This window comes from Haliotis asinina, chromosome 8, assembly GCF_037392515.1.
Source record: "Haliotis asinina isolate JCU_RB_2024 chromosome 8, JCU_Hal_asi_v2, whole genome shotgun sequence".
Lineage (NCBI taxonomy): Eukaryota > Metazoa > Mollusca > Gastropoda > Lepetellida > Haliotidae > Haliotis > Haliotis asinina.
In genome coordinates, this window is record NC_090287.1 from 66,531,322 (window position 1) to 66,666,864 (window position 135,543).

The following is a 135,543-nucleotide window of genomic DNA, read 5'->3' on the forward strand; positions in this document are numbered from 1 at the left end:
ACTCATGTAGTAACATGGAGAGATTATCATACTACTCATGTAGTAACATGGAGAGATTATCATACTACTCATGTAGTAACATGGAGAGATTATCATACTACTCATGTAGTAACATGGAGAGATTATCATACTACTCATGTAGTAACATGGAGAGATTATCATACTACTCATGTAGTAACATGGAGAGATTATCATACTACTCATGTAGTAACATGGAGAGATTATCATACTACTCATGTAGTAACATGGAGAGATTATCATACTACTCATGGAATAACATGGAGAGATTGTCACACCCTCCTGCAATAACATGAAAAGTTTATCATACTTCGATCATGGCACTCATGCAATAACATGTAGGGATTATCACACCAGTCATGTATGATTACACAATACCATTTAGAAAGTGGTCAAATGCATCATATGTCATATTTGGGATTACACCGCAACTTTGGTGGCTGAGCATCTGAATCTGAGGGTGTGGGTTCAAATCCCAGAAGAGACTCAACCAAAAAAGTACTAGAATTTGTACTTTGCTAAGAAAGTGTAAACCCAAATATGACATATGTTACCATTCATGCAATAACATGTAGAGATTATCATACCATTCCTGTAAAAACATGTAGAGATTATCATACCATTCGTGCAATAACATGTAGAGATTATCATACCATTCGTGCAATAACATGTAGAGATTATCATACCATTCGTGCAATAACATGTAGAGATTATCATACCATTCGTGCAATAACATGTAGAGATTATCATGCCTCTCATGTAATAATGTGGAGAGATTATCATACCATTCATGTAATAACATGGCTATATTATCCTACCACTTATGCAATAACACGAAGAGATTATCATACAACTCATGCAAAAATATGGAGAAATTGTCATGCCATCTATATAATATGGAGAAATGTTCATGCCATCTATATAATATGGAGAAATGTTCATGCCATCTATATAATATGGAGAAATGTTCATGCCATCTATATAATATGGAGAAATGTTCATGCCATCTATATAATATGGAGAAATGTTCATGCCATCTATATAATATGGAGAAATGTTCATGCCATCTATATAATATGGAGAAATGTTCATGCCATCTATATAATATGGAGAAATGTTCATGCCATCTATATAATATGGAGAAATGTTCATGCCATCTATATAATATGGAGAAATCATCATCCTTGTCATATAGCCAAACATGCAGCTTTATCATATCACTGTATTACCATAAGATGGAGCTTTATCATATCACTGTATTACCATAAGATGGAGCTTTTATCATATCACTGTATTACCATAAGATGGAGCTTTATCACATCACTGTATTACCATAAGATGGAGCTTTATCACATCACTGTATTACCATAAGATGGAGCTTTTATCATATCACTGTATTACCATAAGATGGAGCTTTATCACATCACTGTATTACCATAAGATGGAGCTTTTATCATATCACTGTATTACCAGAAGATGGAGCTTTTATCATATCACTGTATTACCATAAGATGGAGCTTTTATCACATCACTGTATTACCAGAAGATGGAGCTTTTATCATATCACTGTACTACCATAAGATGGAGCTTTTATCACATCACTGTATTACCAGAAGATGGAGCTTTTATCATATCACTGTACTACCATAAGATGGAGCTTTTATCATATCACTGTATTACCAGAAGATGGAGCTTTTATCATATCACTGTATTACCATAAGATGGAGCTTTTATCATATCACTGTATTACCAGAAGATGGAGCTTTTATCATATCACTGTATTACCATAAGATGGAGCTTTTATCACATCACTGTATTACCAGAAGATGGAGCTTTTATCATATCACTGTACTACCATAAGATGGAGCTTTTATCACATCACTGTATTACCAGAAGATGGAGCTTTTATCACATCACTGTATTACCAGAAGATGGAGCTTTTATCATATCACTGTACTACCATAAGATGGAGCTTTTATCACATCACTGTATTACCAGAAGATGGAGCTTTTATCATATCACTGTACTACCATAAGATGGAGCTTTTATCATATCACTGTATTACCAGAAGATGGAGCTTTTATCATATCACTGTATTACCGTAAGATGGAGCTTTTATCATATCACTGTATTACCAGAAGATGGAGCTTTTATCATATCACTGTATTACCATAAGATGGAGCTTTTATCACATCACTGTATTACCAGAAGATGGAGCTTTTATCATATCACTGTACTACCATAAGATGGAGCTTTTATCACATCACTGTATTACCAGAAGATGGAGCTTTTATCATATCACTGTACTACCATAAGATGGAGCTTTTATCACATCACTGTATTACCATAAGATGGAGCTTTTATCATATCACTGTATTACCATAAGATGGAGCTTTATCACATCACTGTATTACCATAAGATGGAGCTTTTATCATATCACTGTATTACCATAAGATGGAGCTTTATCACATCACTGTATTACCATAAGATGGAGCTTTATCACATCACTGTATTACCATAAGATGGAGCTTTTATCATATCACTGTATTACCATAAGATGGAGCTTTATCACATCACTGTATTACCATAAGATGGAGCTTTTATCATATCACTGTATTACCAGAAGATGGAGCTTTTATCATATCACTGTATTACCATAAGATGGAGCTTTTATCACATCACTGTATTACCAGAAGATGGAGCTTTTATCATATCACTGTACTACCATAAGATGGAGCTTTTATCACATCACTGTATTACCAGAAGATGGAGCTTTTATCATATCACTGTACTACCATAAGATGGAGCTTTTATCATATCACTGTATTACCAGAAGATGGAGCTTTTATCATATCACTGTACTACCATAAGATGGAGCTTTTATCACATCACTGTATTACCAGAAGATGGAGCTTTTATCATATCACTGTACTACCATAAGATGGAGCTTTTATCACATCACTGTATTACCAGAAGATGGAGCTTTTATCATATCACTGTACTACCATAAGATGGAGCTTTTATCACATCACTGTATTACCAGAAGATGGAGCTTTTATCATATCACTGTATTACCATAAGATGGAGCTTTTATCAATTCAGAGACACGATACCCTCTGCATCTTATGGTAATACAGTGATATGATAAAGGCTGCATCTCATGGTAATACACTGATGTGATAAAGGCTATGATATCACTTTATCACCATGAGATGAAGCCTTTATCATATCACTGTATTACCATAAGATGCAGAGGGTATCGTGTCTCTGAATTGACCAGGAAATAATATGCTCTAAAGTGCGGATGATTTTTGATAGGAAGATCGCACAATATCAATCTACGGAACTGAAAAATGGGGACACAGATATTCAGACTGAATCGAAAGGATTCAGATGATGTATTTTAAAAGATTTCTCAAAAACTGAAAAATGTTATTCTGTCAAGGCTATCCTCGGTGAACCTGGGCATTATCCAATGTGTGTCTTTAGCTCGTGTATGCAGGTGTAATACATGCATATACACAATACGTCGGTTTGAGATTAGTGCTGTGTGAACCGATGATTCTGTATTATGGCTCGGAACCAGTTAGTTGAGGTCATAAAATGGCATATTGTTGGCATGGAAGAAAGTGGCATGTCCTTGCGACAGGTGTCCTCTCACTTATCCAGATTCTCTTAAATGATGGCAGCAAGTGGCGGGAATAAATGTGTCTCTAGAGCTGGTCAATGAATACAGAGGAGTATGACCATGTCATCATCGAGAACACTCTGCAGCCTTGCCTACATGCCAGTCCTCATGTTGCACTCATCTACCAAGACGACAGTGCACCCTAAAAATATTAGAAACGCAGTTGTTCGATTTAGCCTGGGTCTTACAAGTCCAATGATCAATGAAGGTAGAAAACGTGATCTAGAAAAGTCTTTACGATTATGCCATTTGTGTAGTTCTGGAACTGAAGATCAATTCCATTTTATGTTTTTGTGCCCAACTTTAAAGTTACTGCCAAGAAAAATATCTTGGCGAACATTATTGTCCAAATCATACCAGTTATACCGTTTTCGTTAATCTCATGGCTTCCAAAAATGGAGCAATTTTGTCTGATCTGACATTTTGTGTACGTCACGCACTGATACTAGCAGATTCTATTGCATGATTAATCTACCTGCACACTGAATGTTAATATCTATGTTTCTAATAATTGATTGAATGACTACAGCAGCATGAATTATTGTATATATGGATTGTAATAAACACTTGGAACTTACTCATCGTGCTGAGATCATTACCGACCATAAGAGACGGCATAACATTATATAATACAAACATCCACCTGACGAAGAGGCACAATCGTTGTGTAAACAATAAAGAAAGAGTTGACATCCATAACATTAGAATACCCACTTCTAAATGCCTCTCAAGAATCTCATCAGCATAACATTGAATCCCTTGGCCAAGTGCAAGTCCAGATTTTAATTCGATCAAAAAACGTGTGGTGCGCGATTGGTAGGCGTATGTCCGCCAGGAAACCGCACGTGGCCACCATTCGAGAGCTCAGGCAGGTCGTGCTTGATACATGGGCCAGTCTGCCCCTGCTTGTTGTTCATACACTCATGCTATCGTTGAGGAGACGCTTTCAGGTGATTCAGGCTCATGGCGGATATACGAACTACTGATGACGCAGTTATTGTTTTAAACGCCAAATTCAGTGGATCCCATGTCAAGAACTTCGATTGTTCCACAAAACATTACAGAGTTGACAAATTGAAGACATGTTTATCAAAATGTAAATACCTTTTGGTTTATCTAGTTTTGGTTAATTTACCACTATCTTTCTCCAATGGTATGGATGATCTTGGTTTCATAAATACACTGTGTAGCTGTATTGTGTAGCTACTTCCACATAGTACAGAATGTATTTATATCACATTTCTGAAGGTCATGTTGCATTTTGCATAGCAAATATCCACCTGGAAGCTTTCGTGTCTTCACATTTTAGGTGTTTCATCCCGTCTGCCTGTATCACCTCATACAGGTGTGTCATCCCCGTCTGTCTGTCGCATCTAATGCAGGTGTATCATCCCATCTGTCTGTAGCACCTAGTAGAGATGTGCCATCCCTGGTAGCACCTAGTATAGGTGTATCATCAACGTCTGCCTGTAGCACCCAGTACAGGTATATCATCCCCGTCAGCCTGCAACACCTAGTACTGGTGTACCATCCCTGGTAGCACCAGATACAAGTGTATCATCCCCGTCAGCCTGCCGCACCAGTAACAAGTGTATGGTGTCTCGCTTCTCATTCACCATCAAAGAGTGGCATGTGATGTGAAGCACCAAAGATAATTTAAATAAATATGTCGATATATGGAAAGGATAAATGGATAGATGGATGTATGGCTCGGGGGTATTGGGTGCCAAATATCATGACACGATTGAACAGGTGCAAGTGTGATTACACAGTGCCATTTAGAAAGTGGTCAGATGTAGCACGTTATATTTGGGATGACGCTTTCTTCGTAAAGTAAAGGTTCTTGTTCTACACGACATTTAAGTCAACACATCCTTAAAAGGTCAGTGACATCTACAGATTTTTGTTGTACTAACTTTGACCTTCCTTCGGTGGGAGATGAATACTACGTCCTTTACATAAGAGAGGAATATACACACTTAAAAACAGTTTTCTTACTTCGTTGGAAAAACATCATGATGTTAGAATCATGTTCGAAAATTTATTCAACTCCCGTGGTTGTACTACGCACAATGGCTTTATATTTATGCAAGTTGTTCAAAATGAGATCGACAGAACATGTGACCTAAATATACTTTATCTTTCAACTGCACCATGGGGCATGTGGCCTGAATTATGAATAAACATGATTGATGATGAATGAATTGACGTCAACTCCATCCTGGTAGCATGTATTGTCATGTGACCGCCCCATTTTAAAGCATGCTGCGCTTGTTTCTTCGGGGGATTTGTGTTCTATTTGGTGGAGCACCATAAGAGTGCCTTCCTAACATTCTTCTTCCTTCTAACGAAGTGTTTAACATTTAGCTGCACTCTCCGTCAGGATCCGTGCATCAGTTAGATCCAATGATGGACATACAGCTTATTTACATCCCCTAGATAAACACACCACAAACTCTCACCCTTCTAATCTACTGACACACGCTCTCACCCTCCTGATCTACTGACACACACCATCACCCGGCGTATCTGCTTACACACACTCTCACCCTTCTAATCTACTCACACACGCTCTCACCCTCCTGATCTACTGACACACACTCTCACCCGGCGTATCTGCTTACACACATTCTCACCCTGTCGATTTCCTATCCTACCACCCCACCCCACCCACCCCCCACCCCCACCCCGCTCTCCTGAAGTGAATGTTACATTAAGTCACTGCATAAAGGCAACCTCCTCTAATGCTTCAAAGCTGCCTAAAATAAAATAAAAAAACGAAAAAAATTTACATTTTATTCAGATTTCAACAACAAAAATCACTTGTCCACTCCAGTAGAAAAAAAATAACTGGAGGTACGTATCACGTATCCCAATTGGGCTCGTGCATTTGACAGATAGGATACACCATATTTGCCATTTACACAAAATGACAGTTATAAGATGGTCACAAATGAATTTGGTAGCTGTAGTCTGATCACACGTTAAGGGGACAGTTCCCAGATGTTCCTGCATAAAGTTGATAGTTACCGTGTGATCACACGTTAGACTGACAGATAGATACAAAGTGATCATACCTTAAGTGGATAGATCCAATCTAATCATAGTAGGGTTGAATCGGCAAAGACAATGTTCAGTCGGACAATGTTCAGTCGGACAATGTTCAGTCGACAGATACAACGTGACCGTACGTCTAGCGGACAGTGTGAAGTTTAATCATGCGTACAATTGTCAAATACAGAGTGGTCAATCGCTATTAGGAATCGCTTGGTATACAGAAAAAAAGCAAATGTTCGTGGCAGAAATACAATTCATATTACTTTTAAAGTGACAGAGAGTGCCTGGACAGGTATAGATAAAGATTTCAAAGCAGTCTCGTGAAGCAGTAACTTGATAAGCGCAACAGGCCAATGTTCTACCCCTCCCTGCAGTGTGGAGGTGGGCGAAGACGTCAGGCGACAAAGGGGTTTGGTATGTGTCTTATAAGCACTAGTCATCTGCGCCAGACAGACCTCGGACATGAACAACTCGAAGTCCCCTGGATATACTGACCGGTAGAAGCAAACCTCACAATAACATATTACACTTCAGTTCTTAAAACACAAAATAGTTCACGTTAATTGCCTATTCTACGCCCGGATATTCAAAATACATCCTTGTGGTATTGGTGTACGGTGCCAATAAGATCCGTAATCAGTCATGTATATACTGGTATACGTAGAAAGTCGCCCTAACCCATATGAAGCTGTATGGACAAAGCGACATATGTGTTACCACAATCCACATACGTCTGTATGGACAGAGCCACATCTGTGAAGTCACAATCCATATACATCTGTACGAACAAAGCCACATTTGTGTCGTCACAATCCGTATACATGTGTATGGACAAAGCCACATTTGTGTCGTCACAATCCATATACAGCTGTATATATCTCATGCCTGTCGTTACTAAACATGTATGGATTAACGTCAATGGAAATTCAAAGTAATTTATTTCACTGTGACACATCGCACAGGAAATAAAAATCATTTACGGTCTTTGGGTAAGTGTGAATCCATACTCGTGACATCTCCACTGAGCAGTGTTTGTACATACGTCACTTACGGACAGTTCTATACGAAAACATTCTTTAAGTTAATGGATACTTCTTGATCGTTCGGAAACCAACATAACACATATGCACATGGATTTCACACAGGACCAAACAGTAATTTGAAAATAAAAAAGCGCACGTTGGGCAGTTTTGTTTCCTCTTCTTGTGGAGGCAGCTGGCGTCGGTGCAGACATCATTGTTGTAGTAGCCATCACCATCGTTGGTGTCCGTGACAACCCCAGATGTCCTATCTGTATGGCATATGCATGGTGGTGACCATGTACACACGCCTGTACCGCTGCAGCAGCAGTAATGCTGTAAGGCCTGGGTCATGAGCACCTTCCAAGCACCTGTTCGGCCCATACATCAACACGTCTCTCCTTATTGTTTGTCACGCCCTATCACAGGACATTTCACTGTCGCCTTGTAAACAGAGGCCCCCAGCTTCACAATACGCCACACTGTCACACAATATTGCCAAGGTCTCATATAATGATGCAAGCACCAAGTGTCAGCTACTGCACATGCGCACCGCTCGGACCGGAAATAGCGGGTAGTCTCCGGGCAAGCCCTCATGTCAACTGATCCACTGAAAAGAGAGGGGCAGAGTAAGTATACTTTTCTCAATAGCATTGAGAGATTGGCGCTTTTTCGAAGTGATATTAAATTTAGAAACAATAGTTGTAATTTATTTAAAAGAATGAATATATTGGTTTGCTATCGTAACTGAAGATTTGAGTTTCATTCGTCGAAAATGGATACAGAGGGAAAGATGGGGGATGTTGACAGAAACGAAAGTGAGGCTTGCCCGGAGAAGGAGGTCGTCAAGGGGAGTTAAACCACAATGAATTTCTGTGGAGTTTCATGCACGGGTCAGAGATCATGCAGATGTAAGAGGTCATGCAGGAGCAAGGGTCGAGGCGGGTGGTAGCGAGGGGAGAAGAAGCGGCAGCCAGGACGGTGTCCCATCTTTGTGATACAGCAGGCAACACGATGCACTTGCAGAATAACGCGCTTGTCGGCGAGATCTTGTGCAATAAATAAACCTTATGGGCACTCCCACCAGGGGCCCCTATTGACAAGGCAGCAAGAAATACAATCTAGCATGAAATAAGTTATATACACTCTATAAATTACATACAGGTACATTTATGTACATGCCAAGGTGCGTCTGTACGACTAGCTAAACACTGACGCACATCCGGAACTGCAGCCACAACGGCATTGGACAAGCAGTACCCCCGTCGGAACTATTTACATGGCATCTGTTATGGCAGTCATTCAGACGTACACATCACGGTTCATTCAGATGATTCAGCATAGTTCGGCAAGATATCCACTCACAACCACAAGGTCCAACATCGTATTTACAGCTACCAAACAGTATCTGTGTACTTCTGCTTGGATCAGAGGGCTGGGATGTCTGGGAGTGACGTCAGTACCCAGATGAACACTACCAGGATGTATACCTCAACGGTCACATCATCGATCGTGGAGGTACTTACTAAAAGGGTTTTTCTTCCCGCGGCGGTCCAACCCGGGCAACGCGTTATAATTATCTGGAACAGAAGACATGTCGATGAAAAAACATCACTGAGTACAAACAGAAGTTTCGACAATGATACATTAATTCATAGTGAGTGCCCGAGTTTAGTTTTACGTTGCACTCAGCAACATTCCAGCTATATGCCGGCGGTTTGTACAAAATCGAGTCTGGACCAGACAATCCTATTATCAAAAGCACGGACATCGATCTGCGCAATTGGGACATGTGAGCCAATTGGGGAAATGTGAGCCAAGTCAGCAAGTCTGACCACCCAGTCTCCTTAGTCGCCACTTACGACAATCATGGGTTGCTGAAGGCCCCGGACCTTCATGGGCCATACATAAATTTACAATTTATCTTTATTGTGTCAAGGTAAGTCCCACGGTCCTCACAAGTGCAGCGGTCACTCAATATGACTTCATAATGATAATAATAATGCATGTTTTATCAGTCTGTAAAAGATAATTATTTATCGGACAATCCTCGGGCGATGCATGTCAAGACTCATGATGAACGCAAGGAATTTCACAGCTATTTTAAACGTTACCAGTGTTCTTTTGTTGATGACAATGCAGAGTCATATGAAGAGAAACTTTCTGAGAAACCATTGTTTTGTGTATACATGCAGCGTGTGGAACAGAACAGTAATCCAACCGGCTCCTTCGCCTGGTTGAAGACAGCTGGTCGCCTAAATTTGGTTCTCAATGAAAACATTAATGTGAACTGTCGATTTTGCAATGAGTTTACAGAGACTGTCCAACATGTTGTAGTTGGATGCATTTCCTTTGCACAAACATCATAGCTTTAACGAAATGGTGACATTATACGTTGTCTACTAGTCACGATGGGGGGCGTGGGTTGATGTACATCGAGTGACCAGTGAACAACGTATTTATCTTACTGAACACGTCAATGTTCATTTTGAACAGTTTAAAGCATGGGTATCGGATCGTACGCTTCAGCCAACCTGTGCGATTCATTCGATTCGAATCCTGCATTTTGGTGTTTTCCCGGCAGGTATTGTCTAAGTAAAATCGCTGCTGTGTAATTCCCCTTCCTAATATTCATAGGGACTTCATTTAAACGTTGGGCCAAAATTTATTCATGGGAATGCGAGGCAAATCTTTTCGTAGACATCATTAGATTTTTCAGACGAAACAAGAAAAACAAATTTAGAGTTATCTCCCTTCCGCCGATTTGCATTCGCAAAACATCGGTAAGTTCCGTGCATCATGAGTGCTTCAATGTTATTCGAGATAAAGAGGTGATACTACGCAGTACCAAATGAGATGTCATTGGCAGCGGGGTACATTGATAATAACTGAAAAGCGATTAACCAGTCAGAAAACGGCATTTATGTGTGAGGTAAGAAAAAACTCGTTGCTTCTACTACCGTCTTCGCAATGCCTGTGACTTCGAGGTCCATCAATGTTATGATCCTGAACATGTCCACGGATTCTTGGAAAATGATGTTTTCAAACTTCTCAGGAATAGGCCAATATACAGCCTCAGAAGTCCAGCCAACAAACCTGATGTTATCCTTTTTGATACAGCCAATGAATATACCAATTTTCTGTCTCTTTGATAGTAACGTGATCGGCAAGATTCAGGAAAATTATTCCAAATATGCGGACATTGTACACTGTATTCAGGCACCCCATTGTTCACGGTGCCTTCGTTTGATACTTCTATCTCTTAGTGCAGATGAGGAGAGTTCTCCACCTTGGAGCACAGCTCTTTTGAAATTCTGGGTAATTCAGAAGGCTGCAGTGTTGGTGAGCCTACGTATCTGGAGCCTGAAACGTTCTTAGTGGGATGGATTAGGCTGTGCTCCCTGGGAGATATCCCTTTCACTGCCTTGACTGCGTAATGATGAGCCTCACCATATGATATCCTCCCAACACCTGGTGGACATGTTTGAGAGAGGAGATGGAAGTTTAGCCTCTCCCCACCCAAGAGTGGCGCTTTACCCTTTATAGACAACAAAGACGTACATCATCTTCAGCGTATTCTCTATGGAAAGCCTATTCTGAACCTTGATACCATCAAACATGTTGGAATTTAAAACTTTAACTCATGATGTCGACTAATCAAAGCCTGCTCCAAACTGAAAGCTGCAGTGATATCCATGCTAAAATCCTATCACAAGTTCTAAACTACTTCAGAAAACATGTCTTCCAAAAGCATGCTACAGATGCGTACTTCGGTCCTACTCACTAAGTGTGAAATATTGAACGAGCACAACGGTTCTGAATTAAAGTGACTAAAGGTCTCGCACAAACAACCAGGCCTGAGCGTGGTATGCTCTGTTAGGATGGTTACCCATAAAAGCCCACATCAACAAAAGCAAACTCCTGTTCTTTGGAACAGGAATGCATACTACAAGCTACTTATGATACGAACCTGTGTCTTGACAAACAAATTTGTGCGAAAGTGTAACTTTTGTGACTATCTGACAGTTGTTTAGTACACTGGACGTCTCCACCAATACATACGGTGGAAGCTGTGATTGTCAAGAAGTCAATCTCTGATGTTGAAACTACAGCATTGCATCAACGGGTCAACGTGGATCGTGATTCATGGGAAAGGGTAGAGTGATCCATGGGAAAGGGTAGAGTGGTCAAACAGAAGGGCCAGGGACAATCGACATTTCAGGCTGACAACTGATAAAATCCTGCCGACTGTCAAGCAAATACACGCACACCGAGTACCATAGAATGTTTTACCCTTTCTGTTAAGACCAAGACAGTCTTTCCACTCGTCGAATTCAACCCGTTGATCGCTATTTGCGTCACAATAGCGGAGGAAATTTCGGCGGCACTTGCGAGGATATTTCTTATTTTTCAAGTTAGTTTTTCGCAGTTTTTTCCATTCTTTCCTCTCTAGTATCTGAAACAAGGAACAAAAGAAGCAAATATATATTCAGCATCTATTAAGGTGTCAGAAATGGCATTAGGCGAGAAACTTCCCATACGGTTGTACGTGAATGAAAAGTCAACCAGTGCATTGCATTGCGATACGCCTCTATCAATCTTAACACCTTCTATTCAGAAAACGGCACTTCGTTCTGCGTGTCTAGTTCTAAACTCAGGAATGACGAAAACAATAATAAAAGCAGCAGTAAACTGGTGTAAAGTAAAGACCTGGAAACAGTTACCGACAGAGAACTGTTATCAGGCCATTAAGGACCTGGACATAGCAAACGACAAAAACGTGATGTCAGGCAAGTAAAGACCTGGAGCCAGACACTGTTTTCAGGCAAGTAAAGACCTGGAAAGAGTTTCCGACAGAGAACTGTTGAATCGAAAGAAACAGCTGGATATCATTTGGTTGGCGTACGTTGTGAACCTTGTTCTCTTCATGTTCTGTATCTGACAGCGTTTGATAGCTTAACATCGTCAGCTGAAATATCGCAAGGGCTCCCATATCACTCCAGGCAGCATTAATTCATTAAGTAATTCTTCCATTGTCTGAAAGATTTTGGAATATTATCAAGGACAATATAAATCTACCCTAACACTTGATTTTCGGAAACCTTTTTCTGATCCACAGATTTAGTGTTAATAACTTACCACGGTACCTTGTCTTTATTCCTAGTGGTCTTCACAAGAACTATCCGTAGGAGTTACCTTCCCTGACTTAATAGCATGTACCTCATGATTTTTTCAAAGGTACCTAACAAAGCCACTCTGGGATTCCTGGGGAAGGATGCGCGGGGGTCTCAATAAATGTTCGAGCTCCAATGGCGCAAGCATACTAAATTTCTGTTAACTGAAGTTCTCGCTTCCAGCCTCCTTTTCTCCGTCCCAAGGCGGCAACCAGTGACCCAAATTTGTGCAGAATGTCTTGGGTCACACCCCTAAGGTACAGAGCCGTGAATGTGTTGGATGACGCCCATGGGCAAGCTCTCATGACCTGCTCGTTAGAGACTATCCACCATGAAGTTAAGGATGACCTGTTGTAGCAGTTAAGGGCTCTTAAATATTAGCACACCCTAAACAGACATGGCGCAAAACTGTCTGGACTTCATAACAGAAAATGGTTAAGTGAATAGGGAAGATACCCAGGTAGGTTCACAAACAAAATGTCATGCTTAGGGTTCTGCACATGCAATAATAACCAAACTCTCATAGCACTTAATGTCCCGGTAGTACTAAGAACAAAAATTATAAGATAACGATTTATGCATTGTTGGGTGATAAGTCTTACATCAGTGTTGATTCAGTGAGTGTCGTGAATGTAAAGAAAACGTTTGAACTTACATTTCAAATGAAAGTGAACATGACAGAGGGAACATGGAAATGTCTGCAGTGACCACAAGTAGGGTTATGGGTTAGCTTCAAGTAATCGGCACATGTGCAGACACAGGTGGGCGACGTTCAATAATTCATCTCCTGAAAGGTATTGACAGTTTGCAACTGCACCAATCATATGAAAATGACGCAGGTGATCCTACTGCAAGAAGAACGTCCCTTGGATCGCCATGCATTGCCCTGCATAGACAATCTAAGAAGTCATGGGTTCCACTGATATGACGTCGTAGGCTGCACTAAATATGATATATCGTAGGCTGTACACATGTGGCATGTCATAGGCTGCACTGATGTGACATGTGGGAGACTGCACTAATATGACATATCGTAGGTTTCACTGACAAGACATATCGTAGGCTGCACTAATACCACATTATAGGCTGCACTAATACCACATTGTAGGCTGCACTAATATGACATATCGTAGATTGCACTATTATGACATTTCGTAGGCTGCACCGAAGAGAAACTATCCCAAGACAAAAACACACAGTCAAGCTTATGATAAATTCATTTGGCAGAGACGTTACTTCTGACGTTCAGTCAAAGACAGAGACATAACTTCACGCTTCAACAAGATAATGCCCGTCCATATGTCGCTTGTGTTGTGTACAGTTCCTGAGAAGACATTCCGGTAGTCTCCTGCTTCTCCGGAGCTGTCCCCCATCGAACATGTTTAGGATGAAATGGAGAGACCTTTAAGTTAATCTCAACATCAGCCAATGACGTAGGCTGAACTGGAAGAAGCGTTGGATTCAGAGACGAAACATCATTCCCCAACGTCTACGCGTCGTTGTCCTCTCAGAAAGAGTTGAAAGACAGGAAAATAGGCCAGAGACAGGATGAGGCTGAACAAAGACAAGAGAGACAACCGGAGACAGGGAGGGGATGGTAGAGGCAAACAAAACGACGTTCAGGGAAAGGTCAAGGAGGAAATGAGATGAGAATTAAATATTAAAAAAGAATGTAAAGACAACAAAAACAAAACAAATAAAAAACCAAACTAAAACAAAATATAAATAAGAACAGAGACAGGGTGACAGGATGCACGGAGACCCCAAAAAGGCGTCCGGAGTCAAGGAGGTGATGAACAGAGACAAACATGAACGGACAGGGGCAGGTAAGGATGCGCAGATACAAAATGAGAGTGGTCGCTCTCAGAGGATGAGCAGACAACGTGTAGTTTGAGGACAACGTGTGTGTTTCATCTCTGATCGGCAATTACACCATCCTTTCTTGCATTATTGGCACAGTTGGCCATATTACACACCTGGCGTGGGAACTCACCCCATTGTTATTGGTGTCGAGCGAGACCAGCTTCCAATGGGCAACCATCTCAATCTCGGTCAGTCCTTTCGGGTCGAGCGGCGACCTGCAACACCACAAGTTACTTTGTATCGTTAGCAATTACATCTATGTAGTAGATAAATGCACATAATATAGTTATGAGCCTTGCTGTTGTCCAGTGTTAGAATATTCCAGCCATATAATACGGAAAGAAACTAGTTTCGCAGATCTTAAGTGATGTGACAACTCTCAGCCATTGAACTTACTGACTCATTTTTGTCTGACAGTTTAATTAATAACCATGTGTTCAAAAGAATTAGATCAGAGGTACACTAAAAAGGTGCACCCTTTTTTTCTATTATACGGGTTCCTTAAGTAATGTCGCCAGAAGAGACTCCTTTAATTTGGGTATGGTAAATTCGACCATGAACCTTATGGCTGATGCATTGCTTCCTTGCTCTCTCCTCTCCTCGCTCAAGTCCGACATCAGGTCAGCAAGGAAGCGGCGCTTCTGGCTGAGAGGGCAACCTGCAACCACATGTACAACTATGACAACAGCCACATCATCTCTTCTGATAAGAAGTCTCTTCTTCTGTATGAAGACTTCCAGTTTTCCCCATTCATATATTCCTCTAAATTTAAAATGCCAATCCCCCTTCACAATTCTTATGTCAACATGTAGAAATAAATCCGTTCCCCTTCTATACTTCCCTTTCACGGATAACCCTATACTTCTCTTTGAAGGAAAACCTATATTTCACTCCAAAGGCAATTCTCTACTTCCGTCCCACGTACTCATCTACTTCCCACCAGGTAGGTAATCCTCCATTCCCACCACAGGTAATCCTCCATTCCCACCACAGGTAATCCATCACAGGTAATCCTCCATTCCCACCACAGGTAATCCTCCATTCCCACCACAGGTAATCACTCCATTCCCACCACAGGTAATACTCCATTCTCACCACAGGTAATCCACCACAGGTAATACTCCATTCTCACCACAGGTAATCCCCAATTCCCACCAGGTAGGTAATCCTCCATTCCCACCACAGGTAATCCTCCATTCCCACCAGGTAGGTAATCACTCCATTCTCACCACAGGTAATTCTCCATTCCCACCAGGCAGGTAATCCTCCATTCCCACCACAGGTATTACCTCACATGTAATCCTGTACTTTCTACATCAGGTAATCCTTTATCTTGCACAACAGGAAACCTTATATTTCACCCTACGGGCAATCCTATACTTTCCTCCACAGGTAATTCTCTTCTTCACTGTACATACAGGGTCTGTTCCCATCCAAGGAGGAGTTTCATTTCCCCTTTCATTTCTCCGCTTCCGCTATTCCACCCATTATCCTCCGTATCAAATCAACAAAGGGTGTGGCAGTATCTCCATCTTTGCAAAGATGTGTTGTCGATGTGAATATGGACACCGAAATACATATTATGTCCGCCACACTGGTACAGGAGCGCTAATCTATCAAGCGTTGCCCCTCACTCCTGGGATCACAACGTACATCATCTGTCGGTACTGCGGCTTCTACCAATCCCATTGCCACCACCAAGTTAACGGAAGCTAGTTCCAGATGAACTCACCCTTTATCAACTCACCCTTCATAGGCCTGTCTTCACTAATTGAACAGTTGGGTTCCACAGCATGTGTAGATGTTCCCGGTATCGGCATCCCTGTGGCCTCCTCCACACACCAGCAGTACTGGGTGGCTTCGTGACACTGGGCTTTGCTCCACTTCCCATCCTCCTGACAACGAGGGATGTAGATGTTGGCGTTGGGTTCCTGGCTGTCCTGGGTCAGAGCAGCCTCTCTCTCCTCCACGCAGCTCTTGTTGGTGTCTGTGACGAGATCAGAGACTCTGCTACTGGGATAAGATCAAATATGACTGTACGAATGGATATAAGGTTTGAGAGCTATCAGGAACCTATGGGGTATCGTTAACTTAGTTGTGGGCTGCAAAAACAAATTAAACGATCGGCCCCTTATGGGTCCGGATGACAAATGCAGCTTACATAAACATATAACAGTTATCATAACATGATTGTGACAAGCGGTCTTATTTACAAATTATGTATCATGATGGGCGAAGTGGCAGCAGCCAATCCTGAGTCAATGAATGGTTCGTGTACAGTCAGGCCTCACGCTCTCGATCTGCCGGGTCGTTGCTTTATTTCGAAATATCTACTAAGTAAAGGTATCTTTGGATACAAAGTTTTCCTGATGATAATTCCGAGATATAACTTCCATGTAATTTCTGTTGGGATGTCATCTATCTCTGCCGGGAAGAATCTGGTAAAGGACCACGTGATGACGCCATGATGCTCGCTGGACCACATCCAAGCTCCGCCATTAAGCAATCGCAGACTCAACCCACTACTCTGAAACCGGTTCAAGGAACTCAAACTTGCAAGGCTCATCGCACTACACGTAAACCGGTTCAAGAAACTGGAAGTTAAATATGTTTGGCGTTGGAACAGATTGACATGCGATGATATATTTACACTACTTTCATTTCCTATGTCCGGGTCCGTGTCTCTGAACCGGTTTTGGAACTAGTTGTAGAGATGCTAAGGGAAACAGCAAAGCATTCAACTAAACTGGGCTAAAAGCAACGACCCGGCTCACCACCTATGTGATACCTTCGCCTTCCAGAGGACAACGCTACACCTACATCTTACTGCACAGAATGAATAGCGTCATCAAAATCTGACACGTCTGGTGGAGACACAATCCTAAGGATCTTAAACTGTTTGCATCTCTGGCAGATATTTCACACGTTTGGCTTGGGAATGGCGGGATTGATAAAGTGATTTACATGTTCTCTCCGGCGTCTTACGATGCTTTTTCGGCTCGGGTGTGTTGGCGAGGGTGAGAGCCGGGTTCCACACTGGTCGGGACTGGAAGAATGTGTCTGTGCGAGGACAAAGGAAAGTAGAGCACCTGTCAGTGGTGATGTCACCAGAGTGTCAAGGTCACAGTTTATATAGTCACGTGTTTCAATGCTAATCGTTACGAGTTTCTCATCTTTAATCCATGAAAGTTGTTTTAAGAAAGAAACTTCAAACCGGATACGGAAAATCTTGTGATGGTAAAGAGAGCCACAATGGCCAACATGCAGCCTAACGAGGAAAGGTCGGGAAGGGTCGACATGCTGGCTACAACAGAGGTGAAGCTAATGTGCATAGACAAGCAAAGCGGAAGTGTGCCTCATCAAACCGCGCAGTCCGTGACGGTCTTACCACGTCGTCGCCGGTGTCGTTGAGGAAGCAGAGGTTGCAAAGAGGCGGGTGTCTGGGACGCGACACAGCTGATGGTTAGTCTGTGATTTGACTGATGTGATGTGACATAGCTGGTGGATATTCTGTGATTTGACTGATGTGATGTGACACAGGTGGTGGATATTCTGTGTGTGGACTGATGTGATGTGACACAGGTGGTGGATAGTCTTTGTGTGGACTGATGTGATGTGACACAGGTGGTGGATAGTCTGTGTGGACTGATGTGATGTGACACAGGTGGTGGATAGTCTGTGTGTGGACTGATGTGATGTGACACAGGTCGTGGATAGTCTGTGTGTGGACTGATGTGATGTGACACAGGTGGTGGATAGTCTGTGTGTGGACTGATGTGATGTGACACAGGTGGTGGATAGTCTGTGTGTGGACAGACGTGATGTGACACAGGTGGTGAATATTCTGTGGTTGGACTGATGTGATGTTACACAGGTCGTGGATAGTCTCTGTGTGGACTGATGTGATGTGACACAGGTCGTGGATAGTCTCTGTGTGGACTGATGTGATGTGACACAGGTGGTGGATAGTCTGTGTGTGGACTGATGTGATGTGACACAGGTGGTGGATAGTCTGTGTGTGGACTGATGTGACACAGGTGGTGGATAGTCTGTGTGTGGACTGATGTGATGTGACACAGGTGGTGAATATTCTGTGGTTGGACTGATGTGATGTTACACAGGTCGTGGATAGTCCCTGTGTGGACTGATGTGATGTGGCACAGGTGGTGGATAGTCTGTGTGTGGACTGATGTGATGTGACACAGGTGGTGGATAGTCTGTGTGTGGACTGATGTGATGTGACACAGGTGGTGAATATTCTGTGGTTGGACTGATGTGATGTTACACAGGTCGTGGATAGTCCCTGTGTGGACTGATGTGATGTGGCACAGGTGGTGGATAGTCTGTGGTTGGACTGATGTGATGTGACACAGGTGGTGGATAGTCTGTGTGTGGACTGATGTGATGTGACACAGGTGGTGGATAGTCTGTGGGTGGATAGTCTGTGTGTGGATTGATGTGATGTGACACAGGTGGTGGATAGTCTGTGTGTGGACTGATGTGATGTGACACAGGTGGTGGATAGTCTATGGTTAGATTGATGTGATGTGACACACAGACTGCTAGAGAAAGAACACTAAACGCTAACAGTTCTTACGCTTGTATGTGTCGTTCAGTCATAAACCTTTATGATTCATGAATTTGCAGCACACCTTCTCGCGACTATCGAGACTAATCTGACGTTTCCTCTAATCGAGTCAAACGATGAGAACTACACCCAGGTGAGGGACGACTGAGGTCGCCAGCGCCAGCAGTAGCAGACAGGTGTGCAGGACAAAACAAGGGGCACACAAGCGAAAGGAAAGTAGCGGCGTGGATTTGGAAGGGGGTGGGGTTTGCTAAAAGGTAGGCTTAGTTAGATTTCACTAATTCTTAGTTTTCGTGCTTGATCATGCTTGGCTGAGTCTCACGCTACTTGACAAAAAAACGTGATCGAAAAAGTAAAAAATATGACATGGACATTGCAACAGTAAGCCTCTACTGTGGCAGCAGCTACAGGCACCACGGCGTAGCTAGGCATGTGCGCCTGGCGTCATGGCGGCCATCAGGCTCCTGGCTCAGTGTATGTTGCTACAGGCCGGAGTACACAGGAGAAAGTAGTTACTGTTCCGTGTCTTCTCTGGCAGTTATACTCAGAAAGTCACACAAAATGTTGTTTTATAATTTTAGCAAAGTCTTGACAACACTTACATAGCAGCAACTAATGGTGACTGTTAGTGGGAGCGCGTCAAGTTAGGGGTGACGGCTAATGGCAGAATACGTCAAACAGTCCGTGGCAAGCACGGAAGTAGGGCACGTGCATTCCGTACAAAGGGGGAGTTCAAACAAAAAACATAAACACAACGTTGTAATATACATAAAACATTCCATATTAAGAACATTATGAGAGGCTAGTAGGTCATGCAAACACAGGATACAACGACATGCCGGAAATCGGCACAGCGCACTGCATGCCGGGAAAATGAAAAGTAAAAGACCTATACCTTGTTTCTTCTGTGCAACCGTTGGCTCCGTGGTGCGCCCATCTGAGTTCAGAGATATGAACAAGTGAAAAGAGTCTATAAACAGGAGGTACCCCACTCTGTTCATGCATCAGTCTGTGTATTGCACGTTCCCGGTGTATGGGCGGTGTTAGTGTTAAAGGGACAGATCCAGCACAGTCTCAGCCCAACACCAGTCTCCGTTCACAGCAAAACTTTATGGAGGGGATTTTACGTTTTGGGATTTGAGCAAATGGAATGTGGAGAGGCTTGATATATAATGATTATACTTAAAGTGTTCACAGTGAAACGGACGTGGAAGGAATTAAGACTGTGCCGAACCCAGCGTTGACAGACGACAGATGACATGGCAAAGAGGAGCAGATACCGTAACCATAGCAACATAACATTCATGTTTGATATACAGAAATACGTGAAAACGTAAAGCAGCCTCATACAGTACAATTTGTCACTTGAAGCTGGCAAAGATACCTAATGGAAATAGAAGGCTCACAAGAAACACTTCAGCCTATGCTAGTTCCATGGACACTACATGGTTATCTGGAAGGACGAACTATTTTCCTTGTCAGGAAACATTATGTTCACACCAACACAAACACATTGATTACCTCTGACAATTAACAATATTCCATTCAAAGACAAGAGAAATGCGTACAACATATATGCGCCTATATTCAGTTTTGTATTTAGCATCCATGCTGTGATCTGATGATAATGAAAATCCCTCTGAAACTTCAATTATCGTTGAACATTAGTGTAACTTCATGTTACGGATATGATATACTACCGACAGAAAATAAGGGAACCAAGAAATTGAATGTAGATGACTTTGACTGTGACAGGGCGTTATCGTGGTGTATCTCCCAAACGCATCATCCAATGACAATGGAATTTCGCATAATGCATGCCCAGCACTTGCTACACGTGCATACAGAACTTAACTCCTGTAAATGTACTGGAGAAGTCGCAATCACTAATGCAATAGAGATTGACACTTACCGACAGAAATGCCTCCGAGGCAGTATCTCGGTGAAGCAACAAAATGGAGAATTGTGGGGATGATAGGGGGGGGGGGGGGAACATCATTATGTGAAGTTGCCCGGCAGATGGGTAAATCAAAAAGTGTAATTTCACGCCTGTGGGATAAGTACTGTCAAACGGGTGGGGTTGCAACGAGACCTGGGCGTGGTAGACCAAAATCAACGACACCACGACAGGATCGTCTCATTACGTTAATTGCTCTACGCGATAGGTTTAAATCGGCCCCTGCCATCAATAGAGAATTCCGCACACTCACTTGAAGACGCATTTCAAGCTCAACCGTTAAAAACCGACTCTATCAAGCTCGTCTGAAAGCAAGACGGCCTTTTAAGGGTGTCACCCTTTCAGCTCACCATAAGCGCCAAAGATTGGCATGGGCTAGGCAGCACCAGGGACGGGCTATGCGCCACTGGCGTTACACCATGTTCTCTGATGAGTCAAGGTTTTGCCTACGATTCACAGATGGCAGAAAACGTTGTTGGCGTCGGAGCGCGGAGCGATATGCCAGAGCAGCAATTCTTGACCATGATCGGTATGGAGGTGGTACTGTCATGGTGTGGGGTGAGATTACACATGACAGACGATCAGATTTGGTCATCATTAACGGAGCCATGACTGGTCAGCGATACGTTGTCCAAATATTGCGTCCTGTTGTGGCTCCATTGGCTTGAGTTATCGGCCGAAATTTTGTATTCCAAGATGATAATGCCAGACCACATCGGGCCCGAATTGTCTCCGCTTATCTCCGACAAGAAGGTATCCAGACATTGGACTGGCCCCATAAGTCCCCAGACCTGTCCCCAATTGAACATCTCTGGGACGTTCTTGGTCGAAGGGTGTACGCCAGGGACCCAGGACCCGCCAACCTGGCCCAGCTTGGTGCAGCTCTCCAAGAGGAATGGCGGGCAATACCACGGGCAACCATCCGGAAATTGATTAACAGCATGCCATCAAGGTGCCGTGAATGTGTTGCCCAACATGGTGGACAAACCAGATATTGAACTTGACGCCTAAAATTGATTTAGTGGATATTTAAAGCAGTTTCAAATTCGCTATTATTTCATTAGTTCTTGTCGGTAGTATATGATATTTTCTACACCTTCGTCGTTTAAAAAACCGGTGATGTTTGAGTACCTATCATAATCATTTCTGTGGATGATGTTAGAGCATTAAATCTATCAGGTGAACTGTCAATGCTAATTGTGGCATTCATGTGGGAACATTACCAGTCCGCCATTGCCAGTGTTCTCGATTACCATGATGTATGTCCTCAGTTCCCTAACAACAAGTACCCGCAAAATACTAACTAGTTGTGAAAGGTGATACATATATTTGCACCATCTAAGATCAGTAATAAAAGCATGGAAAACGTTCACCTTACAGAACCTCGATTAGAACGACGGGCTTACACCACTGGTTGTCTCATCTTACGATTAGAGCATTTATACAAGAACTCATGGTTGTCAGATAAAACGTGGAGCCGACAATACAAGCTGAAGGAGTGTACAGAGATGTGTAAAGAGGCGGAAAAACCAAACCGGAAGCGGAAGTAGTTATGGCGACCATGTCAGTATTGCGATGACAGGCCGCCAGTTGCCGCTCCAGCAGCACCGGCCTACACAACACCAGAGGGAGTGGTGCTGGAGCGAATACCGCCAGTCTTGGTGTCACGTGACTGTAAACGTAACCCGTTTGTTTCTTTGGCTTAGAAATATTTCGGCTCTAGTGGTTCTTGCAATAGTATTAGAAGAGGACCATGATGTAGATTTGGCAGTAATAATGCAACCTATAAGATGCTGAAGCTGCAGGGTGCAGGAATTCAGTGCGTCATTAGCAAGAGAGGAAGACTACTTACACACTTCATGGAATGGCACTCACAGGCTACCATCCACAGGCTACCACTCACAGGCTACCACTCACTGGTCACACAACGTGTGCCACACGCCAGTTAGAATCTCTTTGCTTAGTGTCGAACATTTACACAGAAATATGTATTTCGCATGTCCTGAGGTAGGCCTTGGCCATATTTTCTAACTAAACCGTCCAACCTTTTGTACTATTCCCCTACTCACCTGGAAACTAAACCAATAAACTGTATTTCAGAAGTCCTGTTTGGTCATGATTCAGTTCCAATAATATCAGTCTACATACTGTGCCCGAACCTCTAACGGGCCATGTCGATCTGGCATCTTAACATTGCATCAATAGATAGCTACCACTGTTCTAGTTCGTCCTCTCATCCAAATATAACATGAAAGCGAGAGACATGTCCATAAGTCAACGCGACTGGACAATCCGAATGCATTTGGAGATTCAAAATGGCGGGTGATACATGTTGTCGTTTGTATATAAGATAAACCTGCCTTTCCCTGCTCATCATGCTAGTGCTGCAACTATGCACGACAAATATACTTATCTCACCAGTATGTGCGAGTATATGCGTGCGTGCGTACGTGTGTGTATCCGTGCGTACGTGTGAGTATCCGTTCGTAAGTGTGTGTATCCATGCGTACGTGTGTGTATTCGTGCGTGCGTCCGAATATGAACCTGTATCAGAGAGTGCTTGTGCCATTAGGTGTATGTGTGTGTGTGTCCGTTCGAGTGAATCTGCATGTGTGGCTGTCCTCCTTGTGTCTCTCAGACGGAGTGCGTATGCGCACGCGCGCTTTTGTGTGTGTTTATCAGTCCATGCAGTACCATAGAACGGAAGCAGGAAGCGAAGAAGGGCCAATCCGCCTGTACTGGCAGAGAGAGAGAAAGAGAGGTGAGAGGTTGGTGTGAGGTTGAGGGGGTGGGGGTGTTAGTACCTCATAGCAGGGCCAGAGAAACAAACGGGGTGATATGCACGTTACCCACGTGCGGACAGGCGCAACTAATGCTTGGAGTCCACACAAGAGCAACGTCCATCACATCATAGGAAAAATATGAATATGAACCATCAATTACGGTGTTACATTTTCATAGTATGACACTTTCAATGACAAAATATTATTTTTAACCAAAATATTATTCATAGCAGAAACTGGCGGTTTTTATAATGACGTTTGATGGTATAGCTGTCTGTGTACAAGGCTACTTACATTTGATGTCGATCCCAAGACACAGAGTCCACTCCGACATCTCGATATGTCGGTCTGGGGTGGAATCACAATTATTCAAAAATTTCTTGGCACATGCTTTTGGTTTGATAAGTTTTTTCACCATACGAACGAAAGAGCGTATTTCTTTAAATTTGAGTCGCTTGTCGTTATCTTTGTCCAGCTGTGCAAACTTCCACTCCACAGTTTTCTTTTCTCGTTCCACCTGGCTCTCGCTTGCTGAGGGGCCTGCGGAATACAACCATTCTGTCAACAGTACCGCTAACACAACTCGATGATACGGTCTCAACGACAGTCGGTCATGCAAACAATCTCATTATCTAGTCCCATCGCCCAGTTCCACCTCTTCACGTCACAATCCAATCATGCCACCCACCCAAACCACCCAACTCTCAGTCACAGCATCCAATTTCCCATAGCAATCTCACCATTTGTTCAGCCAAACCAATCCCGCCATCTAATCCCCCAATCCAACACCACCATCTAAAACAAAAACCAATCTCGCGATCTAATCATCCAAACCAGTGCCACCATGTATGTGCGCTGACATACTAGAACTACTTGGGACTCAATGTGAACACAATTTCAGAAGTATTTATTGCGTCCGTTCAGGACCAACTATTTCATGCAACTTCAATGATAAAAATGCGCACGTATTTCAGACAAGGAGTTCGCCGACACATCAGTCTTTATTGTTGTGTTTCCGTTTACTGTCCACACGATGGCGTCGATGTCTGTAATGTGTGTATTGGCAGGCAGCAATTGCTGCTCGGCACAGACTGTTTGAGGCGTGTTTTGACGTTCACATTGACGTAAACGACGGGCGAGTCGTACATCTCAGGTACTTGAAGTTTAGATCTCGTGGTCGGTAAGGTCACTGACACCTGAACTGTCCAGGTAATGGCGTTCGAACTAGTCAGACATTGATGTTAGAATTGACAAGGGAGCGGACCGTGACACGTGCTGGATGTGAAGTAGTGTTGTCATGATGGAACAACTCCCTCTGTCGGACTATAATCGGAAGCATGTGACCTGCAGGACTTCGTTGATTACCTATTTTCTGTCAAATTTACTTGAATCCATAAATCCATATATCCCATTAAATCAGATCTTAGTGTGCTGAATATCGCACCTCACACCATGACACTCTGACCACCTAATCAGTCGGCCTGTCGAATGCACTGCGTGCGGTGCGGTGCGTGTGCGTGCGTGCGTTCGAGAAACGTTAATCTCTAAACACTTTGTGTTTCATCATGCCGGTGAACCAGACTCGCCTCCGCCGATAGAAGTATCTCAGCACAAAGACGACAACTAGCCTTCTTTGTGGAATCCCCATTTTATAAAGTCGAATCAAGACAGTTTGAATTTTCTCAAACCATGGATGACCGCAAGTGAGCAGCCCGGATGTAGCGACCCTGGACTTGGGTGGTCGCTCTTGGTTGGTCACTTCTCAGGCGACCTGGTCTGCAGGAAACAATGCCAACAGCGAGAACGGTGCTGTGATGAACGTTGTAATGTCGGGCAACTGCTACTGCGACTCCACAAGACGACATATGGCGATGTTTCGATTGGCGTCACTCAGTCGTGGCATGATGATATCCTCTTTTCCATGCGAAAACGTATGACAAAGTTACAGACGATTGCTTTTTTTAGTGACCGATACCGCATGTTTTTCCGCTTACGTGCACGCGCATTCTGCTTTCCATATTTTCTTCTTGACGTTTTGATGAATATTTTTAAACGCTGCCAAAACAATGAAAAACAGTTGAAATTGCCTCGTTTGACGATGAAGCTGTTTACAATCACACAAAGATCAAGTTCGGGAAAGAAATAGTATATTCGTATTGTTTTTGCCGCGGCTACATGAGTCCCATATTCTAGAAAACTCATACGCATGTCTGTATTTGAAGAGTGTATCACCGTGTCAGACCAATCACACACTGCCTTCCATTTCGATGTACTACTCATTGAACACAGGTAAATTTTATACAGAAAAGAACAACTCACAGCTGTTCACTTAATGGTATACCCAGACAACAAAAACCCTGAGCTGTTGAATTGCCTGCACTAGCTTCCATGCAGTGTGAGGTCGGAGCAGGTGTTGCACTAACAAGGACATGGGGTCTGGATGTTATTCATGACTGGGCTGTACGTCGGGTTTAGTCGGAGGTCATGACAGGGCTGTACTTACTGGAAGGATATGGGGTCTGGTTGTTATTCATGTCTTCCTTACTGGAAGCTGGGGTTTGGTCCGAGGTCATGACTGGGTTGTACTTGCTTGAAGTCGGGGTTCTGTCGTAGGTCATGACAGAGTTGTACTTGCTTGAAGTCAGGGTTTAGTCGCAGGTCATGACCGGGTTGTACTTACTGGAAGTCGGGGTTAGGCCGGAGGTCATGACTGGGTTGTACTTACTTGAGGTCAGGGTTTAGTCAGAGGTCATGACAGGGTTGTACTTACTTGGCGTTGGGGTTTGGTCGGAGGTCATGACTCTGTTGTACTCCTGTGTGAACTCCCCCACCAAGGCTGTATTAAACTTGAGCCGATCTCCTGGTGTGCATGCTGCATGGTAGGTGACAAACAGTCGTTTACACAGAAACACATTCTATATTGTATATGGTCCATCAAATTAGAAACAGTAATTTATCACATACATCTACACAAATACATATTATATTGTTTGACTCGTCTTGTGAATAACATGGCTTCTCCATCATTTAGATGCATGTCTACGGAATAAAGTGACCCCATCATATAGATGCATGTCTACGGAATAAAGTGACCCCATCATATAGATGCATGTCTACGGAATAAAGTGACCCCATCATATAGATGCATGTCTACGGAATAAAGTGACCCCATCATATAGATGCATGTCTACGGAATAAAGTGACCCCATCATATAGATGCATGTCTACGGAATAAAGTGACCCCATCATATAGCTGTATGTCTACGGGATAACATGACCCCCATCATACAGATGCATGACTACAGGATAATAAGACCCTATCACATAGATGCATATCTGCAGGATAATGTGACCCCATCATATAGATGCATGTCTACGGAATAAAGTGACCCCATCATATAGATGCATGTCTACGGAATAAAGTGACCCCATCATATAGATGCATGTCTACGGAATAAAGTGACCCCATCATATAGATGTAAGGTGGTAACGCGTACGCTCACTCACTCGTGTGTCTCCTTCCACGTCTCTCATTCATATTTAATATGACGTGTAAGGGCGGGAGTGTACAAATAGGGTACCTGAACGTCATATGTAACACGAAGTGTAAGGGTGGGCGTGTACAGTTAGGGTACCAGAGCTTCATATTTAAGACGAAGTGTAAGGGAGAGCGTGTACAAATAGGGTACCAGAGCTCCATATTTAAGACGAAGTGTATGGGTGGGTGTGTACAATTAGGGTACCAGAGCGTAATATGTAAGAAGAAGTGTAAGGGTGGGCGTGTACAAATAGGGTACCAGAGCTTCATATTTAAGACGAAGTGTAAGGGTGGGCGTGTACAAATAGGGTACCTGACAGACAGACGTGTTTATTGAGTAATGTGGGCCTAACGGCCTATAATACGATTGACAGATACACATTTTACAATGCCACGTGTTTGTTTCAACTATAATGCTTAAACAAAGTGTTTTAGAGCAACTGATTTAATAACATAATGCGAGTTACAAATAAAATCATGCCAAGTTTGTTTGTACATGTCAATTAATCTTTCTCTAAACTTCCGTATAAACATATCTACATCAACAACAGTTTGTGTTATCCACACAAATGAAAACCCTGTTCTAAATAATAGAACCTAAGCTTCATATTTAAGACGAAGTGTTCTGGTGGGTGTAAGGGTGGGTGTCCAAAAATAGGGTACCTGAGCTTCATATCTAAGACGAAGTGTAAGGGTGGGACAGTTAGGGACCAGAGCTTCATATCTAAGACGAAGTGTAAGGGTGGGACAGTTAGGGACCAGAGCTTCATATCTAAGACGAAGTGTAAGAATGGGACAGTTAGGGACCAGAGCTTCATGTGTAAGTAATCCAGGACCAGGAACTCTAATAACAGGCCGGATATTAAACGAACCATGTGAATCCACAATCGCATTAATTCAGAATACGTAACGAATAACGTATATCACCAGACTATTTGAAACGAGCACAATCGACCTGTTACCTGGCATACGTCAGCTACTGTTACCGCTGTGCGTGAGCGAGTCCCGTATCTCAGCGCTCTGACTATAATCTGCCCTCACCACGACACAGAGAGAGGACATTCTCAATGGACGCACTGGGCCAGGCAAACGTCGACATTCGCACAGGTGTTCACCAATTATCCTACAGGAATGTGTGAGGCACGGTCGACGGCGCGAGAAACCGGGGGGAGGAGGAGAGGAGGCGTGGCGTGAGAGCAAATGCTGACTTCAATGTGTCCGTACGTGTGTGTGTGTGTGCGTGTGTGCGTGCGTGCGTGAGGGCGGGGGTGGGGTGGGGGGTGGGCTCGCCTCTGTTGTTCATAACATTGTCAGACGCTCGGAATTGGTGTGTTGTAACGGTTCAAATACTATCTATTGACTGTGTATTCCCTTGTAAAATGGTGTACTGAAACTGGCTGTGTACTCCCCTGGGAAAAGGTGTATTGTGACCTTTACAATACTGTCTGCTTTTTGTGTACTCCCCTGGGAAAGGGTGTATTGTGACCGTTATAATACTATCTGCTGGCTGTGTACTCCCCTGGGAAAAGGTGTAGTGTGACCGTTATAATACTGTCTACTGGCTGTGTACTCCCCTGGGAATGGGTGTATTGTGACCGTTATAATACTGTCTACTGGCTGTGTACTCCCCAGTGACGTGAGAATGAGGACTGCTATATGTAGTTTTTGAAAGGCAGGCATTTAGAAGTTGAACGACCAAATATGCATGATATGTTCAATGGATAACAACTTCTTTCGATACTTTACTTGACGTTTCAGATGTAATTGTTGCTCCTTCGTCACGTCAGAGCTAAGCCAGTACAAAGGGTGGATATAGATGTACAAAGATAACAATATAATTACAAAACCAATGAGATTGGATTAGTGATTGGGAAACAATGCATGATAAAGACAAAGGAAAGAGCGGGGATGGGGTGTGAGGATGCATTGTTTTCTTTGTGCGTAAATCCAATCTCATGTACATATATATGCACGTGTTGTACCGGCTGAGCATTGACCTGAAGGAGCAAGAATTAGCCCTGAAACGTCGTGTAAAGAATTAAAAGAAGTTGTCTATAAACCATCTCACGTATTCATACTTAAGAATATATGAAGCGCATAATAATGTGCACATTTGATATCTAAACATACTTACGCTTTTTCTTCCGTTTCTTCCCTTGCTTCCTCTTTTTACGCCTACCTATGGAAATAAATAGGCTCCGTGTAAAGTGTTCTCTGCACATATTCAGTAGGTTGTCATTTGAGAACTTACTTTATAGCACGCTTTGGGTCTGTGTGCGACCTTTGTTTACGCAACTAACTGTAATGATAGAGCAATTACGTTTCAACCATAAGAGAGGTGAAGTCCGACGAATCATTCAAAGTCTCGGAATCAACAGAGCCTCCAGATTTCTCCATCACAGACAGCTGTATGTGACATGGTTAACGCCACTTGGAACAGTGTTCCAGTTATATGAGGGCGAAGTTAAGACGTTCACCTGGTTGGCGACAGTTACGAGGAGTGGTAAAATGTCGACAAACCAAGACATGACATGGTCTCACCGGGACTCGAACCCTGATTCAAGCCTCTCCGTTCAGAGACGTACGCCGGCCGTCTCAGTATGTCGTGTAAACGTAAACAAGGACGAGAACGAACTGAAAGCGAAACAAAGACATGATATCGGAAAAATAAAGTAGTGTTGACCTCGTCTACCTCTCCCACAACGAGGTCTGCGATCTTTGACGGAAGTTCCCGGAATGTGGTGACCGTCCTTGGTGGTGCACCAGCAGTAGCCGGTGGCGTGACACTGGACCTCCGCGAAGGTGCCGTCAGCGCTGCAGTCGGGGACGAACACCACTGAATTGTCCCGTTTAGCTGACTCCATCGCCTGCGCGCGTTCCTCGAGGCATCTTCCCTGGTAGCTCCTAGCTCCTCCACTCTCCGCACCTGCTGAATCAGATAGTGACATTGTCTGACATTGTATTTCACTACAGTAAAGAATAACATTGTCACATGTTTCACTACAGGGGAGAATAACATTGTCATATGTTTCACTACAGGGGAGAATAACATTGTCATATGTTTCACTACAGGGGAGAATAACATTGGACAGCTTTGATGATATAGGATGAATGATAGGCCTCGTTGATACAAAGGGATGGATGACCTTGTGATGCAGGAGGATTGATGAGCTTTATTGAAACAAGGGGATAGATGACCTTGTGATGCAGGAGGATTGATAAGCTTTATTGAAACAAGGGGATAGATGACCTTGTGATGCAGGAGGATTGATGAGCTTTATTGAAACAAGGGGATAGATGACCTTGTGATGCAGGAGGATTGATGAGCTTTATTGAAACAAGGGGATAGATGACCTTGTGATGCAGGAGGATTGATGAGCTTTATTGAAACAAGGGGATAGATGACCTTGTGATGCAGGAGGATTGATGAGCTTTATTGAAACAAAGGGATAGATGACCTTGTGATGCAGGAGGTGTGTGTGTAGGGGGGGGGGGGTGAGCTTTATTGAAACAATGGGATGGATGGAGGAGAACTGACGTGCCTTCATGAAAAAAGGGAATGAATGGCCTTTTGACATAGGAGGATTGATGTGACTAATGACAGGGATTGAAGGTAGGGTAATAAAGTACAACAGTGCTGATTTAGTCTCGCAATGTTGATTACAGAAAAACAACTGCACCGGGTGATTAATGTGACTGGGAAGCTGATACAGAAGACAGACGTAATCCCACGTACTGGGCTGCCGTGTCTGGAAGTATGGAATGTCGGATAACATTTCAATCATCAAGGTGTCAAGATTACCCTCCTAACATTGATACTGGTGGATTTGCAGGTGTGTAGGAGGGGGAGGGGGGGAGGGGGGAGGCCTGGGGCAGAGTACGGAGTGATGTTATCTTGGGTGAAGTGAGGTATTATGGAGGGGTGGAGGGGTAAACGATCACGAAAAGAGAAAGACTATGAAAGCGGCTCGATGGGGGTGTATTACTGGAGACTGGAAACCGGTGGGTATAATGGTGGTGTATCAATGAGATGCTGTATGTATACAGATGGGTTTAAAGGTGGTGTATCAAGAAAAGCTCAAGGCTGGGTGAATACAGATGGGTTTAATAGTTGTGTATCAAAGAGAGGATGTGTTTTTACAGATAGATTTAACGGTGGTATATTACTGCATTTATGGGGTTCAGTGTGTATACAGAAGGGTTTATTAGTGCTATTTTTAATATAATGCTGGGTTTATAGGTGGTGTACGGTATATATATAGAGAGAGAGCCGCTTTCATAGTATTTCTCTTTTCGTGATCGTTTACCCCTCCACCCCTCCATAATACCTCACTTCACCCAAGATAACATCACTCCGTACTCTGCCCCAGGCCTCCCCCCTTCCCCCTATATATATATATCATTGACACGCCACCATTACACCCACCGGATATATATATATATATATATCCTATACCGTACACCACCTATAAACCCATCTGCATATATACTCAGAAGCGGTGCCTGTCGTCGCAGTTCACCTGGCTCTCTCCCACTCTCCTAACCCATATGACTAGCATTACCTCTTGGCCCACTTCCACTCTTCTCACACATATGACTAGCATTGCCTCTTGGCCCACTCCCGCTCTTCTCACACATATGACTAGCATTGCCTCTTAGTTAGTCCACTCCTACTCTCTTGACTACCTAATCTATAAGCCCCGTCATGGGCTTATCCCCGCTCAGGTGGATTATGGACAGGTGTTAACCACAGACACATACCAGCCACAACTCCAATATTATGGCCGTTACATAGCGGAATATCCGTCTCCGATAACGCAGGTGCAGCCACATCCAGACGGGATAGGGACTTGAAGAAAGGCTCTTTGTAAATGATATGCCACATTTAAGAAATGCACAATCTTCAGCATCTAGTCCTGATGAATACCCCTTGGTGTCCTGCAATCAGCGTACAGACTTTAGTCCCCATGATTTTGCCATCTGATCACAGGTGACGAACATATCGAACTAAATAAGACACTAAACTCGACCGGCCGGGAATCTAACCTCATTACAATACATACTACTTGTGCGTACTGGTACGTCTCTTTTGTGAGTGTGTAGTCATGAGGCTGGTTAGTTAACTGTCACCATAGCCAGGTAGAGTAGGACTTGAGGAGATACACGGGTACATACACACCTGGTGTATGTCAAACAGTGTATACAGTCTTCACGCCGGGTGCATATCAAACAGCGCATTCTCCACACCTGATGCATGTCAAACAGTGTGTACAGTCTCCACACCTGATGTATATCAAACAGTGTATACAGTCATGACACCCGATGTATATCAAACAGTGTATACAGTCTCCACACCTGATGTATGTCAGTGTATACAGTCTCCACACCTGATGTATATGAAACAATGTATACAGTCACCACACCTGATGTATATCAAACAGTGTATATAGTCATGACACCCGATGTATATCAAAGAATGGGCATCATCCCGCTAGTCCGCTCCCGCTAGACCGCGATTGATTATGTGTGCCGGTAGTCCGCAATGTGGCTGTTCCAGTCTCATTACTCCCTCCCTACTCTAATCTCATTACTCTGCAATGCTTTGATAGACGGTAAGTAGAGTGTGTTTTCTTAGGTAAGATCAGTCTCAGCAATGTTATAATAGATACCCTATCATGGAATTTACGGCGGGTGGTATGTTATTTTTATGATTTCCGGTAAAGATGAGTATGTTTTGTTACGTACATTTCATTTTCATTACTCTGCAATGTTTTGTTAGAAATCATGGAGAGGGTTTAAAAAGCTGCAATGTTCGGATATTGTCGCCTTGAAAGATTAGGACTTGAGTACATGTGAGCGTAGCCTGGCTTCGTACTTGGGTGCTATTGGACACATGATGGACAGTGTGTACCGAAGATGAGATTGAAACGTCAATAAAAGCTTATGTAAAAGGAGTTAAGTGGTCATGTGAAAATGTGAAATAAATGGTGATATAATACAGACTAGTTTTTTTTTGTTTTTTTTTGTTCCTTTTAATTTAGTTTTCCTTATCCGAGGTGTTGTCTGCATTAATCAGTTGTAGCGGTAACAGAGGGAGTAAATTATTAGAACAGCACAGCAGCTTAGCGGGCTAGCGGTACTGAATTACGTCATTTACCCGTCGCGGACTAGCGGGTAGCGGCCTAGCGGGGTGGAGTCAAAGAATGTATACAGTCTCCTCACCTGATGTATGTCAAACAGTGTATATAGTCACCACACCTGGTGTTTGTCAGCGTATGCAGTCTCCTCACCTGATGTATATGAAACAATGCTTTTAGTCTCCACACCTGATGCATATTAAACAGTGTATACAGTCTCCACACCTGATGTATATCAAACAGTGTATATAGTCATGACACCCGATGTATATCAAAGAATGTATACACACTCCACACCTGATGTATACGAAACAGTGTATACAGTCTCCACACCTGGTGAATGTTAGACAGTGTGGACGGTCTCCACACCTGGTGAATGTTAGACAGTGTGTACGGTCTCCACACCTGGTGAATGTTAGACAGTGTATACAGTCTCCACACCTGGTGAATGTTAGACAGTGTGTACGGTCTCCACACCTGGTGAATGTTAAACAGTGTGTACGGTCTTCACACCTGGTGAATGTTAGACAGTGTGTACGGTCTTCACACCTGGTTTATATCAAGCATAAACGGATTGTCAGTTAAGAATCTGGTGAATAACAATAAAGGGAAGCTCCTTTATGGATGACAACTTGTTCAGTCTTCGCACGAGGCGATGGGAGGGTTTTGTTATCATTGGCTGTGACGTGGTCAATCAAGGGTGACAGCACCTACGTATATTCAGGAGGAAAGTATTAACTGCAACAAGCTAAAGGTTCGCATGAAATGGATCAACAACGCAAATGAGTATTTGCGATTCATGCAGAAAAGACGGCAGAGAGGCATGAGTGGATATAAGCTACACAAACCGTATGAGTCGTAGACGAGAGCGGGAGTGTATGCATATAACATACTGTTGGGAGTAACTAATGCATGTTTAATACATAGGGAAAGGTTTAATATTTGAGATTCGTTCTTAGCAGTTATATATATAGGGAGCTTGCGATGGCGGCATCTTTATCAAATGGTCTTTCATATATTTCTTTCGAAGGTCACTACAAAATGGACAGACGAACACAAAGTGAATTTCATTCTCTATTTCTACATTGCATAACTGACAAATTCGTTTCGATTTTCCAATGGACACATATCTTCCCTCATTTTCGACAAGGTCTAATAAACCTAGTCGATATTTAATAAAATGGTTCCTTAAACTTTCCGTCGTGAGTATTGATAAAACATTTCTGGTTGACGTAAAGTCTTGAAAATTCTGTAATAAGCATATGTGTCAAGCATTAAATACACTTTGAACGCAACACTTCATATGTGTCAAGCACCATGAACCCATTAAACTCAACACCGCCATATGTGTCAAGCACTATAGCCCTTTGAACTGAACACCTCATATGTGTCAAGCATTATATACCCTTTGAACGCAACACTTCATATGTGTCAAGCACCATGAACCCATTAAACTCAACAATTGGCGTGTCAAGCAGGATGTACTCATTGACCTGGACACAAGGTATGTTCCAAGCATTATATAACCCTTAACCTATCCATGTGATATTTTTCGAGCAGTATATACCCTTCAGTCTCCAGACCTGTCATGTGTGGAGCAGTATATACCCTTCCATGTTTGCACTTAATGTCGAGCTGAGTATATCCTTCAATGGTTTCACTTTAGCAGGTTACACCATTCCATGTTTCCGCTTTGTTCACGTTAAGCTTAACTGTTTGCTATATTAATTCAGAGATGTTCACACCAAGCCAATGTCGAGTTGTGTATACTCTTCAGTCTTCACCTTTGCTGGTTGTACGGTAACGTCAGTCCAGAGATGCTCATACCAAGCCAATGTCGAGCTGTGCATACTCTTCAGTCTTCACCTTTGCTGGTTGTACGGTAACGTCAGTCCAGAGATGCTCACACCAAGCCGATGTCGAGCTGTGCAAACTCTTCAGTCTTCACCTTTGCTGGTTGTACGGTAACGTCAGTCCAGAGATGCTCACACTAAGCCAATGTCGAGCTGTGCATACTCTTCAGTCTTCACCTTTGCTGGTTGTACGGTAACGTCAGTCCAGAGATGCTCACACCAAGCCAATGTCGAGCTGTGCATACTCTTCAGTCTTCACCTTTGCTGGTTGTACTGTGACGTCAGTCCAGAGATGCTCACACCAAGCCAATGTCGAGCTGTGCAAACTCTTCAGTCTTCACCTTTGCTGGTTGTACTGTAACATCAGTCCAGAGATGCTCACACCAAGCCAATGTCGAGCTGTGCATACTCTTCAGTCTTCACCTTTGCTGGTTGTACTGTAACATCAGTCCAGAGATGCTCACACCAAGCCAATGTCGAGCTGTGCATACTCTTCAGTCTTCACCTTTGCTGGTTGTACTGTAACATCAGTCTAGAGATGCTCACACCAAGCCAATGTCGAGCTGTGCATACTCTTCAGTCTTCATCTTTGCTGGTTGTAATGTAACGTCAGTCCAGAGATGCTCACACCAAGCCAATGTCGAGCTGTGCATACTCTTCAGTCTTCACCTTTGCTGGTTGTACTGTGACGTCAGTCCAGAGATGCTCACACTAAGCCAATGTCGAGCCGTGCATACTCTTCAGTCTTCACCTTTGCTGGTTGTACTGTGACGTCAGTCCAGAGATGCTCACACTAAGCCAATGTCGAGCCGTGCATACTCTTCAGTCTTCACCTTTGCTGGTTGTACTGTGACGTCAGTCCAGAGATGCTCATACTAAGCCAATGTCGAGCTGTGCATACTCTTCAGTCTTCACCTTTGCTGGTTGTACTGTGACGTCAGTCCAGAGATGCTCACACCAAGCCAATGTCGAGCCGTGCATATTCTTCAGTCTTCACCTTTGCTGGTTGTACTGTAACGTCAGTCCAGAGATGCTCACACCAAGCCAATGTCGAGCTGTGCATACTCTTCAGTCTTCACCTTTGCTGGTTGTACTGTAACATCAGTCCAGAGATGCTCACACCAAGCCAATGTCGAGCTGTGCATACTCTTCAGTCTTCACCTTTGCTGGTTGTACTGTAACATCAGTCCAGAGATGCTCATACCAAGCCAATGTCGAGTTGTGCATATTCTTCAGTCTTCATCTTTGCTGGTTGTACTGTAACATCAGTCCAGAGATGCTCACACCAAGCCAATGTCGAGCTGTGCATACTCTTCAGTCTTCACCTTTGCTGGTTGTACGGTAACGTCAGTCCAGAGATGCTCACACTAAGCCAATGTCGAGTTGTGCATACTCTTCAGTCATCACCTTTGCTGGTTGTACGGTAACGTCAGTCCAGAGATGCTCACACCAAGCCAATGTCGAGCTGTGCATACTCTTCAGTCTTCACCTTTGCTGGTTGTACTGTAACATCAGTCCAGAGATGCTCACACCAAGCCAATGTCGAGCTGTGCATACTCTTCAGTCTTCACCTTTGCTGGTTGTACTGTAACATCAGTCCAGAGATGCTCACACCAAGCCAATGTCGAGCTGTGCATACTCTTCAGTCTTCACCTTTGCTGGTTGTACTGTAACATCAGTCCAGAGATGCTCACACCAAGCCAATGTCGAGCTGTGCATACTCTTCAGTCTTCATCTTTGCTGGTTGTAATGTAACGTCAGTCCAGAGATGCTCATACCAAGCCAATGTCGAGCTGTGCATACTCTTCAGTCTTCACCTTTGCTGGTTGTACTGTGACGTCAGTCCAGAGATGCTCACACTAAGCCAATGTCGAGCTGTACATACTCTTCAGTCTTCATCTTTGCTGGTTGTACGGTAACGTCAGTCCAGAGATGCTCACACCAAGCCAATGTCGAGTTGTGCATACTCTTCAGTCTTCACCTTTGCTGGTTGTACGGTAACGTCAGTCCAGAGATGCTCATACCAAGCCAATGTCGAGTTGTGCATATTCTTCAGTCTTCACCTTTGCTGGCTGTACTTAACGTCAGTCCAGGGATGCTCACACCAAGCCAACACTAGCTGTGTATGCTCTGAATACTCCACTCCATGTGCCTATCGACATGTGACAGTTTCTAGTGATCAGTGAGCGAAGGACAACTGGAAGGCGACAAGCGGTGTTTACCTCCTAACCCCCCCAGGTGTCACCTCTCTCCTCCCGGCTTTGTTGAGTCAGGAGAACAGGCTGTTATCACCGCCACAGACAGTCTTCGAGCAAGTAGCGAAGGATGTAAGCAAAGATAGCACTTTAATCGGGTTTGGTTCAGTATGTTTGTACAAGGGTTTGGAGGCGCGATACACGGCAACACAGTGACATTGGCTGGGAGTCTTCACAGGTACGGAGCAATACTCTGATTGTAACCAAACCTCGATACTGTAGTTGGAAGCAGTAGGGGGAGAGGTGACGTCACTCTCGCTTTATCCATGATATAGGGCCAGCGTACAAACAACATATGGGTATAATCACTGACAAACTTCAAGTAGGCGATTAACAGGATAACTAAATTTCCTGCATTTACCCACTTTGTCGAGGGTAAGGTTTTAGGCAGCAAGTGTCGTTCCGATAAGCATGGCGGAGTTATCTGATCTACGTAAAGCCCAAAGCGAAAAAGCAATGAGCAGGAAGATATAATAACGTGCCACGGATGTGGGGAGTCCATCTGCCGACTGAAAACAGGTGGCGAACACGTGGCTCGGCCACTCATCTCATAATTATAATTATATGTAATGTTTGCTGTTCGAATTGGCTGGGGTCGTGCGTGACATGGTCCATATCGCACGCTAACCTCGCCCGGCCCGGAATCTAACCTCATGACACTACATACGCTTGTGTAGAAACGAGTACGTGTGTTTTGTGAGTGTGTAGGCTTGAGACTGGTTAGTTAACTGCCATCATACCTTGTTGCACATAAATTATACTCGGCTGAGCAGCAGATACAGCACATGAATCGGGGTGTCAACAACCGGTGTCTCAACACTGGGAGAGCTGCCCTAACCTCACCTCACAAAACCTCCGTTGAGTCGAAAACATACCTCGGTTAAACTAACCTTGACTTGGATGTTCACGATAATCAAGAAGCATGACGTCGTAAGCATGGGCTTCCTGTTGTTTCTGGCTACAAAGCGTGGTGACCTTAATGGATATGCCAGGGTAGAAACATTGAAAGAACAGACAGTCGCTAGGTACTCAGCTGAACTAAACACAGACAGACAGACAGAGAAACAGACAGACAGAGAGAGTATATGACGTGGACCAAACATGTGTGCGTGGTGGGGAACAGATCTGTGTGCGTGGTGGGGAACATATCTGTGTGCGTGGTGGGGAACATATCTGTGTGCTTGGTGGGGAACATATCTGTGTGCTTGGTGGGGAACACATCTGTGTGCGTGGTGGGAATATATCTGAGTGCATGGTGATGTAATACGTGTTCTGATTAGACAGAAAGGAGGGAGATAATTCGCGTAGTCATTTTTAGCCGCCAAGGGATTTTACGAGGAAACATGGCCGTATTAGAAGAGAGGGTACGTGGGAAGAAGATATGACTTGTGTAACCTCTGTGGGAAGAGATTGGATGGGGAACATGGGCACTAGGCGTTTGTTTGAATTATATACCAGTGAATGGTTTGCAAACTTTGTTAACAGTTTGGAAAAATACACCGGCCAGGCGGTTGAAGTGTCATGATTACGCTCTAAAACGTCCGATACATGTTGTTACAAATGACTCGTTTTTGCATTCAACCACTTAATGTCAATGAAAGGGGAGGTCAATACATATGCATTGATGTTTTATCACAGTCGTCCATTGTTTAGTTACCACAGCTTAAAATGGGACGTGTCTTGACACTTTCTGAAAAGGGTCGGGCCATTGGCCTTTTGGAATGTGGTCAAACTCAGCAGCAGGTTGCTGTCTGCTTTGATGTGAGTCAGAGTACTATTGATAGACTGTAGATTTCAAGCCAGTGGGTTTGTGGACTAGTCACGCGGTACACAGGAAGAGCAGGAGGCCTTGACTGAGGTACACGGGAATAGTAGGCCTTGAGGGAGGTACACAGGAAGAGTAGGCCTTGAGGAAGGTACACAGGTAGAGTAGGCCTTAAGGGAGGTACACAGGAAGAGTAGGCCTTGAAGGAGGTACACAGCAAGAGTAGGCCTTGAGGGAGGAGCACAGGTAGAGTAGCTTAGGCCTTGAGGGAGGTACACGGGTAGAGTAGCTTAGGCCTTGAGGGAGGTATACGGGTAGAGTAGCTTAGGCCTTGAGGGAGGTACACGGGTAGAGTAGGCCTTGAGGAAGGTACACAGGAAGGGTAGGCCTTGAGGGAGGTACACAGGAAGAGTACGCCTTGAAGGAGGTACACAGGAAGTGTAGGCCTTGAGGGAGGTACACAGGAGGAGTAGGCCTTGAGGGAGGTACACAGGAAGAGTAGGCCTTGAGGGAGGTACACAGCAAGTGTAGGCCTTGAGGGAGGTACACAGGTAGAGTAGCTTAGGCCTTGAGGGAGGTACACAGGTAGAGTAGCTTAGGCCTTGAGGGAGGTACACGGGTCGAGTAGCTTAGTCCTTGAGGGAGGTACACGGGTAGAGTAGCTTAGGCCTTGAGGGAGGTACACGGGTAGAGTAGGCCTTGAGGGAGGTACACAGGAAGGGTAGGCCTTGAGGGAGGTACACAGGAATAGTAGGCCTTGAAGGAGGTACACAGGAAGAGTAGGCCTTGAGGGAGGTACACAGGAAGAGTAGGCCTTGAGGGAGGTACACAGGAAGAGTAGGCCTTGAGGGAGGTACACAGGTAGAGTAGGCCTTAAGGGAGGTACACAGGAAAGGTAGGCCTTGAGGGGTAAACAGTAAAAGTCCGTAGTCAGCTGTGTCAGCATTTGAAGGTGTGTGCATAAAGTCACATAAAATATTTGTTTTGATTAAATATGTTGGGATACAGAGACGTTGAGTGATGTGACAAACTATACATTGAGTCTTTCCAACACTGAGACATAACCGACCGACTCCTGCCGTACATGCTTGCATACCGACAGCAACAACATGCACATTCACGCAGTGCTGAACAGCTCACAGTGTGTCTACACGCAGGTGAGCCGCACGTGCAGGAACGTGTAGCACCCTCTAGCGGGAATAGAGACTGTAAGAGAGAGAGAGAGTGAGTGGAGAGCTCTTAACACTGGAGTCTGGAGGGGACACCTGCACACCGTACAATAGAAGGCTGCCGGGTAAAGTTTGAACACCTGTGTAGTTATGTCACTTGTATGTGGCCGCTAGGCGAAGCAATCCCGAACGCCAGGTACACGGGCCAGCGTGGAATGTTCACCTACAAAGTGTATTGTAAAGGTGTTTGACGAAGTGACTGAGGACTTGCAACGTCTACTTTTCAAATACTGTGTTGGTCTGTAGAACATGTGGCCATGTTGGAATTTAGGTACAGGTGTGGGAGGGTGTGACGTGTTCTGCGCACATGTGCCTCCATAAATAACACACACTTACACACATAAGGAGCACGCACACGCACGCACGCACGCACATATTCATCATGATTTATGCAGTCATGTTACATGCCTCATGAGATTTTATATATTCCTCAACAGTATTTTGTTTAAAGAGAGAGAGTCTCCATGATTGTTCCTTCGGCATCTTTGTGAAGATGGAGGCCTCTGGTTAATAGAGAGGAAACTATTCCTTCGGACCCTCCTGCCTCCATCACACCAGCACGAACATAACATGTCGGCTTTTGGTGAATTATGACAATAAACTTACCGGTACAGTGTCCTTTTTTTCTGACCTTGACTCGTCTGCCGTCACACTTCTTTGCCTTTTTGAGTTCACACCTTGACAAGTAGGTTTTCCCATCCGTGCCACACACAGGACGCGTGGCCACACTGCTACAGTCCTCCTTGCAGTTGGACGCTCGCAGAGACCTGAACAGACTCTGAAATAGACAACATAGTCAGGTCAGGTGCGCTGTGTGGAAGAAGGTGTCCAGATCACTGGAAACAGGAGAAAATATGTGATGGGTAGAGGAATATGTCAAGATGGGTGGAACATGGGTTGTGGGTGGAGGAACATGTGTGATGGGTGGAGGAACAAGTGTGATAGGTGAAGAAACGTGTCAAGATGGGTGGAGCAACGTGTGATAGAATATGGAACATGTGTGATGGTGGAGGAACATGTCAAGATGGGTGGAGGAACACATGTGATCGGTGAGGAAACATGGGTGATGAGTAAGAAATCGTGTCAAGATGGAGGGAGCATCATGTGTGATAGGTGAAGAAACGTGTCACGATGGGTTGAGAAACGTGTAATGGGTGGGGGGACATGTGTGATAGGTGAAGAAACGTGTCAAGATTGGCGGAGGAACATGTGTTGTGGGTGGAGGGACACGTGTGAAGGGTGGAGGACCATGTCAAGAGGGCAGCAAACATGAGAAAATGGGATGGGTGTCACGAGTATCAAACCGTATTTTGTCAATGTGCAACCAATGTCACAAGTATCAAACTTTATATAGTCTCCGTATGACCAGAGTCAGAATCTTATTTTAACATTCTTGAGTCAGTAGCTGGCGATGGAACTTCTCAATCAACACTTGTTTGGAATTATGTCATTCACAGTCTGTCTGGTAGTTGCCTCTGCTTTGTTTCAGACAAACACTCTCTCGGATTGAACATTAATGTGTTAAGTCTCACAGGCACTAAGAGGTCAAGTCTCGTAAATCCATCTGCACACATAGCAAAAGAAGATCTTATCTCAACACACACAAGATGTTATGCTGAAAAGGACCTATGCAAAGTGAGAAATCTCCTTGCTTGTTCATCTTGACAAACGTTTATATCAACAATCAAGCAGACAAACCTCGCTTTATAAAGTTGGGGCAGCTGGCCTTCACAGGAAACCCCGACACTCGGATACCCTGGTCTTGGTTAAGTAAGGGAGTTTCGTTATTCTGGTATATATTTAAGGTCGGATATATTCTTCGTGAGACGAGACTGACAGGAGTCAGGATTACATTCTCCTCACGACAATGCACATTCACAATGCTCTCGTGCTCTCGAAGAACATATGACATAGCACCAGGCACCATGGTGATATTGAGTATACTGCAGCATGATGATATGAGGAGTAAACTGCACAACTGGTTCAGGTGTATCCTGCACCATGGTGATATGAGGAATATACTGCACCATGATCATGTGGAGTATACTGCAGCATGATATGAGGAGTATACTGTACCATGGTGATATGTGGAGTATACTGCACCATGGTGATATGAGGAGTATACTGCACCATGATCATGTGGAGTATACTGCACCATGGTGATATGAGGAGCATACTGCACCATGGTGATACGTGGAGTATACTGCACCATGGTGATATGAGGAGCATACTGCACCATGGTGATACGTGGAGTATACTGCACCATGGTGATATGAGGAATATACTGCACCATGGTGATATGAGGAATATACTGCACCATGGTGATATGAGGAGTATACTGTACCATGGTGATATGTGGAGTATACTGCACCATGGTGATATGAGGAGCATACTGCACCATGATCATGTGGAGTATACTGCAGCATGACATGTGGAGTACACTGCACCATGGTGATATGTGGAGTATACTGCACCATGGTGATATGAGGAATATACTGCACCATGGTGATATGAGGAATATACTGCACCATGATGATATGAGGAGTATACTGTACCATGGTGAAATGTGGAGTATACTGCACCATGGTGATATGAGGAGTACACTACAGCATGATATGTGGAGTATACAGCACCATGGTGATATGAGGAGTATACAGCACCATGGTGATGTGAGGAATATACTGCACCATGGTGATATGAGGAATATACTGCACCATGGTGATATGAGGAGTATACTGTACCATGGTGATATGTGGAGTATACTGCACCATGGTGATATGAGGAGTATACTACAGCATGATATGAGGAGTATACTGCACCATGATGATATGAGGAGTATACAGCACCATGGTGATGTGAGGAATATACTGCACCATGGTGATATGAGGAATATACTGCACCATGGTGATATGAGGAACATACTGCACCATGGTGATATGAGGAGTATACTGCACCATGGTGATATGAGGAGTATACAGCACCATGGTGATGTGAGGAATATACTGCACCATGGTGATATGAGGAATATACTGCACCATGGTGATATGAGGAGTATACTGCACCATGGTGATATGAGGAGTATACTGTACCATGGTGATATGTGGAGTATACTGCACCATGGTGATATGAGGAGTATACTACAGCATGATATGAGGAGTATACAGCACCATGGTGATATGAGGAGTATACTGCACCATGATCATGTGGAGTATACAGCACCATGGTGATGTGAGGAATATACTGCACCATGGTGATATGAGGAATATACTGCACCATGGTGATATGAGGAGTATACTGCACCATGGTGTTATGAGGAATATACTACACCATGGTGATATGAGGAATATACTGCACCATGGTGATATGAGGAGTATATTGCACCATGGTGATATGTGGAGTATACTGCACCATGGTGATATGAGGAGTATACTGCACCATGATCATGTGGAGTATACTGCAGCATGATATGTGGAGTATACTGCACCATGGTGATACGTGGAGTATACTACACCATGGTGATATGAGGAATATACTGCACCATGGTGATATGACGAAAATACTGCACCATGGTGATATGAGGAGTATACTGCACCATGGTGATATGTGGAGTATACTGCACCATGGTGATATGAGGAGTATACTGCACCATGATCATGTGGAGTATACTGCAGCATGATATGTGGAGCATACTGCACCATGGTGATATGTGGAGTATACTGCACCATGGTGATATGAGGAATATACTGCACCATGGTGATATGAGGAATATACTGCACCATGGTGATATGAGGAGTATACTGTACCATGGTGATATGTGGAGTATACTGCACCATGGTGATATGAGGAATATACTGCACCATGGTGATATGAGGAATATACTGCACCATGGTGATATGAGGAGTATGCTGCACCATGATCATGTGGAGTATACTGCACCATGGTGATATGAGGAGTATACTGCACCATGATCATGTGGAGTATACTGCAGCATGATATGTGGAGTATACTGCACCATGGTGATATGTGGAGTATACTGCACCATGGTGATATGAGGAATATACTGCACCATGGTCATATCAGGAATATACTGCACCATGGTGATATGAGGAGTATACTGCACCATGGTGATATGTGGAGTATACTGCACCATGGTGATATGAGGAGTATACTGCACCATGATCATGTGGAGTATACTGCAGCATGATATGAGGAGTATACTGCACCATGGTGATATGAGGAATATACTGCACCATGATCATGTGGAGTATACTGCAGCATGATATGAGGAGTATACTGTACCATGGTGATATGTGGAGTATACTGCACCATGATATGAGGAGTATACTGCACCATGATCATGTGGAGTATACTGCACCATGGTGATATGAGTAGTATACTGCACCATGATGATATTGAGTATACTGCACCATGGTGATATGTGGAGTATACTGCACCATGGTGATATGTGGAGTATACTGCAGTATGATATGAGGAGTATACTGCACCATGATATGAGGAGTATACTGCACCATGGTGATATGAGGAGTATACTGCACCATGATGATATTGAGTATACTGCACCATGGTGATATGAGTAGTATACTGCAGCATGATATGAGGAGTATACTGCACCATGATATGAGGAGTATACTGCACCATGGTGATATGTGGAGTATACTGCACCATGGTGATATGTGGAGTATACTGCACCATGGTGATATGTGGAGTATACTGCACCATGGTGATATGTTGAGTATACTGCAGCATGATATGAGGAGTATGCTGCACCATGATATGAGGAGTATACTGCACCATGATGATATGAGGAGTATACTGCACCATGGTGATATGAGGAGTATACTGCACCATGGTGATATGAGGAGTATACTGCACCATGATGATATGAGGAGTATACTGTACCATGGTGATGTGAGGAATATACTGCAGCATGATATGAGGAGTATACTGCAGCATGATATGACTTCGACTTCCAGAACTGCCTCGCACTTCCACTGTTGACAGTTGACTGTCGTGTGTTTGGGAGTACAGTCTGTTGTACATCTCTAGAAAAACAAACCACTTTGCGTCGCCGATGGAGGTGGCGATCCCACCGTATGGCAGTGAACAGGGCTAGTTTTTCAATGCCATCTAGATATCCGTGAGGCAACTGGCAAAATGTGCTGCCTAAGATGTACCACCTTAAAGAGAATAGAATGTATCAACCTCCACAATTTAGAGAATTTAATGAGAACAGGTAAGCATATGTATTCGTGTGTGTCGGAGCAAAAATGTTGCTTCCGAACGCACATCAGGGGGAGATACCTTTACGGATATAACTTGAGATGGCCACGAGAAAGGATGACCACACTAAATGAGGGACATTTAAAATCTTTATTTGATTAAACCTGCCGATCAGAAAGTGTATTGTTAGAATGACGTATTCGTAACAATTATTTGTATATATTCGATCCTAGCGTTTAGTGATGCATAATCGGGTGTGTGGCGTGTACAAAATGTATACAGAGTACAGATTGCCATTATTGACTGGTTACCCACAGCTGGGATTTGACAGGAATCCATGTCACAGATACGATGCCACTTGGATCCAACCCTCGTCGGCAACATGTTGTGCAAGTTCAAGTGCACAGAGTATCGCTAGGTCTCACATTCTTGCTTTCGTATGATACATACATATCCGTCAGGCTTTATTTCACCTTGATGCTGCGATTGGATGGTGTCTTTGACTACTCCGTTGTCAGCAGCAGGGTGCTGTCTGCAATCACACAGTCCACTGAGCCACAACCTTTGATTGAGCAGGCAATGTTGAAAGAGAGTTGACCAGAAAGAAACTGAGGACAGTTCACTGCTGTGTTAGTCAACAAAATGTGGAACAGTAGCCACTCAGAAAGTTGGGTTTTTTAGTATGGACAATATGTTTTTAGTGTGACAGGTGGAAACTGATGGAGCGGTATGTCAGGAGGTTCCAGTTGAAGGAAGGACTGGTAGAAGCGTCAGTCAAAATTTAAGGAGAGAGTCAATGGTAAGAAGACCAAGTCTGGCAGCAGCAGAAAGGTGGAGACCCAGAGGATGAACTTAGCAGTGGTGCGGGACATTACCTGACCGGTGTTCTGATACGATATTACACTTGGCATTTGTTCTAAGATAAAGACACTCAGGATACAGCGTAACAAGTTACATGATGTTGTCAGCCAGCATGACACTGTTGCATGGGGTTGTCAGACAGCATAACACTGTTACATGTGTTGTCAGACAGCATAACACTGTTACATGCTGTTGTCAGACAGCACAACTCTGTTACATGGTGTTGTTAGACAACATAACACTGCTACATGGTATTGTGATGAAAGTGGTTGATGTCCTCTCGCAACACAGTGATGAGAGTGGTTGATGTCCTCTCGCAACACAGAGATGAGAGTGGTACGTTGTAACAGTGATAAGAGTGATTGCTCACCTTGTTTAACAGTGATAAGACTGGTTAGCGTCCATGTGTAACACAGTCATAAGAGTGGTAGGTTGTAGGTATGATGTACAATACGGGGTATGTTGCAGGTAGGATGTACAATACGGGGTATGTTGCAGGTAGGATGTACAATACGGGGTATGTTGCAGGTAGGATGTACAATACTGTGTACGTTGCAGGTAGGATGTACAATACGGGGTACGTTGCAGGTAGGATGTACAATACGGGGTACGTTGCAGGTTGGATGTACAATACGGGGTACGTTGCAGGTAGGATGTACAATACGGGGTACGTTGCAGGTAGGATGTACAATACGGGGTATGTTGCAGGTAGGATGTACAATACGGGGTATGTTGCAGGTAGGATGTACAATACGGGGTACGTTGCAGGTAGGATGTACAATACGGGGTACGTTGCAGGTAGGATGTACAATACGGGGTATGTTGCAGGTAGGATGTACAATACGGGGTATGTTGCAGGTAGGATGTACAATCCGGGGTATGTTGCAGGTAGGATGTACAATGCGGGGTACGTTGCAGGTAGGATGTACAATGCGGGGTACGTTGCAGGTAGGATGTACAATACGGGGTACGTTGCAGGTAGGATGTACAATACGGGGTACGTTGCAGGTAGGATGTACAATACGGGGTACGTTGCAGGTAGAATGTACAATACGGGGTACGTTGCAGGTAGGATGTACAATACGGGGTATGTTGCAGGTAGGATGTACAATACGGGGTATGTTGCAGGTATGATGTACAATACGGGGTATGTTGCAGGTAGGATGTACAATACGGGGTATGTTGCAGGTAGGATGTACAATACGGGGTATGTTGCAGATAGGATGTACAATACGATGTATGTTGCAGGTAGGATGTACAATACTGTGTACGTTGCAGGTAGGATGTACAATACGGGGTATGTTGCGGGTAGGATGTATAATGCGTTGTTTGTGAAGGTTTTCAGCAGCTGACTTAGAAAATGACCGAGTGAATCACGGCTAGGTCAGGGTTTGCTCACTTCCCCACAGCACTTCATGCATCGTCAATGGGAGTTTATGATGCATTCTTTTACTGACTAGTTAGAACTACAATATACAGAGAGAGACAGACGGGGCGAGATGTCGTAGAACGTGCCTGCACCACTACTTCAGGCATGCCGCGGCGGGAGTATGGCTGGCGGTCCTGCGTTAATGTCTGTCTACGTAAGGGAACACTACAGAGACAACAGTATAAGGGCTACACGTAAGGTAAGCGATAGCTCTGTTGCTCTCACAGCGAGTCTTGCTCACCTGTTGGGTGTAAAAGGATACAGAGCGTATGGCATGCATGGGTGCTTGTGTGTATATGCGTGTGCGTGTGCACACACAGATCTGTAAAAAGCTCTCACATGATACAGAGACGCACAGATCTATAACTAGCCGCCACAGAACGAACATATCTGTAACTAGCCGCCACACAACGAACATATCTGTAACTAGCCGCCACACAACGAACATATCTGTAACTAGCCGCCACACAACGAACATATCTGTAACTAGCCGCCACAGAACGAACAGATCTGTAACTAGAACCAACACCACGCAGACATCTGTAACCGGCTATGTCACGACACAAAAATCTGTAACTATCCATGGCATAACACAGGTATCTGTAACTAGCTGTGACACAACGAACAGATCTGTAACTAGTCGTCACACAACGAACAGATCTGTAACTAGCCGTCACACGACGCAGACATCTGTAACCGGCTATGACACAACACAGAAATCTGCAACTATCCATGGCATAACACAGAGATCTGTAACTAGCCGCCACACAACGAACGGATCTGTAACTAGCCGTCACACGATGCAAAGACGTGTAACTAGCCTTCACAAGACACAGAGATCTGCAACTAGCTCTCCGTGAGTATCCTAACATAGCACAATATTCGTTGACACGCCATCGCATGACACAAAGCTCAACACCAAGTCTAAACATGAGAGATGATGGGTTACATTTTTTAACGTGAGAGACCTATTAAGCCTAAAGATCACACAGAGCTCCATTGACAGCTTAACATAACACGGACAGATCCGTTAAAAGCCTAAACATACATATATATCCGTGAAAACCTGAACAGAGACATCTTTATAAGTTTAGTTTTACGCAGCAGTCAGCAATGTTCCAGCTGTATGGCGGATATCCTTAAAAGCCTTTAAACATGATAGAGATGAATTACAAACCTAAACATGAAACGTCTTAACATGACACAGAGGTACCTAACAATCCCAGGCATGACACAGAGATTATCTACAAGAACAGACATGATACAGAGGTACCTAACAATCCCAGGCATGACACAGAGATTATCTACAAGAACAGACATGATACAGAGGTACCTAACAAGCTAATTCATGATCCAGTGATAACCTACAAGCCCAGACATTTCATACTTAGGGAAAGTCTACAAACACCAGTGCTTCGCGACAGCCAAGCTGAGTAGATACCTCACATACCTTTCAAGCAGCGATAAATGTGATTTGTATTTGAAAACCGGAAAGTGAAATTATGTACATTTACGATATATTAAAGATAAGAGTAATTTGCTGAGCCATAATCGTTGAGCTGATGATCATTTGTGAACATTTAATCAAGGTAATTCAATCTAATAATGACAAGCCATTCTGAGTTGAATGCCATCATTATACAACAACTAGTATTTGCGAGTTTCTAGGGTCTCTAACTATCATAGTTGCATGGCGCCGGCCGCCACTCCCCGCTCTACCACTTGACAGCTGCACTCTGACATGGACCAAAGCGGTCGCACGTCCTGGCGGTCAACGCGTACTTCAGTGTAGCAGTGCATGTAGTGTTTAGCCAGGCCTGCTAGCCTGGTGTAGTACACATATTTCAGGATTAAATGCCTTTAGATGGGAGGTAGTTTCAGAGGACTGACAGTTGTCATGAAACTATTCAGTTAGGCAGACATGCTAATAGTTTATGCAAAATGATAAGATTCATTTGGAAAATTAAAACTTTATGATTGAATAAAGTGTACAATGTGTTGAGACCTATGTTTCGGTGCTATTAAATAAGTGATGAACAGAATATGGAGGGAGAGGCACATATACCAGAGTGAAGAAGTATGTGCACAGTGCAATAGGAATTAGGTCTGAACATCCACATGGTTGTCTTCCCTTACTACTCTAAATGCCCCCAAAACAAATCCACGTTCATATGGCGGTGGACAAGGTACATTCCAAATGGAGACCATGAAGATGAGAACAGTCAGGGTCTCTTTACTTACTGATATTTGGACGTTTGCAGAACGAGACGAAGCAGCGGGCATCAGGTTACGTGTAATAGAAGTCGCGGCTTCATTGAGAAAACACAAGATGAGTGTTTGTCAAGAGGCTACGGGGTTCTCTACAGTTACAAGTTTCACACTCCAAATCGCAGATTCCGAATATCCCTTCATTAACAACAGGCAACGTCCATCCCCCCGTCAACAACATCCGTGCTATCTTATCATCGTTCAGTTCCCTTGTCACCACCACCACCACCAACAACATCCGTGTTTACCTTGTCATTCACAGTTCCCTCGTCACCACCACCAACAACATTCGTGTTTACATTGTCATCATCATCACCACCACCAACAAGAACATCCGTGTTTATCTTGTCATTCACTGTTCCCTTGTCACCACCACCACCATCCCCGTTTACCTTGTCATCACCACCAAAAACAACATCCGTGTTTACCTTGCCATTCACTGTTCCCTTGTCACCACCACCACCATCCCTGTTTACCTTGTCATCATCACCACCAACAACAACATCCGTGTTTACCTTGTCATTCACAGTTCCCTCCTCACCACCAAAAACAACGTTCGTATTTACCTTGTCACCACCAACTACATTCGTGGTTACCTTGTCACCACCACCAACAACAACCTCCGTGTTCACCTTGTCATTCACAGGTCCCTCTTCATCACCACCACCAACAACATTCGTGTTTACCTTGTCACCACCAACAACATCCGTGCTTACCTTGTCATTCACAGTTCCCTTGTCACCACCGCCAACAACATCCGTGTTTACGTTATCATTCACATCTAACACACGCCCAGTCAGATACCTTCTGCCACACGCCCAGTCAGATACCATCCATCTGCCACACGCCCAGCCAGATACCATCTGTTCTTTCAGATTGGCATCTCCTTTGGCAAGGAGCTCATCCATGTAGAGGAGATGAATAAGAGGTGTTGGGGATCTGTGCTGAGGAGGTCCGGGATGATAACCCTCCTCCCTATTGAGCAGAAAAACCAAAGGATTTAAAGACAAAGCAAAGGCCTGATGGAATCCCTCCGAAATATTCCCCTTCTGATTGGAATAGATTCCGGAGATTCAAGGTAAACTTCGGGCAGAGTATAAATCCCATTTAAAGACAATCCAGAGTTCAGAGCTAAATGCTCGAAACAAGGTCAAGGCCACCAATACTTTTGCTGTGTCAGTCCTTTCCTATTCCGTAGGAGTAGTTGATTGAACCAAAGAAGACATCCAGAGTCTTTACCGCCTGACCAAAAGGATCATGTCTGATAACAAAGTTCACCACCGTCGTTCCTCTCATAATCGTTTATATACACCAATCAATTCAGGAGGTCGGGGTGTGATTACTGTGGAGGCACTTCGTGATGGAATTTTATTGTGTATTTGTGCACCTGCTTATTTATCGGATGATCCTCTGGTGACGCATGTCAAGACTCGCGATGAAAGCAAGTTATTCCACAGCTATTTTGAGCGTGCCAATTATGTTGGACACAGTCTGAAATTTGAGGTTGATGTGGTTGTTGATGGTGTACCGCTTGGCGGTACAAAGATGGGAGTAAACCAGGTGAAGTCCTTCACCAAGTCTGCTGAGAGTCGGTCCTTTGTGGAGAAGCTGTCTGAGAAGCCATTGCATCGTGTGTACATGTAGTGTTTGGAACAGACTAGCAATCCAACCGACTCGTTCACCTGGATGAAGTCGGCTGGTCTCAAATGTAAAACTGGGGGCTTCCCTTTTGCTGCTCAAGACCATTCACTTCCCACTCGCAACGTCGACTGTGTAATGACTTTGCAGAGACTGCCCAACACCTTGTCAGAAAATGCCCTCCCTTGACACGTAGAACATATCTGAAAAGACATGATGGCATGGCTCGCTGGTTTTACTACCGTCTTCGCCATGCCTGTGGCTTTGACTATGAGGCCCATCCATGGCACGACCCTGAACATGTACAGGGCGTCCAAAGCCAATGAATTTATTGATATCATTTAATAATTTTCTGTCCCTTTGACAGCAGCGTGCAGAATGCAGATCTCGAGGCTCTTTAGCTCTAATCTATTGTGGCTAATGCATACCTCGAGGGTTCTTTCGCTCTAATCTAGAGTGGCCAATGCATATTTCAGGTGTTCCTTATCTCTAAGCTAGTGTGGCGATTACATATCTGTGTGTTCTTTAGTTCTGAACTAGTGTTTCTAATGCATATTTTGAGTACTGTTTCTAAACTAGAGTGTCAATTCACCAGGGGTTATGCCTATTAAACATAGCCTGCCAGATGATATGTGTTGAAATAATGTCGTCTCGTGTACTGATATCCATTTCTACAGCATATGCTTGTCTCCGTGTCATGTCTACTGATCTGCTTGTCTGACCGCAACCAGCAAGCGGAATCTTTCTTCGGTTTAGCATTTATTCATCTTACATCCTCATCTTTCATGAGGTCATGGTTGGAAAATTTGTGATGAAAGAAAAGGCTGGTGCACTTTGTGAGAAGCGAGAGGCAGTCAGATCATTTTTCTGCAGAAAGTAGAGAGGACCGAGCCATAAGGCTTGATAACATCAGTGTGCCTACTTATAACTGGGGCTGCACCACGCCGGGCTTCATGTCACTCCAACAACTTATCCCCTTTTCACTAATTGTTGTGGATATTAACTTCCAATATACGGGTTCCATGTGCCAGATCAAGGTCGTATTTCTCGGACAAGAGGGATTGTATCTCAGTCAGGCAACAATCAATTAAGTCTTCAGGAACAGAGGCACTGTTCTTATAATGTTATAATGGAGGTTAACGGGACAGCTCTCTTGCAGTAGCTACTGTCAGTGTATGTCCCGTTCGAACCCTAACAAACACAGCGACCGGGTAACAGCCCGCTGATCAATACAACTAGTCTGTGGAGCTGGGCCCGAGAACACAGGACTGTATATGCTAGAGCCAGATGCCTCGGGGTTTCCTTTACTAGTTTAAGCAACCTTTACTATGTTCAATATTTTATCCCATTTCTTTAACAATGCTTTTAGTACTTTGTAAACGAGGTACTGGACGCTATGGCCATGACCACCAGACTATAACATGAAAGACATTAACACTTGGTATCTACGAGCCAAACTTCCCAGGCCGGAACAGCCGGTTGTATGCGAGGATATGTCTTATATAAGCAAACATAACTAGTCAATGTTATCTTCAGCTGAACAGTCACATGAGATATCTGAATGAAATAGATATAGGAAGCACCTACCAATGGCAGTGTTTCACAAAGTTTCAGAAAGCCAGAATCGGCGAACACATACACAGACGTACTCACATGTACTCACATACATGTACTCACACACATATACTCACATCTACTCACACTTAAATGTACTCACAATATATACTCACACTTAAGTGTACTCACACATATACTCACACTTACATATACTCACACATGTACTCACACACATATACTCACACTTACATATACTCACACTTACATGTAGACACACACATATACTCATGTGTACTCACACTTACATGTACACACACTTACACACACTTACATGTACACACACATATATACTCACATCTACTCACACTTTTTTTACATGTACACACACATATACTCACACTTACATGTACACACACACATATACACATGTACTCACACTTACATGTACACACACATATACACATGTACTCACACTTACATGTACACACACATATACACATGTACTCACACTTACATGTACACACACATATACACATGTACTCACACTTACATGTACACACACATATACACATGTACTCACACTTACATGTACACACACATATACACATGTACTCACACTTACATGTACACACACATATACACATATACTCACACTTACATGTACACACACATATACACATGTACTCACACTTACATGTACACACACATATACACATGTACTCACACTTAGATGTACACACACATATACTCACACTTACATGTACACACACATATACACATGTACTCACACTTACATGTACACACATATATAATCACATGTACTCACAATTACATGTACACACACACACATATACTCACACTTACATGTACACACACATATAATCACATGTACTCACACTTACATGTACACACACACATATACTCACACTTACATGTACTCACATACATATACTCACGCGCACTCGCACACTCAGACATACTCTCACATAATAGCACTCACACACACACGAACTCGGACATTCACATGTACTCTCTGACACACACTCGCATACTCACATGTACTCGAACACTAACACATACTAGCACAGTCACATGTACTCGTACACTCACACGCGCACACTCACACTCACACTCACACGTCCTCGCACACTCACACACACTCACAGTTACACCTATTCATATACTCCCAGCATGTTAAGGGTTAATGTATCACCATGTACGTCCTACCCAAAACCATAACCTTCGAAAAGTCAAAGTCATCATCAATGGCCAGAATTTAAAGTGAACGCGTAGCTTATCTCAGTTCATGTTTCACAACAAAACTTTGGCCATCTCTATGCAAGTACAATTGGAAGATGTCAGTGGTAGAATGAACTCAATAATATGTGTAGGAGCCATCATAAATATCACCTGAGGCGGTGTAATTCTAACAAAAACTGAATGCACGTTTCACGCGACTGCTGATTAGAATATTCAATCATGTTAATCTGTTCATCTCGACTTACCGGTGGCTCTACAGCACTGAACACAGTGCATGTTAAATATCTGTAACACTTGAGGACAGTGCGTGTGATATATTTGTAACACTTGGGGACAGTGAGCGTGATATAAACACTTTGGGACAGTAAGTGTGATATATATGTAACACTTGGGGGACAGTGCGTGTAATATATTTGTAACACTTTGGGACAGTGCGTGTGATATATTTGTGACAGTTGGGGACAGTAAGTGTGATACATATGTAACACTTGGGGACAGTGCGTGTAATATATTTGTAACACTTTGGGACAGTGCGTGTGATATATTTATGACAGTTGGGGACAGTGCGTGTGATATGTCTGTAACAGTTGGAGACAGTGAGTGTGATACATTTGTAACACTTGGGGTGGGGTGGGGGGATAATGTGCGTTGTATAGTTGTGCCACGTGGACAAATATATAATCTGTATTTTAGAACACTTCAACACCATTGTGGGTCTTTGTTTCTTGTATAAGGGAACACAAGAAACGAGAGAGATCAGATTACATGCATGGAACAGCATTCTTTCAAATAAGAAGCTCGAGAAACATTTTTAAAATGACATTTCTTGCAAAGCAGGATAAATTCCAGACTGAAGTGTAATCAATCCGGTAGCAAAACCAATAAGAATTCAGGAGTGCACAGCAACATTTCGCATGTTCTAGAGAAGGGAATAGCCGCTAAGACCAGTCATCACAACATTTCCGCAGCCTCGCCATAATGGCTATTGCTTATAGCCTCACACTCACAAGACAATACGTACTAACCATCCCGCCTAACCATGACAACGCTTACTAACCTTGACACTACGCTGTACACACATATATAATCACATGTACTCACAATTACATGTACACACACACACATATACTAGAGTCTAGAGGGACACGGTTAACAAGGAGTGTCTAGTGGGACACGGTTAACAAGGAGTGTCTAGTGGGACACGGTTAACAAGGAGTGTCTAGTGGGACACAGTTAACAAGGACTGTCTAGTGGGACACGGTTAACAAGGACTGCCTAGTGGGACACGGTTAACAAGGAGTGTCTAGTGGGACACAGTTAACAAGCAGGACTATCTAGTGGGACGCGGTTAACAAGGAGGGCTGCCTAGTGGGACACGGTTAATAAAGAGGAGTGAGAGGGTTGGGGGGGGGGGGACTGGAGGACATGGTGTGGGGTTTGGATGAGTTGGGTAGGGGACTGGAAGAGATGGGGGTGGGGGACTAGAAGGGATGGGGAGGGGATCGGAAGCCATTGGGAGCAGATTGGAAGACATTGGGAGCAGATTGGAAGACATTGGGAGCAGATTGGAAGATATGGAGAGGGGACCTAAAGACATGGGGAGGGGATTGGAGGAAATGGGGAGGGGTATGGATGAGTTTGGGAGGGAACTGAAAGAGGGGATTGGAAGAGATGGTGAGGTGAATGGAAGACATGGGGTGGGGATTAGGGGAACTGGGGGTAAGGTGGACGAGATGGTTAGGATATTGGAAGAGATGGGGAGGACATTGGATGAGTTTGGGAGGAGACTGGAAGAGATGGGGAAGGGGACTGGAAGACATGGGGTGGTTATTGGATGTGTTGGGGAGGGGATTGGAAGACATTGGGGAGGGTGTCAGGGTGTGAAGTGTCAAAGTGAGCAAGATCAAAGCAACCGCCACTATGTGTGAGAGGTATCTGGTGGGAGTCGAATGTAACTGTTTGCTGGCAAGCGGGGTAGCCAGCTCTGGAGTGTGCTGCGTCAGTGAGGCACATGGCACCGCGCAGCTTTGATGTTGACAAGATATGGGTTTGTCATGAACACACCATGTTGTGCTGTGTTTGTTGTGTAGTTGTGCCCTGCATATCCGGGGGTGATTAGCGCGATTGTCGCCTGCACGTTGGAGCCAAGGGGGCTGCCAGATAGATGAGTTCGGGGCTATGGCTTATTGGGGGATGAGGGATCGGGAGGGGTCGCTACTTTGATGTCGAGTAAGTGGTGGTGTCACATGCATACTTCACCTATCACGTATCAGCAGATTGACAGTCATTTTGGACACAGAGCTTAGCGAGTTAGAATCCAACGTGGTGGTAGAAGGTGGTTGTAGCTGTTGATGTAACAGCGTTGCGCGACACAATGGAAGGTTGTAAGTAGGCGGGGTGGGGTGGGGTGGTAAATACATTCTCTTGCAAGAAACTCTAATGTACGTAGATCTCTTCGTATGTTTCCAAACGAGACGTGCAAAGTGAGTATCTGAATGACAGCTAGGGACCACTAGGATGACCCTCTGCTGGCATTGTGAGCGCGTGGGTCTACTGCTATCTACCACCATCAATAATGCAAGACAGATGAACTTCTTGGAAAGCGATTTGAATATGCCACTGAATTACTTAGGACAATTTTTTCTGAATTTTCCAAATGGATGTATCATATACTGTAAACTGAAACGACGTTCAAAAGCAGATTGGCAGGCCGTCGATCAACGAAAGAAGGGGTAAGTGTAGGATTCATATATATCAGGTTTTATAGTAATCAGGTTTTGACAAATCTAAAACAGGCAGAATATGAAAGAAGCAACAGATATAATTCTCCATGGAAAATAACTCAGCTTCACTGTAGGTTATTTCCGAATGTTGCATTCTGTAATTTACCCACCGTGTGTACTTATGGAGTAGGCTCCAAAACATCACGTGGATGCTCCACACTGGAGCTGAGAGCACTTGGACACTGTAACTACACATCGGCGTCAAATACATTGAGATAGAGGGCAACCTACATCTTACAACGCCAAGCCATTGATCAGTGTGGAGCAGCTCTTGTGCTGTCTTTCAGCAAGGCATCACGTTGTGTTTAGCATCACAAATCATTGAACACCAGCAACAATGACCACACTCTGTAATTAACATGGAATAACCCCTCGCTATACCACACATGAAATAACCACTCACTATACCACACATGGAATAACCATTCACAATACAACACGCAGAATAACCACTCACTATACCAAACGCGGAACGACCTTTCCTTCTAATTCACAAGGAATGACCACTCCGTATTATGGAGGAATAGCTCACCACCCAAGGCCCTGGTGCCAACAAGGTCCAGGTTCCAGGAAATTTTATGCCATCACCGTTTGTGGACGTCTCAATATGCTGCGAAGTAAGTAAAATTCCCTGCTGAGGGATGTGTAAACAGTAATGGATCGTGTATGTTCTTCACTCTGCTTCAGAGAGCTGGTCTTATTGCTGTGGTTTCCTTGTGGTCTCCGTTCTCCAAGTAGTCTAGGAACTTCGTATTGTGTACATCTGTTGGCTGTTGGCTGCTGACTGTGTTCACTGACGATACTCCCAAAGTCGCCCACTGTCGTACACTTTCTAGTGCTCACTGTACATTTCCAGTGTTCTCGTGTCCTTCCTGCTCTCATCATGGTCATGATGTAAACAGCGAACATTCAACTCTTAATTAATCTGTCACGGCAGTGCAACATATAAATGTTCTGTAAACCTGTCACGGTAGTGCAACATATATACGCTCTGTAAACCAGTCACGGCAGAGCAATATATATATACGTTCTGTAAATATGTAGATAGATAGATTGGATATTTATATAGCACACATATCCTACTGTGATGCTACTGTATTTTTCCCTCGATCACCGGATGTCAATCTCAACAGCACATCGTATTTCAATCTCAACTCCCTAGGGAGTATACAACTCTTGCTGCCACTAGCCGCACCGAGTTTATTGTGGCTCTCTCATCCTAACGAGGTACCCAATTGACAGCTGGGTGGACTGGGACACATAGTCACGGCACTTTGTCCAAGTTTACTGCACGTTGCTGTACCTGCAACTAGGTGTATGCACGTGTTCATGTGGCCACCATCTGGTCATATACCAACGGATTCGTGGGTTCTTTTAAGTGTACAGGGTTGTGTAATGTACACTAGGGGCTGTGACAACACTGAAAGAGTCTGCACACAAAGTCGACTCCAAGGTTTTTACACCCGGTCACAGGTGGGCTCGATCCCGAAACCGAAACCTCGCTGGATCACTAGCCTGGCGCCTTAGCCAGCTCGCCCACCATGCCCCTGTGACGGCAGAATACACGGAAGTACTTTGCGTGTGCTCTTAGTTTGTGCATGTGGTAGTGCTAAGGCATAAGAAGGGCGTGGTGCTACTGTATTATTACTAGCATATATTGTTCTTGGTGCTTATCCCTTTTATGCATCACTCATGTTGTCTAAAGTAATCCATGTGACATGTATACTCAAAGGATCAAAGGCAAAAATTATTGTGATTGAGTTGAAATTAGATAATAATATTATGTGAATTAATAAATCATATTTTTGTAATGAAATTTCTTTGATATTGCAAGGAAATCATTCCTCAGTGGCATTACAAAAGCCACATTTTAAACGTTTCTGACGTGCACTAGCTAATCAGGCCATAGTGAGAGAACGGTCAAAATGAAATTCACACAGTTGATAACGTGCATGTCTACCTTGAGCATTGATGCATGTTTTGACACCTGCCAATAAAACGTCTAAAGAAGTCTTGTGGAATGGCATTCCATATCTGTGGACGCACCTGGCGGAGTTCCTGGAGCGTGACTGGCGTTTAGCCAACGTCTCAATCTCCTCTCCATTTTCTCGTCCATATTGACATGTTCGACAGGGAATAGACCTGGGGATTTAGCATTACCTCGGTGCAATATGAATAACTCAGCGAAGAGAACATGTCTCCACACACGTTCTCTCAAACGCAGATGCTTGCACCAGTGCAGTCGTAGATGTTGGTGAAGTAATGTCAACAACTGTCCTCTAGAACGATGTCTAGTACGTATGGCGAGTGCAGCCACATGTAGGAGAATGGTCCCTGGTGATATCCTAATGACACCAGGAACTGTACCAGCTGTCAGTGTGGCTGGTTGGAATCTTTGGCGCAGGTCGGAGGTTCGAATCCAACGACCGTTGCATGACGTGGATAAAGGTGCACAGCCACTTCGGAGACTGTATGCAACGAGACTGTATGATAACGCCTCCATAAGCTGCATATGGTATTTCTGTGCACGTTAAAAGCTGTGCAACACTGCGCCTAAGTGTTCCGGTTTCATGGCATTCCAATGGCTCGCCATCTTTCACTTTAGTTAGTCGTGACAGAGAGAAATGCACTCAAATATTTTTCTGACCCGCCGACGTCTAAACAACGATTTGGGTGACAATGATTCGAGGTTTACAGCCGCACTTGTTAAAGGGCACGTTTTATGCCTGTTTCCACGGACTTCTTGAAAGCACGGAAAACGCAAGCAAAACAAAAACTACCGCCAGGGCCCTGTTTGGCTTAAGTGTATTATAAAGAATATCAAATATGTGTTGTAAACATTTATATAAACAAATATGGAGATCATACTTACTTTTGCCTTTCAGTATACATAAGTCGGTACTGTGCTGTGATGCTTCATTCTTTTTTGGCAGTACAAGACTTCATGCCGAAACGTCACGTCATAACGTGATAAGGAAACTGTTACCCATAAAGTATTAAAGCCTTCTTCTTAGTCATCAACTTCTAAAATGCCAGTCAAACAGATTGCATCGGTGAGATTTTATGTCCGAGGAACTTAATCGCCACAATATCAGTCTTCCCTGATTCACATCAAGTAGTGATAACTAATTAGTAAACAGTAAAAAGAACATGTGAGTATAGGAATCAGACCAATGATAAGTATCGTTGCATGAGTTAAGTACTTTAAGAACTGTCCGAAAATGGGCAGCCTAAGCATAGGGTCTGACCTTGACGTCTGAGGGCGACGATGGTGGCGGGCGTGGTAAGTGTATGAACCTTCGCCGTCTTGCAGCAGAGATACACTCCAGACGACACCCACTCCAGACGACACCCACTGGGGCAAACTTGAACCTGACACATGTCTGTATTGTGGTGGCTGTAGCACTGTTACTTTCTCAGCGTGTGATGGTGCACGACCTACATGTGATCGTTTGCTCAACGATCACGACAGGAGCAACGCTGAAGATGATGCAAGTGACGTGCTCTGACAGTCAGATGATATGACTGTACGCCACGACATGAACATCACTGTAGCATCAAGTGACGTGCTCTGACAGTCAGATGATATGACTGTAGCCACGACATGAACATCACTGTAGCATCAAGTGACGTGCTCCGACAGACAGATGATACGACTGTACGCCACGACATGAACATCACTGTAGCATCAAGTGACGTGCTCTGACAGACAGATGATACGACTGTAGCCACGACATGAACATCACTGTAGCATCAAGTGACGTGCTCTGACAGACAGATGATACGACTGTACGCCACGACATGAACATCACTGTAGCATCAAGTGACGTGCTCTGACAGTCAGATGATACGACTGTAGCCACGACATGAACATCACTGTAGCATCAAGTGACGTGCTCTGACAGTCAGATGATACGACTGTACGCCACGACATGAACATCACTGTGGCATCAAGTGACGTGCTCTGACAGTCAGATGATACGACTGTACGCCACGACATGAACATCACTGTAGCATCAAGTGACGTGCTCTGACAGTCAGATGATACGACTGTACGCCACGACATGAACATCACTGTAGCATCAAGTGACGTGCTCTGACAGTCAGATGATACGACTGTATCCCGTCACAGGATATGCTGTACTCTCAACTTTGTATACCAGTAAGGTGGGCGGTGTTCTCGCCTGGCAGATCCTAGATGACGCAAGGTGACAAGTGAGGGGCTATTAGGTGGCAAACAGATTAATTTATCACAATAATTGCTTCCATAACAAAGTGACGCTATGCTTCAATAAGGCTAAGTCTGTTGGCGGGACATAGAGATAAATTTGTTCGGTCTTGCGGGGACGCCCTCTTCGCACTGATAGTAGCCACTAACCATCCGGACAACGAAAAAAACACATGTCACATTTTCCCTTCTAGATATCGGGGAATGCCTTTGCCGCCGTATCATGAAGTAGTGGTATGCTTGAATTTTATCCCACCGTGAGAAACAACAAGGACAACGACTGCACTGAAAATCGTAGTACTGTTCCAGATAATCTGCTATGGAAGCCGTCTAATGCTGCAGGATGCTCTCAGATCTACCCGGTGCTGGTAGGTTTACTCGCCACTCACTCACCTAGCTATTTCTCGTCCATCTACCTGGTGTTCGTAGATGTATTGTTACCTATTTACAGATCAATAGTCTATCCAAGCATGCAGTAATCAAAGATGAAACAAGTACTCCTTGATTTAACCAGAACTCACTCACTAACCCACTCGTAATCAATCCAGCGCTGATTAATCGAACAAATAATCACTGACCTATCACGTGATTAATCAGCTAAGCAGAGAAGGGGATGGGTTGGTCAATCAGTCATCATAAATCTAGGCTGTGTTAAAACGTTCGTCCCTTCCCGGTGATCATAAGTTCATTCATTATTCAAATACCTGCACGATACCAGTGGGATCATTTATTGCACGTTGAAAATTGTTACATTCAGTCCACAGAGATTTAGATGATGTGAAAAGGATCATGCTGTGCTCAGCGATCTACTCAGTTGCTTGTGGGTTTATTCTGCCCTTTACTTGATAGTCTGTTAATTACTCAATGATCTATCCTGTGCTTGTGGGTTTATTCTGCCCTTTACTAGATAGTCTGTTAATTACTCAATGATCTATCCTGTCCTTGTGGGTTTATTCTGCCCTTTACTTGATAGTCTGTTAATTACTCAATGATCTATCTTGTGCTAGTGGGTTTATTCTGCCCTTTACTTGATAGTCTGTTAATTACTCAATGATCTATCCTGTGCTTGTGGGTTTATTCTGCCCTTTACTTGATAGTCTGTTAATTACTAAATGATCTATCCTATACCCGTAGGTATATTCAGTGCTCAGTGATCTACCCAGTTGCGTGTGGGTTTATTCAGTACTCAATGATTTGCGTTGTGCTTGAATGTCTATTAAATACTCAATGATCTATCCGTTTCCGTATACATTCAGTACTCAATTACCTCCCCTGTACTTGTAGGTTAATTCAGTATGAGTGATTTACCCTTTACTTGTAGGTATATTCAGTTCTCAGTGATCTACCCTTTACTTGTAAGGTATATTCGGTACTCAGTGACCTACCCTTTACCTGTAGGTATATTCGGTACTCAGTGATCTACCCTTTACTTGTAGGTATGTTCAGTACTCGGTGATCTACCCTTTACTTGTAGGTATGTTCAGTACTCGGTGATCTACCCTTTACTTGTAGGTGTATTCAGTAACCAATCAATCCAGTGCCAGTGGTTATATTCAGTACACACTACCCTGAACCCGTAGGTTTGTTTAGTGCTTACTGATGACTGTTTAGTACTCACCCAACCATCTCCATACAGACACATCTACATACAGCCACATCTGCTGTGATACCCAACCTCTACAAACAGCCACATCTTCTGTGACATCCAAACTCTACATACAGCCACATGTAATGTCACACCCAACCTTGTGCATTCAGACACACCTACTGTGACACCCAACCGTGTACATTCAGACACATCTACTGTGACACCCAACCTTGTACATTCAGACACATCTACTGTGACACCCAATTTTGTGCATTCAGACACATCTACTGTGACACCCAACCTTGCACATACAGACACATCTACTGTGACACCCAACCTTGCACATACAGACGCATCTACTGTGACACCCAACCTTCCACATACAGACACATCTACTGTGACACCCAACCTTGTGCATTCAGACACATCTACTGTGAATCCAAACCTGTACATTCAGACACATCTACTGTGACACCCAACCTTGCACATACAGACGCATCTACTGTGACACCCAAACCTGCACATACAGACACATCTACTGTGACACCCAACCTTGCACATACAGACACATCTACTGTGACACCCAACCTTGTGCATTCAGACACATCTACTGTGAATCCAAACCTCTACATTCAGACACATCTACTGTGACACCCTACCTTGCACATACAGACACATCTACTGTGGCACCCAACCTTGCACATACAGACGCATCTACTGTGACACCCAACCTTGCACATTCAGACACATCTACTGTGAATCCAAACCTGTACATTCAGACACATCTACTGTGGCACCCAACCTTGCACATACAGACACATCTACTGTGACACCCAAACCTGTACATACAGACACATCTGCTGTGACACCCAACCTTGCACATACAGACACATCTACTGTGACACCCAACCTTGTGCATTCAGACACATCTACTGTGAATCCTAACCTGTACATACAGACACATCTACTGTGACACCCAACCTTGCACATACAGACGCATCTACTGTGACACCCAACCTTCCACATACAGACACATCTACTGTGACACCCAACCTTGTGCATTCAGACACATCTACTGTGAATCCAAACCTGTACATTCAGACACATCTACTGTGACACCCAACCTTGCACATACAGACACATCTACTGTGAATCCAAACCTGTACATACAGACACATCTACTGTGACACCCAACCTTGCACATACAGACACATCTACTGTGACACCCTACCTTGCACATACAGACACATCTACTGTGACACCCAACCTTGCACATACAGACACATCTACTGTGACACCCAACCTTGTGCATTCAGACACATCTACTGTGAATCCAAGCCTGTACATTCAGACACATCTACTGTGACACCCAACCTTGCACATACAGACACCTCTACTGTGACACCCAACCTTGCACATACAGACACATCTACTGTGACACCCAACCTTGCACATACAGACACATCTACTCTGACACCCAACCTTGCACATACAGACACATCTACTGTGACACCCAACCTTGTGCATTCAGACACATCTACTGTGAATCCAAACCTGTACATACAGACACATCTACTGTGACACCCAACCTTGCACATACAGACGCATCTACTGTGAGACCCAACCTTGTGCATTCAGACACATCTACTGTGAATCCAAACCTGTACATACAGAGACATCTACTGTGACACCCAACCTTGCACATACAGACACATCTACTGTGACACCCAACCTTGTGCATTCAGACACATCTACTGTGAATCCAAACCTGTACATACAGACATATCTACTGTGACATCCAAACTCTACATACAGCCACCCAACCATCTCTATACAGACACATTTTCTGTGACACCAAACCTCAACCAAAAGCCACCCAACCACCTCTATGCAGACACATCTAAAGTGACACCCAACCTTCTACATACAGACACATCTACTGTGACACCCAATCTTGTACATACAGACCAATGTAGTGTGTCATTCAGATACCAAATATCACACGTCTACACTGTACGTCTGCCACATCGCTCGGTGGGTGTCAAGCAACCCAGTGAGTCAACTAGTCTCACAGACGTGGGAGGAAGCATTTCCATTTTACGACCCCGAGATCGCGGAGGCTTTCGTATCATCCTTCATCATGCTTCTTCTGGGATATGAGATATACATATACAAGTACAACATTTCATGTGAATATTGACTGGCTCGGGGGGTAGGGAGTGGTGGGGGTGGGGTACTACTACGTAACACCTCTGCTTTATTGTGATGAAGAAGAGGGACAGCAATTACTATATAACATCCCTGTTTGATTGTGATGAAGAAGAGGGACAGTGTTACTATATAACACCTCTGCTTTATTGTGATGAAGAGGAGGGACAGTATTACTATATAACACCTCTGGCTTATTGTGATGAAGAGGAGGGACAGTATTACTATATAACACCTCTGGCTTATTGTGATGAAGAGGAGGGACAGTATTACTATATAACACCTCTGGCTTATTGTGATGAAGAGGAGGGAACATTACTGCTATATGACACCTCTGTCGTCGGTTCATGCAATCAAGGGATTTACTTCCCGTGTCCTCCTCCTCTTTCCCGGTCCCACCCCTTCCAGTCTGGGGTGCAGTGACAACCGTGTACTGGATACAGTAGAACATGGTACACGGCCACTGTAACTGTCACTGAAAAGGGCTACTGGCTATTCATCATGGGTAATTGGGTTGCGTGGAATAAATGGACCGGACTGCCACCTTCAGTTACGACAATCAGCCGCATAATAACATCAGTTAACTCATCTAATGTGTCATATGGAAAACTCCGGGGTGGGGTGGGGGTGGGGGATGGGGGGAGTGTGCCTGCGGACATGTACAACACACTTGGTGGCTTGGACACTTGATATGTTAGTACGGACGCACACACACACGTGCGCGTAAGCATACAGAGAGGGAGACAGAGAGAGATTGGGGACTACCAAACGTGAAGGGTATATGACTTGGGCTTTCCTTTGGACATTGTGAAGGATCAGCTCACTGAGGGGTAACAGAGCCTATATACGCACAATATTTATAAACAGGAAAACAGCTTGTATTGGCATAGAAATAAGGGATCATTCGCCCAGGACCCTAAGGACTAGACACCACATTCTATCATTAAATGAGGTGTGAGGATGTACGACAGTGAGCGAGTACGTACAGACAATACTTCAGCCGGATGTGGGGGACTCCCCCGGCTTTCGTTCTCTGTTATTGTACAACAAAACTTGTTAGCTTCTCTCAGCGTTGTAACTCAACAAGCATGTAACATAGCTCACTGGCAGCTGAAATTTCCACAAAATATTCACACATCAGAAACTACAAGATAGGTTCAACATTGTGCAAAATACCCAGCTGTAAAATATCAGTGCTATCTGTGTGCGTCGGTCATTGGTGTGACACTGAGAAGCTGGTTAACACTCAGTGATAAGGGGATACAACATGTGGACATGAGAAAAAAAACAGAAAAGTGTCACCACTCACCTTTCCATCCACCTCAGAAAGCTGTGGCGAGGCTGGCGTCATGACACACATATAAACCACACAAATAAATAACACACAGAAACTCCATCGAATATAGTAGTCCATGGTCCTGCTCGATCCTTCCAGTGAGGAAGTCCTGCCACTTGGGTAGTACACAGGCCCTCCCTTCACTTGCCTGGGGGACGGGGAATAGCTTATTGTGAACTCTCCTTCTGCTTGCTACTTCCCAACGCATAGCCTGTGTCTGAAGTAGTAGGGCTGTAGGGGGTGGCCCTCAGGGTAGGTCTGTCTGTGCCTGGGTCCAGATGCTGTATGACGGTGCTCCTCAACAGTCTCTCAAATACGTCGTCTATCATCAATATATGTACACATGCTGTGCTCCAGGTCACGTGACGGCCCTCATCCTGTCTATCAGAGTATCGCCCAATCGGCTTGGGGGCGAATTATACAATTTACTGAATGAAGAGAACACATGTTGAATAGCGAGCTGTGAGTGGATTACCTGGCACAGGTGCGAGCGGCGGGGAAAGCTTGAGTGGAGGGGACTGAGGGAGATGGGGGGAGGGAAGGTCGGCACCTGGACAGCTAGCTACCCTGCCGATCACATATGAGCGTAGTGCGTGTTTGAAGAATGTTGCAAACACCGCGTATGATAGGTGGCTGGTGGACTTCCGTGTCCACGCGGCGCTTGCTTCTCTCCGTGTGGGCCTCCTCCAGCGGCTGACAATCGGAGCGGGGATCTGAGCGTGCGTGCGGTGGCGGAGTGACTGTTTGATGCACTTAGTCCGAGCTTGTTCTTTTCACGCGTGTCTGTGCGTAATAAAATGTGTTGGCATGTGTGCATCAACTTATATGTCTGAATATGTTTTAAAATTGGTTCGAATGAATTCCAAATGAGAGCCCGAGGGTATTGGATATGTATGTCCTGATGTATATAAATGCATTTAAGTGGACACGTTTATGCATCAGTGTGTGGACACTGTATCATTGACTAGACACTGATTGATCAGTGTGTACAGACTGTATGTGGGGACTTTCAGTGTGTGGAAACTGTATGTATCAGAGTGTGCAGACTGTATCATTGTGTGCAGACTGCATCAGCGTGTGGAGACTGTTTGTATCAGTGTGCGGAGACTACTTGTATCTGTGTGTGGAGACTGTATGTATCAGATACTGTATCATTGAGCAGACACTGATCTATCAGTGAGTGGAGGCTGTATCAGTGTGTGGAGACTGCATGTATCATTGTGTTTAGACTGTATGTATCAGTGTGTGCAGACTCTATCAGTGTGTGCAGACGCTATGTATCAGTGTGCAGAGACGGTATGTATCAGTGTGTGGAGAATGCATGTATCAGAGTGTGGAAGCTGTACGCATCATAGTGGAGAAACTGTATGTATCAGTGTGTGCATACTGTATCAGTGTGCAGAGACTGCTTGTATCAGTGTGCAGAGACTGCAGGTATCAGTGTGCGGAGACTGCATGTAGCAGTGTGTGGAGACTGCATGTATCAGTGTGCAGAGACTGCATGTATCAGTGTGCGGAGACTGCATTTATCAGTGTGCGGAGACTGCATATAGCAGTGTGCGGAGACTGCATGTATCAGTGTGCGGAGACTGCATATAGCAGTGTGCGGAGACTGCATTTATCAGTGTGCGGAGACTGCATATAGCAGTGTGCGGAGACTGCATGCATCAGTGTGCGGAGACTGCATGTAGCAGTGTGTGGGCACTATATGTATCAGTGCGGAGACTGCATATGTATGAGTATGTGGCGACTGTAAAGGTGTACAGATTGCGTGTGTCAGTGTATGGACACCGTAAGTATCAGTGTGCGCAGACTGTACGTATCAGTGTGCGGATACTATACGCATCAATGTGTGGAGACTGCATGTATCAGTGTGCGGAGACTGCATGTATCAGTGTGCAGAGACTGCATGTATCAGTGTGTGGAGACTGTATATAACAGTATGCAGAGACTGCATATAGCAGCGTGCGGAGACTGCATATAGCAGTGTGCGGAGACTGCATGTATCAGTGTGCGGAGACTGCATGTATCAGTGTGCGGAGACTGCATATAGCAGTGTGCGGAGACTGCATTTATCAGTGTGCGGAGACTGCACATAGCAGTGTGCGGAGACTGCATGTATCAGGGTGCAGAGACTGCATATAGCAGTGTGTCGAGACTGCATGTATCAGTGTGCGGAGACTGCATATAGCAGTGTGCGGAGACTGCATTTATCAGTGTGCGGAGACTGCATATAGCAGTGTGCGGAGACTACATGTATCAGTGTGCGGAGACTGCATGTATCAGTGTGCGGAGACTGCATATAGCAGTGTGCGGAGACTGCATGTATCACTGTGCGGAGACTGCATATAGCAGTGTGCGGAGACTGCATTTATCAGTGTGCGGAGACTGCATATAGCAGTGTGCGGAGACTGCATGCATCAGTGTGCGGAGACTGCATGTAGCAGTGTGTGGGCACTATATGTACCAGTGCGGAGACTGCATATGTATGAGTATGTGGCGACTGTAAAGGTGTACAGATTGCGTGTGTCAGTGTATGGACACCGTAAGTATCAGTGTGCGCAGACTGTACGTATCAGTGTGCGGATACTATACGCGTCAATGTGTGGAGACTGTGTGTATCTGTGTGTGCAGACTGTATGTATCTGTGTGTGGAGACTGAATATGGATCAGACTGCACATATCAGTGCGTTGAGACTATACCAGTGTGTGCAGACTGTATATCAGTGTGTTGAGACTGCATATACCAATATGTGCAGACTGTACGTATCAGTGTGGAGACTGCATGTATCAGTGTTTGGAGACTATGTTTGGAGGTATTTGTATCTGTATGTGGAGACTGTATCAGTGTCTTGAGATTGTGTATGAGTCAGTATGTTCAGACTGCATGTGTTAGTGTGCGGACACCGTGTGTATCAGTGTATGCAGACTGTACGTATCAGTGTGCGGAGACTATACATATCAGTTTGTGGAGACTGTATGTATCTGTTTCTGGAGACTGTATGTATCAGTGTTTGGAGAATGTATATGTATATCTGTATGTGGAGACTGTATCGGTGTGTGGAGATTGTATGCATCAGTGTGTTGAGACTGTATTTATCAGTGTGTGGAGACTGTATGTATCCATGTGTGGAGTCTATGCATCAGTGTCCAAGTGTTTTGACACCGTACGTATCAGTATCATTGAGTGGACACTGATCTATCAGTGTGTGGAGACTGTATGTGGAGACTGCATGTATCAGTGTGTGCAAACTGTATGTGGAGACTGCATGTATCAGTGTGTGGAGACTGTATGTGGAGACTGCATGTATCAGTGTGTGCAAACTGTATGTGGAGACTGCATGTATCAGTGTGTGCAAACTGTATGTGGAGACTGCATGTATCAGTGTGTGCAAACTGTATGTGGAGACTGCATGTATCAGTGTGTGGAGACTGTATGTGGAGACTGCATGTACCAGTGTGTGCAAACTGTATGTGGAGACTGCATGTATCAGTGTGTGCAAACTGTATGTGGAGACTGCATGTATCAGTGAGTGCAAACTGTATGTGGAGACTGCATGTATCAGTGTGTGGAGACTGTATGTGGAAACTGCATGTATCAGTGTGTGCAAACTGTATGTGGAGACTGCATGTATCAGTGTGTGCAAACTGTATGTGGAGACTGCATGTATCAGTGTGTGCAAACTGTATGTGGAGACTGCATGTATCAGTGTGTGGAGACTGTATGTGGAGACTGCATGTATCAGTGTGTGGAGACTTTATGTACCAATGTGAGCAGACTGTAAGTATCAGTGTGTGGAGACTGTATGTATCTGATTCTGGAGACTGTATGTATATCTGTATGTGGAGACTGTATCATTGTGTGGAGATTGTATGAATCAGTGTGTTGAGACTGTATGTATCTGCTTCTGGAGACTGTATGTATCAGTGTGTGGAGACCGAATGCATCAGTGTCCAAGTGTGTTGACACCGTGAGCATCAGTTGTGTTGATACTGTACGTATCAGTGTGTGCAGACTGTATGTATCCGTGTGTGAAGACTGTATGTATCAGTGTGTAAAGACTGTATGTATCTGTGTGTGAAGACTGTATGTATCAGTGTGTGAAGACTGTATCTGTGTGTGCAGACTGTATGTATCTGTGTGTGGAGACTGAATATGGATCAGTGTATGCAGACTATATGTACCTGGTACCATGCCCCCATTGTGTATAGTACTGCAGGTCATAACATGGCCACCACTGCACGTAACAATCAGGTCACCACTTCAGGTCACACCCAAGACACCACTGCAGGTCACAGCATGGCCACCACTGCAAGGCAAATCCAGGTCACCACTTCAGGTCACGTCCAGGTGAGCACTTCATGTCACGTCCAGGTGAGCACATCAGGTCACACCATGGTCACCACTGCAGGTCACAACATGGCTACCACTACACGTCACGTCCAGGCCAGCACTGCATGTCACGTCCAGGCCACCATTTCACCTTCAAGATAGTTGCATTGCATCCACTGCATGAACTTGAGGATCTGAAACTGGCAACTGGTTGTTGATAGATGTTGCAATAACGATTTATGTGGGATTCTTACCAGTTTGTCACTTTCAGTTTGAAGGCGTCTGGATGACAAAATCTTATATGGTTGTGATAACGCTGATAATGCTGGACTTCTCTATCTGGCTGCTTTGTTGCACCGTGGACTGTCCACCAGTTGATACAGTTCCCTCCTAAGATCCACAAGGTCTTAAGAATTGGTACGTCCCAACCTGTTGATATACGACATTACCGTAGGGTTGCCAGTGACAATCTGTAGTAGGGGATTCTTGAGTGTGGAGTTCCAGTGCCTGATTTCTACCATAACTGATCTCACTTCCAACATGATGACATGAACTGGTGTTTGCAGCTCCCAGCTGCCCACATGTCCTCTGAACATGAGATCCTGCATAGATGTTTGCGTTCCCTAAAGTGACATTCATTGTTTCACAGTATGTCCCAGACATACACGCACCAGGACGCCCAATCGTCTCAGTGAACTCTCGGTATGTCTTTCACACAAGATGTCAGGGATCTTTGAGTGTTTTCCAAAAAGGCTGTGAGGGAGACCTCTTTGTGTCTTTCACACTGGGTGTGAGGGAGACCTCTTTGTGTCTACCACACTGGCTGTGAGGGAGACCTCTTCGTGTCTTTCACACTTCCTGTGAAGGAGCCCTCGATGCGTCTTCTAGACTGGATGTGGGGGAAGTGTTAGGATGTCTACCACACTGGGTGTGAGGGAACTTTCGATGTGTCCCATGTCTTCCAGAGTGTGTGTGAAGGAGATCTAGGTGTGTCTTTAACACTGGGTGGAAGGGAGCTAAAAATGTGTGTTCCACACTAAGGTCCGGGGTGGAATAGGCCCCCGTAAAATAGCAACCCATAAAAAGGCGACTATGCTAGTCGCAAGAGGCGACTAATGGGTTTGGGTGGTCAGGGTTGGCTGACACTTGTCATCGGTTCCCATCTGCGCAGATCGATGATTATACTGTTGATCACTGGATTGTCTGGTCCAGACTCGATTATTTGTAGACCACCGCCGTGTAGATGTTAAGGAACTCTCCGTATGTCTTCCGCATTAGATGTGAGGGAGCTCTCCATATGTCTTCCACATTAGATGTGAGGGAGCTATCCATATGTCTTCTACACTAGGTGTGGGGGAGCCCTCCATATGTCTTCCACATTAAATGTGAGGGAGCTCTCCATATGTCTTCTACATTAGATGTAAGGGAGCTCTCCATATGTCTTCCACATTAGATGTGATCGCGCTCTCCATATGTCTTCTACATTAGATGTGAGGGAGCCCTCCAAATGTCTTCTACATTAGATGTGAGGGAGTTCCACTTTAGATGTGAAGGAGCTCTCCATATGTCTTCTACATTAGATGTGAGGGAGCTCTCGATATGTCTTCACACTGGATGTGAGGGAGCTCTCCATATGTCTTCAGACTAGATGTGAGGAAGCTCTTGGTGTGTCTTTGACACAAGATGCGAAGGAATTCTCAGTGTTCAGAACTCTTTATGTGTTTTGTACACTGGGTTTGAACAAGTGTTGATATGTCTACCACCCTCGCTGTATTTGAGGGAGCTCTCCACACTGGGTGTGAGCGAAGTGTTGGCATGTTTTCCATGGGAACTCCAGGTGTCTCTTGCACAATGTGTGAGAGGGAATTGTCAGTATCTACCACTCATGGAGAGAGCAGTAGAAGTGAGCACGTACTGTACAGTATGTTTAGACGGGATCATTCACCGGGCAGTATCATTAGACGAGATCACTCACTGGGCTGTATCATTAGATGAGATCACTCACTGGGCAGTATCATTAGACGAGATCACTCACTGGGCTGTATCATTAGACGACATCATTCACTGGACAGTATCACCAGACGAGATCACTCACTGGGCTGTATCATTAGATGAGATCACTCACTGGGCAGCATCATTAGACGAGATCACTCACTGGGCTGTATCATTAGACGACATCATTCACTGGGCTGTATCATTAGACGACATCATTCACTGGACAGTATCACCAGACGAGATCATTCACTGGGCTGTATCATTAGACGACATCATTCACTGGGCTGTATCATTAGACGACATCATTCACTGGGCTGTATCATTAGACGACATCATTCACTGGGCTGTATCATTAGACGAGATCATTCACTGGGCTGTATCATTAGATGACATCATTCACTGGGCAGTATCATTAGACGAGATCACTCACTGGGCAGTATCATTAGACGAGATCATTCACTGGGCTGTATCATTAGACGAGATCACTCACTGGGCTGTATCATTAGATGACATCATTCACTGGGCTGTATCATTAGACGAGATCATTCACTGGGCTGTATCATTAGATGACATCACTCACTGGGCTGTATCATTAGACGACATCATTCACTGGACAGTATCATTAGACGAGATCATTCACTGGGCTGTATCATTAGACGAGATCACTCACTGGGCTGTATCATTAGATGACATCATTCACTGGGCTGTATCATTAGACGAGATCATTCACTGGGCTGTATCATTAGACGAGATCACTCACTGGGCTGTATCATTAGATGAGATCATTCACTGGGCTGTATCATTAGACGACATCATTCACTGGGCTGTATCATTAGACGACATCATTCACTGGACAGTATCATTAGACGAGATCATTCACTGGGCTGTATCATTAGACGAGATCACTCACTGGGCTGTATCATTAGATGACATCATTCACTGGGCTGTATCATTAGACGACATCACTCACTGGGCTGTATCATTAGACGACATCATTCACTGGGCAGTATCATTAGACGACATCACTCACTGGGCTGTATCATTAGACGACATCATTCACTGGGCTGTATCATTAGATGACATCATTCACTGGGCAGTATCATTAGACGACATCACTCACTGGGCTGTATCAATAGATGAGATCACTCACTGGGCAGTATCATTAGACGAGATCACTCACTGGGCAGTATCATTAGACGAGATCACTCACTGGGCAGTATCATTAGATGACATCATTCACTGGGCTGTATCATTAGACGACATCATTCACTGGGCTGTATCATTAGACGACATCATTCACTGGGCTGTATCATTAGATGAGATCATTCACTGGGCTGTATCATTAGACGACATCATTCACTGGGCTGTATCATTAGACGACATCATTCACTCGGCTGTATCATTAGACGACATCATTCACTGGGCAGTATCATTAGACGACATCATTCACTGGGCTGTATCATTAGACGACATCATTCACTGGGCTGTATCATTAGACGACATCATTCACTGGGCTGTATCATTAGACGACATCATTCACTGGGCTGTATCATTAGATGAGATCATTCACTGGGCTGTATCATTAGACGAGATCACTCACTGGGCAGTATCATTAGATGACATCATTCACTGGGATGTATCATTAGACGACATCATTCACTGGGCTGTATCATTAGATGACATCACTCACTGGGCTGTATCATTAGATGAGATCATTCACTGGGCTGTATCATTAGACGACATCATTCACTGGGCTGTATCATTAGACGACATCATTCACTGGACAGTATCATTATACGAGATCATTCACTGGGCTGTATCATTAGACGAGATCACTCACTGGGCTGTATCATTAGATGACATCATTCACTGGGCTGTATCATTAGACGACATCACTCACTGGGCTGTATCATTAGACGACATCATTCACTGGGCAGTATCATTAGACGACATCACTCACTGGGCTGTATCATTAGACGACATCATTCACTGGGCTGTATCATTAGACGACATCATTCAGTGGGCAGTATCATTAGACGACATCACTCACTGGGCTGTATCATTAGATGAGATCACTCACTGGGCAGTATCATTAGACGAGATCACTCACTGGGCAGTATCATTAGATGACATCATTCACTGGGCAGTATCATTAGACGACATCATTCACTGGGCTGTATCATTAGACGAGATCACTCACTGGGCTGTATCATTAGACGAGATCACTCACTGGGCTGAATCATTAGATGAGATCACTCACTGGACAGAATTATTAGACGAGATCATTCACTGGGCTGTATCATTAGACGACATCATTCACTGGGCTGTATCATTAGACGACATCATTCACTGGGCTGTATCATTAGACGAGATCATTCACTGGGCTGTATCATTAGACGAGATCATTCACTGGGCTGTATCATTAGATGACATCATTCACTGGGCAGTATCATTAGACGACATCATTCACTGGGCTGTATCATTAGACGAGATCACTCACTGGGCTGTATCATTAGACGAGATCACTCACTGGGCTGTATCATTAGATGAGATCACTCACTGGACAGTATCATTAGATGAGATCATTCACTGGGCTGTATCATTAGACGACATCATTCACTGGGCTGTATCATTAGACGACATCATTCACTGGGCTGTATCATTAGATGACATCATTCACTGGGCAGTATCATTAGACGACATCATTCACTGGGCTGTATCATTAGACGAGATCATTCACTGGGCAGAATCATTAGACGACATCACTCACTGGGCAGTATCATTAGACGACATCATTCACTGGACAGTATCATTAGACGACATCACTCACTGGGCTGTATCATTAGACGACATCATTCACTGGGCTGTATCATTAGATGAGATCACTCACTGGGCAGTATCATTAGACGAGATCACTCACTGGGCTGTATCATTAGACGACATCATTCACTGGACAGTATCATTAGACGAGATCACTCACTGGGCTGTATCATTAGACGACATCATTCACTGGGCTGTATCATTAGACGAGATCACTCACTGGACAGTATCACCAGACGAGATCACTCACTGGGCAGTATCATTAGACGACATCATTCACTGGGCAGTATCATTAGACGACATCATTCACTGGGCAGTATCATTAGACGACATCATTCACTGGACAGTATCACCAGACGAGATCACTCACTGGGCTGTATCATTAGATGAGATCACTCACTGGGCAGTATCATTAGACGAGATCACTCACTGGGCTGTATCATTAGACGACATCATTCACTGGGCTGTATCATTAGACGACATCATTCACTGGGCTGTATCATTAGACGACATCATTCACTGGGCTGTATCATTAGACGACATCATTCACTGGGCAGTATCATTAGATGAGATCACTCACTGGGCAGTATCATTAGACGACATCACTCACTGGGCTGTATCATTAGACGACATCATTCACTGGGCTGTATCATTAGATGACATCATTCACTGGGCAGTATCATTAGACGAGATCATTCACTGGGCTGTATCATTAGATGACATCATTCACTGGGCTGTATCACTAGATGACATCATTCACTGGGCAGTATCATTAGACGAGATCATTCACTGGGCTGTATCATTAGATGACATCATTCACTGGGCTGTATCATTAGATGACATCATTCACTGGGCAGTATCATTAGACGAGATCATTCACTGGGCTGTATCATTAGATGACATCATTCACTGGGCTGTATCATTAGATGACATCATTCACTGGGCAGTATCATTAGACGAGATCATTCACTGGGCTGTATCATTAGATGACATCATTCACTGGGCTGTATCATTAGATGACATCATTCACTGGGCTGTATCATTAGATGACATCATTCACTGGGCTGTATCATTAGATGACATCATTCACTGGGCAGTATCATTAGACGAGATCATTCACTGGGCTGTATCATTAGATGACATCATTCACTGGGCTGTATCATTAGATGACATCATTCACTGGGCAGTATCATTAGACGACATCATTCACTGGGCTGTATCATTAGACGAGATCATTCACTGGGCTGTATCATTGGATGACATCATTCACTGGGCAGTATCATTAGACGACATCATTCACTGGGCAGTATCATTAGACGACATCATTCACTGGGCAGCATCATTAGACGACATCATTCACTGGGCTGTATCATTAGACGACATCACTCACTGGGCAGTATCATTAGACGACATCATTCACTGGGCAGTATCATTAGACGAGATCACTCACTGGGCTGTATCATTAGACGACATCATTCACTGGACAGTATCACCAGACGAGATCACTCACTGGGCTGTATCATTAGATGAGATCACTCACTGGGCAGTATCATTAGACGAGATCACTCACTGGGCTGTATCATTAGACGACATCATTCACTGGGCTGTATCATTAGACGACATCATTCACTGGACAGTATCACCAGACGAGATCACTCACTGGGCTGTATCATTAGATGAGATCACTCACTGGGCAGTATCATTAGACGAGATCACTCACTGGGCTGTATCATTAGACGACATCATTCACTGGGCTGTATCATTAGACGACATCATTCACTGGGCTGTATCATTAGACGAGATCATTCACTGGGCTGTATCATTAGATGACATCATTCACTGGGCAGTATCATTAGACGAGATCACTCACTGGGCAGTATCATTAGACGAGATCACTCACTGGGCTGTATCATTAGACGACATCATTCACTGGGCTGTATCATTAGACGACATCATTCACTGGGCTGTATCATTAGACGACATCATTCACTGGGCAGTATCATTAGACGACATCATTCACTGGGCAGCATCATTAGACGACATCATTCACTGGGCTGTATCATTAGACGACATCACTCACTGGGCAGTATCATTAGACGACATCATTCACTGGGCAGTATCATTAGACGAGATCACTCACTGGGCTGTATCATTAGACGACATCATTCACTGGACAGTATCACCAGACGAGATCACTCACTGGGCTGTATCATTAGATGAGATCACTCACTGGGCAGTATCATTAGACGAGATCACTCACTGGGCTGTATCATTAGACGACATCATTCACTGGGCTGTATCATTAGACGACATCATTCACTGGACAGTATCACCAGACGAGATCACTCACTGGGCTGTATCATTAGATGAGATCACTCACTGGGCAGTATCATTAGACGAGATCACTCACTGGGCTGTATCATTAGACGACATCATTCACTGGGCTGTATCATTAGACGACATCATTCACTGGGCTGTATCATTAGACGAGATCATTCACTGGGCTGTATCATTAGATGACATCATTCACTGGGCAGTATCATTAGACGAGATCACTCACTGGGCAGTATCATTAGACGAGATCACTCACTGGGCTGTATCATTAGACGACATCATTCACTGGGCTGTATCATTAGACGACATCATTCACTGGGCTGTATCATTAGACGAGATCATTCACTGGGCTGTATCATTAGACGACATCATTCACTGGGCAGTATCATTAGACGACATCATTCACTGGGCTGTATCATTAGACGACATCATTCACTGGGCTGTATCATTAGATGACATCATTCACTGGGCTGTATCATTAGACGAGATCATTCACTGGGCTGAATCATTAGATGACATCATTCACTGGGCTGTATCATTAGATGACATCATTCACTGGGCAGTATCATTAGACGAGATCATTCACTGGGCTGTATCATTAGATGACATCATTCACTGGGCTGTATCATTAGATGACATCATTCACTGGGCAGTATCATTAGACGACATCATTCACTGGGCTGTATCATTAGATGACATCATTCACTGGGCTGTATCATTAGACGACATCATTCACTGGACAGTATCATTAGACGAGATCACTCACTGGGCAGTATCATTAGATGACATCATTCACTGGGCTGTATCATTAGACGACATCATTCACTGGACAGTATCATTAGACGAGATCACTCACTGGACAGTATCATTAGACGAGATCACTCACTGGGCAGTATCATTAGACGACATCATTCACTGGGCTGTATCATTAGACGACATCATTCACTGGACAGTATCATTAGACGAGATCACTCACTGGGCAGTATCATTAGATGACATCATTCACTGGGCAGTATCACCAGACGACATCATTCACTGGGCTGTATCATTAGACGACATCATTCACTGGACAGTATCACCAGACGACATCATTCACTGGGCAGTATCATTAGACGACATCATTCACTGGGCTGTATCATTAGACGACATCATTCACTGGACAGTATCACCAGACGACATCATTCACTGGGCAGTATCATTAGACGACATCATTCACTGGGCAGTATCACCAGACGACATCATTCACTGGGCTGTATCATTAGATGACATCATTCACTGGACAGTATCACCAGACGACATCATTCACTGGGCAGTATCACCAGACGACATCATTCACTGGGCAGTATCATTAGACGACATCATTCACTGGGCAGTATCACCAGACGACATCATTCACTGGGCTGTATCATTAGACGACATCATTCACTGGGCAGTATCATTAGACGACATCATTCACTGGGCAGTATCACCAGACGACATCATTCACTGGGCTGTATCATTAGATGACATCATTCACTGGGCAGTATCATTAGACGACATCATTCACTGGGCTGTATCATTAGATGACATCATTCACTGGGCTGTATCATTAGACGACATCATTCACTGGGCAGTATCACCAGACGACATCACTCACTGGGCTGTATCATTAGACGACATCATTCACTGGGCAGTATCATTAGACGACATCATTCACTGGGCTGTATCATTAGACGACATCACTCACTGGACAGTATCATTAGACGACATCATTCACTGGGCAGTATCATTAGACGACATCACTCACTGGGCAGTATCATTAGATGAGATCATTCACTGGGCTGTATCATTAGATGACATCATTCACTGGGCTGTATCATTAGATGACATCATTCACTGGGCTGTATCATTAGATGACATCATTCACTGGGCAGTATCATTAGACGACATCATTCACTGGGCTGTATCATTAGACGAGATCATTCACTGGGCTGTATCATTAGATGACATCATTCACTGGGCAGTATCATTAGACGACATCATTCACTGGGCAGCATCATTAGACGACATCATTCACTGGGCAGCATCATTAGACGACATCATTCACTGGGCTGTATCATTAGACGACATCACTCACTGGGCAGTATCATTAGATGAGATCACTCACTGGGCAGTATCATTAGACGAGATCACTCACTGGGCTGTATCATTAGACGACATCATTCACTGGGCTGTATCATTAGACGACATCATTCACTGGACAGTATCACCAGACGAGATCACTCACTGGGCTGTATCATTAGATGAGATCACTCACTGGGCAGTATCATTAGACGAGATCACTCACTGGGCTGTATCATTAGACGACATCATTCACTGGGCTGTATCATTAGACGACATCATTCACTGGGCTGTATCATTAGACGAGATCATTCACTGGGCTGTATCATTAGATGACATCATTCACTGGGCAGTATCATTAGACGAGATCACTCACTGGGCAGTATCATTAGACGAGATCACTCACTGGGCTGTATCATTAGACGACATCATTCACTGGGCTGTATCATTAGACGACATCATTCACTGGGCTGTATCATTAGACGAGATCATTCACTGGGCTGTATCATTAGACGACATCATTCACTGGGCAGTATCATTAGACGACATCATTCACTGGGCTGTATCATTAGACGACATCATTCACTGGGCTGTATCATTAGATGACATCATTCACTGGGCTGTATGATTAGACGAGATCATTCACTGGGCTGAATCATTAGATGACATCATTCACTGGGCTGTATCATTAGATGACATCATTCACTGGGCAGTATCATTAGACGAGATCATTCACTGGGCTGTATCATTAGATGACATCATTCACTGGGCTGTATCATTAGATGACATCATTCACTGGGCAGTATCATTAGACGACATCATTCACTGGGCTGTATCATTAGATGACATCATTCACTGGGCTGTATCATTAGACGACATCATTCACTGGACAGTATCATTAGACGAGATCACTCACTGGGCAGTATCATTAGATGACATCATTCACTGGGCTGTATCATTAGACGACATCATTCACTGGACAGTATCATTAGACGAGATCACTCACTGGGCAGTATCATTAGATGACATCATTCACTGGGCTGTATCATTAGACGACATCATTCACTGGACAGTATCATTAGACGAGATCACTCACTGGGCAGTATCATTAGACGACATCATTCACTGGGCTGTATCATTAGACGACATCATTCACTGGACAGTATCATTAGACGAGATCACTCACTGGGCAGTATCATTAGATGACATCATTCACTGGGCAGTATCACCAGACGACATCATTCACTGGGCTGTATCATTAGACGACATCATTCACTGGACAGTATCACCAGACGACATCATTCACTGGGCAGTATCATTAGACGACATCATTCACTGGGCTGTATCATTAGACGACATCATTCACTGGACAGTATCACCAGACGACATCATTCACTGGGCAGTATCATTAGACGACATCATTCACTGGGCAGTATCACCAGACGACATCATTCACTGGGCTGTATCATTAGATGACATCATTCACTGGACAGTATCACCAGACGACATCATTCACTGGGCAGTATCACCAGACGACATCATTCACTGGGCAGTATCATTAGACGACATCATTCACTGGGCAGTATCACCAGACGACATCATTCACTGGGCTGTATCATTAGACGACATCATTCACTGGGCAGTATCATTAGACGACATCATTCACTGGGCAGTATCACCAGACGACATCATTCACTGGGCTGTATCATTAGATGACATCATTCACTGGGCAGTATCATTAGACGACATCATTCACTGGGCAGTATCATTAGATGACATCATTCACTGGGCTGTATCATTAGACGACATCATTCACTGGGCAGTATCACCAGACGACATCACTCACTGGGCTGTATCATTAGACGACATCATTCACTGGGCAGTATCATTAGACGACATCATTCACTGGGCTGTATCATTAGACGACATCACTCACTGGACAGTATCATTAGACGACATCATTCACTGGGCAGTATCATTAGACAACATCACTCACTGGGCAGTATCATTAGATGAGATCATTCACTGGGCTGTATCATTAGATGACATCATTCACTGGGCTGTATCATTAGACGACATCATTCACTGGACAGTATCATTAGACGAGATCACTCACTGGGCAGTATCATTAGATGACATCATTCACTGGGCTGTATCATTAGACGACATCATTCACTGGACAGTATGATTAGACGAGATCACTCACTGGGCAGTATCATTAGATGACATCATTCACTGGGCTGTATCATTAGACGACATCATTCACTGGACAGTATCATTAGACGAGATCACTCACTTGGCAGTATCATTAGACGACATCATTCACTGGGCTGTATCATTAGACGACATCATTCACTGGACAGTATCATTAGACGAGATCACTCACTGGGCAGTATCATTAGATGACATCATTCACTGGGCAGTATCACCAGACGACATCATTCACTGGGCTGTATCATTAGACGACATCATTCACTGGACAGTATCACCAGACGACATCATTCACTGGGCTGTATCATTAGACGACATCATTCACTGGGCTGTATCATTAGACGACATCATTCACTGGACAGTATCACCAGACGACATCATTCACTGGGCAGTATCATTAGACGACATCATTCACTGGGCAGTATCACCAGACGACATCATTCACTGGGCTGTATCATTAGATGACATCATTCACTGGACAGTATCACCAGACGACATCATTCACTGGGCAGTATCACCAGACGACATCATTCACTGGGCAGTATCATTAGACGACATCATTCACTGGGCAGTATCACCAGACGACATCATTCACTGGGCTGTATCATTAGACGACATCATTCACTGGGCAGTATCATTAGACGACATCATTCACTGGGCAGTATCACCAGACGACATCATTCACTGGGCTGTATCATTAGATGACATCATTCACTGGGCAGTATCATTAGACGACATCATTCACTGGGCAGTATCATTAGATGACATCATTCACTGGGCAGTATCACCAGACGACATCACTCACTGGGCTGTATCATTAGACGACATCATTCACTGGGCAGTATCATTAGACGACATCATTCACTGGGCTGTATCATTAGATGACATCACTCACTGGACAGTATCATTAGACGACATCATTCACTGGGCAGTATCATTAGACGACATCACTCACTGGGCAGTATCATTAGATGAGATCATTCACTGGGCTGTATCATTAGACGACATCATTCACTGGGCTGTATCATTAGACGACATCATTCACTGGGCAGTATCACCAGACGACATCATTCACTGGGCAGTATCATTAGACGACATCATTCACTGGGCTGTATCATTAGACGACATCACTCACTGGGCTGTATCATTAGACGACATCATTCACTGGGCAGTATCATTAGACGACATCATTCACTGGGCTGTATCATTAGACGACATCACTCACTGGACAGTATCACCAGACGACATCATTCACTGGGCAGTATCATTAGACGACATCACTCACTGGGCAGTATCATTAGACGACATCATTCACTGGACAGTATCATTTGACGACATCACTCACTGGGCTGTATCATTAGACGAGATCATTCACTGGACTGTATCATTAGATGACATCATTCACTGGGCTGTATCATTAGACGACATCAGTCACTGGGCTGTATCATTAGACGACATCACTCACTGGGCTGTATCATTAGACGAGATCATTCACTGGGCTGTATCATTAGATGACATCATTCACTGGGCTGTATCATTAGACGAGATCATTCACTGGGCTGTATCATTAGATGACATCATTCACTGGGCTGTATCATTAGACGACATCACTCACTGGGCTGTATCATTAGACGACATCACTCACTGGGCTGTATCATTAGACGAGATCATTCACTGGGCTGTATCATTAGACGACATCACTCACTGGGCTGTATCATTAGACGACATCACTCACTGGGCAGTATCATTAGATGACATCATTCACTGGACAGTATCACCAGACGAGATCACTCACTGGGCAGTATCTTTAGTCGAGATCATTCACAAAACAGTTTCATTGGATCGGATCATTTACTTTTCAGTATCTTTTGACATCATTCACTGAGAAGTGTCATTAGACAGGATCATTCACTGGGAAGAGTCATTAGATGGGGTCATTCGCTGGGACGTATCATTAGATGGGATAATTTACTGGACAGTATAATCAGGGAGCCTATATAGAGGGGGAGAAGAAACACCTCGAAAAGAGGCTGAACGTATATCTCGGGTCATTACGTAATCAGTGTAGCCAGTATGGTGGCAGCGTAGTATGTAAGATTGAGTCCGTTTTTTTTCAACAGCTGATTAAGTTCGCTGAGTGTTGTAACAACTGAAATCCAACATGTAGAAGATAGGTTAACTATTTTGTAACTTCAGTTTAAGTCAAATAATTGGTATTAGTGTCCGTATTAGGACAGTAGATTTGTAGTAAAGTTTCAAGTCGGTAAGTTATAGCTCACTGGCTTCTATTTTCGATTCACCGCGAACATAGACTAAATGGTGCCGATAAAAACTTCTTTCACACATTCGTTTAATTTTTAGAAGAACAAACCTTTAGTTGAAAGGTATTTGCATGTAATAGTGACAGTTTTATGACTTAAAAATTGTTAGGGTGTAATTGAGGAGTGTGAAAAATATGAGAGTTTTACACTTTATTTTTGAGGACAGTGTGACAGTGTCAGTTAACATTTTGTTAATGCCCATTCCATTCCCCACATGTAATAAGATATCTGAATTAATTATTAATGTAAACAAAAAAATTCAAAGTAGATTTTTTAGAAGGACAGCTGATGTTAACACGTGTTCTCGCGATACTTTTGCGTTCTTTAACATGTTTTTATGGGGGGAGGCCGCAGTGTATCATTTATTCTTTCATTCATTCACGTATGTACTTCTTTCATTTATTCTTTATTTCGTTGATTCATTCACATAATTCTTGCTCTTAATTCTTACTATAATTCATTCATTCATTGTAAAATTACGACTGCTACAATTAAATGACTGAATTTCTGATTAGACGCGATCATTCAGTGGACAGTGTCATCCGACAGGATCGTTCAGTGGACAGTGTCATTAAACGGCGTCATTCACTGGAAACTGTTATTATTATACGGGATCATTCACTGGGAAGTGTCATTAGACGGGAACATTAACTGGACAGTGTCTTTAGACGGGATCATTCACTGGGCAGTATCTTTAGACGAGATCATTCACTGGACAGTGTCATTAGACGGGATTAGTCACTGTTATTTTAAGACTGCTTCAAACATTACATGTCGACGGCTAAAGGAAGCTGACAACATCGAATAACCTCCCTTTGAATCGCCCTGCAGGTGTGTTTCGAGTCGTTTCAAATCCTCCGTGTCGTCTTCAGCTTCAGGTAGGTAAGCGTTTATCAGTGGGCCAACATTTTACTACACTAAACATACTGTAGGAACACTTGTCAAAGACTGCTACCACCCGAAACCTGTAGATATGCCAAACTGTCACCCACCCCGATGTGGCAAGGTCGCCCGTGGGTCAGACGTGGGTCAGCTTGAGTTAACATTGTGAAATGTTGAAAAGCGTGTGTAGGGTAACACCTCGTGGCCTATGAACTCAGACATATACATGCCAACATACGAATCTCAAAACGTTATACAATGACATCATGATCTTAAGGCAAATCCAATTCATTGGCACGAGGTCAGGCCAGACAATGCCTATATTCTCTCCTTGTGTAGGAGGGATTTCAGCTGTGACCGGAGTGTAGTAGCGCTTTCCAGCTCATAGGTGTCATGCAAACTGAAGCCGCCAAGCTGTATGATAATATAGTAACCTGTATAATATAGTTATAGGATATTAAACGAGCTTCCCCTTTCATATCAAGTCTATGTCCCTCGTGAAATAAGTTTGGTTTGTCACTCGCTAAAGCTCGTGACAAACCAAACTTATTTCACGAGGGACATAAACTTGATATGAAAGGGGAACGAGTTTTGTATCCTATTTATTACCCACGTTCTAAAAAGTGAAAATAACGTTAAAATAAAGCAATATTTTGCTTTCCTATATAGAACCATGTAGCGTGGATTAAAAAATCATATTGGTGATTGGAATGTCAACCGCTTCACTCCAGGAAAACGTACGCTGCGTATAGGCAATGTATTTCCTATACGGCGCAAAAACACAAGAAAATAAATAAAGACAGAATCAAGTCGTAATGAAAATTTAATTCTTTTCAGTTGAGGATTTGTTTTCAAAAGCAATAATGTAATTCATCAAAACACTTGTGAAGTGTAAATATTTTGAACTTGACTACGTGACCTAAATCTTGCCTGAACGTCAGTCGACCATCACTGTCGGGCTAGTCGTCATGTTGAGAAGTGTTCCCTAAGAAGAAGATTCTAGGGAGCATTTAATTAGGCATGGCAAACACAACAGCAAAGATGAATGTGAATAACAGGGGACTGTATGTCTCAAATAGTTGAGCTTAATGTTCTTCATCGGAGGACGAGTTACTGTAAATAATTCGGCGACGCTTTGCGCAGGATGCCAGTGACGCCTTCTCATCTCGGCTTGGAATTCCTACTTGTTGACATTCGATGTTTATGTTGAAGACTCCACCGAAAATTGGGTCTGAAAACACAGCCTTCAACCTCGAACGAAGACGATTTCAAGCCTATTGTGATCAGATTCTGGGAAGTACTTTTGACCCCTATATAAGCAACCACGGGAGACATGGCATTGACAATATGTTTGTGCGGGAGGATGCGACTGACAGTGGCAGTGATAGAGATACAAGAGCGCCGCACGTCTTTTGATGTTGTGTGTTACTGTGCAGTCCTGACAACATACACGCAGAAGGTATTCAATCTCTTGATAACATTCACAACTCTTCCAACCATTTGTCCGTCAATTTTGACGAAATCAATAACTTTTACGGGCGACGCCATATTTGTTTACACTCATGAGCGGCCTACAGACGTATTTGTTTACGTATTTTTATAGATTGTTTTATTTTCGTTTTTATTACAGAAACTTGAGTTATCACAGAATTGAAAATAATGCTAGTAACCACACTAAATGAAATAAATTTTATCTAATTCCATAGAAGTGTTTTCGTTTTACATGCTCTCAGGTGTGAAAGCTTGAATGAAAATCATGAATGGAATGAGTGATGAAAGTAGTACCAGTAATGTCAAAGTTCACGTATTAGCCAATCAAATCACTCGAAGGTGTTATGAAACACCTTCACGAAGTACCACGTGGGTAATAATAACCTGTATAATATAGTAACCTGATAAGGACGTCATGTCCCAGAAACACATCTGTCAGTTTTCATTGCAGTCAGTCTAGATTACCTTCTGAAGAAATAATGACGTTGACTGAATCCTTGTAGTGGCCTAAATATACGCCTGAAAAGCTCAGTTGCCTGACATCTGTGTGTGCCGGGTACCACCTGTGTGGCAGAGCATCTGGGATCATCACGGACTGACAGAAACTTATAAATGTTATAAAATCGGAATCTTACTATCGGTTTTAGCGGACATCTCTTTGATTATAAGGGATTGTGGGCGTGCCTAGTGTTTATAGTGTTCTCTCGTCGCGAGTTCGATTCTCCATATGGGTACAATATGTGAGGCTCCGTAGTGATGTCGCAGGAATATTGCTATTTGCGGCTGCTAATTTGTGGGACGTACTCACGTGCACACACACACGTCACGTACACACAAGAAGAGTATTGTCGCTCAGTGCATGAAGGAATGAGCCAACCTTACTGTAGAACCTAAAATAAAAACGTGAGGTACATGTTTCTGATGACTTTATCCTTCACTTGGCCATTTTCTAGTATTCTCCTGTAACAAAGCACCACTGTTTGGTGTTTTGTCTCCACAGATACAGTTGTGTATAAGATGCATCTTTGTGAAGGGAAACTGCAACAGATATGGAGTATTGTTTTGGGTTATGACGAATCCGGATGCTGAACGACCTCTTCACTGCGGAATGTGCAGCTACTGGCATTGCTCTTGCAAAAGATGTTGTGATACTCAAAATTCCTCTTAAATGCTGACATGCTTCCTACGTCGGTTGAGATTTCCGAATGTGGAAAGCTAAAGACAGGTACATGTTCACTCATTAACTTAGTTTATATTTTACTTGGGTGACAATAACGCCTTGTTTCGAGGCCACACAGTCCCTTATAATCCATCGTCGATATTGATACAGTCAGGAAGTCGATTCCACCAGCCGGAAGTACTTTGTGCCTGCCTGCAACCGGAAGTCTCTGGACGGAGCGGCTACCTTCAGTCGCTTGACGGAATGGAAAGTGAAGTTTTTGGGTGAAAGCAGTACGTAAACAACAACATGCGAACCTATACTGTAGGCATCACCATTTGTTCCTTCTTGCAGATCAGGCTATAATGGCTGCGGAGCTCGGATGTGGGTAAGGTATAATAGCTGTTAATCTGGCACAGCGGTATACGGCAACGACCTTTATCGCCGTCGAAGTTCTTGCTGAGCTCTGGAGACTGCACGACGAGAGCGTCTGAGAAGCAGGCATGAACAAGCAGGATGTTCACTTCCTCTGTCGGAAATTCTCTTATACCTCTTGTGTAGACACGGAATTTGTCCTGCGTGCAGCTGTTTACCACAGCTACACTCTCAGGTTTTGAGATTCGCTTTCTTAAAACCACTTTTCATCAGACTGTGTTGATGGTACACGTAAGGTCGGTTTTCTTCGGACCGTGTTGACGACACGTGTAAGGTCAGTTTTCATCATAAGCATCAGCTGTTACGGTTAATACTGACATAAGCCCATCGTGCACCACAGTTAAAAGTTGCGTGGATAGCAGTTGTACTCTTGGCAAATACTGAAATCTACAAAGGAAAGGGCTGTGGATATTGGAAACTGAACACCTCTTTGTCAACAAATGAAGACTACATTAAAGTAGTGTCAGTCTTATTGGAGGAAACGAAAAATATCGCTGGTGAAAATATTATTCTGACAATCAGTGATCAACTGATTCTAAAAACATTTTTAATGGAAGCTAGAGGGAAATCTATGTGGATTGAAAGAAAGACAGACGAAAAAAATCTGAAGCATTAAGAAAAGAGTATTACCATCTGAAAGGACGAAACAAGATACGATTTTCAAAGTGCAAGTGAACTGACCTTTTCTAAACTATACAAGATAAAATCAGAAGCTGAACAATTAAAAAAAGAAGAAGAAATGGAACCCAAGTACGAAATAGAATCCAACAGTACGAAGGAGGTGAGAAGCCGACAAAATACTTCTGCCATTAAGAAAATAGAACCTATACTAGTAAACTCATTAACAAGGTCGTAACAAATCAAGGCATAGAAACAACAGCTGGAAAAGAAATAATTGTTATAGGAAAAGCTGTATAAATCTACAGGTGAAAGAAGAAAAGAAGCCTAAAAAGTGAAAGGCTATTTGACGATCTTGTTACAACATGTTTACATAAAGATTTCACCGAGGAATTAGATGCAGACATAACCGTAAATGAAATTGCTGTTGCTATTCATTGACAAATAGTAAGAGTCCCGGCTTAGATGGTTTTCCTATAGAATTTTTCAAGTCTTTCTGGAAAGATTTCAAACATGGACTCACCGTTATATTAAGGAGACATTCAATAACAATTTTCTTAGTACAATGGTGAAAAGTATGAATACTTGTATCCCTAAATTAAAAAGACCGAAGGTTTTTTTTTATGAAATGACGACCTTACGCGTTCAAAATAAAATCGTAAGCACTTTTATCACAAACAGACAACAGAAAACATTAATCCTACTCATCAGTGAAAATCAGTTTTATTCCAGGCCCATGTGTGTCAGATAAAATAAGACTTGTACGATATCAGGTTTGAAACTAAGAGATTAAATAAAAAAGATTTATTAATACTGACTGATTTTGAGAATAAAAACATTCGACCCGGTATCTAAATAGGGGGGGGGGGGGGGGGGGTGGGGGGTGGCGGTTATCATGATGGTCATGACTACATTTGCCTCTGGTGACAAATTACATAAATGAGTTTGTAGTCTAACGTCAAAGGAACCAGTGAACAACGTACTTCTCTTACCGAACACCTCAATGTTAATTTTGGACTGTTTGAAGCATGGGTATGGGATCGTACACTTCAGACATAACTTCATTCAGTTCTTGCATCTTGCTGTTTTTCCCACAGGTATTGTCTTAGTAAAGTCTCCGTGGTGTAACACCCCTTCTTAATATCCACAGGGACTAAATTTGAACGTTTTGCCAATTTTTTTTGTTGGAAAGTGAGGCTGCTTTCTTCGCAGGCATTGCTCGATTTTGCAGTCGACACAAGAAAACAGATTCACAGTTATCTCCCTTCCATCGGTTTGCATTTGCACAACATAGGTAATTTTCATGGATCATGCGTGATGCGTGGGCTGAAGCATGGTGTAAATCCAACTAGGGTCCACAGATTCACAGTTATCTCCCTTCCATCGGTTTGCATTTGCAAAACATAGGTAATTTTCATGGATCATGCGCGATGCGTGGGCTGAAGGCATGGTGTAAATCCAACTAGGGTCCACAGATTCACAGTTATCTCCCTTCCATCGGTTTGCATTTGCAAAACATAGGTAATTTTCATGGATCATGCGCGATGCGTGGGCTGAAGGCATGGTGTAAATCCAACTAGGGTCCAAGCAGGTAGCTAAAGTAGTGTAGGTCCCCATGGTCCTTAGTATGGTGATCTACAATGTCTATGGCATGTTTTTATATTGTATCGTCCTTTGCAGTTAAACCTTTCTAGATCGAATTTCTTGTGTTATATGCCTAGCTGTGATAATCTACTTGTTTTACTGTCCTTCGTTGACAGGCATTGATAATTTAATGTTTAATCATTATAAATCTGTGCCTTGTTTTAGTCACGATATGGCTGAAATATTGCCGATGTAACTGAAACTCGTGACTCACTCACTCAGGGCAATAGCAAAGGTTTGGACATCAATCATCTATACCATCTTATAATGTCTTTGCTTCAAAATGTTCCGTTTGATTTTATCAATTTTATTATCCCAGATAAATCCGAAAAAACATTCCTTCAAAGGAAGTAATAAATTCATCTGCTGTGTCATGTAAGTATTAAATATATTTACCAAGTTTGAAAGAGCCAGTGTTTAAATAAAAACAGAGATGTTCATTTTGATTAACACATGGAGTTAAATTAATCCAGCGAATAATATCTGGACCGAAACCTAATTTTAATAAGACAGAGCTGACAAAACCCTTAGAAACTGTGTCAAAGGTTTTTCAAAATCAGTTAGAATAAATAAACCCGGCATACATCGCTTCTTAGTTTCAAACGTAATATCATACAGTAGTCTTGTATTTGCATTTAGTGTTCTGCCTGGTGTCATGTATTAGAGAATTGAAGATAATTTTCAGAGAATTAGAGATACAGGCACCTATTGGGCTTCTAGGCTAAGTCAATTTCTTAGTACAATACCCACGACGGGGTAGGTGGCAGCAATTATAAAAAAGTTAATAAGTATGTAAAATAAGAAAACCATATCCCAGTAACAGACATACAATGCGGTTTCCGTAAACACAGAAGTACTATCCATCATATCTCAGTAACAGACATACAATGCGGTTTCCGTAAACACAGAAGTACTATCCATCATATCTCAGTAACAAATATACAATGCGGTTTCCGTAAACACAGAAGCACTATCCATCATATCTCAGTAACAGACATACAATGCGGTTTCCGTAAACACAGAAGTACTATCCATCATATCTCAGTAACAGATATACAATGCGGTTTCCGTAAACACAGAAGTACTATCCATCATATCTCAGTAACAGACATACAATGCGGTTTCCGTAAACACAGAAGCACTATCCATCATATCTCAGTAACAGACATACAATGCGGTTTCCATAAACAGCGACATACTATCCATCATATCTCAGTAACAGACATACAATGCGGTTTCCGTAAACACAGAAGTACTATCCATCATATCTCAGTAACAGACATACAATGCGGTTTCCGTAAACACAGAAGTACTATCCATCATATCTCAGTAACAAATATACAATGCGGTTTCCGTAAACACAGAAGCACTATCCATCATATCTCAGTAACAGACATACAATGCGGTTTCCGTAAACACAGAAGTACTATCCATCATATCTCAGTAACAGATATACAATGCGGTTTCCGTAAACACAGAAGCACTATCCATCATATCTCAGTAACAGACATACAATGCGGTTTCCGTAAACACAGAAGCACTATCCATCATATCTCAGTAACAGACATACAATGCGGTTTCCATAAACAGCGACATACTATCCATCATATCTCAGTAACAGACATACAATGCGGTTTCCGTAAACACAGAAGTACTATCCATCATATCTCAGTAACAAATATACAATGCGGTTTCCGTAAACACAGAAGCACTATCCATCATATCTCAGTAACAGACATACAATGCGGTTTCCGTAAACACAGAAGTACTATCCATCATATCTCAGTAACAGACATACAATGCGGTTTCCGTAAACACAGAAGCACTATCCATCATATCTCAGTAACAGACATACAATGCGGTTTCCGTAAACACAGAAGTACTATCCATCATATCTCAGTAACAGACATACAATGCGGTTTCCGTAAACACAGAAGTACTATCCATCATATCTCAGTAACAGATATACAATGCGGTTTCCGTAAACACAGAAGCACTATCCATCATATCTCAGTAACATACATACAATGCGGTTTCCGTAAACACAGAAGTACTATCCATCATATCTCAGTAACAGACATACAATGCGGTTTCCGTAAACACAGAAGTACTATCCATCATATCTCAGTAACAGATATACAATGCGGTTTCCGTAAACACAGAAGTACTATCCATCATATCTCAGTAACAGACATACAATGCGGTTTCCGTAAACACAGAAGTACTATCCATCATATCTCAGTACCAGATATACAATGCGGTTTCCGTAAACACAGTACTATCCATCATATCTCAGTAACAGACATACAATGCGGTTTCCGTAAACACAGAAGTACTATCCATCATATCTCAGTAACAGACATACAATGCGGTTTCCGTAAACACAGAAGTACTATCCATCATATCTCAGTAACAAATATACAATGCGGTTTCCGTAAACACAGAAGCACTATCCATCATATCTCAGTAACAGACATACAATGCGGTTTCCATAAACAGCGACATACTATCCATCATATCTCAGTAACAGATATACAATGCGGTTTCCGTAAACAGCGACATACTATCCATCATATCTCAGTAACAGATATACAATGCGGTTTCCATAAACAGCGACATACTATCCATCATATCTCAGTAACAGATATACAATGCGGTTTCCGTATTGTTGTATAATGATCTTGCTAGTGGTCAATGCGACATCATCCTTTGTTGGTTACCCAGCCATGTTGCTATTTATTTGCCCACAATGGCCGATTTTGCTGCTAAGGCAGCACTCAAAAAATGTGTGACACCACTTCTAATTCCATATTTTGATTACAGGGCTAGCATTAGAACTTACATCTGTGATCTGATACAGAAGAAGTGGGACACCCAAGAGGGTATGAATAAGTTACATGCAATAAAACCCTATATTGGTTTACCTCCTTTAGTTGTCGGTCCAGATTTGAAGAGGTCATTATGCGACGATGTCGTATTGTCCATACACCATACATTTGTTAAAACGTGAAGATCATTCGTTTTGTATCCCTTATGATGAAAGAATCATGGTCAAGCATGTCCTGCCATGGATGGATTTTTCCATCACAAGGGATAAATATTTCAGAGCTGAAATGGTAAAAGATCTTTTTAACAGAGTTAATTATCGTTTAATTATTTAGGTTTTAAAAGAAATTAAACTGACTGATATAATTTGTCGATAGATATTTTTAATGATTGGACGTTTAAATTAGTAACTTTGATTGTTTGTGGCAGTTATCAATTTATTGATTTTAATACTGATATAAATTATATTGTTCTCGTCACGATATGGCTGCGACATGGCTGTGACGGTAAATATTAACTCGCTCACTGTTACACCCCAACCAGCTGCAGTAAACTTACGGTGTGGAAGATGACAGCCTACATTGTTACACTTCCACCTCCGAAAGTACTGTATGGGAGATGGCAGTCCACACTGTTACAGGCCGAACATACGGCATGGGATTTGGCAGCCTGCATAACTACAGTCCTAAAATCAAACCTACGATTTGGGAGATGGTGCATCTTTATTCATGCATGTGCATGCTGACGTTTTGCAAAGCCTACTTTATGAAGCCATCACAATGGCGGCGTCCGAGACGAATGAACCACCAGTAACCCTGTATATAGAACAACACATTCAGAAAAGAGTACAGACATTTGTTACTTTCTTCACAGCCAGCACTACCTTCCAACATGGACGCGGCGGAATACGGACGTATGGTGGACATGTACACCGCCTCTGGAGCGGTGGCCAGTGCTATCGCCCTTGCTAAGGACTTAGGAGTCTTGGAAATTCTTTACAAGAGTGAGGTTCCACTCACTTCACAGGACATCGCTGACAAAGGGCAGCTGAAGGAGAGGTAAGTCTTCTGTTGAAGCAGCTTGCAACAATGAGCGTTTTCATGGGCAGCAATGTCTCACCACTAATAACGTTCTAACACAAACCTTAACCATTTGTCGCCTGTGATAAATCTGAAAGTTCATCAATAATTTTGGCTGTGATCCATTGTCGCTTTGTAGAATAGCAGGTGCCCCAATAAAAACAGAAAAATAGCTAACAACAGGTGAGCCATTTCTGTTGCTCGCTTGACGTTACGGGTTTGAGTACACGAAACAGATATATGGTGAGATGAGCCTGCTAGTGGATGATCCATTTGACTGACTCTAAACCATAGATTGGATACTGATCAAGTCAAAATGTGCAAAATATTTAGACAAAATTGGCTTGACAAAACAAACCCTTTCGTCGTCGTCCTCTTTCCCTTTTGATGATACTGGAGACAGGACGAGTTTGTTGCTGTATAGGCATGCAATATTTACCAACAGTATTGTCAAAACAAACACAAATATATTCATTTCAGGGAATATGTAAAACATGTCGCGATTTTCAGAGATTTTGTGAAACCAGCGAGTGAATCTGGAATTACATAAAATCCCTGATTTGACGTATTCACTATAACATATACACATAGATTATTGTTCAAGTAAAGACAGTCAGTGCGTGTTATTCCAGTTGTATTACAAAGTGTCTTTATCAGCAGACTGACGTCATTGTAGGAGCAACCTCCCAGGCGAGGTACGTGTCGTACTAATATGTTCCTTACTGCCTAGATACGTGCGAGAGTTGGTCAGCGCGCTAGTGACAGGAGGTGTGGTCCAAGTCGATTCCACATCCACTCTGTTCCATATCAACGCTGAATTCAAACCAGTTTTGAGAGAGAAGTCGATTTTCACACGGATGGTCCCTTACTTTGGGGAGAAGTATGGCTCGATCTTGAAATGTTGTACAAAAGATGGACCAGCAGGTTATCTATTATTATCCATTTTACCAACATTGTAAAACCTTTGTTTATGATTGGTCCAGTCATCTGGATCAGCGTCCATAAGACCCAGATTAGCATTGACCACAGCAGGTCTTCCCACTGTGTCTATGACCTGTATCACAGCAGGTCTTCCCACTATGTCTATGACCTGTATCACAGCAGGTCTTCCCTCTGTGCCTATGACCTGTATCACAGCAGGTCTTCCCAATGTGATTATGGCCTGTATTACAGAGGTCTTCCCACTGTGTCTATGACCTGTATTACAGCAGGTCTTCCTACCGTGTCTATGACCTGTATCACAGGAGGTCTTCCCACTGTCTATGACCTGTATTACAGAGGTCTTCCCACTGTGTGTGTGACCTGTATTACAGCAGGTCTTCCCACTATCTCTATGACCTGTATCACAGCAGGTCTTCACAATGTGGCTATGACCTGTGTCACAACAGGTCTTCCCACGGTCTCTATGACCTGTATCACAGCAGGTCATCCCACTGTGTCTATGACCTGTATCACAGCAGGTCATCCCACTGCGCCTGTGACCTGTATCAATGCAGGTCTCCCCACTATGTCTCTGTCCTGTAACAATTCGGGTTTCCATGAGTACCTCATGAAGACGTTGATTGTACGTAATGAGAGTTGAACTGAACATGCTCGCTCACTCTTACGTTTTTTAAATTTCTTACCCAGGTGTGCGCTACTCAGAACACCCGGTGTTGTTCGACATGATGGATGAAATGCGAGCAGAGACGCAGAATCAACTCCTCGACAGAGACGTACTTCCGGTGGTGCCAAAACTCCAGGAGAGACTGAGTAGATCATTTTCACTTCTTACCATGAACCAGATAACTAGTGGTTTATAGCATCACCAACGTTCTAAGTTCTATGTATGAAACTGAATAAGAAATCAATGCATGAAAATTGAGAAAACCATGAATATGAAAACAATCACACTCCAGTCGCAGTGCATATGCTTCCTTCCAGTAGTGAGGGTGTCACGACTGGTGTGATGATGTATGTTAGCCCTACTGTTGTTCACTTGCACAGGGAAAGAATTCAAAATACATTCTGGGTGTAAAACATACAACTTTCCTTCTCCATACATATGGCTAGTGTAACAGAGGCGTGCTTAAGTCACATTGATATATGGCATGTATTTCCGCTCAGAGATGGTTGGAAATGAAGAGAGCTAACACCTATTTGTGTATTTCGCTGAAGGGAATATTGGTTGACAACCTGTCCGGTTAAAATAATACCAAGTAGTATGCTTCGTTTTGGGATTCCGCAGCGCTGATTAATGTATTTAAGTGTAGAAACTAGCTAGGTGCTCGTAGGGTAATAAGTAAAATACCACATTCGGCCTCATTACATACGAATTACACGAAACGTTTGGCCTTCGAGACACTCGTTCGTATAATCCACATGTAATGCGGCCTCGTGTAGTATATTCCGTGCACGTTTGACTGAGACTGGAAGTGTTGCATTGCCGAATCTCCAACGCTGTTATTGTACTTGCTGAATCTATATTTGCTTGGACTGACTCGCCACGCTGAACCTATATTATCTTGAGCTGACTCGCCACGCTGAACCTACATTATCTTGAGCTGACTCGCCACGCTGAACCTATATTATCTTGATCTGACTCGCCACACTGAACCTATATTATCTTGCGATGACTCGCCACGCTGAACCTATATTATCGTGAACTGACTCGCCACGCTGAACCTATATTATCTTGAGCTGACTCGCCACGCTGAACCTGTATTATCGTGAACTGACTCGCCACGCTGAACCTATATTATCGTGAGCTGACTCGCCACGCTGAACCTATATTATCTTGAGCTAACTCGCCACGCTGAACCTATATTATCTTGAGCTGACTCGCCACGCTGAACCTATATTATCGTGAACTGACTCGCCACGCTGAACCTACATTATCTTGAACTGACTCGCCACGCTGAACCTATATTATCGTGAACTGACTCGCCACGCTGAACCTATATTATCTTGAGCTAACTCGCCACGCTGAACCTATATTATCTTGAGCTGACTCGCCACGCTGAACCTATATTATCGTGAACTGACTCGCCACGCTGAACCTACATTATCTTGAGCTGACTCGCCACGCTGAACCTATATTATCTTGATCTGACTCGCCACTCTGAACCTATATTATCTTGAGCTGACTCGCCACGCTGAACCTATATTATCTTGAGCTGACTCGCCACGCTGAACCTATATTATCTTGAGCTGACTCGCCACGCTGAACCTATATTATCTTGAACTGACTCGCCACGCTGAACCTGTATTATCTTGAACTGACTCGCCACGCTGAACCTATATTATCTTGAGCTGACTCCTAGCACATGCTGAACCTATATTACTTGAGCTGACTCGCCACGCTGAAACTATATTATCTTGGGCTGACTCGACACGCTGAATTTATATTATCTTGAACTGACTCCTAGTACTCTGGTGAATCCAGCGAATTATATGGAGAGACGTCATGTGTGTTCTTGCCAAAACAAAATACTTATTGCATCAAGCGTCAGAATTAACGTGATTGATAATGGCCCTTCGATTGACAAAATGTACGCATTATCAAGTAACAGCAGCTCTTTTTTTACGGGACGTTCTATTTACATTTCCGCCATAAGCACAAATACATTAAAATTCATTCCTCTAAACTGTTAGTACTTCCCAACTCCAGGAAACAGGTCTAATCCCAGTTGTTCGTGTTTCAGACTCTGGTATTGATGTGGCTGAAATAGGATGCGCTAACGGAACCCTTATCCTAAACCTCTGCGCTAGATATCCCGCCTCCCACTTCACGGGAAGTGATGTAGTGGAGTCTGTCCTGGACATTGCTCGCAGTCGAGCGTCAGATCGAGGTATTTCCAACAGCGAGTTCATCACTCTAAATGTATGCCACATTCCTGACAGTCCAAAGAAACATTACGACTGGATCTTTTTGAGAGACGTAGTTCATGATCTGCCCGACCCAGAAGGCTGCCTTTCAGGAATATATAGAATGTTGAGGCCAGGAGGGTACTTCAGCATGTTGGACTTTGGTCTGCAAGGGAGTCTCCATGACAACGTGGGCAAAGTCGGTATCAGCTACATGTACGCAAGCTCGACATTCATTTGTTTACCGGAGAGCTACCAGGAACAGCAGTCTGCAGCACTGGGACCATGTTTTGGTGTCGGAAAAGCTCGAGAGCTTTTACTGAAGGCTGGGTTTGTCTTGGTGCATGAACATCACAGTGGATGGAATGAAGGGGAGGTGCACTTTGTCTGCCAACGTCCAGAATAGCGTCAAAGGGTCAGTTCATGGTCTGACACGCTGATACCTCTCTCTTTACTTGTAATAAAACTTTTGTAATAAACAGATTCTAGCAATGATACTGACATATAATATTCCCTGAAATTACTGAGAAAGATGTTTTGGCAAATATCTAACACAAGTATATATATACTAGAGACGTTTTGCTGTGTGTCTTTTCAGTACAGTAGAAAATAGTGTGACGGCGTATCCCAATATTCGACCACTTCTTTCTTCATATCCTTAATATTTCTAAAATCCTTTTGTTTTTTTCTGTTTTGTCTTTCGTTATTCTCACATTCTCAGTAAGGTTAAGATCTGCGCCATAGCTAGGGCAGTCTACACCTTGAACATTTTTGTTCGACAACCATTGTTTTGTGTAACCCGCAGTGTGTTGAGTCGTTGTCATTGGAAAATCCAACTGTCTTCATACAGTATTAGGGCCGTCGAAGGAGATGACCATGCAACATGTCAACACATTGTTGCTTCGTCAAATTTCCACTGAAAATACGGCGTCACTCTGCTTGATGACATCCCACCCTACATATGAAATATGTTTTGACCGTTGGTTTCACAGTGTCTTTTGTCCACATTTTCACACACAGAGAAAAAAATCTCAAAGGGTTTGACAGAACTTTCTGAAAAGATAACATTTTCCCAGTCTTGATTTTCGTGAACCCTTCACCAATTTAAACGTCTTTCTTTTTTGCATCTTTCATCAATGACGAGGGAGTTCCGTGTTTTTTTCACCCAGTTGAGTCTTTGTAACACTTGTCTAAGGGTTTCATTACATACCTTTGGACTTCCTCCATTGAGGATCTCATTTACCCATGTCTGATATTCTCAACGCCCATGTTGTTCTCAAGATTAAGAAACGATGATTTGTATCCGCGCATTAAGCGCGAAGCGGGGAATGTAGTGTTAGGCTGCGTCCTTCCATCCGTACGGATTGGAATCTCTTAAGAATAGTTGTCTAGATTCTTTTCATATTTGGTATGTAGGTTTATCACAGTAAAAGAAAAGTCTCAGTCAGGTTTGGTGACCTTGACCTTCATCAAGGTTACAATGGGACTTTAGCGTTTTACCTTGTCAGCGAGATATCTCAAGGACCATTCACTGGATGTTCTTCATCCTCAACACCAAGTTTATCCAGGGAAAGCACAGGGCCCAGTTGATTTTCAAGGTCACGGCGACAATTTGAAGATTTCAGAATGGTAAGCTACATCTTAAGCTTGTCAGTGAGATATCTTAAGAACTGTTCACTGGATTTTCTTCACATTCGACATCAAGCTTCATCTAGGGAAGGCGCAGGGACCAGTCGATATTGATGACCTTCAATCTCATTTTCACTGACAAATTTATATGATCGAACATGACTTTCAAGCCTTATGTTGAATGAGTTTTTTTACAAACAATTCCTTTCTTACTATTTTGCCCATATTTCATGACATTCATGTCAAGGCAGTGTATGATATAGCATCTGCCCGGGGGCCTGCTGCTTGCTAATTACATAATGGGCTTACAACTTTATTTCATAGCAAGTCATGTGGACCAATACATTTTCCAAGGGTATACATTTGACCGTGTCATTGACTACGGGAAATATTTCAAAACTAATTTACAATTGTTGAAGCTACGCGACGTCTGTTTAGTCCATGATCAACCAAACCATAACTTCCACAGATCAGCCTACCCATCTATCTAACACTAAATGTGATTGGTCTATGGAATGCTTACAGCCAATGAACAGTGGTGGTCTTTTCTGATAGTCTGTCACAGTCACACATCAATTCCGTAATGAAGTTATTGTATCATCTTATATCGGTTTCCCATTTTTCATACAGGGCTGATTATGTATTAGCAGGGCCAGCAACATTTTTTATGTGTGTTAGGAATTATATGTGTGTTAGGAGTTATATGTGTGTTAGGAATTATATGTGTGTTAGGAATTACATGTGTGTTAGGAGTTATATGTGTGTTAGGAATTATATGTGTGTTAGGAGTTATATGTGTGTTAGGAATTACATGTGTGTTAGGAGTTATATGTGTGTTAGGAATTATATGTGTGTTAGGAGTTATATGTGTGTTAGGAATTATATGTGTGTTAGGAGTTACATGTGTGTTAGGAGTTATATGTGTGTTAGGAGTTACATGTGTGTTAGGAGTTACATGTGTGTTAGGAATTATATGTGTGTTAGGAGTTACATGTGTGTTAGGAGTTATACGTGTGTTAGGAGTTATATGTGTGTTAGGAGTTATATGTGTGTTAGGAGTTACATGTGTGTTAGGAGTTATATGTGTCTTAGGAGTTACATGTGTGTTAGGAGTTACATGTGTGTTAGGAGTTATACGTGTGTTAGGAATTATATGTGTGTTAGGAGTTATATGTGTGTTTGGAGTTATATGTGTGTTAGGAATTATATGTGTGTTAGGAATTATATGTGCGTTAGGAGTTATATGTGTGTTTGGAGTTATAGTCTGGTTCATAATTATTGAGAATTTTTCTTCTTACTTTGAGCTATCCTAACACCTCAACTGATTCACTGGTACTTAAAACTAAGTAATGGTATAAGGGAGGTAACTCATCTTGGCCTACTGAGTATAGTACAATTAGAGTTACCTCCCCTGAATTTGTAGCAGACGTCATTTTCCTCAGCACTGTCAACAATGTCTGCTGAAGATAAAAGAAGGTTGATTTTCGAGTTGTGTAATCAAGGAACTGATGATGTAAATACATTGGCAGAGAGAACAGGAACTCCTCTTTCTACTGTGTATAGGATTAGGAAGAATTTTAAAGAGGGAAAGGATTTGGGGCTCCAGAAAGGAGCAGGGAGACCCAGAAAATTGGACTTCTCAGATCGCGTCCGGCTGGGAATTTTAGCGTCTAAAAAGCAAAGGGCAAGCATCTCCAACATCAGGTATGAAATGATAGAAAGGGGATCAACAGTTGTATCAAAATCTACAGTTAGAAGAAATTTGATTGATCTTGGATGGGAGAAAAAGACTGGAATTCCTTCTCCTCTCATGAAACAAGAACATAAAGACAGGCGTGTTGAGTGGTGTTTGGCACATGAAAACTTTGACTGGGAAAATGTGTTTTTGACTGATGAAAGCTCAATATGGGTATATCCCAAAAATGTGAAAATATGGACAAAGTCTGCGTCAGCACCGTTGTATCGACGACCTAAATACAGCCCAAAGTTTCATGTATGGGGAGGGATATCCTTATTAGGAACGACCCCGCTGTGTGTGTTTGAGGGAAATCTGACAAGTCAACGCTACACTAACATATTCGATAATTTTCTCCTTCCAAGTGCACGTGTTTTATGGAAATGACTGGATTTTGCAGCAAGATAATGATCCTAAACACACCGCAAAACATGCCAAGCAGTGGTTTCAGGAGAAAAATGTGACTGCATTACCATTTCCTGCATATAGTCCTGACTTAAATCCCATTGAGAACATTTAGGGGATGATGAAGGAATGTGTGAATCAAAAGGGGATGACAAAAATTGAAGACATGAAGAGAGAAGTGGTCCGATACTGGGACAGCATAACTCACGAGACACTAACCTCTCTGATAGGAAGTATGCCTACCCGTCTTAGACTGTGCCGTGAAGCTCAAGGAGACTTGATAAAATATTAAATTGTTACCTACACAACATGAAAAGGTCAGTTCACTTTCACAATACATTCAATTTTATCTGATTTGTTCTCGTTTAATAATATGAAATGCTTTAGCTATTCTCAATAATTTTGAACCATACTGTATATGTGTGTTTGGAGTTATACGTGTGTTAGGAGTTATACGTGTGTTAGGAGTTATATATGTGTTAGGAGTTATATGTGTGTTAGGAGTTACATGTGTGTTAGGAATTATATGTGTGTTAGGAGTTACATGTGTGTTAGGCGTTGAAGCTACGCGACGTCTGTTTAGTCCATGATCAACCAAACCATAACTTCCACAGATCAGCCTACCCATCTATCTAACACTAAATGTGATTGGTCTATGGAATGCTTACAGCCAATGAACAGTGGTGGTCTTTTCTGATAGTCTGTCACAGTCACACATCAATTCCGTAATGAAGTTATTGTATCATCTTATATCGGTTTCCCATTTTTCATACAGGGCTGATTATGTATTAGCAGGGCCAGCAACATTTTTTATGTGTGTTAGGAAGTATATGTGTGTTAGGAGTTATATGTGTGTTAGGAGTTATATGTGTGTTAGGAGTTATATGTGTGTTAGGAATTATATGTGTGTTAGGAGTTATATGTGTGTTAGGAGTTATGTTAGGAGTTTCATACACTGGTCAAGATCTAAGTGACTCTTCAAAATATGTTTGTGTTTGAAGAACTACAGCGCAAGATATGAAGAGTGTTTGAGAGTAATGTTTTTGTTGACATTTTACTTAACCTTAAACTACGACCTTCACTTTCATTTATTTTTGAGTTTGATATGGTACTATTCGGCGGGGGATTGTGTCACCTTGGTGACAATGCTTGTCTCAATACTTTGTGGGAAACTACTTCGCTAATTACACTGTGTATATTCAGTACACATTAATGAACAGTGACATAGGCCATGGACATTACTCTTATGTGTACACTATTGAAAAAATATATACCATTTGTCATACCATCACTCTTGCCCGTCTATATGTTGGTTCACGGATGACGAGAGGAATACTGCCCTTGGAATACGTGATTAGAAGTACTAAACAGTAGTTAACCTTGCGCCAATGTATAGCAGGTCTCGGAAAGCTTCATTTCATCACTTTATACGTACAACCGAACATCCTCATTTCCTATGGATCCAAACGCGCATGATAAGAATCTTTATAAAATGTTATTTCAATCAGGATTATAACTTTCGATAAACTCAGTAAACGTTCAACATTATGGTAGACGTGCTGCTTTCATTCCAAGATTGGCTGCATCATAACTGGAAAACGACATTTGGTAACATATTTGGCTTTGGCTTCGCGTGGGGTGTACAGGTTTGACTTTGACTGACATTGGTGGTAGTGTTCCTTTCCGGAACAGAACTTTAAAAAAACAGCCACTGTTTCTTCATCAAACTTGACACTTAGATAGATCTGGTGGTGTACTGGTGCCTTTTGGTAGTTTTGAATTTCTGAATAAAATAAATAAAATAACTTTTGCAACAAGTTTAACTTTGAAACTGGTTGCTGTGCTTTTCTCCGAGGCAGAACTTAAAAACTGTTCAATATCCATTTACCAAACTCGGCACATAGGTAGGTCTGGCCGTATACTGGTGCCATTTCGTACTTTTAGAATTCTGAATAAAATATATTTTGTTGGGTGGGTTAAGGCAAGGTAGGGCTAGGCAACAAGATTGACTTTGACTGGAATTGGTGGCGGTGTTCTTTTCCGGAGGTGTTCACTGTTTCTTCACCAATTTCCGAACATAGCACTGTCTAGTGGTGTACTGGCGCCTTTTTGGCAGCTTTGGCTTCAACCCTTTTAGGTGCTTGAGCTCCTTTCTGGGGCAGATCTGTAAAACCTTTGAATACTCTCCTTTCACTATGCTATATGTACACCTTAACATTTGACATCATCAAAACTCATAGACATATTCATGAAGAGTAGTTTGTCATTGAACATTGATGACTTTGTCCTGTTGTTAGTAACTATAATGAGAACAATATAGTAAAAAATGAAAGCAGTTGCTATTGGACATTTACTTAAAAACGGTATGTGACCTACATGTTACATGTTCTTGTTGAACATTTGGAGATGAAAATATGCATCCCCACGCGCACTCCGTTCAACAGCTTCTGCGGACACAGACCCGCCATACCCATGAAACGCAATGATGCAATTGTTTCACAAGTGTCTATTGACATATGTGATGATCAGATAAGCATCATAAACATCATTTTATGTTCACCTTTGGGTCCATACCACTCTTTCTTAGCATGTGTCCACCATCAACTATGTACATAGCATCTGGTGGAACGTCTTCATCACGTGGAAGGCTTTGTTTGCCTGACAAAGAAGCAATGACAGAGTACATGACAGAGTACATGACAGATTTCTTTCTGTTTTTCTTATTGCTTAGTCATCGAATAGAGATAGAGCGACGGAGTTCATATTTCAAACAGGATGAGAAAGTCATCATCTGTTTTCATGAGGCACAGGGTGCGATGAAAAAGGTGCATGGTATTGACAGGTATAACCTCATTCTGTGTGATGACAGAGTTGTTCATGACATAAAGGGGAAACTACTCTGTTATTTTCTTGGTATGCAGATCCTCAAAGCTTTTGCCAACTATATTCTTCAACTGCAAATGAACTTAAAAAATATCCCTCTTGTCTATAAATTTTTCAGTCTCACAGTATCACAATTTTCTCTACAGAACACGTACATGTAATTCATTTTGAAATCGAGAGTTTACAGTGATCTTAAGGAAACCGTCTTTCTTGGTGAGGGATTCACAGCTACTACAAAAGAAGATTCCTGACAGTAATCTTTGCAGCAGTTTACATGAACTGAAAGTGAAGATTTTTTTCAAACTCCTTTTATTCGTTTCAGTTCAGTAGGTGTCTATAGACAGTAGTTGTATATAGACAGTAGGTGTCTATAGACAGTAGTTGTCTATAGACAGTAGGTGTCTATAGACAGTAGTTGTATATAGACAGTAGGTGTCTATAGACAGTAGGTGTCTATAGACAGTAGGTGTCTATAGACAGTAGGTGTATATAGAGTACAGTTGTCAAACTAGGGCATATAAAATGAAGTGATGGACATGTCAGCTGAATGATAATATCCATAATTCATTATTCAAAGGTTTCCATTTGAAGTGGAATTTAGGCAACGCATAGTCCTTACAAGCAATTATTCTTTCTCCTTTGTACGATGCTAACAAAGCAATCTTTGGATAGTTCATTATGTTTTATACTTGAAGTATAAATATATTTAACCAGCAAGATGGTGTGAGTTACCAACAGACAGGCTGAACTGTTGCAAAACAGAATGTCTTGATCAGAAATGGGAACATCACAATGTGTGGGATTAATAAAGTTTTCAACCTTTCTGCAAAATTCCTGTACAAGTTTACATTTTTATGAATACATGTTGGAAGCCTTCTGGTTCACACTGACATAAAGAGCAAATATTTGTTTCAGCTATCTTCATTTGCACCAACTCTTTTCTAGCATAAATTGCTCAGTTTTAAAATCTATACTGGAAATCTAAACGTTTTAATCCTGTGTACACATTCTATATTTTTAAACACGATGTTGCTTGAAATGTTTGCATTAAGTTTATTCACTCATTTCTGACAAACTGTATGTGGATTATCGTCTGTCATAGAGAATTCTATGAAAGCGAAGATACTCCAAACACGTTTTCAGCAATTCCATCTTTGTGCCTCAGGTAGTTAGACCCATGGTGACGGAGACAATAACTGTTGCTGCACACGATACGACACTCTGTTGCAACATCGTGAAACAACGCGTATCCGTGAAACTAGCAGGTTGAAATGTCAATATGCTTAAATATGCCATATCTTCAAAACTATCTAGCAATTATGGAAGAAGAGAGCTAGTGGTAGTTTACCGCCTCAGGGAATAGTTTCAGCCATGTGTGGGTTTTTGTTGAATAATGGTTGGTTATGTATCAATGCTTTAATAAGAGCTTGTTGCGATTTTCAATGAAATTAGAATTACAAGTATAGTTATGACATTAAAACTTTCAGATACTGTTCACGTTGCCATGAAAGTAATAAAATGTTTCGTTATCAGTAACTTGTATGAATGTTACTGTGATAAGACCCATGCATGAAGGTTATGGCAAAGCGAGGGATACGTGTTGGGGGCAACAGAGTTTTCTGGCTGGTATGCAAATAAATGAAATGTCGCGTTTGGCCCATTTCAATTTAAATACTTAAATGAAATATTTCTTCCACTATTTAGTACCAGTGGATAAATAAATCATAGGGTAATTCATTCATGTCTGCATAAGACCAATACAACTTCATATCAAAAAGTTTCAGGCCAAAACTGGATGTGCAAGTAACTATATATTCTTTTAAAGTATTTTATATACATCCACTATAACCCACTATATCCGTCAACTGGATGAGATTATATTCATAAATAAAGATTTTATGAGAATGTCTGTTTTTAAAAAATAATCTTCGTAGATGAAAAATTATCGGACGCTATATATTTTTTATTATGGAATATTTATATACAGCGCACATATTCAATCAACTATTGTTTTTGTTTCCCTCGATCATTGGATGTGAATCTCAGTGTCACATCGTACGATCAAACCCAACTCCTTGTTTAGTATACATCTCTTGCTGCCACTAGGCGCACCGAATTTATTGTGGCTCTCTCATCCTAACGAGATGCCCACTTCATAGCTGGGTGGACTGGGACACATAGTCACAGTACTTTGTCCAAGTTCCCTGCACGTTGTTGTACCTGCAACTAGGTGTATGCACGTAGTCATGTGGCCACCATCTGGTCATATACCAACAGATTCGTGGGTGCACAAGGTTGCGTACTGCGCATTTTTGGACTGTCGGTTTAGCTCAAATGGGACTTCAGGAGACTTGTCATGTATGTCATGTCATGCCGGAAGGTCCGGTTTCGTTTCTTCATCATGTCTTACCGCCCTTAGCCCAAACAATGCCTAATTTGACTGGCCAAAGTTGTGATGCATATACCGAATGTGCGTTGGAGTACCATAAATACATATCAGCCGCGCAACGCACTACATGTCTTAAGTGTGTTGTTTTCCTGTAGCGTTACTGTTGGGTATAGGAGACTGACATCGTTTATGCTCCAAGTATAGGAGACTGACATCGTTTATGCTCCAAGTATAGGAGACTGACATCGTTTATGCTCCAAGTATAGGAGACTGACATCGTTTATGCTCCAAGTATAGGAGACTGACATCGTTTATGCTCCCGTGCTATTTTGCTGGTGAACAGTTGACCGTCCACCGCATGCATGTGTGTATGACGGGTGACACCAGTGTTTGCACACATGGTAAGGTCGATTATTTAAACAGGCGACTCTACTTTCACCACAGGTTTCCTACGAGTGCGTCAACAGGCTCTGTCGGTTTTATTATAAAGAGGCTTCTGCTGCTGCTAAAGCAGAACTAAGCATGTCATGGACGCCTGTGATAACCCTATACAATGATATTAGATAACGCATTAAATTCAACAAAATGAAAAGGTGTTTTACCTTCTGGGACACCTATCCAGATATAAAAGAATCAATTTTACAAAGATGTCGTGTTGGTTATTCACGTTATACGCACGAATTACTTTTACTGTGAAGTGAATGTCCACCATTAATCCTGTCCTGTTCTATTATATTGTTTATGATACCACAAGGATACACACTTCTAAAACATTTCTAATGTTATCAGCGTATTGACAAAAGTGTTACATTTTATATACGAATAATTCCGATCGCGTAAAACAGGTTGAAACTGGTTCTGCGACCGAGGGAGTTGAGTTTGAAGAATTTTGCATTCATGAAAGAATTAGTGGCCACCGAGTCTTTCAAAATATCTTATTCATACCTGACACACTGGTTTTGTACATTTATTCATTTCTTCGTAAAACTGGCCAAGTACAGCCCTTGAGTGAGTGAGTGAGTGAGTGAGTGAGTTTAGTTTTACGCCGTTTCATCGATGTACGTTTGTCCACAACTACACTGAATTTGGTAATTGCATCCTCATAAGTTGGGGCTAGCAGTGGTGGATCCTCTGCCGTTGGCACTGAGAAGATTTTGTGCATGAGGACCCACTCATAAAACACACTCCCCATCCTATGTTCTCCCCACCACCATGTTTGGATTGTTTGCATTGTGCATGCTGGCCTCCACAACATTTCGGCATTCTCTACCGTCCATCATCACCATGTTATTTTAGCTTATCACTGGCCTATTCATGTTTTTTTCAGTATCATTGTATACTTTACACCATCATTACCATGCTATTATAGTGCTTCACCTTATTTCTGCTGCATTCCATCAAACCAATTACAAAGTTGGTTTACTACATTACTGGCCTCACGTCTTCTGTATTATACTTCTTCGTCTTCAACGTTGTTAAACATGTTTTCTTTGTAGCGCCTCTGTATATATACCCCCCTTGGTACTCCCACCGTTCACCAGATGAAGGAGCAAGCACAGGCTCCGAAACATAGCGTTTTCCACAATAAAGAAGTTGACATCCATAAATCTGGCTTTTCTTATGCTTTCCACTTGTAAATGCCCTTCGAAGATTTAACCTGTATAGGCTGCTCTTTACAGTATTGATAAAATCACACATAGATAGAATCTGTGCTTATGTGCGAATAATCACACGGTGCACCGTGCAAAGGTATTTGTATCTTACTGATTATGGAAAAGGTTTTATTGCTTTCATGTGTGTATTAGAATTCCAACGACAAACCGTGTTAGGTGAACCATAGGTTATATGGCTTTCAATGCCAGTTCTCTGACGTGAATACGGTCTGATTGTGTTGCTCTATTAAGTGATAAAAAGCAAAGCAGTTAAAGACCAGTTTAATCGACTTGATTATATCTAGTCAATGAACATAAAATGTCTATGCAATATGATACGCAGACATGTAGGTATAAGTAGTTTTGAAGCCAGTGCCTAACGTCACACGATGAGTCATTCAACTACTCTGTTGGTTTGCTTGCTGTGGGCAAGTCTTAATGCCGTAGGTAGGTGGCCTTTACTCACTCCACATGTAAATGTACAAGATTTACAATTCTATTTCAATATGAATAATATTCACATTATACAGATGGTTTTATATTATAATATACTTGTAAATATACAACATATTGTCAACAGTTGCTAACCTAATTTCTGTCATATTTGGGATTTCTCTTTCTCAGTAAAGTACATTGATCTAACCTGCCAGATGCGTATTTCACAAAATGACACAATATGAGAGAATGGTGTGGGATCTCGACACTGCGGCTGCACAAACGTCACTCCATTCCATGTACAAATGTCTTTGACTTTGACCACGCCAGTGATCACAATGCACACATAGTCTGCTCTAATCTCCAACAACAGACGTATGTACCTAGACAGTCTGTCCGTAAGTGTACACAGGCGGTACAGTCTGTCCGTGAGTGTACACAGGCGGTACAGTCTGTCCGTGAGTGTACACAGGCGGTACAGTCTGTCCGTGAGTGTACACAGGTGTACAGTCTGTCCGTGAGTGTACACGGGCGGTACAGTCTGTCCGTGAGTGTACACAGGTGTACAGTCTGTCCGTGAGTGTACACAGGCTGTACAGTCTGTCCGTGAGTGTACACAGGCGGTACAGTCTGTCCGTGAGTGTACACAGGCGGTACAGTCTGTCCGTGAGTGTACACAGGCGGTACAGTCTGTCCGTGAGTGTACACAGGTGTACAGTCTGTCCGTGAGTGTACACAGGCGGTACAGTCTGTCCGTGAGTGTACACAGGTGTACAGTCTGTCCGTGAGTGTACACAGGCTGTACAGTCTGTCCGTGAGTGTACACAGGTGTACAGTCTGTCCGTGAGTGTACACAGGCGGTACAGTCTGTCCGTGAGTGTACACAGGCGGTACAGTCTGTCCGTGAATGTACACAGGCGGTACAGTCTGTCCGTGAGTGTACACAGGTGTACAGTCTGTCCGTGAGTGTACACAGGCGGTACAGTCTGTCCGTGAGTGTACACAGACGGTACTGTCTGTCCGTGAGTGTACACAGACGGTACAGTCTGTCCGTGAGTGTACACAGACGGTACAGTCTGTCCGTGAGTGTACACAGGCGGTACAGTCTGTCCGTGAGTGTACACAGGCGGTACAGTCTGTCCGTCAGTGTACACAGGCTGTACAGTCTGTCCGTAAGTGTACACAGACGGTACAGTCTGTAAGTGAGTGTACACAGACGGTAGAGTCTGTCCGTGAGTGTACACAGGCGGTACAGTCTGTCCGTGAGTGTACACAGGCGGTACAGTCTGTCCGTCAGTGTACACAGGCTGTACAGTCTGTCCGTGAGTGTACACAGTTGTGCAGTCTGTCCGTGAGTGTACACAGGTGTACAGTCTGTCCGTGAGTGTACACAGGTGTACAGTCTGTCCGTGAGTGTACACAGGCGGTACAGTCTGTCCGTGAGTGTACACAGACGGTACAGTCTGTCCGTGAGTGTACACAGACGGTACAGTCTGTCCGTGAGTGTACACAGGCGGTACAGTCTGTCCGTGAGTGTACACATGCGGTACAGTCTGTCCGTGAGTGTACACAGGTGTACAGTCTGTCCGTGAGTGTACACAGGCGGTACAGTCTGTCCGTGAGTGTACATAGACGGTACAGTCTGTCCGTGAGTGTACACAGGCGGTACAGTCTGTCCGTGAGTGTACACAGGCTGTACAGTCTGTCCGTGAGTGTACACAGGTGTGCAGTCTGTCCGTGAGTGTACACAGGCGGTACAGTCTGTCCGTGAGTGTACACAGACGGTACAGTCTGTCCGTCAGTGTACGCAGGCGGTACAGTCTGTCCGTGAGAGTCTGGAGACGACGTCGTGAACGGTATGTCCAATGTTGTGTACAGGAAGTCGACAGATTCGGGGGCGGAAGTTGCATGGTGTGAGGTGCTTTCTGTGGGAACAACCGTTCCCACCTTCTGGTCATTCGTGGAAACCTCACAGCTGCTGCTTACTGTGACCAGATGCTCACCTGAACTCTTTTCTTTCATGGCGGCTCATGGCACGGGTCGACAGTTCCAGCATGATAATGCTCGGCCGCATATCAGGATGTTGACTCGATATTTCCTTCAAAACGCTGAAATCAATGTCATAGACTGGCCATCAAGGTGCCCTGACCTTAATCCAATAGAGCACGTGTGGGTTGCACTTTGGAGAATGCTTCGTGGTCTTAGGAACCAACCTCAGAATTTGCATGAACTTGGCGCTGCCTTGCAAGAGGAATGGCGCGGAATCCCCAACCACGTGTTCACAAGCATCAGGTAGCTATATAGTGAGTGAGGAGACGGTGTTTGGCAGTGGTGAATGCGCGGGGCGGTCATACACAATAGTGAACTGAGAAATTTCGAATTTTTATTCTTGTGACTCTACATTGTGTATATCTCTGTCATGGAACGGCGGTGTAGCCTAATGGAACTGATTGTGGCACTGTCAGTGTATCGAGTCAGATCACACAGATCTCAGCAATGAAATAATAAAAATGTAACCATTTTACCATCTCTTGTTCTTTTATAGTGCCCCGAAGACAGAATGTGAAGTTTCTTTTTTTTCTTTTGACTCAGTATATTTTAAAAAAATTCAAACTGTGATATTCACAGTGCTTGGAAATGTTTGAAAGTGTAGGAGGGATTTTACTACTGCTTTTTCAGTTTCTTCTTTACCTCTGCGGTACTTGCAATGCAGTGTTATGGCTGAACGAACACAGCGCGCCTCACTCGGAGTTTAGGATTAACGTGGATGCCATATTTGAGCACGTATAAAAGTCTAAATAAAGTTATTTACAAAAGGTGACAGATTTATTTCTGTATTATTATACCTATTTACTACTCACCCATTGAAAATAACACTGACGTAACAATAATAATTGTATTTTTTCAGCACTTTCCGATAACAAAACAATGTCATCTGCACACAGCAGTGCTAATGATTATATATACATGCCAAGCTGTTCCATAGTGAAACAATTTACAGGGCCAAGTCCTATACATATGTTCACATAAAAAAGGCTTCAAGGTCATTATGGTAGAAGGCAAATAAGAAAGGAGATATATCGGAAACAAGTGTTCATGCGGTCATGGTGACGAAGACGTTCTCCACTATCCCGTCAATTGTCAGAACTATATACACGAATCTAAGGCCAACTGTGTATTTTTATACTCAAGGATTCGACATGCTTGAAAGGACAAGTCACCTCACAGTTACTCATTGTTTTTTTAGGCTAAGTTTGAATTGTTTCCATGGAATTCATGAAAATTATAAATGCTATATATCTGTAATCTATGGAATACTGTAAGGGACATTCTCGTGATCTCGCATTCTCGCAATCTCGACCTTTGGAAGCAAGCCAAAATCTCGCGTTCTCGCGATCTCGCATTCTCGTGTTTTTGGTACAGAGCACGTTTCTGTCAAAAGTCGATAACACAAGAATGCGACATTTGTACATGCTGTCAAATCTCGCAATCTCGCAATCTCGACTTGTCAAACAAGGCCACAAAAACACGAAATCGCGAGAACACGAGAATGCGACATTTCCTTTTCTCGCGTTCTCGCGATCTCGCGTTTTAGACGTTGACGTTGCGCATGCGCATTATCCCGAGGTCAATGCGCATGCGCATGTTAGTAGCGTTGTGGTCATGCTTCATTCACGCTTTTCACTGCCCAAGCAGCATTTAACAAATTTATGACAATGCTTGAACATCCTTTGTAGTCTACGTAAGCCCGCTCCTGTTGTTATAATTTCTTATGTACTTCAAAATCCTGAACATGTTCGATATAATTTAATAAACGAAATAGTGAATATGGATGTCTATTGACAAAAACTTGATCTGTACCAAAAACACGAGAATGCGAGATCGCGAGAACGCTAGATTTGGGCCAAATCTCGCATTCTCGCACTTTTGACATTTTAAGCTTGTTTCCAAAGGTCGAGATCGCGAGAATGCGAGATCTCGAGAATGTCCCTTACAGTATTCCAAAGTAATGAGCAAAGTCACAATTTCAAGATCTATCTCATATATCTGCCATGATCTGTTCAAAGATATCAAATGGTTTTCGAGGTGTGCTCTGGGAACGAAGCCCATCCCTTCATTTTGAGACCGAAAGTCCGAAACGTTTCCATGGAAACCAAGAAAACTAATACATCACAAAAACCTTTAAAAACCAAAAAGCACCACTTTGGGGTCTGCCACGCATATCTGCCAAGTTTTACTGACAGATATTAAGAAGTTTTAGAGTTCTGCTCCGGAAATGAAGACTAAGTTTAAAACGTTTCCATGGAAACTGAGAAAATAATAAATCACAAGATCCTGCACATAACAAAAGGCACCACTTTAGGTTCAGCTACCAAGCTACCAAGTTTTGCAGACAAATATTGAATGGTTTTTGAGTTTTGCTCCCGAAACGAAGCCCATACCTCCATTTGGAAACTAAGTCCAAAACGTTTCCATGGAAACCAAGAAAATGATAAATCACATAAACCAGTAAATACCAAAAGGCCCCACTCTGGGCTCTGCCACACATATCTACCAAATTTTACTGACAGATATTTAGAAGTTTCTGCTCCGGAAACGAAACCTGTAAATACCAAAAGGCAACACTATAGGGTCAGACTCATATATCTACCTAGTATTGCAGAAATATTGAATACCTAAGTCCGAAACGTTTCCATGGAAACCGACAAAATAATAAATCACAAAAGCATGTACATAACAAAAGGCACCACTTCAAATTCTGACTGATATATCTTCCATGTTTAGCAGAAAAATATTAAACGGTTTTTGAGTTATGCTCTGGAAACGAAACACACCTCTCACTTTTGAGACTAGGTCCGAAACGTTTCCATGGAAACCCAGAAAATAAAAAATCACAAAAACCTGTACATAGCAAAAGGCACCACTTTAGGTTCTGATTGATATATCTACCAAGTTTTGCAGAAAAACATTGAATGGTTTTTGAGTTCTGCTCCGGAAACGAAGCCCACCCCACCATAAGACTAAAACCAAAATGTTCCATGGAAAAACAAACAAAATATAAATGCCAAAAATCTGTCAATGGCAAAAGGCACAACCATAGGTTGAGATTAATATATCTATCAAGTTTCGTCTAAAAATACTGAACGGTTTCTGACTTATGCTCCGGAAACAAAATGATTACGGACGGACGGACAGACGAGGCGTCGACTATATCGATAAAAAGTAACCGTTTTCAGTGATCATGATCTATGCATATATATTGAATGTCTGAGAATGTAGATGTAACACGGTCCTCTGCAGCAACTTACTTGGTTACTAGGCATAACCAACACCTACCAACAGTTGTATGTTATTTGGGTGTACTATTGATCTTTGTCGTCGAACTACTTCAACTATATGTCCACTCATTGGAACACTGTAATGTACTGGAGCGGCGTTAATATAAGCTTCTTGACATGTTCGCCTATCCAGATTTTAGCGTTTGAACCAGAAAGGAGATAAATTTTCACCCTATTTAACGCCAGTATCACAGTGGAAGAGTAGTAAATCACCATGCTTTACACAGGATTTAAGTTTTTGGTACGTATTGCACATTATCTGGAAATATTTGCTGCTTATGTTACTATGATCATTGTAATCCATAAACATTTTTTCCAAACAGTATCAAAGGCCTACAGATTGGTCTGATGTAACCGAGTAGCCAAGGTAGAGCTCTACTCCCGACATGAATTCTGCTTTCGGTCAGCACCGTGTCTTTAGGGATACGACCCTGCTTCCTTGGAAATTAGCTCTCCCGGGAAAGTTGAATTATAAATATCAGACTTTCCGGGACATCTGAAAAATACAGTTTAGTGTTCCCGGCATGACACCGACGGTGCTATACAACTGAGCTGTATATTGAACTTGTTCATAGCTATGACTACACAATGTCATTTAGAAAGTGGTCAAATGCAATATATGTCGTATTTGGGATTTCACTTTCTTAGTAAAGTACAAATTCTAGTACTTTTTTGGTTGAGTCCCATTTGGGATTCGAACCCGCACTCTTTTTTGTGGAGGTCGCGTTGGCTAGGGGTTTGAATGCCGGATAGGACTCAACCAAAAAAGTACTAGAATTTGTACTTTACTAAGAAAGTGAAATCCCAAGTTTGACATATGTTGTTAATAGATAATTGGTTATGTTGTCCACACACGGGTGGACTGAGGCGAAAACAACCCAAATGAATTCGTCCTTAAAAAACTTCACAATATAACTTTTATTTACAATAAAAGGTGACTAAATGTTATAACATATAACAAATCACGTTAAACAATTTCTAGAGAAATCGGTAGACAAGTTCACATTACAAATGATTCCAGAGAGAAATAGGTTATGAGATTTTACTTCATGAAAGGCATTAAATTCCAAAATAATCAAGCCAATCTGATCTCTAATGCTCAGGAATTACTACCACTTATAGGACAATAGTTTGAGAAAGCGTTGGCTCAGGAAGCAGACCTTTCGATGTTTATAAGGCTCAAGAGATCAACAAGCGGTAGGCTTTGAAGTTTGGATGGTATTTTAGCGCATTACTCATCTGCTGTGATGTGTTGTTACACGGCCGGGGGTTGATGGAAGTGGGGTTTAAACTGTTCAGTATGAAGCTATATCCCCGAAGGTTTAACCTCTCTTTCCCCACATCTGAACGTTTGGATAAGGGATTAGGAGGTCACAGGACTACGGGTGTGGGACTATGATCTGTTCTAATTAATGTCACTGATGAACACTTCTCAAGAAGGGAGCTAAGGCCGAAAACATTCTGTTGAATACTATCATAAATGAATAAAAACAAAATGCAAATACTACAAATAAAACAGACTAAAGTCTGCAATAATGTCCTAGTGTTACCTTGACCCACGCATGTATCAATAAATATCCACATACAAAATTATATACTATCCATCTGCAGCTGACAAAGAATCATGTTCCACGTCAAGTGTCTTTTGACAGTCTATATGCGAAAAAGGAATATACAGTTTCAGTTTTTTTTGACATTGGTGTATAATCTCATTGGTCACACCTGGCATCCAATGGTGTCGTCCCACGAGGCCTAAAATTATTCAGTTAGTTAGGTGCACTTCATTAAGCTATGTGGGACTTCATGCTGAGTTTTGTGGGATTACGGTGGATTATTGCTGGACTGGTCTATTATTGATCACAAAAGGGACGATTCATAAAATACAACAAAATCAGACATGATTGTGAAATGTTTATTTTAACAGTGATTTTCACATCTGCATCACTGGTTTTATGTGGTGGACAGATCGTGGGAATCATAACAACATATTATCATGTTTTATGTGGTGGACAGATCGTGGGAATCATAACAACATATTATCATGTTTTATGTGGTGGACAGATCGTGGGAATCATAACAACATATTATCATGTTTTATGTGGTGGACAGATCGTGGGAATCATAACAACATATTATCATGTTTTCTGTGGTGGACAGATCGTGGGAATCATAACAACATATTATCATGTTTTCTGTGGTGGACAGATCGTGGGAATCATAACAACATATTATCATGTTTTCTGTGGTGGACAGATCGTGGGAATCATAACAACATATTATCATGTTTTCTGTGGTGGACAGATCGTGGGAATCATAACAACATATTATCATGTTTTCTGTGGTGGACAGATCGTGGGAATCATAACAACATATTATCATGTTTTCTGTGGTGGACAGATCGTGGGAATCATAACAACATATTATCATGTTTTCTGTGGTGGACAGATCGTGGGAATCATAACAACATATTATCATGTTTTCTGTGGTGGACAGATCGTGGGAATCATAACAACATATTATCATGTTTTCTGTGGTGGACAGATCGTGGGAATCATAACAACATATTATCATGTTTTCTGTGGTGGACAGATCGTGGGAATCATAACAACATATTATCATGTTTTCTGTGGTGGACAGATCGTGGGAATCATAACAACATATTATCATGTTTTATGTGGTGGACAGATCGTGGGAATCATAACAACATATTATCATGTATGTATATTTATGTATTTATGTATATTTATACAGGATATATAGGATATTTATACAGCGCACATATCCACGCACTAGTGCATGCTCAAGGCGCTGGTGTTTTTCCCTCGATCACTGGATGTCAATCTCAACAGCACATCGTATTTCAATCTCAACTCCCTGGGGAGCCACTAGGCGCACCGAGTTTAGTGTGGCTCTCTCATCCTAACGAGGTACCCAATTGACAATTGACAGCTGGGTGGACTGGGACACATAGTCACAGTACTTTGTCCAAGTTTACTGCACGTTGCTGTACCCGCAACTAGGTGTATGCACGTGTTTATGTGGCTACCATCTGGTCATATACCAACGGATTCGTGGGTTCTTTTAAGTGCACAGGGTTGTGTACTGTACACTAGGGGTTGTGACAACACTGAAAGAGTTTTCACACAAAGTTGACTCCAAGGTTTTTACACCCGGTCACAGGTGGGCTCGATCCTGAAACCTCAACCTCGCTGGATCACTAGCCTGGCGCCTTAGCCAGCTCGCCCACCATGCCCCCACATTATCACAGGTGACAAAGCGATATTGTTCGTGTTCATTGTTCTTCACCAAACACCAGGTGATGGTGCCAGTGACTAGTCAGGCCTTGGCTCCAGTTACTCCTTCTCCTCGGGGACTATCGGCGATTGCATCTTGTCCGGTCCAGGAGTGTCCTCTTGAAGTCACCTATTATGAAGATGTCCAGTAGCAGATGTCATATCATGCATCTACCTGTCAATTGACTTTAAACTTATATATTGCATATAATGGAATATATGCCATCACGACCATTGGGAAGGTATCTGACATTAACTTGTGCATTCGCCGTAGCTATGTAGATATGAACATAGCTACAATCATTAATACCTATAGCAAGTTTCTTCCTTCTCATATTTGTTGGAGAAGGAAACAGAATAATATACACTTCACATAAATACTCATCCAGTAATAACAGAACTGATCTTACTGAGATTAAGAGTAAGTGCTTTCATCTATCCCACTGTAGACAAGTGTCATTACTACACTAACACTAACAGAGGGACTCCCGTCCACTGGTAAGTAGCCTCTCCCACTCTTGTTTCACGACCCAATTACCCCATTAATTATATTATGTGGGCAAACTGTAATTAGACCTTGGGTGTCTGTTTTAGGCCTCGCGGACTGTGACACAACTAATTGCGTGATGTCCGCCATTCTTTGAAAACGTAATTTAGTTAGGAAATAATGAGCAATCAATCAACATATTGGCCGTTAATCCTTTGAAGGAAAGATGTGGTTTTAAACAGGAACTTTACGACATGCAGGGTGTAATCAGTATAAATTAGTAAATCTACACTCATAAACACTCTCTTTTGACAAATCCACTGTGCAAGATCGGTGGGTAATCCGAGTGGTATTACCACTATCATACCAGTTCTAAATTCACTAGGTGACCAGAAAGTGAATGAAGGATCAGTCACTATATCATTCCTGCATCAGAAAATCCAAAAGGCATTCACAGCTGGGATACTTTATTGCAATGAGACAGGAACAACCAGTGGTACTTTCAAATAACGCTCTCTGATGGGCAGTCACCCTTCCTAATGTCCCGCTGTTTATGTTAAAGAAATTTTGTCAAGGAGGCCAGAAGCCCAGCCTAAATTGTAAACAAGCTGACAGGATGCTAAATGAACAGCTAATTGACAGATTCTATCTGTGATTCAAATCCAGTGAGACAAAGTCAAAATCCCCTCTGTTGTCCAAGTGATGGAATCAATCAACATTCAATCAGCTTGTTTATCCTTAACGATTTACATCGAAATGTCCCTCTATGCAATTAACAGGAAGTTGCCGCCTAAGTGAGATCTGCTTCAGTGTGCGAATGGCCAATCTTTCTAAGTTGATTCAAGTGGTATCTTCTCATTATGACTACTCCCTGTCTGACTACTCCCTGTCTGACTACTCCCTGTCTGACTACTCCCTGTCTGACTACTCCCACTTTGACTACTCATGAACATGAGCGCACCCCATATAATGGAGCAGCCGTACACTTACTTATGTACTGTACCTGATTACTCCCATACTCTTTGAAATACACGTATAAGGGAGACTCCCAGGACCTACCTTTAATGACTAGAAGCTAAGTGAATCGGAGACCTTGTGATCAATCAATCATTGTTTGTTTTGATGTTTGGAAATAACTCTTCTACTTGGATTAAAACTTTGTAAACCTACAGTACAGTATTTTTGTTTTGGACATATCCCTTCACGTTCCATGTAAACTATTAACTGTAGATATTCTCAATTATTTTTATACCGAGCGTGATTATGTCGTGGAATTCACTGCCTGCTGGAGGTGGTAACACCTATCAAGGATACGATATAAAAACTCCTTTCTATATACGGTATTGGCGCATTGAATAACTCAACAAATAGTGACAATCGCAACTCATTACACCAGTTCATTTCTAAAAGTAACCGTTTCCAGTGATTATCACCTCTTCATTAATATTTACTGTAAGACAAGTTTTAAATAACTTGATTAATATATTTGTTGCGGAAGCTCATTCCGTTTGCAGACATAACCAACACCATAATTAACATATTTATTATTCAATCATTTATCTGTCATTTTGTCTCAATATTATTCTTTTGTTGTCAAATTCTTCCAGTTATGTATAAATCTACCTGAACGATGTACCCGATCCACGTTTATATAGGCCACTGGGCTTGTCCGCCTATCCAGGCTTCATCTTTCACGAAATAAAAATACGTTTAAACCATATCAAAGTACAAGAGTTCCACTGATATGTCAATGTGGACCCATCCCACTGTTTACAAAGTCTGTGTCGCTTGTGCTAACCATAGTTAAAATATTATATAGCACAATAACTTTTTATTTCACTTGCAATTGAGTGAAAATAATAGATCGTATGTGTATACTTGAACTCTTCCACAACAATGACCTATGTGATTATCTGACTAGATATCGTTTGAAATTGGTTTAGGTGTCGGTGGAACAGCCGACCTAATTGAGGGAAGAAAACTAGTAAATTATAACCTCTCATATGGAACAGGTTGTGTATTGGACGGGTAGTCAAACTGGGAGTAGTCATAATGGGAGTGAACCATTCAAGTTCTACTTTACTAAACTGTCACCTAACAATTGACCTCAGATTAAAACATCTCATTCAAAATACGTGTAAACCTCTTTCAGGTACTAAGAAATGCTGAATTTTTACATATTAGATATAAATCTATCGGTACCAGTTTGATGCGTCTATTAATGAATATATATTTTTACCATTACATGAGTCATTAAAGCGTCATTTATTCCATTATAATGTTCTTTGATCCATTTCATCATACAGCATTTATTCCATTATAATGTTCTCTGATCCATTTCATCATACAGCATTTATTCCATTACAATGTTCTCTGATTCATTTCATCATACAGCATTTATTCCATTACAATGCTCTCTGATCCATTTCATCATACAGCATTTATTCCATTACAATGTTCTCTGATCCATTTCATCATACAGCATTTATTCCATTACAATGTTCTCCGATCCATTTCATCATACAGCATTTATTCCATTACAATGTTCTCTGATCCATTTCATCATACAGCATTTATTCCATTATAATGTTCTCTGATCCATTTCATCATACAGCATTTATTCCATTACAATGTTCTCCGATCCATTTCATCATACAGCATTTATTCCATTACAATGTTCTCTGATCCATTTCATCATACAGCATTTATTCCATTACAATGTTCTCTGATCCATTTCATCATACAGCATTTATTCCATTACAATGTTCCCTGATCCATTTCATCATACAGCATTTATTCCATTACAATGTTTTCTGATCCATTTCATCATACAGCATTTATTCCATTATAATGTTCTCCGATCCATTTCATCATACAGCATTCATTCCATTACAGTGTTCTCTGATCCATTTCATCATACAGCATTTATTCCATTACAGTGTTCTCTGATCCATTTCATCATACAGCATTTATTCCATTATAATGTTCTCTGATCCATTTCATCATACAGCATTTATTCCATTACAATGTTCTCTGATCCATTTCATCATACAGCATTTATTCCATTACAATGTTCTCTGATCCATTTCATCATACAACAGTTATTTCATTATAATGTTCTCTGATCCATTTCATCATACAGTTATTTCATTCAGTGGTTTGAAGCTCACATGATAACACGGTAACATGTTACTGTTCCAGTTCATTTTGAAGTGTGTTATTATTTTCGTTTTAGAAGTGGTTCAGCCAGTATAGACATTATGGCCACAAACGGCCTAATGATGCCTATCAAGCTCGATGTAACATATGAGTGTTTGCACACACCCACACAACATATGAATAATTTGTGAATTCTGTTCGGGAGAAAAAGAACTATCTAACATGATAATCAACATTGCGATATTGACCCTGGGATAACGTTAAGTTCAGACTGTTTTCGACGTCATAATGTGCAAAGTTCATTCAAACATACATACAAACTAACAGCTTTTACACAAAACAACATGCGATCAACCAAGTTCAATACAACTTTCCCCATTTGTACATACCACACTGTTGACAAATCACTCGGGTGCATTAGAGCGGAAAACACATCGCGACATAGCGAACAAGCCTACAGCTCAGCAGATTTAGATTTACTTTTTTAATAAGAAAAGCAAGATGTATGGGTGTCAGCTTCTTCACTGTGAATAACACGATGTTTCGGAGCTTGTGCTTGCTCCTTCATCAGGTGAAAATCAGGTCACAATAATAAAGTTGACATCCATAAATCTGGTTTTTCGTATGCACGCCGCTTCTAAATGCCCATCAAATATGTAACTTACTCCCAGAGGCTTCTAAAAGAGGCATGTAAACTGGGGACTTAGATTTCCTTCCAGAGACTTGGATCACTCATCAATTAACAAGGATTCAGTTATCACCTCTTGTGGACATTTCCAACATTAGAATTGTTTGGAAATCTCATGTTTCCAAAGCTGAAAATGTCTTGGAAACATCATCTTTCCAAAACTGTAAATGTCTTGGAGACATCATCTTTCCAAGACATTTACAAGCTTGTAAATGTGGATTTTTTGCCAGTGTCTGAAGCTCTCTATAGATAATTAGAGGTGTAATGCGTACTCCTTTAAATGGGCATTGATAAACTCACTTTACATCATTCAGAAAACGAATGTTAGACAGATTGAGACGATAGGACGTATTACGTATTACGTTCCCACCTTACTACACTGCTGTTTCTTATTCTTTCAGTTTAATCATTCAGCTATTGCTAAACATATATATCCCTCACAACTCTCAAAAGGTAAAGTCCGAGTATCCCCAAGGGCTTTTTTTTCAGAATACGTAGATGACGCTATCTAGCATGAGTGCTAAGGCTACTTATGCCATATTCACTTTTCCATGTTGTATGCATGGATCAGTTGAAGGGCATACTGGTAATCTTATATTATAGACCATCAAAGCGCACTATTTCAATGGTCCGGTGATGTGGAGATTATTTGCAGGCAATATAGCTGTACGCGTGCAAATCTGATAAAGATCCGGGCTCCATGCAATTGGCGGTTTCAGGAGTTGTACAATCAGTGAATTTTTAACGCGACCGATTCTTTGATTAAAGGACCTGCATACATATCAAACCTTGGCTTATCGACAAATAACTGACAATTGAGATACTAGTAATTATTCCTAATAGACAGAAACATTTCTGAATGGTTCATGATCAGTCACATATATTATCTTGGAACGTGTAATTGGCTACTTACGATTTTGATTCTTTTCTTTTGCACCATAACTTCATATACCCTTCAGTCATTGGTTATAAATTTCACATTAAACAATCAAAAGAAATGTTGTACGCGGCATTTACCCGGAACGTATAATGTACTACAAAGTGATATTACCTGATAAGAACTGGCTTATCTGCCTTGAATACACTTAAGGTTCAAACAAGCATATCAGATCTGGAGGTACTGAAGACTTGAAAAAAGAATCCCCGGTCTCCCTAAACAGGTCGAATGTCAGATCCGATTATGGTAGTAACTTCAGATGAGAAACGCGGTCTTTTTCATCTGATCGAATGTCAGATGCGGTTGAGGCAATGACTGTTTTGCGGATGACCTTTTTCATATATTGAACGGTTTTTGAGTTCTGCTTCGGAAACGAAACACACCTCTCACTTTTGAGACTAAGTCCGAAACGTTTCCATGGAAACCCAGAAAAAAATAAATCACAAAAATCTGTAAATAGCAAACTGGAACCACTTCAGGTTCTGATTGATATATCTGCCAAGTTTTGCAGAAAAAATATTGAACGGTTTTTGAGTTGTGCTCCCAAAACGAGTCCCACCTCACCATTGGACTAACACCAACATGTTCCATGGAAAAAACAAAAAATAAAAGTAAAAATGCCAAAAATCTGCAAATAGCAAAAGGCACAACCATAGGTTGAGATTATTATATCAATCAAGTTTGGTGTAAAAGTATTGCACGGTTTCTGAGTTATGCTCCGGAAACAAAATGATTACGGACGGACGGACGAACGGACAGACAGACGAAGCGTCGACTATATCCCCCCGCATAAAAACAGATTCCATGGGGACGCAGCTGCTGCTAGTTTGTTCCTTGCTAATAGATGAACCATTCAAATACAAAATGGTTTCCACTAACATAAGGAATTCGATAATTTTATTGACACAAACCAGTTCCTAATGTATCACTTCTCGCAAAAAAACATATATGGCATACGATAAAGTATATGTTCTGAAAACAGGTAAAGAGTAATGTCTTTCCAGTGTATCATAAATCATAGTAAAAACAATATCCGCTGCAAGCAGCATGCTTAGCATTTTAGGCTTAAAGAAATTCAGGATTTAATGAAACATAAAACAACTGCACAATTTGCACGGTCGTTATCTTGCAGGTGAAAAATACATGCCAAGCTATCTGGATTTTCAGGTTATCCCCACTCGGTAGCCTCAAGATCTGTTCTTTAACTTGGCTTTGGGGACATTTCTGCTCTCGCCAAGCACATGGCATAGCATAGCAGTTGTGACACTCATGGGCAGACAACATCTCCACAACTGAGAAGACCAGCTGGAACCTAAAGGGACGTTTAATAGTTTTCACTTAGGTCTTTAAACTGGATTTACAATGGGCTGACCATGACGAGAATAGGGGAGTGACTTCTAGTTGTTCACATGAATTTTAAACCTCCACAGGAGGTGCAAATCCCCAAACATCCTTCCCTTTCACCGCCATTTGTTATGACACAAGGTCTCTTGTTAACTCTTGAGTTCACTATTTCGTTTATTGAAGCTAAGGAAGTTTAACAAGTTCGGGATATTAATGGAACTTCCTTAATATTTGCTGCGTTTCATCACAACCACAATGTGTCTGATTGACCTTATCTGTCGTCGGTTCATTAACAGAAGAACTGATCCAAAACCAGAAAAGCCTTTAAAGCCGCAATGTTGGAGGCACCAGGTTAAATCAAATGTCACATGCAACCAAAAAATCAAACATAATTCAAACACACTTATCACTTACTCATGAGAAATAAAATCCATTGCTGATTAAGAAAAAAACAACAACAATTAACTCATAAGCGTTTAATTGCAAAAAAAAAGTGCAAGATTTTGTGCTTGGGTTTACCTCCCTCGAAAAGAAGCAGACGCGATACCGAACCCAGTCAGAGCCGGACATTGATTTTTCTCTGTGACAGAGTCTGCAACTCACAATCAACATAGTTTTTCATGAAACGAAAAGATTATTTACTTGTTTGTGTACACAACCAAGACTACTGCTCACGACATCATATGCATACTCTGGGCAGGCATACTATTTCAAACTCCGAAACCTGTTCACTGCGCATGCGTTATGAGAGCAGCGTAGCATAGCTGTTGAAACCATTTTTTCCGCCCGCTTGGGGGAAAAATTAGCGAGTCGATTGAACTCCGATTTTTTTCATTGCGTTTTTTCTTTTCAACTTTATAGGTTGAATTGGCATTTTTGATGATTTGTTTCGGTAAGTCCATACCGAAATGTATCAGAATCTGCAAAGTTATGTTTTACGTTGCATGTGACCTTTAAAGAATGGTTCTTCTATATGGACAGACAGCACGTAAAATGCTTATCAGTGACTGAACGCCCTACGCAACCACGACAATGACATTCCACCTATCCAGACCGCCGAGATACAGTCTTGTCTTACGCTTTTGCTGAGCATGTCACTCGAAACGCCCCGAGTTAAGGTTTGTCCACCGTCAGCATTCTCATTGCCGATACTGATATCCATCATATACCGTACCCATTGTGCTTTTCATTGAGAGTTTGCCGACGCAGAATATTGTCACTTGTGCTTGTAAATCCGACTTTGCGTACGGGAAAAGTGTATAATTATACGATGTCAGCCTCGCGGTATACAGAGACAGAAAGTGCCAGCTTTCTAGAATTTCACGTCTCAGATCAACACAACTTTGTTTGTTGACAGCCAATGGAGGTACCTCCCCGAATAACACTTCCCGTTACAGTCTGACATTCGACGTTATAGTGAGCATTCCAGTTTCTGATAGTGTCAGTTACTGTTACTAACAACGTCAACAACCTCTTTACTGCCTCCACTGTTAGATGATTCTTGTTGTGTAGTCGGAACATCACAACTAATTATGGAAACGATTTATTTATGGCATAAAGGACATATGTTTGATTACTTTCAGCCCATGGCAACTCTGTGTATATGTGTTCTGGAGATGTGGAGGCCGTCACTGACGCACAGGTATGCATGACATGCAGGTAACAAGTAATGGAATTAAGTCTATCATTTCAGTTGTTTTTCAATCATATGGATTTCAACTTTTTGTACCACGGACATGACGTTTCGGATTATTACTCTTACCCCTACACCAGGTGAGCACAATGTGAAAGCAGGCAGCTGTGTTGGTGCACGTGACACAACAAAATAGGTGACAATGGAAGCCACTTAACAAGGCAAGACAGTAGCCAGTAGCCAGTAGCCAGTAGCCAGTAGTTAACTGGTGCTGACTGGTAATGGGAATGACCAGTGTTAGCTCAGGATAATTGTCATAATACGTAATCAAATACTGATAATTAATGGCCAAAGGGGACACCAGCGTCAGATACTGATAGGTAATGGACAAAGGAGATAGCTAATGGACAAAGGTGATACCAGCACTGTTTGAGACAGTGAAGCAACCTGATGTCTAGGGCTCTTGTAGCTTTTGATGTGCGGTTTGTTCAGATACTGACGTTGACATCACACACTGGACTGGACCACATGAGTGCTCAGCCCTTCACCGCCTTGTCTCGAGATGCAGTTGGAGATGACATGGTCACAGTTGACATCGTGTACGACAAGCAAGCGCTCCTGGACGCCACCCCAGTGTGTAAAGTGAGTATTTGGCATGGTTCCCTTTGTCGATGCAGTACATTCTTTATCATATTCACAATAGAAAAATGTTTGTTTAGAATGATTGTTGATGGAGGTTGATGGATTTGTGTCACTCCAGTGTACCATTGCCACAGTCAGGACTATTGACAAAAGAACAGCTTCTTATTCACTTCTGGGCTCTTGGGTAATATAGATAGCAAGATATGCACAGACCAGATAATATACCGATATTGTATAACATTGTTGTGAAGGGATGATGTGGTTTCTCACTATGTTCATTCACACAGTCCGTCTTCCTGACACTGTATGGCGAGAAAGGCATGTCAGGGAGAAGCGATGTAGTGATGGGCAGTCAAGCTGTGTTCCGTGGGAATGAGGCCAGGGAAACTTTTCACTACAGTGGGAGACGTGTAGGCAGACCAAAACACGTCCTCATCGAGGTATGTGCAGCTCTCAACAAGTTAGGTATATTTGCTAAAAGTTCCATCGTTCTGTCTAGTCAACAAAACTTTTTGAATTAGTTCAATGATTATTATGATTATATCAATACATTAAACTGCTTCTGATGGTACTCGTGGGAGCCGTTAACTACCCGTGTCTCCTTTCAAGGATGTAGTTTTACATGCAACATGCAAGTCTAAATAAATATCATTCAGATATCTATTTCATAATAAAGATAATTAATCTCGGACGGACTACTGCAACTATGTACGGCCTCTCAGGTCTCTGTAGGGAAGCTCCAACGAGTACAGAGTTTCGCTTCTAGACATGTCTCCTGATCATACTCTCAAATACCATATCAGACAGACTTCAATGCAAACGCCTCCTTACCTGGCTCCAAAGTATCGTAATGGCCTGTTCACCAGATATCTGCCCAATCAAAGTCTCCAATCTGAACAACTTGGTCTTCTTGTTGGAACATGTCCAGTACCGGGTCTGGGAATCGATCATTTCAGGTGGCAGAGCCAACTGTAGAACAGTACAGAGGTATTTGAGAGTATATGTGTGATCTGGACACACGTCCAGCAGCCAAATTATGTATGCGTCACAGTCTGGGGTTCATCAACAGCAAGATTCACACGTCAAGTGAAACAGTATGAGACTGAGAACATGACTGGATGATAAACTAACGTATGTGAATTATTGAACTCACACATGTGAATTACTAAACTCACACATGTGAATTATTGACCTCATACATTTCTCTTGGCAGTTTTGCTTTTTACTCCCAAACTCTATTTCACCCGATAATCAACAAGCCTTATCGATTGTTGTCTGACCTGCACATTGACTCCTGATTACAGTAAAACATGCAAGGACTGCAAAATTAATACAGTTTTGTCCAAATAAGAATACATCCATTCTATCTGTCGTACGTACGGAAGTATGCTCAAAATGGGATGAGTTCAAATAATTGTTACCGAGAGTTTATGAACAAAATGATCTCATACGGGAATTGATCGGTGCGGGCACAGAATAATTCTATCTCATGATTTCAGTCCAAGTTACATGTTTTATTAGTACAATACCATACAGATGTGAAAACATTTCACGACAGAATGATGGCTCCACTTGTGTTTGGATTCCAAAGAGAGTTGAGATAAGCAGTCCTCGCGCGCACCATCGGCTGGAACTTCCTTGCAGCAGGCCCGTTGTATACCCAGGACACAGTCTCAGACGCATCCGTCGGAACGCCTACAGAAGTATGCCTATTTCGCCTACATTAACATTGATACTATTATTGTTGCTACACGTTTAACATATTTTAGCTTAATATCTCTAAAGAGATAATACTATTATATGAGAAAAAAAGTGTGGTTACTTGTACGTTCAGTAGCAAGTGTGTACAGTGCTAGGTGGTAGTTATGTCAGATGTCGATAGACACCAGAAAGAGGGCTAGGTGGTAGTTATGTCAGATGTCATTAGACTCCGGAAAGCGGGCTAGGTGGTGGTTATGTCAGATGTCAATAGACACCGGAAAGAGGGCTAGGTGGTGGTTATGTCAGATGTCAATAGACACCGGAAAGCGGGCAAGGTGTTATGTCAGATGAGTGCCACATCAATGTGCTCTTCTATGACAACACAGACGCAGGGCATGCACCTTGTGGTGGAGTACTTCAGTGCCACATCAGTTTGATCTCTTCTGACAGCACCATGAGAACCAAATGAGCTAACTGAATTATGCTCTCCACTCTTTACGCCTTACAATTTAGCCAGCATGGTATGGTAGCTTGACATTAGAACACCGATGAAATCCGTTGTCTGAAATATGATCAGATTCAGCATGTCTGATTGAACATCGCTTGGAGTAATATGCAGTCGTTAAATATGTACGAGTGAGAAAGCCTCTCCATTATCCATCAACTTCTAAAATGCCAATCAAACAGATCTCTCCATTTTCTGAAGATGTTTTTGCTACGATATGAGTCGATCGAACCTTTGAAATTAATGTGTTACTTAACCTTTAGAGAATGTAAAGGAGCGATGTACAATAAATATTATCAAATTTCTTTTCACAGACATTACATGTAATATTTTTTTGTTATGAATATACCACACATTATACTCATTTTTTGTTAACATGCACAGTCTAATCAAATGCATTAACTAATCAATGTTCAGAAGTATCTAACCTTTCCCTATTGCACTTGTCAGGTCTGAAGGTTGAGGTCCGCACAGGTAGCTCCTTTGGTGCCGGCACGGACGCAGACATGTTCATCTACATACATGGCCGGACCAGTGACACACACAAGATGGGTCTCCAGGGCAGTTATGAGGCGTCTGACTGGGACACAACATATCTCTCCGTTGACGACATAGGGATAATACATGCGATAACGTGAGTTACCGCAGTTCCAAAGACCTGGCATTGAAGCAGTACGGCGCGCTACCATGCTGAAACGGACTTAGTTCTATCGATTAAAAAACCGTGAAGGTCCGGACAAGAATTTATCCTCAGTCACCCATACTTGTCGGATTAGGTGACTAATGATATCGGGTGTTCGGGGTCGCTGACTTGGTTGACACCTGTTATCGAATTGCTTTTGTGTAGATCGATGTTCATGCTGTTGAACATTGGGTTGTCTGATCAAAACTCGATTATTTACAGGCTGTCTCAATATCGCTAGAATATTGCTGAGTGCGGCGTAAAAATCAACTCACTCACTCACTCCCGTTGATAAATGATGATTTCAAAAGCACTGTTATCGCTTCATCAAACCATGACGTCCAGGAGGGTGGCCAGTGCTATCCTTACCGAAATTACAGAACCAAATCATCAAAAATGCCAATTAAACCTACAAAGTTGAAAAAACCACGATGAAAAGAAGCCAGCGAAATCAGAGTTGAGACGATTCACTAATTTTACCCAGCGCTGGGGAAAATGTGGTTTCAACAGCTATGTTGCACTCATAACGCATGCGCAGTGAAAAGGTCCGGGTAGCTTAAAACAGTATGCCTGCCCGGAGTATGAGATAGTGAACAGTAGTCTAATCCTGGTTGTGTACACAGACAAGTAAATAATCAACTCGTTACAAAAGAAAATACGTGTTGATTGTGATAAGCAGACTCTGTCACAGACAACACCCAATGTCTGGTTTATTGACACCTGTATGTCTGCCTGCCTGCCTGTCTGCTAATGACAATATGCAATGCACAACTTCAGTCACTGATCACATGCAATTTGAAATTATCACCTATCGGGCTTATAAGCCATAAACAACGAGCCAAAGAGTGTATCGGCAAATGAAACAGTGGCCAATCAGCAATGCATTTTATATATCATGAAAGTTCCGTTTTTATAAACTGACATGTTTCCCTGCAATGATCTTGAAATATACCTAAAATGATTAAAATATCACTTTGTATAAATTCTTGTAGAATTGGTCACAACGATGCAGGGTTCGGATCAGGATGGGAGCTTGATAAGGTCTGTATCTCAATCATTCAGAGATTGTTTTCATCTTATGTGTGGCAATGATTACAAAATACAATGATCCGATTGAAATAAATTCCAAAAGGGGGCCTCTTAGCATTCTCTTGGTCAAAGCACCACCACGCCGATTACTGTGGAACAAAACGCTTGTCAATAGGTTCACACAAATATCTCATTAATGATCGATGTGTCACTCTTTTTTAATTCTTCAAACCAAATATGTGTAAGACGTCCATCTGCTTCATAATATATCTTATATTTGTCAGTATGCTGACTTTACTTTTTAGAGATCAGATATCACCTCCATTTCGTAAAGACCTTCATATTAAACCGTTGACACAATGTTAGTTTTTTAGACAGCAGTAGCGCCACAGTATAGACGTGTTGTGGAACTCCTTTCATTCCCTTGTGCTCTAAGCAGTAGTATGATCTGGTCATTTACTGAAGACCAAAATGTCTTTCGAACTGATGGTTTTCGTTTTCGTGACTTTATGCTTGAGATACACTTACTTTGTTTTTAAAGAAGATATGGGCAGAAGATTTAGAAGATACACTTACTTTGTTTTTAAAGAAGATATGGGCAGAAGATTTAGAAGATACACTTACTTTGTTTTTAAAGAAGATATGGGCAGAAGATTTAGAAGATACACTTACTTTGTTTTTAAAGAAGATATGGGCAGAAGATTTAGAAGATACACTTACTTTTTCGTCTAGAGTATTGTGTTGTGTTTGTGTAATGTCACTGCAGGTGAAGATCACCGAGCCCGGTGAAGGCACCTACTACTTCTACTGTGACTGTTGGATAGAAGACGGCAGTACGCCATCCAAATGGATAGGAGTGCATTCTGGTACGTACACTACTGCATTATTCCATCTTTCTGTACCGTGACTCATCATGTGCGTATACAAGGGAGATGATCTTTAGCATCATCATCATCAGCGGCAGCAGCAGCATCTGAGTTGTGACTTCTGTTATCTACATTCCATGATTATTCCGCCACTTTGTGTTGTGAGTATAATTTGACATTTTTGGTATTCGCTCGCACACAGAACCTTTTTAAATATGTAAAGCTCTTCTTTTTATCAGGTTATGTAAAGTGGCTCCCAGAAATGGTTGTAGGTTATCTGATGTCAACAGAACATGAGTTTGTATGTGTTTCTCAGATGGAGGGAGAAGAAAGTTTCTATTGCAGCATTAGACAACATCAGTTGAATGATCAGAATAATTCTTATATCAATTAAGAAGTGACTTTCGTCTTCAGTGGCTCTTGCACCATTCTTCAGGCACTAATTACATAGTCTATTCTCCAAGGGGACGTGTGGCTTGGCATACTGGCCTGTCTCTATGGCAAGTGGGAGGCTTCCACACCTAAATTTATCTAAGACACTACGATGTGCTCTATTTCATGTATGGCGAGGTTATTCTACTGTCCTGAAACGCTGTATGTGCACCGTTAGTTTATTGTCATTTGCATGTCTTGTGACGCTCCAGAACTCTTTCGTCCATTTCAAGTGGTCCTCTTGAAAAATATTTTCTTTCGACACTTAAGTTTGTTTCTTTTTCACACTGCAAGTGTGATCATGTAGCATCCACGCTGCACCATAGGTATCCAGGAACTTTTGTATCCACTGACTTAACATAACCTAAACAACCATCCGTGTGTTCTATATGGGACTTTGTCATCAAACATTGTTCTTATTTTCAGTTGTAGACCAAGCACTTCTGTCTTCATCTTAACTGAAGGTGAACACCAACCCACTTCTCCTCTTGTAGCTAAATTTGAGGTGTTTTTACTCAATCAAAGAAAATACCGCATAGTTTTGCTCTACAAATCCTGCACTAACTTGGTGTATTAAGTCCCTAGCTCCGTAGAATAACACAGGTTCCACCAGAACTGAATATAGCTTATCTTAAAGCAGGCCACCACAAGCTCTGAGTTTGGAATATAATGCACATAATGCTCGCCCTTCAGATTTACACAACTTTTTAACTGTTTTTTTTAACCATGAATTCATTCAACCAAATTCCTAGGTGTCAGTAGCTTGCACTGTATTCACCACATTGTCACAACACTGGAAATGAACTTAGACAGATGATGAGACGATCCTTTCCTAAAGTGAATTACATTCGTTTTACGTATATTTACCGTAAGTCTTCATTCATTACACCAGCTAGTTACATAGTCTGTAGGGAGGGCTCATCCGGAGCTATAAGAGCTATATCATCTTCGCACAGCAAGATTGATAACATGGCATTGTCGAAACTGATTCCACATTTCAGAGAATTAATATTTTCCGCTAGATGATTTATGCAGATTGAGAAGAGTGTCCGCGATAGTGTGAACAGCAGATAGAATTTTACCCTGGATACCTGTTTTATCGGTTTCAGCAACGAACATAATTGTTTACGTTGTGAAAAGCTTTCTTTATCTCTACAAAGCGAACAAAATGTTGATCTACTAGATGGATTTCTGTGGTTTAATCAATGTAGAGATAGAATACAGATGTTCCACGCTACTTCTCTTCTGTTCTGTTAACTTGTTTTCTTCAAGCCATGACTGAATTCTTCTATTCAAAATACCTGCCTATATTTAGCATGGGGTAGAAAGCAAGGTGATGCCCCTATAGCCGGATTGGTCAATGTGGCCACTCCCAGGTTTTAGGATAGGGCGTATCAGTCCAGTTCTCCAGTCACTGGGTGAAACAGAATGTTCAACCTTTAAACAATATATCATTATATTATATAACAGTGTTACACAATACTGGTTTTCTAGAATTTCAGTGGCAATGCCTTCAAGACTAGCTGCCTTGCCGGTCCTTATGTTCATTACTGCATTGTACACTTCTTCTATTGTGTTGTCGACATTTAGGCTTGTTGTTTCTGTGTTTGCTTCATGATGATACGCTGTTGCTTTTTTCAGCTGTTTAAGAGCATCGCTTTAAAATCATTCATGGAAAATATTCATCATGAGTAGTAAGCAGCTGCTTGATGTATGAACTCCGTATGTAAGAACTCCGTATGTTGATAACTTCTTGTGTACCCGTCGTTATTGTCTTTAACATCCAACGGTTTTTTCATTTTTCTATCGTTTGCAATTCCTATTTTCTTCCTAAAGTTGGGAAAGTTCGTGCTTTCGTTCTGCTTTTGTTGAGTCTTCGTCAGTTTCCTGTTTGGAAGAAATCGTGACTTCAATTGTTTCTTATAGTTTGTTTTCTTTGGAAACTTTAACCATTCTGTTTCATGTTTGCACACTCGGTCCCACATACACTGGAGTTCGCTTGAGCAGTAGTGTTTATAGCGGTTCGTCTGGTTTACCTTGTAAACATCAGGTATCTTGTTCTTAGGACGGGATTTCATCTCCTTATCCAATACCTTTTGAAAAGCATTATAAACTTTATTTACATATCTCTCCTCTTGTAGTAGGGGAGGTGGGGTAGCGTAGTGGTTAAAGCGTTCGCTCGTCAAGCCGAAGACCCGGTTTTGATTCCCACACGGGTACAATGTGTGAAACCCATTTTCTGGTGTTCCCCGTCGTGATATT

The 135,543-nt window shown here is 42.6% G+C and overlaps 3 protein-coding genes across 20 annotated transcripts; 1 reads left to right on the forward strand and 2 right to left on the reverse strand.

The window, feature by feature from the left end:
- Positions 1–6,489: 6,489 nt before the first annotated feature.
- LOC137293454 (SPARC-related modular calcium-binding protein 1-like) lies at positions 6,490–68,074 on the reverse strand. Of its 16 annotated transcripts, none has more exons than XM_067824005.1 (14): positions 67,296–68,074; positions 41,532–41,703; positions 30,379–30,615; positions 29,821–29,865; positions 26,919–27,020; positions 24,443–24,688; positions 20,304–20,345; positions 17,785–17,880; positions 16,568–16,807; positions 15,382–15,478; positions 14,951–15,035; positions 12,077–12,239; positions 9,310–9,363; positions 6,490–8,393 (listed from the first exon to the last, which is right to left on the reverse strand). In XM_067824005.1, exons 1-14 carry the CDS (start codon positions 67,398–67,400, stop codon positions 8,377–8,379), a joined length of 1,701 nt encoding a protein of 566 aa, XP_067680106.1. In that variant the 5' UTR covers positions 67,401–68,074; the 3' UTR covers positions 6,490–8,376. The 16 variants fall into 16 exon arrangements, with proteins under 16 accessions (XP_067680106.1, XP_067680104.1, XP_067680099.1 ...); XM_067824003.1 differs by having other exon boundaries at positions 30,370–30,612; positions 67,296–67,999; XM_067823998.1 differs by having other exon boundaries at positions 20,304–20,378; positions 30,370–30,612; positions 67,296–67,999.
- LOC137294260 (uncharacterized) lies at positions 18,116–19,840 on the reverse strand. The gene is made up of 3 exons (XM_067825266.1): positions 19,802–19,840; positions 18,858–19,396; positions 18,116–18,820 (listed from the first exon to the last, which is right to left on the reverse strand). Exons 1-3 carry the CDS (start codon positions 19,838–19,840, stop codon positions 18,205–18,207), a joined length of 1,194 nt encoding a protein of 397 aa, XP_067681367.1. The 3' UTR covers positions 18,116–18,204.
- Positions 68,075–86,235: 18,161 nt separating the features above from the next.
- LOC137293999 (S-adenosylmethionine-dependent methyltransferase Rv2258c-like) lies at positions 86,236–99,911 on the forward strand. Of its 3 annotated transcripts, XM_067824909.1 has the most exons (6): positions 86,248–86,314; positions 94,489–94,547; positions 95,365–95,549; positions 96,301–96,494; positions 97,200–97,322; positions 99,254–99,911. In XM_067824909.1, the coding sequence occupies exons 3-6, from the start codon at positions 95,383–95,385 to the stop codon at positions 99,820–99,822; spliced, it is 1,053 nt and encodes a 350-aa protein (XP_067681010.1). In that variant the 5' UTR covers positions 86,248–86,314; positions 94,489–94,547; positions 95,365–95,382; the 3' UTR covers positions 99,823–99,911. The 3 variants fall into 3 exon arrangements, with proteins under 3 accessions (XP_067681009.1, XP_067681010.1, XP_067681011.1); XM_067824908.1 differs by lacking the exon at positions 94,489–94,547 and having other exon boundaries at positions 86,236–86,314; XM_067824910.1 differs by lacking the exon at positions 94,489–94,547 and having other exon boundaries at positions 86,295–86,318.
- Positions 99,912–135,543: the final 35,632 nt, after the last annotated feature.

Bases quoted from the DNA above. Each gene is read 5' to 3' on its own strand.
- LOC137293999 (XM_067824908.1), top strand. From the start codon at position 95,383: ATGGACGCGGCGGAATACGGACGTATGGTGGACATGTACACCGCCTCT. The intron at 96,495-97,199 runs GTTATCTATTAT...TTTCTTACCCAG, and splicing joins TACAAAAGATGGACCAGCAG to GTGTGCGCTACTCAGAACAC. The intron at 97,323-99,253 runs GTAGATCATTTT...TTCGTGTTTCAG, and splicing joins AAAACTCCAGGAGAGACTGA to ACTCTGGTATTGATGTGGCT.
- LOC137293454 (XM_067823991.1), bottom strand. From the start codon at position 67,400: ATGGACTACTATATTCGATGGAGTTTCTGTGTGTTATTTATTTGTGTG. The intron at 30,616-41,531 runs GTAAGTTTATTG...TATCTGATTCAG, and splicing joins AAAAAAAGGACACTGTACCG to CAGGTGCGGAGAGTGGAGGA. The intron at 24,689-26,918 runs GTAAGTACAACC...TGTATTCCGCAG, and splicing joins CGACCAAACCCCAACGCCAA to GCCCCTCAGCAAGCGAGAGC.
- LOC137294260 (XM_067825266.1), bottom strand. From the start codon at position 19,840: ATGCCTAGCTACGCCGTGGTGCCTGTAGCTGCTGCCACA. The intron at 19,397-19,801 runs GTAGAGGCTTAC...GTTAGCGTTTAG, and splicing joins TGCCTGTAGCTGCTGCCACA to TGTTCTTTCTCTAGCAGTCT. The intron at 18,821-18,857 runs CTGTGTCACATC...ACTATCCACCAC, and splicing joins ACACACAGACTATCCACCAC to CTGTGTCACATCACATCAGT.